The sequence below is a fragment of the Martes martes genome, assembly GCF_963455335.1.
Source record: "Martes martes genome assembly, chromosome: 7".
NCBI classification, from domain to species: domain Eukaryota; kingdom Metazoa; phylum Chordata; class Mammalia; order Carnivora; family Mustelidae; genus Martes; species Martes martes.
In genome coordinates, this window is record NC_137894.1 from 99,475,879 (window position 1) to 99,620,057 (window position 144,179).

At 37.8% G+C, this 144,179-nt stretch overlaps 1 protein-coding gene across 3 annotated transcripts; it reads right to left on the minus strand.

Moving 5' to 3' along the window:
• Positions 1 to 691: 691 nt before the first annotated feature.
• Positions 692 to 96,322, minus strand: DDHD1 (DDHD domain containing 1). Of its 3 annotated transcripts, XM_080807331.1 has the most exons (14): positions 95,270 to 96,322; positions 54,771 to 54,944; positions 47,716 to 47,817; positions 45,661 to 45,789; positions 44,432 to 44,579; positions 35,519 to 35,625; positions 30,207 to 30,313; positions 21,659 to 21,921; positions 19,978 to 20,053; positions 15,397 to 15,546; positions 13,170 to 13,422; positions 11,582 to 11,773; positions 9,043 to 9,126; positions 2,452 to 3,392 (listed from the first exon to the last, which is right to left on the minus strand). In XM_080807331.1, the coding sequence occupies exons 1-14, from the start codon at positions 96,102 to 96,104 to the stop codon at positions 3,211 to 3,213; spliced, it is 2,802 nt and encodes a 933-aa protein (XP_080663457.1). In that variant the 5' UTR covers positions 96,105 to 96,322; the 3' UTR covers positions 2,452 to 3,210. The 3 variants fall into 3 exon arrangements, with proteins under 3 accessions (XP_080663459.1, XP_080663457.1, XP_080663458.1); XM_080807332.1 differs by lacking the exon at positions 47,716 to 47,817; XM_080807333.1 differs by lacking the exons at positions 9,043 to 9,126; positions 47,716 to 47,817 and having other exon boundaries at positions 692 to 3,392.
• Positions 96,323 to 144,179: the final 47,857 nt, after the last annotated feature.

Genomic DNA, 144,179 nt, shown 5'->3' on the forward strand with positions numbered 1-144,179 from the left:
ACTCAAGTTAACTTTCTCAATTACCCAAATGTAGTAGCTGAGAAGACAGAAATATTAACCAACCTAATTAACAAGAGAGCCATTCGACTGCTTTTCCTCCACTGCAGGCCTTACAGTGAAATCTCTAGGTCTGGTCTACTCTACTTTAAGGGGCTCAGGTGCCATTACTGCAACCTGCGCGGGACACCACCGCTTTTCCCAGTGTACTCTTCAGGGCACTGCAAAGTGGGGGTATGGTGTGCGAAATGCCTGTAGACTTGGATACTTCAGCCCCCAATGAGGAAGCAACAGAGAGAAGAAGAGAATGATGACGAATGCTCACACGTCACTGTCTGAAGGCTTTGACAGAACATGTGTAGTGTGAGAATTTCCAAAGGCTGAGGATGTTATTCAATAGAAAGAAGTAAAAGATTCTTACCGTTTGCTTCACATATAAAGGGATAGTTCCAGTACATTCTGTTCTATAATACAGTAATGATGGATTGGAACACAAGCATAATTACTCCTGAAAATAAAGTTATGAACCAATAAAAGGCTTTAGCAAAAGCTCGTTTCAAAGTAAAAATAAGGTAAGTTTTAATCCAAAACATTCTGCTTATTCTAAGTTTTGATAATTCCTGGGACCCTAACTGGGTTAAAACTGAGTGATCTAACCAGTACTCAGAAGAATCATCATAGCATGTACACAAAATAGAGAATAAAATTTTAATGGTATCAAAAACAGAACTTTTTGGCCAATTTAGTACTTGCTGGAATAAAGTGGCAAAATGTTACTCAGTAACGGACTTAGCTTCTAAATCAAGCTGGAATTACACATACTCTGTATATTACTTGAGTATATACAAGTACATTCCATGATAACATGCAGAGACATGGAAACAAGAAGAGTACTATCAAATCAAGATCACCATCTCTATTGATGAAATAATGAATTGAAATCAAAACACCTGTTGAGTAATCCAGAATACCTCACTTTGCCAAGGGGGTTTTAAATGTTGCTCTTTTCAAGAATTCAAATAAACTCCATATGGTTAAATTTGATTTTGTTTTCTCAACATGAAAAATGAGAAGCAGATAATATGCTATAGCTATGGGTATATCTTTTTTTTTTTTTTCTTTTTTCACTCAGTAGCAAATTAAAGGGTTTGATAGACTTTACTCTTCTCAGGTAAAAAGGGCTCTTCACATTCTGGTGGTTAAGAATGAATCCCTTAAAGCTCCTAGACATTTGAGTGTCACACCACCTACAGCAACACATGCTCAAGTACCTTTAAGATACAGTCATATGAGACAGGAGTTTAATTTTCCTGAGAACTAAATTAGACTTATGAAATAAAACAGGGTATGAAAATGACCTGAGTTCACAGGAATCTCTCAATTCAAAAGAGATTGCTTCAGCTTTGCTAAGATTTCATCAAAAGCCTTCTATAGCAAGCACTTCTGGGGGAGTCACATATTTGGTCATGGAGCCTTGGGATCTTTTTAAGCACTAAGAAGTGGTGCTTTCTGTTGTGCAAATTCAGTGAAGGGCCAGAACAGACGAGAGGACTGATGGTGCTGCAGGAAAACCTACAGGTGAGCCTATGGATTCCACTAGTTTGTAAAGAAAGGAGTAGGTGAGATATGCAACTGACAACCATTACTGGGCCGCTAAGAAAATCCTTGTAAGATAAGCGAAGACAGCACCTTAAGTGGAACCTAGCAGAAGCCACTCAGAAGTGAGGGTTGGTTGGGGTAGAGATGGTCCCCTCTGAGTAACTTTCCTCTGCATGTGAGAACCTCAGAACATATTTGAAAAGTAGGGTAAAATACTGGCTTCACAGTCTCTTCTCCAAATTATGCATTGTAACTTCTGTGATTATTATTGTTTGCATACTACTAAGAAGTCACATGTGAATTACTAGTCACTGAACAGCATATAAAAGAATATAGTCTAGCCTCAATCTGAGCTCTTCTGCTTGCTCTGTAATCTAATTCAAGGCACTTTAAAATGTTTTGGTGCCTTAGTGTATTAACATGTAACATGAGAAAAACACTCATTTACTTACCTCAAGGAGCTACCACACAGATGACTGAACCTTAAAGCACTTTGAGCTCCTCAGATGAAAAGCACTGTGGAGGCAATCACAGCAGAGGAAAACTCTCCCAGTGCCTTGGAATCCTGATCTATGTGCCTTGTGTCTCAATAGGGTTTTCTTAAAACACTTCACATGTAAAATGTGTTAGTGGCACTCCATCCCTTTTATCTGTTAATTGTTTGGCACACAGATGTTTATATATTTAAAATAGTTGTAGTACTCACTACTCCAAAGTTGTTTACTAATTGTCCAATAAAGTTAATGAAATGTAGCCACGATGGGAGTACTCCGTGTCAAATTTAGAAAACTTTAGCTTTCACTGAGGTACATGTGACATAATAGAAAGTTCATTTCTTTCAAAATAACTAGTGTTAATTATGTGAAACCACAAGTTTTTAATGAAAAAAATACTGAAAGTATGCCACAGTGTCTATATATTCATCTGAAGAGTACAAAGATGGAGTTTTGAGGAAAAAAGGGACTTAATGCTATAGAAAACAAAGGTGGTTCTTAAATTGCTCAAAGGAAACATTTTAAAAATGTCATGTTTCATGTACTGAAATAAAGCCGTTAGAGGTAATAAATTATAAATACAGTAGTTCAAACATTGTTTCTTTCTTAGCATTAATTTTTCTAAGCAAGTTAAAGTCAAAACACTTGACATCTGTTATCCTCTTGTTTCAAAGGAACTGTGGAAATAGAAGCTTTCATGGAAATCTACAACAGTGATAACACCTGTGATCTTTACATAGACTACACTGGACGTTGGCCATTTCAGATTTACAACATATTTTGGTTAATACATTAGATTCAACTCATTAATATGCCTTTATACTTGGGAGAAATTAGATTGTGATTTATAACCTTACAGTTTACCTAAAATCAATTCCAGGTCGTGCTTGATTTTTCGGCAGGGGGTTCTGTCAGACTCATAATTAAAATGATGAAAACTGTAAATAATTTCTTTCAGACTGAAAAAATATTTTTGTTTTTTAAATAAAGTGCTTTTAAATTCAAATGTTACTTGCCCTAAACAAAACTGAAACACACTTTAACCTGAAATCTTCATATCTTGACACACATATTTTAACAGAAAGAAATCAGTTTTGGGCCATTAATGTCCTTCAAGAGTTCAGATTGGATCTAAATTGGGTTTTGCATTATTGTCGTGCTCATGTTTGTACATGAAGGTTAAAAGAAAGAGGGCAACATCCAAGGACGACCAATAGGCAGTATGTGATGTAACAGCTGACCAGTAGCGGCTTTCCACAAGTCCCTCTCTGAGTTCAAAATCAATTCTGTGATCCAGTTCCACTAAAAAGAAAAGAAAATCAAACAAAGGAAGAAGTATTATAATATGTTCTATATAGACTTCACCTAGAGTAGAGAATAAAAATTTAGCTAACAGAAGTGATTATCTTAATAATTATCTTTTTTTTTCCCTTCAGTGACTTTCCACTCCAAGCTTATGGAGGGAAAAAACCCCCCAAAACACAACACCCAAAACAGCCTCAATAGCTCAGGATTCTATTTGGTGGAGTCCTTTCTTCTGTATACTCAGGTCAGTATGGGATAATAAAAGAATACAACAAAAAGATTTCCTTGGTATCACAGAGTATATTTGGAGTAAAGAAACTGGGCTCAAATCTTAGACTTCTCATTTACTTTTTGTTCCTAATTTGTAAAACAAGGAAAACAGCCCTCCTGCAAAACTGGGGGCCAGGCTTATGTGCCATAATGTCTGTGGGGGTGCACAGGTCACTCAAAGGCTTCTTGCCTGGGGAGGCCTGGTCCATCACCTCGCTCAGTGGTGACTTTTTGCAGTCCCAGACTCCCCACTTGGCTGCCATCACACTGCCTGGTCTCCATGCAGTCAGCAGGGCCTCACGTGCACCAGGGACATACAAGTGCTCACTAAATGTATGATTGATAAAGAATGCACTGGGTAGCTGGGACAGTTAGATCGGGAGGAACAGTGGTGATCCTTGGGAGGAAGGACTTCATTTTTAACAGGGCTGTCCTCAAACAAATCAGTGAATTCAATTAAGTCTTTTTCTAAAACCCACAGAAAGTTCTTGCAATACTTGTTAGAGAAAAATCAAGGCCATAAGAGAATTACAAAGGATTCATTTAATACGTCCTTAGAGGTTAAAAAAAAAAAACCACTTAGAAAAACAGTACTTCAATTTAGGAACTCCTTTAAAACTGTCATTGAGCTATACAATATTTTGAAGGAATGCTCTTAGAAACCAAAAACACTCAAATTGTTGTTCACAGTGCCAGAAGATGTGGAAAGTAAAAGGTGGCAAAAATAAAGGAGGCTGGAACAAAAGTTGGGTTTTGCTTTCCACTGAATTTGATAATTGCACATAGAAAATCCTATCACTCAAGAGAATGCTTTGATATAAATGTTTAGCTAATGCTTATTTTAAAATAGGTATTTAAAAATGCATATAGTTGTTACTTTTCTATTCAACTATGCTTTTCTGATAAGGAAAATCCATGGATCTATCTATACATTTTCAGGTAAGATTACCCTTAAGCAGCATAAATACCAATTAGGTTAGAAAACACTTGTAAAATATATTGACACATGGGGTGCCTGGGTGGCCCAGTGGGTTAAAGCCTCTGCCTTCTACTCAGGTCATGATCCCACGGTCCAGGGATTGAGCCCCACGTCAGGCTCTCTGCTCAGCAGGGAGCCTGTTTCCTCCTCTCTCTGCCTACCTCTCTGCCTACTTGTGATCTGTCTGTCCAATAAGTAAATAAAATCTTAAAAAAAAAATATATATATATATATATATATAGACACAGGCCTTTTACAATTTTTTTAAACTGCCATTTTTCTCATTTAAATTACAATAAGCTAATCCACAATACATCAGAAATAGCTGAAATCTATATGTGGAACTGTGGGGTAGTAATGTCTGAATCTTTTGTATTCCATGGGACATTTGAGCTTGATTTGTAGGCACATTCTGGCACAACAGACAGGAAGATGAAAAAAGAGGGAAACTGGAATTCTCAAGCATGATGAAGAGAAGTCATACTGGAATTAGTTATAAAGAAAAGAAGAGCAATAAGAGGAAAAACAGAAGAGATGAGAAAAATACACATTAATATCGGCGAGGACCACCAAGTTATAATTTCTACTTTAAAATGCCACTGTTGAATGTCTTCCTAGTCTAAGAGTCTTAAGTAGAATTGTTATTTTAGAATCAAAGAAAGGAAAATTTTTTCTGTTATAGCAAGTATTATTTGGCTTTGATTTCGTGTCCCTGACATTTACTCTTAAATGCTTTACATTCGTGAAACACTGCCTTTCATTTCACTTAAATGCTGTATTTAATTATCACATGTTATAGCCCTTGCCATTCTTATCACCTACAGGGACTCTGTCTCCCTTGCTATTTATCTGTAGGCTGTCTTCATCAAAATGGGAGTAAGGTAGCCGGCCTCTACCTGATGAATTGGTTTTAGTCTCTCATTTTCCTTAAAAGGTTTACAACAGGCAGTCTGGCTGCTAGTGCAGCTGACTTCACATATGTTGGTTCTGCAGGTGGAGAGATGGGAGTTAGGTGGGCCCAGGTCTCATCTTCTCTCTCCCTTTTACGCAGATCTCAGAATTTCCAAGGGAGCAAGGGTCTAGATGGCAGTACCATTCTTCATGTGCTGTGAGATGCCGTCTTGGCCAAAGCAGGCCCAAATCTATATGGGACTGGCTTGGATGTACTTTCTCATGATTAGCATATCAAAAATGGGTGGCACAACACAGCTCATAGTTTTTTCCTAGTTTCTCTCACTGAATTAGGTCAAAGAGAAAGGAAAACATAAAATCATTACTTTGTCCTTTCTTCTCTCTTTTGAGTGCTTAAGAACTAGAATACCTCGATCCACAAAGAAAGGACAGAGATCCTGAAAAACTGAAGAGAAGTAAAACTGAGAAAAAGACTGTTAGATTTTAACAATCCTTAGCAGTTTGCTCCTACTGCTTGAAAATGTGGATTCTTTTCTTTTCTGGGGAGTCTTGCATACAGCCCTGTTTCTCTTCCTTTCCCCCAAAGTGAATGTCTGTAGTTCATGAAGTATGGAAGTAAAGTGTCATCAGTACTGTGCATCAGAGAACTCTCCACACAAGGCTTGTCCACATGGATGTAGCATTAAAAAAAAAATATGTGTGAACAGAAAGAGAGCATCTTAGTATTAAAATGTGTACTAATTGGATAGGTTTCTACTGTTTTAATGGAAACATCTTAACTTCCCTGGAGAGAATTTTTCAAAAACTTAACAGTTACCTTGGGGCACCTGGGTGACTTAGTTAAGTGTCCGACTCTTGGTTTCAGCTCAGGTCATCATTTCAGGGTCATGAGATTGAGCCCTAAATCGGCCCCTGCGCTCAGTAGGGAGTTGGCTTGGGATCTCCCTCTTCCTCTCCCCTCCCCCTCACTCTGTCTCTCGCAAATAAATAAATCTTAAAAAAAGTTACCTTATTTGTAAGTAGTAATTATGGTCATAACTGCATGATTTTTGGTTACAGGCAGACACCAAGAAAAATACTAGTAAAGGAAACTGTGTTTTCAAATGACTGGCAAAAGATTCTTTCATAAAAAGATTATGCTGAGTTCTTGTTGGTAATTATGCCTTCTTATTTTTGTGCTGCTTCAGCGCAGCTGTACATTTCATGTGGTTAGGTGTTTGACATTCAAGGAATATTTACATTTTGAGAACTGTTATAATTTCAAATATACTTAAGAATATTCTCCAACTATCCTTCATTTGAAAAAAAAAAAAAAAACTCTAAAATGAGCTTTATAGGGGTGCCTGGGTGGCTCAGTGGGTTAAGCCTCTGCCTTCGGCTCAGGTCTTGATCTCAGGGTCCTGGAATCGAGCCCCGCATCGGGCTCTCTGCTCAGCAGGGAGCCTGCTTCCCCCGCTCTCTGTGCCTCTCAGCCTGCCTCTCTGCCTACCTGTGATCTCTGTCAAATAAGTAAATAAAATCTTTTAAAAAATGAGCTTTATAATTAGTTTTCATATCTGCCAAAATAATTTCCCAACACTAATCTATCCTGAAAAATACTCCAAATACCTCATGTTTGATAACAGATGGACTTTACTGGTAAATATAGGCTCTATGGGTAAATTTTGAATACAAAAAACTCCAGGAGATGGCCAGATTTGTTGGACCCTTTACAATCTGTTTTTTTTTTTTTTTAAAGATTTTATTTATTTGACAGAGATATCACAAGCAAGGAGAGAGGGGGAAGCAGGATCCCTGCCAAGCAGAGAGCCCGATGTAGGGCTTGATCCAGGACCCTGAGATCATGACCTGAGCTGAAGGCAGAGCCTTTAACCCACTGAGCCACCCAGGCACCCCTACAATCTGGTTAAAGACACTTTTCCAATAGTATTTAGAACCCTTTCCTTCCCTTCAACTCTCTTCTGGTTCTCGCTATACCCTGTGCTTTTTGCTTATGTGGTTTCTTCTCCCAAAACATCTTTTCACCTCTGCATGTCCAAATCCTACTTCCACAAAACCTTTTATGATTTTCCTAGGTGAAGGCATTTTCTCCTTCCCTAGAACTGATAGAGTCTTTTACCTCTATCTTTGTTATGTGGCTCACCATAGTCTACCATATACTGTAATTTTTCATGTAGTTATCTACCTCCGTATTAGAATAAATATTCTCTAGAAAATATTTAATTTCCAGCATTTAACATCTTTGTGGGCAGTATTGAAGTCTGTTTCATTTTGGTATCTTTTCTAGTGATGAGCTTGGTGCCTTGGCTCATGGCAAACCTTTAACGAGCAATTGTTAAACGAAAAAAAGGAGAGGAAGAGAAATAGAAGCCATACACATATTACCATTTGAATCAGTTTGGTGTAGTTATGATTAGTGGTCTAGTTGCCTAAGATAGCAGGGATGGCTTTAAGATTGTAGATATAAGGGTTACTTGAATGCAGGATAAATGAATGGATTAATATTCCTTCATCTAATTAAATATGCAAAAAACACAAGTCAAATAATTTCTTCATGGATTTGACTATTTACATGAGCAGGGGCAAGAGAGAGCACTTAATATAAGATCATTCCTTGAGGGAAATTCATGAAATTACATCAACACAAACTGTTGCTAGGGAGCAAAAAAACCCCAAATCAGTCTGTTATATTAAAATACTGTTTTGGAATTTTTATCAAGAAAGAGGTTTTTTTTTTTCCTTTGAAAATAGAAAAAAAAAAAAGGATGGGATATTAGCAATTAAATAGAGAAGTTGTAAAATTAGATGCGGTAAAAAATCAAAGGAAAAACCTCCAACATATTTTCTGTTAAAGTCAAATCCAATATTAAAAAAAGAAGAAGACGAAAAAGATAAAGGAAAGAGAGAAGAGCTGTGGAAAAAGGAATGAAAGTTAATGATAAAAGTGATTTTAAACTAAGATTAATCCTTAGTGATACATTTAGAATCGGCTGTAAATTAAGAGACTGAAAATATCTCCTACATTATAAAATATTAATTTTTAAAAGCAACCTGACCCCTCTTAAATAAGATTAAGTATTTGTGTTGAAACCAAATACCAGCAGCTATGGCACACCTCCAGCCTAAGGAGTGATGTTACTGACACCTGAAATAACTGGGAATGATTAAATTTCTTATACTATGAAACCTTTTTATATCTAAATGTCTTACATGAAAAGAACAGTGAACCTCTTTGAAGCCTTTAGGACAATAAAGAAGGAAAATGGCCTAATGCGTTTCTTCCCTCTCTATAAGTTTCCTTCTTTGTAGAAACATACAGAGTATCATTTTAGCACATTAAGTGGCTAATCAACACTTTGGTTTCAGGACCTGCTACTTAAGAATAGAAAGTACATATAAAATAGTCTTCAATGGTGACATTCAAGCTGATCTCATAGAAGAACTGATGCATAGTATTCTGAATGCTATTCCTGACATATACCATACCGAGGGTATTATCTTTATTCTGCATTACATTTTCCGGAAAAAGAAGTTGTGGGAGATTAAAGAACGATTCCTGAAGTCTGAAATCTGTGAAAAAAAAAACACAAGATGCTGTAAAGTGTTGGCTGACGGTTACAAAGGGCCTTCAGTGATGTAGTGGCCAAAAGTTAGAATACTATTCCCAAATATGCTGATTAAAGCTAGCATACATAAAGAAGTACACACTTTGGTTTTTATGAAGAGCTCTTTCATGGAAAATGTAAGTGTAATTAACTTTGAAATACAATGTCATAATCTGTTAACACCCAGATATCCCCCAAATTTGTAGTTCATATAAGTTCTAATGTAGAGGCAAAACGTGCTAAAAGAAACTTTTTTTTTCATAATATGTTAAAAACACAGGGGAGTACAAGAAATGGAATCATAAAACCACTGTATATAAACCTGGAATTTTCAAAAGAAATGAAGAATAACTATCTTAGATGCTTCAACTTGATGACAATAAAGTGGTTTCAACAGACAACAACACATAATCTTCAAAGACAGAAACCCTGATTGATTCATGAATTCAGTCTGTGTCCATCTTACCCTCAAAAAGCAAGAGAATCAAAGAGTCCATAGCTTCAGAATAAAGGTTATCAAGAACTGAGGCAATCAATGTAAGCAGAAAGAAGGAAGCCAGAATCACCTAATCACAATGACCAAATTCCAGAAAGAAGATTTAAGGAAGAAAGGCTTTATGATTTGCAAGATAGAGCAAGTATGACATAAGGAATGTCGAAATTAGGATTATATAGAAAAGTGCATTTTTGAAGCGAGTCTAAGAATTAGTAAGGCAAATCTAGGGAATTTGGTTTAAAAGGTGGAATTCCATAATAGTTTAATTACATAGATGTCTAGAGATAAATATATGTTAACTAAGAGTCATGATTAGCTCAAATTTGGTGGAGTCTACAGTTCACAAGGAATTTACCATTAGGACCAACGAAGAATTTATATGCAAGAATAACAGAAAGTGTATTGTTATCAAAATATAATGATGCAATATAGCTAAGCATCTCTCTAACTGTTGTCCTGAAAGAAGAAACAGGTTTCTCTATCATTAATTTTGAAATTACTATGTTAAATAGTAAAAAGACCTAAAAAACAGCTTTCTTCCCTCAGATCCTATAGATTCTCTCTTTATGTCTTCATTACCCTTTCTCGGGGCATTAACATTACAAGGAATTGTGACTTTATACCTGCCATCTTACACAATTCTTTGAAAGTATTTTTCCTCAGAAGTTTAGAGTTTTGACCTCTGCATGTTACAATAGAACTGTTTTTTTATAGTCACATTCCTGATATTAAGTAGAAATGAAATCTTAAATCACCAACAGTATAGGAACTTATGTAAGAAACTAAAAAAATGAAGTCTGTACAAATATCAAAGTCTAAAAGGAATTCTCTACGCACTGTTCAAAAGGCTTACAATTATAAAATTTTCAGTACGCAAGCATATGACATAAATAGGATTAAGGTTAAAAAAAATGCTACTGGTCCAAATTGGAATGTCCAACTTGGGAACGCCCAGGGTAATTCCTTTTGTAGTGGGGTTGACTGTGGAGAAAGATCCAGCCTCTAGGACTGCCACGCCTGAGCTTCCTTTTTAAGCACATTTTATGGATGACAATGGATGCTGGTCATCCATTGAAAATTTAGAGAGCAGACACAGCAAGAAAATAAGGTTACAAGTATCTGAAATAAAATCTGCTTAAACATTTATTGAGAAAGGAAGCAAAGTTTTCTGCTTGCTATATAGTCACAAAAAGCAACTAGCTTGAGAATCCACATTTCCTTATGTGAATCAATAGAAAAATAGGACTCATTAGTCTTATTTTAATGGACACTTAAAAATAAGGTTCAAATTTAGATGTTTGGAATTAAATATATACTAAATGTATAAGAGTTTCACAACTATTCAAGATTTTAAACCTTAGAAATCTACTGGAAAAAATTAAATAAGTCCAGCTTAACTATCCATTCATTCCCTCACTTCTTGAATATCTACTTTTGTTAGGTAGCTGAAATAGGACTGAAAGCCATACAGTGGGTCCAATATAATAATATAAGCTTGAAAGTCTTATAATTTGGTTGGATGAAGGGGACTGTGGAATTAGCAGCAGGATGGCTTTAGCATAGTAGCTTTTAAAAAGTATTAAGAATATACACAGCATAGGTCTGAAGCACTTACATGAATTTTTAAGGTCATATTTAAAAAAATCTACTTTATAAAAATCAGGGGGTGCTCATTCCAAAGAAATCTGTTATACACCAGGCCCTGATTATTACTATTCTTAACTATTAATTCACCAATGCAGAGAGTAAAACTGCATTTACCTGGGAATTATACTTAAAAATATAATCAAAGTATTTTTTCTTTAAAAGCAAACTTATGCTTTAGATTTCAGAGTTGACTGTTCCTGTCAGTATCTTAATCCTCTCTGCCCTCAAGTTGTAAGAGATATGGTATAAACATAAGGAAAAAAGAGTATGAACTAACATGCAGAATCCAGAAAGCCAGAACTGCTGTGTGGAAGGGTCTGCGTTGCTACAGTGGTTGTGGGGAGCGAGGCAACTGGCTTCTTCTCATCTTCTATTGAGTCTTTCGATGCCTCAGATGCCTGTGATGTAGATGAACGTCCAAATCTTGAAAACAACATTCCTCCAAGGCCCTTTCCAATGCTAGCGGCCCCTGCATTTCACAAAACAGGGCAGTCAGTCTGCTGAATTACGCCACATACCAAGCTAAAGAACACCAGCCACAGTTACAGCCAACTGGCAGAGGAACCAAGCCCTAGTCATATTTTTCCAGGGTGGGAACATAGGAAAACTGCAATTTATATTGTTGGTTTCTAAGTAAAAATGGTGTTGAATAGAATGAGAGTTGTACAAACGGTAGGAATAGAGCTTACCAAAAAAGGAATAAAGATTCTATTTTATTCAAGTGTTCATTGTTTATTAAAGTATTTGGTAAGATTAAAAACTTTAATAACAGAACCAGGCCATCAACATGGGTCTATATTTACTACTGATATACTTTACTACTGAAATTAAGTGAATGTTTTACAAAAAGCTATCATAAATAATCTGTATGACAAAGTGAAATGTCAATGAAAAGCCTATTTATAGTGCCATCTTGTGGCATTTTATATTAAGAAAACCCAGAACCAATGGACTAATTCAAGTGGCACATAATTGAGCTCCAGCTCTACAACAACAAACACTGTGGCTGGTGATTGTTTAAAGAGAAATTAAATAACCTGTTGCCCCCAGGATGGACACGGTTTGAGAGACATGAATCAGAGAATGGGTTGGCAGGGGCACCCTTAGAACTCACGTATTCCCTCATTTTACAGATGAAGCAGACCATTAAAAATGATGTGACTTGGGGAGCCTGGGTGGCTCAGTGGGTTAAAGCCTCTGACTTTGGCTCAGGTCATGATCTCAGGGTCCTGGGATCGACCCCCACATCGGGCTCTCTGCTCCACGGGGAGCCTGCTTCCTCCTCTCTCTCTCTGCCTGCCTCTCTGTCTACTTGTGAACTCTGTCAAATAAATTAAAATATTAAAAAAAAAAATGATGTGACTTGGGTGCCTGGGTGGCTCAGTTGGTTAAGCAATTGTCTTTGGCTCAGGTTGTGATCCTGGAGGATCGGGATTCAGTCCCGCATTGGGCTTCCAGCTCTGCGGGGAGTCTGCTTCTCCCTCTGACCCTCTCCTCTCTCATGCTCTCTCTGTCACTGTCTCTCTCTCAAATAAATAAATAAAATCTCTAAAAAAAATGATGTGACTTACCCAAGATCTCACAGTAGGTGGCAGGGCCAAGATTAAAATGAGGGCCTTGATTCCCAGACCTTTTCTTAACTCTCCAACTACCTCATAGTCTAAAACTACAAGATTTGATTTAATTAGAGAGCCTTTAGGGCTTTTGGCTCGCAATATGAACAGTGAGAGGATAGTTAATGCTAAACACAGGGATTAAATGTTGGATATCTTATAATACATAGAATATCTTCAAGAACTCCAAATTTAATGTCTATCTAAGAAAGCGCTTATATTTACTAATAAGAAATACTTATGAGAAATTACCTAATATACTTGCTTTGCCTATATTTGTTATAGATTCCCCATAGTGCCGGCGGGACAAGACTGGTGAGGTCACAGGGCTTGGTACTGTTGAAATGCCTTCATTCTCTGAAATTGAGGTAGGTTCTTTTGCTGGGTGGAGAAAGCTTGGCTTCATATACTCATAAGGTAGAGGATTGGAAGTATTATACCAGTGGATCTGGACAGGTGAAATGTTGCTGTAGTGTTTCAGTATTAACGGTTCTAATCTATAAGCCTTGAATTTAAAAAAATTCAAAGAAACACAACATTAAGGCACAATGTTTGGATTTTACTAAACTGTTTATTCTTATTCTATTGCATGCTCAGCAGACCTTAGGGAATTAAAAAAAAAACCCTGTTATTTCTAACATGCATTCCTATTTGTTTACTGTTAATAATATGTAATTGGTCTAATTATATATCTTTAATGATGAGATTATTAAAAAAAACCAATTAGCACTGGTCTAAGCTAACAGTGCCCATTAATTTGTTTTTTAGAGAAACATTCATTTTATGATGTTCTGATATCATCTAACAATTAGATTTATGTTAGTCTCACCAACAAAGCTGAAGCAGTAAACAGTAAACTAGAACACAATAAATAGGGTCAATCGATAATATAATCTTATAATCTATATATAAATATAGATTTATATTTATCTATAAATCTATAAATATAATCTATAATATAATCTTAGGAGCTCTTAGTAAGCTCTAAATTTTCAAACAGATTAACATAATAACACAAATTAGACGCTGATACAAGACCATTTGTCTAATGTGAAGAAGGGAAGATAGAGCAGAAAAGGCAATGAATGGATTTGGCCAATTAGAATTAGAATTCTCCAAGTTCACATTCTGGCCTCTGTTGTTTATTAACTGTGTAACACCTGCCAAGTTGTAAGGTCTCAGAGATACCATTTCCTGAGCTATAGGAAGGAGATTAACTTTTCCTACCTCACAAGGATGTTGGGAAGAACAGATAATGTTTGTAAACACTGCCTAGCACAGTTCTAACATAAACTTTGTTAAGAAAACTTTACTTAAAAAAATCACAGGAAAACCGTAAAATGAATAATAAAAATAACTTAAAATAATACAATGACTTTGGAGCGCCCCTTTATAATATAACAAAGATTATATCCAGAACAGAATATACAATGAAAACTCAGAGTTCCCCTATGAACTCAAGTTCACGTTCAAGTTATAAGGCAATGAGTAAAATGAATGTATATTAATGAAATACTTAATGTCTAGCTGGGGGTTTTCACATATGTTTTACTTAATACTAACAACCTTATAGGTAAAATATTATCATCTGCATCCTACAGATAACGAAGAGTCTCAGGAGAGACTTGGGCAAGATTGTGCAGTCTGTATTTTAATGTAATACTAGTTTCCAACTCAAGTGAAATTTATTTCATAAATATAGTGTTTTTGATTCTTTAACATATAGGACATTTTCTAAAACTCTTGTATTTAATCAATGCTATATTTAATTGGTACTAGCTAAAGATCTTTTAGAAGACAAAGCTATTTTTCTGAGAATGAATGCTATTTAAAATGGTTTGTTTTACATTTAGTTATACCTAGCCCTGTCCCCAAAAGGATTTAAGGAAGCATTTTTCTCATCTAAAAATCTTACTTGGTATTAAATGGTCTAGCTGGATGCAAGATCACTGGAGTGTTTACATTAAAAAATTATTAACAGTACAAATATAAGAGAAAAACCTCAAATTTTATAATCCCATCAGGCTAAAATAACTTCATTCCTTTATTCATGCTTAACATAATATTCAAATATTTTCATTTCTCAGGTGACCTACTAGACACATTTCAATATTGAAGCATGCTTTAGAGAAAGAAGACCTTAGAGTGGGGTTTTAAAATTTATGCTTGTTGGGTTACTGGTATCACAACTGATAATGGCTTGACAGTCGAGAAGACTCCTGGTTCCAGGAATTAATTGTCCAGAGATAATATTTTTCATTATGCTCTTACACTATAACATAAATACATCATCTCTAAGGTATCTTCTGAGCCCTAAATTAACCAAAACACAAAAGTCTTAAAAATATGAATCTATGAAAATATAATCAGATAAATGAATTCATTTCTCCTTAGTTCAGTTGTACCTTGCAATATTTCTTAGAGGGTCTTTAAGAATGATTTAATATTGAGAGGAAAAACATCTACAACTGCAACTCACCACTGGATCTGTTGGATGAAAAATATTTAGTAACCGGTTACAAATTTCTCTGGGCAAAATATGGTCTTGACTTCCAGTGTTTCCTGGGCGGATGCCACGCAATGCCAAGAAAACTGCTAGTGGGGATCCCATGCAGAAGAAATTCTCAACCTAAAATGATAGTTACCTTAAATTTTAAAACCGGTGAAGGGTTTTTCAGCAGAATTTGGGCACAACATAATACATGGTAAAAATGTGAATAATAAAATTATCTTCAAATATAAGTCTTCTTTTCGTAAGCTCAGATGGTATCCGCAATTATTTGTTAATTATATGCCAACCATTAGTTATTCTAAAAATCTATTTTCTGAAGCAACCTTCATTTTCCTTAACTCAAATAGAAAACAATGAATGAGAAGGAGGAGGAAGACCTTCACCCTCTTAGCTTCACTGAGCTACTGTTTTGTGGTAATATTCTAGGTTCCTGTGAAGTCTATGGAGACCACTGTGTAGAGCTTCTGCGCTCAGAGTTTACAACCCTGTGTGGGAGGCAGAAAAAATAAATGAAGAGGGGGAAAGATTGTTATAAGAGAGTAAAGAAAGGAATAATTCCAACTCTGAGGGTGTTTATACAGGAAGAAGCATTCCCCCCACATAGTTTTTTTTTTTTAATTGCAGTGTAATTAACAGTGTTTATTAGTTTCAGGTTTATAGTATAGGGTTTCAACAACTCTAAACATTACTCAGAGCTCGTTACAGTAAGTGTCCTGTTAATCCCCTTCACCTAGTTCACCCATCGCCCCTGACCCCATCTCTCCTCTGGCAACTACCAATTAGTTCTCTGTATTTAAGAGTCTATTTGTCTTTTTGTCAATTTGTTTTGTTGAATTCCACAAATGAGTGAAATCATAATGGTATTTGTCTTTCTCTGACTGACTTATTTCACATAGCATTATACCCACTAGATCCATTCATGTTGCTGTAAAAGGCAAGATTTCATTCTTTTTTATGGCTAATATTCCATGGTGTGTGTGTGTATATCTATCTAAATATCTGTATATATATCTACATACATATAGATATATATGTCACATCTTCATCCATTCATCTATTGATGGACATTCACGTTTCTTCCATTATTTGGTTATTGTAAATAATGCTGCAGTAAACATAGCGTGCATACCTTTTCAAATTAGTGTTTCTGTATTCTTTGGGTTTGCACCCAGTAGTGGAATTACTGGATTGTACGGTAATTTCTATATTTTTAATGTTTTGAGGAACCTCCATACTGTCTTCCATAGTGGCTGCACCAGTTTGCATTCCTACCGACAGTTGAAAAATTGTGTGTCAGGAAAATGTAACTTGGAATGAGAATATATGGAACCTTGACTATTTGACTAAAAAAAGTAGGACTTAATTGATTTTGTAGGTAGTAAAGAAGAACAGGATTTGACCTATGTTTTAGGAGGTTAGTAAACCTGGTAGTAGTGTGTGGATGAACTGGAAAACAGAGTCTGATGACTCAGAGACGAGTTAGGAAACTACTCAAAGTGCTTAGGCAAAAGATAATTTGAACTGGGCCGGGACAAGATGTTCATTCAGAAATGGAAATGGGAGGGGAGAGGGTGCAATCGACATGACTGAATGGAGATGGGGATGAGGAATGAGTCAGAGGCAAGTTACAAGCTTTGGGTCTGGCTGACTGGGAAGACAGTGGTTCCATTTACTATAACAGGAAACTCTAGGTAGTCCTGCTTTTGCTCATATTAAGTCTGAAGTATCTGTAACATATCTAATGGGCCGAAATTTTAGGGTAAGAGATGTAGAGTTGGATATGTCCTCTCCCAAGTCTATGTGTCACCATTACAGAAGTGACATGTAAAGCCAGAGAAGGGGTAAGATGGCTTAGGAACTGCACAGAGTAAGAGAGGGCTTTAACTGGAAATAGGAGCAATGTCTACATTTGATTAGCAGGGGAAGGAGACTACAAAAGGGAGAGTGAAAGGAAAAGGAGAACCAGGATAATGCAGTACACATGGAAGCCATGGGAGAAGGCTTCTAGAAAACTAGTGTGGTCAGCAGCACTGGATTGTATACAGAATGTGACACCTCTTCCTCCTAAAGTCACCCTACACCTCTCATATGTCCCATTACCCTGATGCATGACACTCCCAATTCTCTCCTTCCCAACATCAAAGAAGTTATTCTAACAGACTCTAACACTTCTCCTCATGGCCTCCAATCTGGACTGCACTGTAACTATACTGTAACTAACTTGTCCCTGGCACCAATTTTATGTACCTTTAATCTGCCTCCTCACCATATCTGAAGTGATTCTTCTTTTTTCCCAAATGAATCAATATTTATTTTGAAAATGGTACCTTTATGTTAAAGAATGTCTGAGAAGTTTTTGTTTTTATAGGACTGGGTAACATCAACATGTCTGAGGGCTGAAGAAAATTAACTTGTTAATTAAAATGATAGGAAAAAGCATTTGAAATAGTGACACAGATGAAAACATCAATTTTGAAAGGGTTAAGATAATTAAGAAAGGATAAAGATAAGAAAATAGTTGAGATAGAAGCTATGTAAATCCTTTCTTTTTTCTCTTATTCTTTCTCTCTCTTTGTAAATCCTTCTGCTATTTGATAGACACATGTACATACATACACAGCCTAGCAAAATGCTTTATCCTTTGGTCAGGCATTTCATAAATGTTTGTTAAATTGCTAAATCCCTGGAATTAATAACTTTTCTTTATGATTGGTACGCAGGTCACAGACAAACACACCAAGTAATTATTCTAGGGGTAATGATTACCTTAGTGAGATCTACATCCATCAAAGAACTTCAAACATGAAAAAGAGCTTCAGACATCTAGTCTAACCTCCGTGTCCATAGAGGAGCAAACAGATGAATTTGAGATTTTAAATGATTTGGCTGACATTACATAACCAGTTAGCAGCAAAGCTTCATGATCAGAAACAAAGTTTCCCACTCTCCAGACGAGTATTTTTCAGGTTTGTTTGTCTTTAAGTTCAGTGGTCACCTACAACAATTTTAACACCTGTATTCTGAAAGTAAATCCATCTATTCTGTTCCTCTTAGATCTCTGGAGTCCTAAATATTTGCCAGTTCATCAGATATTCCTTTTTAAATTTCAGATTTCTGTATTTTTTCTCTATGAGTAATCAAATAACAATTAAAAATCCATATTATTAGATGACATGACTATGTTTTAGAAGAATACACAGTGTATAAGTTCTAATAATATGGTATTAAATTTTGAGAACCATGATATACTTGGTGGATCATACTCAACTCTCCAGTAAAAAACCCAGGACTTGAAATATGAGAGTTAACTTTTTCTATTAGATCAATTCTACATACTTAACACATTGATCATATATAATAATGGTGGTAGAGATGGAACTCAAATTCCAGGTGATGAGTCCAAAGACCATGCTCATCCGGTTTTTAAATATAATTTTACCATGTGGCTTTTAAATGTGTTAAGTGTAAAAAGAAAACATTGTAAATCATAGAGACATGCTCAGTAAGAAAACTCTTACTGCTTTAAAAAAAATGTCTACATCATTTCACTTAACCTGGATACTAAGTTCCTGTAATAAAGAGATTTCAATATAATACACTATCCCTGGGTAAATATTCAAAAGCAAATGAATATTAGGGAAGTTATGCCATGCTCCATTTAACATTGCAAACAAGTTCTCTGTCATTCAGTTATAGACTGTGTCCTTTCCAACAGTCAGGTCAATGTCCACATCTCTGTCATTCTTTATTCTTCTAAACCACTGCTTTCAACAGCTCCATTCTGAAGCTCAAGAACCCTGAAAAGTTTCCTATTGTTCAATGAAATATAAGTTCTTCATTTCTAGCTTTTCCTGTATCCCACAGCCCACTGCCCGATCCTATGCATTCTAGCTAAACTGTTTTGCCTGCCCCAAACTAACCACATACACCCCCATCTTGTGTTTTTGTCATACACTGCTCATCGAATGAAATGCCAGTTCTCCAGCCCTAAAATCACCACTGATTATACTTCTGCTTATTTTTCTTATCAGTCACAACTAGCTGGTTACTAAGGCTTATTAATTCTAAATACTAAATATTTCCCAAATCTCTTTCTCTTTTCACTATTTGAGATTATCTCATGTTTCATGAGGTACTATGAAGTCAGACTCCGCCACACCTTTGTTATGCCGTTTCTTTTACACAGAATAGCAATTCTCCTTTCCTCCACTCAGCAAGATCCAATTTACTGAGATCAAGTACAAATGTCATTCCTCTGCAAACCTTTCCAGGCAAAATTAAAACCCCTCTCTCGTGTATGTATCGTTCTACACATTGCTAATAGTACCAATAACACTGTGTTACAGATCCTGAGGGCTGGGAACCATCTTGTCCATTCTTTTTCTTGTAGAACCTCCAAATTAGCAATGTCCAACACACAGTATGTGCTCAATATACACTCATTTGAAAGAAAAATTCAGATCTCACTTGAATGCTAATATCATGCTTCAAACGATGTTTGAAAAGAAACTGAGACAAATAATGAAAATCTCATCTCTCTTTCCTCACCTTAAATTTTAAGGCAGGTGTTTGTGTCATGGATGACGCCTTCAATCCATGTAGCCGTTCTTCTATTTCTCTCAGCCTAGAAAGCAGTATGAGATTATGAATGCATATTTATACTTATCATTTCATAAACATTAGATGCTCACTAGTTCACTCAAGAAAATGATGGCCCATTATCCAGTTCCTCAAATTAATCCCTACTGACAATATTTAATAAATGCACTTGCTGTAGTCTATAAATGGTTATAAAATGATTAGTAAAAGTAGCCCTACTCTTCATAATAGCTGCTGTTGGTAACTTTTTGGGAAGATCCTTCAGAAAAACGTGAGGCAAATACAAGCATATATACATCTTTAAAAAAAACCCACACTGAATGCTCATATCATATACACTGTTCTATGTCTTTTTTTCTACATTTAATAATGAATCTTGGCGGTCTTTTCATGTCATTGCCTCCTGATCTACTTCAATCTTTGTAAAAGCTGTGTAATTGTCCTTCATACAAATCAACCACAGTTTATTAATCCTCTGCTGATGAACATTTGGGTTATTTTAATTTTTCCTATAACATTCTATATCTACTTACATTTAATAAAGAACAGAACTAAATTTTTTAAAAAATATTTTATTTATTTATTTATTTGACAGACAGAGAGAGATCACAAGTAGGCAGAGAGGCAGGCAGAGAGAGAGAGGAGGAAGCAGGCTCCCTGCAGAGCAGAGAGCCGGATTGGGGGGGCGGGGTGGGGTTGGTTCCCAGGACTCTGAGATCATGACCTGAGCCAAAGGCAGAGGCTTTAACCCGCTGAGCCACCCAGGCGCCCCCTAAATATTTTTTTTAAAGGTGCAGTTCACTTTTTTTTTTTTAACGAATTTTTTTTTTTTTTTAAAATCTCAAATGCTGCTCTGGGCTTGCTTATATTTTCTTTCAAAACTATCAATTATTTTGACACTACAAAATTTATGTATCTAGCCTATGGTATTTAATAATATTCTAAATGAAATCCTTAGACAACTTCTATAAGACTAAAACAAATCCAAGGCCTCTGGAATAAAAGTTTTAGTCAACTAAATTGTTTGTTTTTATATGATGCTAATTATCAAAATCAGTGGCTTTTCACTGTTCCACTAGAATTGATGAGATGCATTAAGAGGACAAAGAAGAACAGAGCATGTAACTATAGAGGAAGATAGGAATGTGTTAAAGAATTATTAGTATCAGGAAGGCCACAAGTGATCAAATAACTGTAAATCTGTGAAAAAAGTTATTTGTCAAGGAAAAAAAAGGTTTTAAAATTATTTTCAGAATCATAAGACAAAGGTCCATCTCTAAGATCTGTAAGAACTATAAAGGATTATAAACTGGTAAACACTTTCGATAAGGATTCTGTGTGGTGACTCAGCTTGGAATAAGTTTTAGATTTCACTCCTAATAAACTGTGAAGAAGAGATGGAAGGAAAAAGTAGATGGTGACCAAACAACTTATTTCGTGCTACTGGAACACACATGAATTAACATGAAAATTAACGAAACAGTCTCTAGCTGGTCAGGCGTGTTCTCTAATAATCTTCGCACTCCGAATAATACATTTTTCTTTATCATGAAAATCTTACAGTGCTCTCATAAGATGTTCAGTAATTTCCCAAAGACTTAAAATGCTTTGCAGAGACTAGGTATTTTACCGTCGTTTTGTTATATAGAGTTCATCCAGCAGATGTCGCTCTTCGTAGCTCATCCACCGTTCATCTGGCAACTCTTCTTCCTTCTGCAGCAACTGTTCATAGAGCCGAACCGGATTCCAGCCAGTCATTATGTCATAAGTGATTACACATCCCAAAGAATGTGACACTATCGAGACTTTACCCCCTTTTTCTTCAAAGTCTGGATTCCGAGAACAGAAAAGGGAATATAATCGATTCAGCTCTTGCTGAAGGCCTTTAACTAGCTGTTTGAAATAAGAAAACATTATCATATTAGAGTAGTCACTGACTTTGCTGTAGACTTTATCTCTAAACTCAAATATATTACGAAAGAAAAACAGACATTACTAGCCAAATATGTCTAGGTCATTAAAATTAATTCAGGTGCTTCAAAACCTTGCAGAAAATGAAGAAAAGTATGCATAATGCGTAATCCATCTCATCACTAAAGAATAAAGACAGATATACCCACCTGGAACTTTTCACAGTCCTTATACCAACTATATGAACCAGCAGTTTCACAGATTAAAAACAAAAAGTTCCACGCAGATTCCCGTATGTTTTCCAAAGAGACCCTTCAAATATTTTCTTCATTGCAACCTATTCATATGCTACTCTAAATTTTTATACTTTGTAGTTTTAAGCTATAGTGAATTTTAGATAAAGAATTTTTCTGAGTTTATGCCAATAGATGTGCCAACATACATACTATTTCATTATGCATTTAGATAAGAGTAATGTAAAGGCCACTGTATGATTGAAAAAAAGCTAATGTTGATCTACTTGATATTCCAACATTCCTATTAAGTTGGCAGTATGGATATGAGTAAAAAGTTATTTTTTGTGGCTGCTAAGCAGGGCTTTTTGAGGCGTAAGGTGGGAAGTATCTTAGTCATTTTTCTTTGTAAAATTGCTTCCTTTGAAATTTAGCTTTAACAAATATTAACTGAAATATTCCATAAAGTCAGAAAAATGTTTGTTACCCAACCCATACCGGGCCCTGACCTGAGTTTTAAGGCAGTCCTTGCCTCCTCTTATCATTGCTTACTACTATTTCAGTATAAATTTCCTGCTTGATATTAACTGAATTCCTCATTTCAATACTTCTTAATATGCCTACATACAAAAATATAACTTATGTGTTACTTCTATTTTTGGTCTTGTTATTCTATCTCAAGAGTTAACTAGGCTCCACTAGATTTTACTGAACATTTTCTACCTCTGACATTAGCTGAAAATCATTTGAGCATCCATGCTTGGCAGGATTAGCAGTGACATGAATGAAGGCAAGGTGCTCTCTTGTGATTGCTGGCATCACTGACTCTACAATGCAATACGGAGGTCTCCTTAAAGCTACTGAAGGGGCGCCTGGGTGGCTCAGTGGGTTAAGCCTCTGCCTTCAGCTCAGGTCATGATCTCAGGGTCCTGGGATCGAGTCCCGCATCAGGCTCTCTGCTCTGCAGGGAGCCTGCTTCCTCCTCTCTCTCTCTCTCTGCCTGCCTCTCTGCCTACTTGTGATCTCTATCAAATAAATAAAATCTTTAAAAAAAAAAAAAAGCTACTGAAAGCACGTGTTGGGTCTGATGACATATATTCATCCAATGAAGGAAGAGGAGGATAGGAAGAGCTGCTAGCATGTGGAAGGGTGATAAGCAGCCTTTTTTCTAGGGAGAAGTGGAAATGTTTTACTTTAATTGGACATGTCAATTTTTTTCTTGGGAAAAGCCAACTCCAACTTTCAAAGTGCATCAGAATCACATGGAGGGCTTATGAAGGACAGATTGCTAGGCTCCAATCCAGACTGACTGATTCAGCAGTTCTGTGTACCACATTTTAGGAACTACTATACTGCCTTAGTGGCAAATGCATATAAAAACCTTCTAGGACATGGGTTGTAGATAATTCCGGCCAATATAGTTTAAAGAGTATGCACCGTCATATGAATATTATAGGGCTCCGTTCAAAGGGAGCTATAGTGTAGTGCTTTGGACTTAGCTTTGAGAAGATATCAGGAAACTCTTAAAATTTGTAATTTTCTTGATTTATAATCTACATGAAACGAAGTCCAGAAAAAGCTAACATATAGTCAAGATAAATTCCTTCAAAGCAACATTTGTTAACAGCTTTACTTTTGAAGTCCTTGATTTTAAGACACACCATGTAAATCTAGACACACTAAGAGATAAGTACTTAAGTACTCTGGCAAAAGGTATCCAATCTTTTGTTTTAAAATATCACCCTCCCCATCAAAATTTAAAAATTAAAAAAAGGGGAAAGATCTACCAGCATCTCTACCAGTAATTAATCTATATCATATAAAAAATTTTTAAAGCATTTCTCACTACACCCAATACTTCAGTAATCATATATGGATAACAAAACAAGGATAAATAACAAAACAAGGATAAATAGAAAGTCTATTTGATGTTAAAATATTTCACCATGGAATGAATACACAGAATGCAGAGTTTCCGAAGAGCTGATGCTTTCATTTATTTTAATAATTGTATACTTGAATAGAAGTGGTCTTCATGTTTCCTTATTAGAACATATCTAGATATGGTAGCATTTTTAATCTTTGCCTATAGCTTACATATACAGGAATGTTTGTGTTCCAAAACATTATGATTTTGAAAGCCAAGTTTAAACAGTTGTATACAACCTTAGGATGGATAAACCATCCAGTCAGCAGCAAAAGGAGAACTCTACCCCTATTTTGTGTCCATAAAGTCAACACTATTTAGGGTTTTCTCTCCTCTTCATTGATCCAATTATATACATATATACATATTCCCATTATATTCTTCCAGCTATGATCCCTTTGTGACCAAGTATATTCATTTGAGATATATGAACCAAGATTAATGATATACCCTGTGATATTAATTTATTAATTCTACAATATTATCTAATCAACCTCTTACATGGTAGGTAACTGATGGGTTTTCAAAAGCTTAAGAGTTTTTAATTTTCATAGCTGCTTAAAAGTTAAAATTTATGAAGAAAATCAACTGAAAAGGAAAAAGTCAGCAGTTTCAAGAGAGAATCCAAACTGACTAAGTATGGCTAAAGAATATAATTAGTCCTTTGTCCTTCTCTCTGCTTTAGAAAATTTTAATGAGAAAAAGTAATTTACACAGTTTTAGTCATATGCAGCAGTTGAATGATTTTCAAATAAAAATAACAAGAGATGGCCATGACCATTCTCTTTAAAATTCTTTATTTTTAAAAGTCATTGAAAAGAGAGTTCAGATGTATAAGATATATAGCTTTCTCTGGATTTTTCATGTTACTTTATTTAGGGTTAAAGTCAGGGCGAAGACTCTCTGATGAGGTCTCTGTAGTCTGGATTAGTTTCCTTTTTTTAAATTGGTCTTTGGAAAGTATGACCCGAGAAACACTAAAAGTTTTCCCTTAACTATGGCTTTTTAATGATTATTGGCACAATCACTAATTAGGGTCCTCCCATGAGCATTTCAATCTCCAGTGAAAGGGGAACTAAGAGATGATCTAATTAAACTGCTGTGAAAGCAGGAGTCTCTTCAGTGGCATCCTGGTAAGTTGCTCAGCATCCACTCCAGTGAGTATCTCCACTCTAAGGTGGACACTTCCAGTTTTTGCAAATTTTTTCCAGTTTATTATGATATAATTGGCACATAACATTGTATAAGTTTAAGGTGCACAACATAATGATTTGATATATGTATAAATTGTGAAATGATCACTACAAATAAGTTTAGTTAAAACACATTTACAATTTTTTTCCCTTGAGACATTTCTATTTTTTTTTTTTAAGGCTGCTTTAGTTACTTACAAAGTTCTTCATTAGTAAACAAACATGTTCCTTTCCATATTTTCTATCACTGATCCTTATTCACTTTCTAGAGTTAACAGATTAAGTCTATTCCTTTTTTTTCTTAAATGGGAGCCCTTGAAATACATAAAGACAGATAATTAATCACAACCGGAGAATCTAAGGATGAGGAATTGTACTGGGAACTTTATATACATTACATCTTTAATCCTCATGACAACTTTATCAGTAGGTATGTTGTGTTCATTTTATAAGCAAGGAAGCTGAGAAAGTGAGAAATTTGGTCTAAGGTCACACAGCTAGTTAAGTGGCAGGTTTTGAACGGCATCTATTTTAACTGAGAGGACGGAAAAAAAGACTCTTTCATATGCCTATTGAGTAAACTAAATACGGTCCATTCACCCGGCATGATATAATTCTCTAAAGAACTCCTGATTCCTGTTATTTATCACTACTTCCTTAAGGAAACATATACAGTTTAAAAATAATTTAATCTAGGGGCGCCTTGGTGGCTCAGATGGTTGGGCATCTGCCTTTGGCTCAGGTCATGATCTCAGGGTCCTGGGATCCAGCCCCAGATCAGGCTCTCTGCTCAGTGGAGAGCCTACTTCTCCCTCTCCCTTTGCTTGTGCTCTCTGTCGAATAAATAAAGTCTTTAAAAAGAAAAAAAAAATAGTAGGGGCGCCTGGGTGGCTCAGTGGGTTAAAGCCTCTGCCTTCGGCTCAGGTCATGATCCCAGGGTCCTGGGATCGAGCCCCGCATCGCGCTCTCTGCTCAGCGGGGAGCCTGCTTCCCTTCCTCTCTCTCTCTGCCTGCCTCTCTGCCTACTTGTGATCTCTGTCAAATAAATAAAATCTTTAAAAAAAAAAGAAAAAAAGAAAAAAAATAGTAATTTAATCTAGAATACTAGCTAACATCAACCCTGTGCTAAATGGGCTTGATTTGAAGAATCAGTTTCCTTTCTTAACATTAAGAACAATTTGTGCTTGCTTCTCACTAAGTTTTCTTTTGTTCTTCACAATACTTTAAGCAATGTTTCCCAAATTTCCCTGAGGGTATCACCTGAGGAACTGTTAAAAAAACACAAATTCACAGGTTCTACCTCAGACCCACTAAATCAGAATCTCCAGGGAGGAGACCTTGGAAACCATTTTTTCCATTCCTTTTCTTAACCTTTTACCTGGAAATAATTTCTAATTAATAAAATGTTGCAAAAAAAAAATCCCAAAACCGAAAACCAAACAAAAAAACACAACTCCTCAAAGATCATCCACATATCCTTTATCAAAGGTTTATCCATTGTTAGCATTTTATCCTGTTTATCATTCCTTCTGTTTCTGTAGCACACACACCACCCATGAACATTTTTTTGTGAACCATTTGAGGATATATTACATACATCATCGAACTTTATCCCCTAAATACTCCAGTATATACTTCCTAAGACTAGGAATATTCTCTTTCATACTAATAGTGTAGTAATCAACTTCATAAATTTACTTTGACATAACATTTCATTTAATCTGATCTACCATGCACATTTTGTCAGATGATTTAATATCCTTGGTAGCACTTCCCCCCATGCAGGACAAGTTATGGTCTAGGATGAGCTGTATGGAGCTATTGTATCTCTTTAGCCTTTAATCAGGCACATTCTCCACAGCCATTCTTCATCTTTCACAACATTTACATTTTAAAAGAACACAGTCCCATTCTTACTTTATTTGAACTTCCTCATTCTATGTTTGCTTGATGTTTCCTAATGACTGGAGTACTGCATAAATGATGTTGTGTCCTCTGAGTGTCCCTCTTAACACCCAGTAAAGGTGTTGCCTAATTTCTCCACTCTATGCCTGTTCTTTAAATAATATGCAGTGAGGATATACTTTAAGACTATGCAAATATCTTGTTCCTCATCAAAATAAGGCCCTAAATGAAGCATCTATTGACGAATCTTGCCCAAGCCTCTTTACCTTATCTTACCACGACAGATGCAAAATGAGGATTTTCCTCTAGCATTCCTCCCACATTTTTCAGAAACCCCATTGCATTTATGGTGGGCACAGTAGCTTTCTCCCCCATTTGTTTATCTATTTGTAATTGATTCAAATTAGAGTTTTTCAGTGATTTTATAACTCCTTATTATATTATCCTTTTAATAATTCTATATTAAAACAACTACTACTAATTCCTTATAAGTAATAATAATTACTTGATTATTTTGGTGCTCAAATTGTTCCAGATTTGGCCAGTGGGATCTGCTTCTTTAATTTGACTCCTATGTCCTTGTGACCCGCCCCATCATTCTTCCAAGCATGTTCCTACTTTCTGTCATGACAAGATGGTTCCAGCTTCGATCTGTATCTATCCTACTCCAGGCCTGGAATCAGCCATTTTCCCAAGGAAACCTAGTTCTTCTTAGAAGGTAATAGTAGTACAGGAGACAAAGATCCGGGTGCTAGGTGTGCTCATTAGATTGGGGTATCCTCGCTTCTTGGCCCTTTTAATGCACACGGGTGGGAAATATATGCATGCATATATACACATATACATTTAATATATAGCTATCTATACACACATATTTTCAAAATCATGAATTCATATTTATGAGACCTTTAATTCCAATAACCCCCTTGAGACTGTTTTTTTTGGCCTGTATTTTTAATGAGTACTCCAAGTAATTGTTCTAGTTAAGGATGTCCGGGAAATGTTGCTCAAGACTGATGACAGATCTCAGCCACAAGTTCTCTGGTGCTTTTCCACAAAGCTCAACTGGATTAAAAGACAAACTAATTTAAAACACTTGGTGTTCTTGGGGCACCTGGGTGGTTTAGTCGGTTAAGTGTCTGACTTCAGCCCAGGTCATGATCTCAGGGTCCTGGGATGGCTGCATTAGGCTCCCTGCTCAGTGGGGAGCTGGGGAGCCTGCTCCTCCCTCTCCCTTTGTGTCCTAACCACTGTACATGTGGGCTTGCTCTCTCATATAAATGAATAAAATCTTAAAACAAACAAACAAACAAATCACCCTGGGTGTTCTCTGTTTCATTTATCTTAGCTATCAGTTTCTTTTTTCTACTGAATATCTGTTTTATTCAATTCCATTTGGAAGATAATTATTTTTGGAGATAAAAGAGTAAAATAGAAAGTGACTATTTCTCAGTCATCACTAGCCAATGGTCAGAGCTTTGAGTCTGATACTCTTCTCTTTCTAGTTTTTCCTGTTATTAATGTCAACTTAAAACTTTTTTTAAAAAGCTCTTAATATTAGTTTTGGGGGACAGGTCTCAGAACATTTTACCCTTAAACATTCAGGATACCTTCTTAGGAAACCTACCAACCATATACCTGTGTGTGTGTATAAGGTATACTTATGCTTTATGAGTGTGTGTGTGTATATGTTATATGCTCTCAGCCATTCTCTTTTTTTTTCCCCTTACTGGTTTCACCTGAAATACTATAGTTCAATTTGCTAACCCTAAGGGCCAACAATGGGTATGAACATATCCAACAATGGATACGAACATGTAAATTATCAGTATTTTACTTCATGAACCAGGCTTTCCTTGTTGGGTTAGAATGAGGTCCAGTATAGTTTCTTTTTACTGTTTATTATACTTTCTTTTACTGTTATCAAGCAGATCAAGGCAGACTTTGCCCCAAAATGGGACATAACAATGAGGAGATATAGAAAGAGGAATGGTGAAAAATCCTGAGGGGATGGCAGCCCAAAGAGAAGGCAGTTCTGTGGCACTTAACCTAACATATTTTTGTAGATATACAAGGGATATCGTGAGTGAAGTCAGGGATGACTCTGAATGAACAAAATCAGAAATGAAATGGCATGGAGAAGCGCAGAGCAGCTCTACTGATAACTACTCCCTCACCAGTTTCTTCATCTTTTGAATGAGAATACTAATTATACCTACTTCATAGGGTTTTTATGAGCATTAGGCAAGCTAACACATGCTAGGTAATTAACAAGGTTATTCCTATGAAACAGAATTCTTTTTCTCTTACCAATAAAGTGACAATATGTATTCAGTGGAGAGTCCCTTATCCCTCTGAATAAATTTTTACCCTTACCCCAGGGTTATTTTTGTGATGCATCAGCAACATTACTATTTAAGAACAAATTTACTACAGAAATGACACAATAAAAGCAAGTCTATTACAAACAAAAAACTTGAAGGAAATTTCTTAAGTGTCTAAAACTTTTTCATGAGGACAATAATTACAGTCATAATAAGATTTACGAAAGCTGGTATTTTTCAAAGAGCTGTTTTCTTTTCCTTTTTTAAAAGATTTTATTTATTTATTTGACAGAAAGAGAAAGCACAAGCAGGGGGAGCAGCAGAGGGAGAGGGAGAAGCAGGCTCCCCGTGGAGCAGGGAGCCCAATGTGGGGTTCGATCCCAGCATGCTGGGATCATGATCTGAGCCGAAGGCAGACGCTTCAACTACTGAGCCACCCAGACACCCCCAAAGAGCTGTTTTCTAACTAATCTCCGACTTCCAAGATTATCCATTTTATTAAGGGTTTACCAATGTGTAGTTTGGAGATAATCAAATTTACAATTACATACACGCTATTTAAAAGTTAACGGATTCCTGTAAATTCTCATTTGCTTATATAAAAAAAGTGCATAAAAATTTAAAATTCAGGACACATATCACTCTAAAAAATACCCAATAGCAACAAGATAATCATGATACTTACTTCATCTCTATAAAGTGGGCTAGTATAATACATTATGTCCATTGCACTACTGTTCAGCATATCCCTTAAACCTCGTACTTTGTCAGGAGTAATGGAATCGACAGTGTCTACAAATTTAAAAAAAGAAAATTAAACTTACAGAAGATCTTTGTTTAAGCTCATGTTTAAAAATTCAAGAGTGGCTTTGGCTCTAGTGAACCTTCCCTTCTTGCAAAATGCTGAAAAAAACAAAAACAAAAACAAAAACAAAAACAGCAGAAGACTAAAGGGGACACAGGAAGAAAAGGAACATTAAGGATGAAAGCCATTATCAAATCTATAAAGATTTACTAATTTTTCTTATGTACTGGCTTTTGCATGACATTTAGGGGTAGCCAGAGCAAAAGCAGGCCATCTCTGTTCTTGGAATAAGTGTTAAGGGACACAACCTCACTCCCCCTGTACCTCTTTTTCTGTTTCCTTTCTCTTCTTTGGACTCTGTACCTTAAGCCTGGCAATACCCATGTGGAATGCCCACCGCCACTGGTAGCAAACCAGCAACAAATTAAAAAGCTTCCCTATGCTTTACATACACCTCTCTTTAGTGAACACAAGATCCTACGGGCAAAAGCTGCAAAATTATAAATACACACAAAGGCAAATCAGCAAAGGTCCTCTTCAGTAAACAAGGTCAAGTTGGTATAATTTGCTTTTGAAAAAAGAAAGTCACGTACACTGCACTGCAAACAACTTAGTATTCATGAATTAGAGCTAACCCGTTGAAATTCTATCTTGGGAAGCTTGTTCTCCAAAATGCCTAATGAAATGATCTGAGATAGAGGAAACTTTGCATTTCCCACAGAAATACAAAGAAGCCCTATACTTGGATGAACATCATAAAATGAAAGCACAATTTAGGCAGGAGGAAGGATTGTATTTTTAGTCTAGTGCAGCTTCTTTTATCTTCCAGTTTTTCACTGTATTGGTTTGTTTTTTTTTATTCCCTACTTTAATACAATCTAATAATGACTGGAATAATGACAATCTAATAATGACAATGATTCAAGCAAAAGCTAGAAGTCCTCTCAAAGATGGAAAGGATATGGGTAGCACAACCCATTTTTAAATTGTAAAAGTGAAAGACGTGAATACCATACTGATATGAAGAGTTTCAATGCATTTTAATGCATTTTCAAAAAAAAGTTTTTACTGTGAAATACACATACATATAAATAAATTTAATATATACGTGCATCTGAAAGAATAATTTATTATGGGAAAACATGTTTCTGCCACCTAGCGTAAGAATATTGCCAGTATCTCTGAAACTCACAGTATATTCCCCTAAACGATCACACGCCTCTCCCTAAGTAACCACCAATAAGAAGCTGGAGCTACACTCTTGCTTTACAGGTTTATAAATCTATTACAGGTTCATTAATATTAATAACTTTAGCCAATTCTATAGCATTTTCTATGTGACAGAGCCTAAATATTTTATTTCATTTTGTCTGTTTCTGAACACTATGTAAATTGAACTATTTCACCCCAGACAGTGTGCCTCTGAGATTCATTGATGTTAACCCATATAGTTGTAATCCACTAATTTTCACAGCTGTATAGTATTTCACACATGTCTAACAATGTACCCATTTCCTTTGAAAAAAAGTTGGGTTGTTTTTAGTTTTTTGCTAATATAAACTATGCTAATAACTATTGCACATGTCTCCTGGTACACATGTATAGGAGTTTCTCTAGGGTATATACATCTAGGAATGAAACTGCTGTGTCATAGGGCACGTGCACACTCAACTTTGTAAAAATATAACAAACCATCTTCCAAAGCGATTGTACCAATTCACACTCCCACCAGTAGTCAATAAGAACTGTCAATGCTATACATCCTCACCAATATTTGGTATTGTCACTTTCTTAAATTTTTGCCTGAAGGCTGAAAGATATTTCATTGTGTTTTTAACTCGCATCTCCTTGATTACTAGGAGAGATGTACATTTTATATGAGAATATATAATTAAAAATGTATATTACAAAACACACACACATATATTGGGGTGCCTGGGTGGCTCAGTGGGTTGAGCCTCTGCCTTCAGCTCGGGCTATGATCCCAGGGTCCTGGGATCAAGCCCCACATGGGGCTCTTTGCTCGGCGGGGAGCCTGCTTCCCTTCCTCTCTTTCTGCCTGCCTCTCTGTCTACTTGTGATCTCTGTCTGTCAAATAAATAAATAAAATCTTAAAACACACACACACACACACACACACACACACACGTATACATTTATGTGTATGTACGTGTCTGCCTATCTATCTCTAAGTTTCTCATTCTTTATTCTGGATATTAAAGCTTTGGTGGTTATATCTGTTGTTCTGTTGCAACATCTTCTCTGTTTGTGGCTTGTCTTTCACTTTTTATGTTGTTTACTGAGTAAAAGAAGTTCTTAATTTGAATCTCATTAGATTTACCAATGTTACTTTATAGTTGTGTTTTTGTGCCATATTTTTTTTTCCAATATGTTTTAAAGTTCTGGCTTATAACATTTGATCTTCTGGAATGTGATGTATGAATCATTTTCACTCCCTTCCCCCTATAATAAGTGGTTATCAAGCACCATTTACGGGACAGGCCATCCTTTCACCTCAGACTGTAATGTCAGCTCTGTCATACATCAGGTTTCCAAACTAAGCACAGATCTGTTTGAGGGGTCTCTACCCTGGTGCACAGCTCTGTTTGCCTATCCTCATGCCAATCTAAATTGTCTTAAATATAAAAACTAAAAAATAGTCCAGTTATCTACAAGGATGTGACACCCTCTCCACCCTCTTGTTCTGTATCTTGGCTATTTTTGGGCCTCTGATCTTTCTATAATAATTCTGGGATCAGCTTGTTAAGTTTTATGAAACTCTACTGGGATTTTGATTGGAATTGCATGGAATCTACAGATCAGTTTGGGAGAATTAATATCTCTAGATATTGAACCATCCAATTTACAAAAATGATCTTTCTATGTATTTAGAAGTTGTATTGAATATCTTTTTTAAAAATTTTAATATAAATACACATACTTTATTAGATTTCTAGGAACCTTGTATTTTTATGCTATTCCGAGTAGTTTGTGCTGGCATACAGAAATGTAGTTATTTTTGCATATAGATATTTTATTTCACAATGTTGTAAACTATCTTATCATTTCTATTAATTTTTCCTTAGATTTTTTTCTTGTATATACTGCATAGATAACCATAGGACCTGCAAATGAAAACATATCTTTCCCATCCCTTAAAACTATTTCTTTTCCTTATCTCACTATAGTGGTTAAGATTTCAAACTGTGTATATGTTTTAAGAGTAGACATCCTTAGTTTGTTCCTAATTTAAAGGAAATGAATTTATCCCTTGAATACTAATGAGGACAATGATGGGTAAATACCCTTTATCAATATTTCTGAATTTACAAACAGTAAAATTCACTCGAGTTTTAAAGCATATATGCTTTTGCATAACTGCCAGGATAATCAGGAGACAGAACTGTTCCATCACCCCAAAAAATGTCTTTTAAATTTAAACACTCCCTTAAACCCCTTCCCCATACCTTGCCCTACTTAGCTCTTTATCTGGCTTTTCATTGTATCCTTTGTAACACCCTTTTAAATCAGTAAATGTGTTTTAAACTAGTGAACTTTAAACTAGTAAATGCTTCCCTGAGTTTTGTGGGTTACTTTGTTAATCTGGTCAATTACTGAACCTTAGGATGAACGGGATCTCCCTCCCCCAACTTATAGCCAGTCAGTCAGAAGTACAAGTGACAATCTGGAATGTGTGAAGGCATCTGAAGCAGGGGGCAGTCTTGTGGGTCTGAGTCCTGAATCTGACTGCACTCTCTCTCTGTGGAGTTTGTGGCAGAACTGAGTTAAATTGCAGGACACCCAGAACTGGAGAAATGGTTGGTATGGGAAAAAACTTCCAAAACCTTTGTTATCAGAAGTGTTGAGAAGAGAAACAGTGGTATTTTTCCTTTAGTTTCTTTCACTTAACATAATGCCTTGAGAGTCTATCACAGTAGTTTAAACCCGACGGAAAATTACAGGTTCCATTTTACTAAACGTTAGTTCATTCATATTGCCTACATTCTTGAGCAGCCTCAGAAATTTATCTGGGTAAACGGGAAAAGCCCGAAAGATAGTGTTAATTACACTAGAACCTTATATCTGAGCTCCTGCTGCTAAGAAGTCTTCTTCGATCACCAGCAATTTTTTTTTTTTTTTGGAATTCATTACAACTTCGGATACCATTTAGGTTCATAAGCTAAAACTGACATTCCTAAACTGACTATGAGATAGAACCACAGACTTGGAATAGTCCTTGGAAATCATCCAGGGAGGCAGGTTAGTGCTGTGATGAACAAGGGCTCTGGTGTCATACAGATCTAGATTTTGTCTGCCATTCTTAGTTAAATTCATTTACCTTTCACTGAGTTTCAGTTTCCTTATCAGTAAAATAGAGAAAACAATTTAGGTATATTTCAAAGACATATGAGAAAATTAAATGAGAAACTCCATGCAGAATGAACTATGGAGTGCCAGGCACACAGGAAAAGCCCACAAACAGCAGCTGATGTCAAGTTTACAGCAACACTTTCATTTTCCAGATTATGCAAATCATCACTGAAACGTGCCATCCTAATGGTTTAAAGATTAAAAAGTAACAACTTTGTGCATATTTTAGCTTATAACTCTTTAAAGAAGCAAACAAATATGATTTTATTTAAACAAATATATTGTATAATTTCTCTATGTTAGATTATAATTCACCAGCCCAGGGAATGCAGGAACAAAAGAAAACAAAAAACCTGAGATTTTTATCTTCCAAATATAGGAAAAGAAAATTATTAGAAAGAAAATGTAAGCTCATATGGAACTGTGGACAACAAATATTTTTAAAGTTGTCAATAAATCACTTTCTGTCAAAAACTTGAGACAATATTTTGTTCCCTCCACATGCTCCCCATCCCCCTGCCCTGTCCCCTAATCCACAGAAGGCATGCATGAAAACTGGGCTATCTTTAAAATCTACATGGTGATCTAAATCAACATATGTCAATATAATTATTTTAAAAATCAATCACAGACTTGTACTCCTGAAACAAATATTACATTATATGTTAATAAAAAAGATAAAAAAATAAAAATCAATGGATTTCCTTAATCTATAACAAAGAGTGACTATACCTCAAGACAACTAAATGAGACACTTTGCTCCCAATGAGCAACACTTTGTTGTCACTGATTAAATCACTTAATTTTTAAACAAACTGTACCTCCATCAAGAGTAAGTTTTGACCGCCACTCAACGGGCAGAAATTCAACATGTGTTGCGTGGTTGGAAAAATGCCTTTCTTCTATTTTTCTTGCAGCTTCTCTCATCCTAAAGAAAACAAAATAAAAACAAAAGAAAACATTATCAAAGTAACTTCTCATATGTACTTATATGGTATAAAATGTCTTTAATCATATCACTTTCACTGCTAACTTCATCCTATAATGTTTCAATCATTGTTACACTATGCAGTAATTTACAATACTAGGAAACCTGAATATTTCCCTAAATTTGTCACCTGTGATTTCAAGTATTACAAGCTTCCACCTTTTATTCTAATTATATATATAAATCTTTAGTAGAGTGAGAGGACAATGAATTTCCCCCCTTCTGACATCACTCTGCTCCAAATATTAGCAAGTCATGGCCTGTCTTTTTTTTTTTTTAAACCCAACAATGGGCGCTTTTTTTAAAAAAATATTTTATTTATTTTATCTGGCAGAGAGAGGTCACAAGTAGGCAGATAGGTAGGCAGAGAGAGAGAAGGAGGAAGCAGGCTCCCCGCGGAGCGGAGAACCCAATGCGGGACTCGATCCCAGGACCCCGGGATCATGACCTGAGCCGAAGGCAGCGGCTTAACCCACTGAGCCACCCAGGCGTCCCAAGTCATGGCCTGTCTTATTTCATCTATTCCTCCACTCACTCTGTCCATAATATGAATTTTTAAATTTTATTTTTAAAAATTAAGATACAGCAGAATTGGCTTCTTTTCCCTTTTGGTGTCAGTTGTATAGATTTGTGGTTAGCACCACAATTAAGATACAGACTAGTTTTTTTTTTTTTTTTTAAGATTTTATTTATTTATTTGACAGAGAGAGATCACAAGTAGGCAGAGAGGCCACAAATAGGCAGAGAGAGAGGGGGAAGCAGGCTCCCCGCCGAGCAGAAAGCCCGATGTGGGGCTCGATCCCAGGACCCTGAGATCATGACCTGAGCCGAAGGCAGAGGCTTTAACCCACTGTGCCACGTAGGCGCCCCATAATACAGACTAGTTCTATCATCCCCCCAAATTCTCTCACACTCAGCCTTTATAGTAGCACCCTTCCCCCATAATATTTTAAAAGCAAATCCCAGACATCACATCATTTCACCTGTAAATTGTTTAGTAGCTATTTCTAAAACATAAGGAAAACATAACCTATTCAGTACTATTATCACACCAAAACTTTTAACAATTTCTGCAAATATGTAGTTCATTGGTCCCATTTTCCCAGTTGACTAGAAATATTATTTTATAACACAAAATATATTTTTACACTTGTTCGAATTGAGGTCCAAAGAGTCCCCCCCCGCCTTTATATGTAGGGATACATTCGAAGACCCTTAGTGGATACCTGAAACTGCAGATAGTACTGAACCCTATCTATATGGTTTTTTCCTACCCATACACACCAATGATAGAGATTATAAATTAGGCACAGTGAGAGCTTAATAACAATAACTAATAATAGAACACTTATAATTTAATTAAAGTTATATGAATGTGGTCTCTCTCTCAAAATTTTATTGCATTGTACTCATCCTTCTTGTGATGATATGAGATGATAAAATGCCTTTACGGAGCGATCAAGTGAGGGGAATGATGTAGGCATTGTGACGCAGTGTTAGGCTACTATCACTGCTTCCAGATGCAGATGACACCGGATAACAGACATCACAGAGAGTGAAACTGCAGATAAGGTGGGGGACTACCGTATGTTTGTGCACTGTAGTTGGTGGATATGTCTCTTATTCATCTCTTAATCTATAGGTTCCCCTCTCTCCTCTTTTGGGGGGGGGTTGTTTTGTAATTTATTTTTGTCTTGTAGAGTTCATCAGGGTCTGATTTTTTTTTTTTTAAAGATTCTATTTATTCATCTGACAGAGATCACACGTAGGCAGAGAGGGGGAAGCAGGCTCCCCGCTGAGTAGAGAGCCCGATGTGGGGCTCAATCCTAGGACCCTGAGATCAAGACCAGGCTTTAACCCACTGAGCCACCCAGGCGCCCCATCAGGGTCTGATTTTTAATGACTGCAACCTCATGGTGTTGTTTAACATGTTCTTTGTCCTTTATTTCCTGTAATTTGTTAGTGAGATATAGGGGCTTGATCACATTCAAGTTCTACTGTTTGACAAGACTACTACTCCATAGGTGCATATGATGTGGTCGTCTCTTTTTGGTGACACTAGCAGTTATGATGATCATTATTTACAATAATTTATTAAAATTCCATCACTCCTTATTTGTTTATAAAGCTTATACTTCTAGAAAGAGAAACTTCCTCACCTCAAATATTTGGCTGCTTTGTAGTACAACCAAATAGTTTATGAACTGAGAAAAGGAGGATGAGTGGTTAATTCTTCCCTTTTATTAACAATTTTTTAAAAAGATTTTATTTATGGGCGCCTGGGTGGCTCAGTGGGTTAAAGCCTTTGCCTTTGGCTCAGGTCATGATCCCAGGGTCCTGGGATCGAGGCCCGCATCGGGCTCTCTTCTCGGTGGAGAGCCTGCTTTCTCCTCTCTCTCTGCCTACTTGCAATCTTTGTCTGTCAAATAAATAAAATCTTTAAAAAAAAATAAAAATAAAAAGATTTTATTTATTTATTTGACAGACAGATCACAAGTAGGCAGAGGCAGGCGGGGTGGGGGAGAGTGGTGGGGAGGGGGGAAGCAAGCTCCCTGCTCAGCAGAGAGCCTGATGCAGGGCTCAATCCCAGGACTCTGAGATCATGACCTGAGCTGAATGAAGGCAAAGGCTTAACCCACTGAGCCACCCAGGTGTCCCTGTTCTGTTACTCTTGACAGATTTTTAAAAAAACTATGTCAGACCAAACTTGCATTCCTGGGATAAATTCCACCTGGTCATAGTGTATAATCTTTACGTGCTGCTGGATTCAGTGCATTGAGGATTTTTGTGTCCATAAGGAATATTGATTTGTATTCATAAGAGATACTGGTCTATAGGTTTTTGTTTGTTTGTTTCTCCTTATGGTATCTTTGTCTGGTTTTGGCATCAGGGCATTACTGGCCTTAAAGGATGAGTTGCTAAGTTTTCTTTCCTCTTCCATTTTTCGGAGAGTTTATGAAGAATTGGTGCTCTTTTTTTGTGCAGAATTTGCAAGAATTTGAATTTGAAGAATTAGAAGAATTTGAAGCCATCTGTTCCTGAGCCTTTTTTTGGGGGGTGGGGGGGGGGAAGGAAGATTTTTTTATTACTAATTCAAATGCTTTACTTTTTAAATGGTCAATGTAGATTGTCTATATCTTCTTACTGATCATCAAATCAGTTTATTTTTATTTTTTTTTATTTTTTATTTTTTTTAAGATTTTTTTTTTTTTTTTTAATTTGACAGAGAAAGATCACAAGTAGCAGAGAGGCAGGCAGAGAGAGAGAGGAGGAAGCAGGCTCCCCACTGAGCAGAGAGCCCGATGTGGGGCTCGATCCCAGGACCCTGAGATCAAGACCTGAGCCGAAGGTAGAGGCTTTAACCCACTGAGCCACCCAGGCGCCCCATCAAATCAGTTTGATAGCAGGTATCTTTCTTGGAATTTGGCCATTTCATCTAGGGTATCTAATTTGTTTGCACAGAATTATACATAGTAATCCCTTATAATCCTTTTGATTTCTGTAAGGTCAGTAATTATGTCCCCTCTTTCATTTCTGATTTTAATAAACTGAATTCTCTTTTTTTGGTCAGTCTAGCTGCAGGTTTCTCAGCTTTCACGATCTTTTCAAAGAGTCACCTCATTGCTTTACAACTGTATAGTTTCCATCATATAAACAGCCATAGTTTATCAACCAGTCTCTTACTGATGCACATTTGGGTAATTTCCCATTACACATAATGCTGCAAAGATTAGCTTTGGGCATAAATCTCTTAAAAAATATTTTTGCTGATATTATTCTTGATCCAGAAGTTAAGTTTGCTGGATCAAAAAATAAATGCATATATAATTTTGACAGACATTCCCATATTCTCCCTTCTTCATTGCCGTTTACCAGCAGTTTGAGAATGCCTATCACCTACAGTCTGGCTAAAGGAGAATACTGTCAAATTTTGATTTTTGCTCATCTCATGTCAATAAATGGCATCTTAGTGCAATTTTAATTTACATTTGATGAGCAAGGTTAGCATTTCCTTTTTTGGGAATTAGCTGTTCACCTCTTTAGGCCATTTTCCTAAAAGGTAGCCAGATATTTTTTATTTTTCGAAGTTCCCTATATACTAAGGATTTTAATTGTTTATCTGTGATAGAAGCTGCACTTAGTTTCTCTTATTTTATGTTTTTGTCAACATAGCTTTTTTTGGGAAAATATTTATCAATATTTTTCCTTATTGTTTCTGGATCAAGTCATAGTTAGGATCGTTTTCTAATATTCCTAAAGTATAGAAGAATTCAAACTCCCCTCAATTCCACCTTTTAAATGCATAGTATTTGTATGGCTTCGTTTCTTACGTTTAAATGTGATCAAATAAAAATTTATCTGAGTGTGAGAAATGGACCCAATTTTATTTTTTTTTCCTATGGTTATCTAGCTATCCTACTACTATTTGTTAAAAAAGTCTATCTCCATTTCTAATATATTTTAAAAGGCATTATTGACAATATGATTACATTTTATTGATTATATAGCCCCGAAGTTGCCTTTAAAAATGTCTAAATATATTGTAGGTTGCCAAAAGGAAAATCTGCTTCCTTTAATAGTACTGAAAATAAATGATAGCCAAAACTACAGACTTGAAGGCATGACCTTTTTCATTACCCACAGAGTCTAAAAGTTCCTTTTTTGTTTTCGTTTTATTTTTTTACAGCAGATAGTCCAATAAGGGTTATAAATGCATTTTTAAGTTTCTTTGCCATCTTTTCAAATGTTTAGTTTTAACAAGTATGAGAATGTATAAGAAAGACCATATTTTAAGATTTTTAATATTATTCTACCCACATATTTATGTTTGATGACTGTATAGTTCTTATGTATTTCATTATGACACAATAATTAGAATTGTCTGATCAAATATGTCAAAACTGATGGAGTTGAGGAACCCTGACTGAGCTACAAACTCAGGAAAACACTTCATTTTCATAAAATACTGTCCTTTTCCCTAGTAAACTTCCACAGTCCTCCACTCCACAGGATCACTATCACTCATGTAGATAATGATTAGGCAAGCAGGTATATCTCTTAATCACTTGGTTATAATTAATTGGAATGACTCAAAAAAAAGGAAAGAAAAAAAGATGAAAAGATTAGTAGGGAATGGAGGGAGGAAGGGGAAAGGAGAAGGTAAGAAGAGGAAGAAGAGAGCTGGGTAGGAGGGAGGAATGGTAGAACATTTCCAAAATGTATAGGTCTTGACTACATGAGAAACACTGAGACCAATGGAGGGTGGAGGAAACAACAAAACAGGAATGCTTGAAAACTATTATGCTACAGCTCAGGCTACAACCCATGACTGTGAAGCTGTAAGGCCATGCACAAAGCTCTGTCCTTTTGTAAGCTTGTTAAACTTCAATGTTCCCCTACACAAATGCTTACTTAGTTGGTATTTTTGAGAAAGGAAGGAAGAGACTAATAGTGCCTGAGAATTACTGTCCAATTAAGTATCATTAAATTGCTCTAAAAAAGTAAGTCTTTCTAATTCTCCTTAATTAAAAAAAATCAATTGACAAAACAAGTTGGTTTTAAGACATATATAGGAAAGGAGAAAAATAGAAAATCATGAAAGCAATCAACAGGTACACTCTTTACACAAGAAAGCAAGGTCCAGAACTATATATGCCACCTTTGAATGCAAAAAATCTGGATTTGCCTAAAGAAACTTTAGAAGAATATAAAATAAATGAATAACATTGCTTTGAGACACAAGGACAGGGACAATGGGGGATGATGGAGATAAGAACAGGGGTCAGAGTTCTCACTCTGCACACTTTTATACTTTGATTCGTTAACCATGTGAATGAACTTTACTAAAAAGTAAATTTACTTTTTTAAAATTTACTAAAAAGTAAATTTACTTTAGTAAAAAGTAAATTTTGTTGATAATCTTGTTTGCTGTTGTCCTTCCATTTTTTTCTGTGTTTATGCCTTTTTTCTTTTAAAAATTCCTTTGCTATCATTTCCAGTGAGGTTTCAGGAGGGAATAAGATAAGCTTAAGTGTTAAATCTACCATGTTTAATGGAATGGAAAGTTTCTTTATACTCTTCTAAAATTATAGCTTTAACATTACTTATTTATGGTATTGGTATATAAGTTCAGCAAAGATTTTCCTTGTTATAAATCACCACAAAAAGTAAATCCAATCCAACTCAAATACATTCATCCTTTTTAGTAAACCAGTTCTGATATTCCTAGAAGTTGTCTATAAACTTTCTTCTTAATACACATCAATCACTAAAATAAGGTGAGGGATAAACTTCTAATTCAAGGCTTTTGGAACATGATTTCAAGAGGTCCTCAGAGAACAAAAGGTTGCCAGTTGGGTGGAGTCTGGTAATCCTTTACACTTCTTTGTTCATTTCAACTGTAGTCTCACAAATACAAATAAGAGTCACAATGGCAGTGACAAAGATGAAGTTAATTTTACTCTTTTTACAGTTTTGGACAACTAACTTAGGAATGGTAGAAAGAAGGGAAAGGATTAAGAAGTCCTCTGGGGTTTCCCAGTTATTATTAAGGAGAATTGCTTTGTTTACTTTTTATCATTTATTAATTTTTGTGGGGAGTTTTCCATTAAATTAACCTGTCTCTGAAGGAATGATGACAATCTTCTCTGTAACTGGTACTCTTTTTTAAAGATTTTTTTTTTTATTTGAGAGAGAGAGATCACGAGCAGGAGGGGCAGAGGGACAGGGAGAGAGAGTCCAAGCAGACTCAGTGCTGACTGTAGAGCCCAACATGGGGCTCGATTCCATGACCCTAAGATTACCACCGGAGTAGAACCAAGAGTTAGACACTCAACCACCTGTACCACTCTGTTGCCCCAGGAGATTCTTGTCTTTTCTGAGCCACTTTGGATTCATTCGTTTTGCTTCCAATACTAGCTTTTGATTTTTATCTGTGGCTCTGTCTCTCTCTATGATTTTGATGAAGACAACTTCCATCTGACTGTGGATGACAAGTTCAGCAGATCAGACCCTGCATGGCTGCATGTGTAGTAGATTCAGGCATTTGGATGCAACGCCATTGGTCACTGAAATGTCTAGACTAGCTGGGACTTCTGGAAAAAAGGGCTTATTTTTTTTTTCTTAAAGTTGAACACAGTATAATATAAATCATATCTGGAACCAAATGTCCAAGAACAGCTAAAAAATGAAGGAAAGCAGAGTAGATAGAAACTGAATTCTGGATTCTCAACCTGGCAAATCTTAGATTTAGACTTCTCAGTTTTATGAATTACTAATTCCTCCTCTGGCTTAAGCCTTTTTGGGTTAGGTTTTTCCCTCACCTACACCCAAAATAAGCAAGGTGATACCTTCCCATTTACCAATAGATCCACAAAGAACATGTCATTAAACCTACGTCTCAGGTTCCTAGGTATCCAAGCAAGAGATCAGCATTTTAACAATAAACCATAAATATTCAAGAAGTCTTGCACAACTCATCAGAAAATAAAGTCAGAATCAGAGGGAAGAGATTTTTGTAATATAAGCTATGAAGACTGACAGAAGTTAGGGTGGCTTGGCAGTATCTGACAAAGTTTTTAAAAGCTGAACTGTATTTTTACTTTAATCAACATCAGTTGACATTAAGAGGTGTTACAATAAAAGGTGAAACAAAACTCAACATTGCACTATTATAGAGATGTTGATGAGGACAAAGCTCCTGGTATCCCACAGTATTTGCTCTAAAGGACTTAAGAAACACATTTATTTGAAGCCTCAGAACCAGATCAAGTGTGCTCCGAACCAACAATTGTTAGTTTTAATCACATAAATGTGATTAGTTTTTTTTTTTTTTTTAATTTCAAGTAGGCTCCATGCACAACATGAGGCTTGAACTCGTAACCCTGAGATCAAGAGATGCATGCTCTACAGACTGAGCCAGGCAGAAAGCCCTGATTAGATTTTTCTTCATACTGGCTGCTAGGTTAGAGCCAAATTTGTGGTGGAAACTTTTTTTTTAAAAGATTTTATTTATTTATTTGACAGAGAGATCACAAGTAGGCAGAGCAGCAGGTGGGAGATCATGACCTGAGCTGAAGGCAGAGGCTTAACCCACTGAGCCACCCAGGCGCTCCTGTGGCGGAATCTTTAACCCTAACATTTCTCTTCAACACAGTCCTTAACATTTTTCATCACACACAAACATCCTCCACTCCCATAACATGATGGACTTTTTAGCATAAAGATGAATATAAATAAATTAATGGGGTAAATAATGTACCTGGTGTGTTGGTAAAGTGCCCACTGTTCTTTGTGTAAAATTTAGAGTTTGGTTTCCCCTGGTAGTAATTAAATGGCCACGTTCAACTGCTGATGGGCAATTTAAATGATTCTTAGGCTTTTTCATAATTATGCAACTTTGCAATTATTCTCAGTTTCTGCAGTTCAAACAGTAAGATAAAAATGAAAACAGCCTTCTTCTTTGCTTTCAACCTTAGTTTAATGTAAATTAGTAAGCTAAAAACACTTTCTCGTCCTTCATCTTCTCCACGCTGTGGGAGAAAAAGAATTCAAATATCATTGTCATCACCATCATCTGGACATAATCACTCTCAAAATTTGGTCCAGAAATTCCATCCATAAAGTAAAAGATACTAGAGTAGCTGGCATTGAAGAAACAGGTGGTGGAATGATTACACTCTGTTATACCCCAGACAAAAGTTTGGATTCTAGACTAGAGGGAGAATGTATTCATCAAAGAACTCACATGGCTGTATTTTTGATAATTCTTCCTTGGTCCATTTTCTGCCCAATGCCATGCACGACAAATACAATATGGGTTGTCTGTGATGGCTTGTCTTCTAATGTGGCTTCTTCTACATAACCTCTATGAAGTCTGGTCCCACTACTTGATGCTGTAGAAAAATTGTGATTCTAAGTTTACTATTTATTCCAAATATAGCATTTTGACAATATACTGAAAGAAATAATAAAGTAAAAGGAATATTAAGAAAAAATTTCACTGGATTGGGTGGGGATGAAATTTATAAGAAGATGTATCTTGACTGGCTCAGATATAAAGTGCTTAAATGGACACGACACCAAAGCCAGAAACAACAGGAAAAAAGAAAAGGAAGGAGGGAACGATGGACAGAACACACAAAAATTTTTTAAAAGTTCTCTATCAAAAAAATACCATGAAGCAAAGATAAAAGGTGAATGACAAATTGGGAAAAATTTTGCAAAATATGTGCAAAATTAGTTAATTACTAAGGTACAAAAGAGAGCTTACTAACCAAAAAGTGAAAAGACAACCATTCAAATAGCAAAATGGGCGAAAGGTACAAGGTAATTCACAAAACAAATACAAATGACTAGTAAACATAAAGAAGATATTCAAGCACATCTGTTACCAAAGAAGCCACAACAAAAGATGGAATAGCAAAAAAGATTATTATCAGACTTAACAAAAATTTCTGAAAAATGTATTAGTAATGTTCTCACATCTTTCTCAGGTACCATTTCCTCTTTTCTTCCCTTTAGTCACACTTTTTGAAAAAGTTGTCTCATCTCACTGCCTCCATTTCTTTACCTACCTAGACTTCAACCCATACCAATCTGGCTTCTGCCCCCTCAATCTATCCAAATCACCAATGACTTCCATTTCACTAAATCCAACACAAAATTTTAGTTTTCACCTTCAATTGCCATGTTTTATTTTCACATCACTGCCTGAGGTTTGATTGCTGTTGTGTTTCTATAAGTATAAAATATATTTATTAATCTTGTCAGATCATTCTAAATCTATTACCACTGATGAATACATGTGAACTCAATCGCCTTAATGAAAGTTTCATTTAACGGGGCAGTAACTGTCACTAAATTTAAGGCATATTTAAAATATACTAAAAATAGAATATGAATAGTCTATTTTGAATGTAAGAGAAAAAGATTCTTTCAAAATTTTGACAAACTATAGTAATATTTAACAATTACCTTTAGAAAATCCCAGTTTTTGGGTTACCGTCCTTGCAATTTTAGATGTTGTTGCATCACTATAAAGATACACTTCATCCATACTGTGCCAGTCCACATGATTTCGACTCAACTTGAAACTATGAATAGCTGTTGCAAAAAGGAAAAATTAATGTTAAGGTTGCTCATTTGTGTGAAGAGTTATAATACACAGATTTTTGAATCAGTATTTTAACTGTTCAATAAGAAACTGTTTTGCTGAAACACATATCGATGTGAAGCAAATAACGGATAGGGACTTTATTTTATAAATGATAAACCATGCTACAGGGAATATCAACTTGTTTCAACGACACGGACTAACTGGCTTAACCACCGTAATTTTAATGTATAACACATAGTCAATATGTTGTGATTATTAGAGAACTGCTTTCCCACATGATATGCCCATTTCTTAGGTCTAAGGGGTAATATACACCTTCATGAAAGTCCTCAATATCTTTGACATAAAAACTTAAATCTCCTTTCTTCTACGGATTTTATTTTTGGATCTGTGAAAATTTCACTCAGTGCAAGACAAAACAAGACTAGAGGAAAACAATTATCTTTAACTGGGATGAGAACAACCTAATTTATTAGAATATATGATAGTTTTGAAATGGATATAAAAACCAATTATCACTGGATATTGCTTACCATAACAGAAATCCAAAGTTGAAAGATGTTTTAATAAGATATCAAAAAAATATTGAAGAAATATTTTCTACTATGATGTTCAAATCAGTATGGCTATTGCATTTCTATAACTAAGGTATACCTTAGTTATAAATAAGCTCTAAGGAAAAATAATAACCAAACCTATGTGCTCAAGGAATACATAAGCTCTCTGTGGCAGCCACAATGTCTTATACCACATTTTGTACCACTGGCACCAGCGTCCTAGCACAGTGCCTGACATGTGTCACAAATTCAGTAATGTTTGTGGAAGCAGTGGATTAAGAACTGTCATAACATATTCATCCATTCATAACTTGATAATTACATTCAGAAGGCCTTAAACGTTCCTCTCTATATCTCTGGTATAAAGGTGAGAAAATCCACATACCCATCTTCAGAAAACCAAGTACCTTAAAATTGCTATCCCTGATTTATTTAAAAAAAAAAAACAAAAACTTTTTAAGCAAAATATCATCTCCCAATATATATAAAGACCCAGAGGTACAAAGAGATTAAGTGACTTCCCCCAAAGCTGATTACCAGCAGAGTCTAACTATTCTGACTTGAAAATGAGTTGAAAATAACCTGAAGTTTAAATATGAAAGGTTATATAGCCGTGGTCAAGATATAAGATCGTAAGTCATTTTTATGAAAACCTATTCCCTACTAAAAACACATAGAAAAGTAAATCATTTCAGGGAAATTATTCTTAGTTATGTGATAAATATAATTTCAAAAATTTATGAGAAACCAATTTATATTTCACTTATCTGTCAGGATGCATTTTACTAACATTGAACACAGACCTAGATGCGATTAATGTAACAAACATTAATAATGTTCAATCCAAAAAAAAACAAAACAAAAACCAGTAACAATGTACAAACTCAGCTTTTCTTATAAAAGAGTTTTTTGTAAATTAGGAAAATCTTTTGCAAGAGTTTAATAATTATTTACTTTTCTATGTCTGATCCAAACCACTATTTTATTAAAGCATTTTTATCTAGTTTCTAAACTACATCTTTGTTAAAATAGTTTTGAATCACATATGCTTAAAACATTAAAACTATAGGACCAAGATATTAAGAGAACAGTGTTAAAGCCAACACAATTTTGTTCCTCCTCAAATCATCCACAAACCGCCTTAAAGTAAAACCTCTTAGTATTGGGTGAACATACCTTTACTGGACTACACACATTATTTACAAATGTTTATGTTGCTTATAATTAGGTAACTCTAAGCAAAATAGCACAATGGGCACATTTCTAAAAAACTAAAAACTTCTATGCTTTAAATGCCGAATACTATAAGCCAGGGAGAAATAACTACATGGAGAAATAAAACTACAATTACTGTACCTTGAGAACGCTTTCGTTTAAGACCTGCCGCATCTGTACTCTCCTTATATCCTCTCCATTTGAACAGAGAAGGGAGGGAGAAGGGAGGGAGGTGGTAGACAACTAAGAAAGCAAAAACACTGAGCTTCAAAGTAAATTTTAAATGAGGTTTGCCATTTTGCCTTTTTGTTGTATTAACTTTAAAAGGTGAGTTGTATTTGACAAACATTATTCTAAATGCTTTATTCATGTAACTTCTAATTAAAAACCAGTAAAGCAAAACATTAGTTTAATAATGTTTATCAAATAGATACTCTACTTTTATTGAAAAAAAAAAAGGCAAATCATACCTAAAATTTATCCGTTAAAGACAACTATGTGATCATCATATTTAATGCCTTTTCACAGATAGAATAAAAAATAGGTTTGGTATTTTTGTATGCATAAGGGATATATAAACCCATCTTCACAATACTAAGGTTATTTACTTTCACCAAATTAGCTGACAGCTGGTGTCCAAATTAAGAAGGCAATAAATAACATTTTAGACATTTAATGCAGTTTTCCTGAGAAAATATCACAATATACATTCCACTAGATGCCTTCTATTACTGAAGTATATAATGGAAGCTTCCCACAGAAAATATTCTTTTCACAACTCTGTTCAAGCTGTGAAAAGAATTTTAAAAATGAAACTTTTGCCAAAATAAATAAAATTGGAAGCTCTTTAACTGGTTAGTGATAAAATAATGAAAGTTAGTAATAAATGATGAAAAAAGTCACTAGTAAAAATGCATGCTGTGACATCTTTAAACATGAAACAGACAACATAAAGCCAGACACAGACTTGATTTTTGGCAAATCAGTAGATAACCTTGAAGTCAACACTTTCCCTGTTGAACATTGCTAGTTACGTATCGGTAAATTTCTTTACATTTTAAATAAGCATTTTTTTTTAAAAATCCACTTGAAATTGAACCTATTTATAAGAAGTTTTTTTTCTTTTCTTCTTCTTTTTCTTCTTTTTTTTGGTTTTTAAATAAAGCAGTTTCTTAACAGTTCAGGAAATGAACCACAGAACCTTTATGACTTAGTTCATATTTATGTTCTAAAACATTTGCTTTTTCATCCTCACTCCCTTCTACAATAATGTGATATTCAAAGGTTAAATACTGCTCAAATATGGATATATTTAATTCCTGTTGATCAGTATTAGATACATTTAAAAAATCTGTTGTATGTATAAGTGAAGCATATTCAAAGATTTGTACAATAAAGGTAACTGAGAAATGTTTACAAGGCACTTAATAATTACAACTATCTGTAATTAGATAGCTACAAACTAGAATTTAAAAGCTGGGTGGTAAATTAAGATTATAAAAACATTTCATTGTTACACAGAGGTAGAAAATGACAACTGAAGCAATTTTCTTCACTGAAAAAGTTTCTTCTCAAAGGTGCCTTCTGGTTAGTTATTGAGGAGTAGATGTACCACTTGCAGGAAACATTTTTAAACAAAAAAATCATTAGGAAAATCTAAATATCAAAGTAGATCAAATTGGCATAAATTTGAGACTTTACTATTCAAAGAAACAAAACCTAGGTTTTATATATCCACTAGTAAAACTAACATGAACCAAATCTATATTTACCAAAACTAAAATAATAAAAAAGAGACATTAGTAAAAATGTATGCTGTGACATTTGGTAAGCATGGAACAGCCAACATAAAGCCAGACATAGACTTGATATTTGGCAAATCAGCAGATAACCCTGAAATCAACATTTTCCCTATTAAATATTACTGGTTATAAACCAATATAAAATGTCTTTACATTTTAAATAAGCAATTATTTATAAATCCACTTGAAATACATATGGACCTTTGACTATACTTCAAAATTATACAAACACTTTCAGAATGCTACTCAAGATATAAAAAATAAAGGCCTTTCTTTCTAAAGGAACTGTATGATTTAGGGATTAAAAAAGACAAATACCCCAATTTACTAAAAATAGAAAAGCATATTTGTTTAAAACATTTTCTTTTTTAAAAAGATTTTATTTATTTATTTATTTATTTATTTATTTATTTATTTATTTATTTGACAGAGAGATGGAGAGAGAGCACAAATAGGCAGAGTAGCAGGCAGAGAGAGGGAGGGAGAAGCAGGCTCCCCACTGAGCAGGGAGCATGATGTGGGACTTGATTCCAGGACCCTGGGATCATGACCTGAGCTGAAGGCAGGTGCTTAACTGACTGAGCCACCCAGGCGCCCCTATTTAAAATATTTTCACAAAATTAAATAGGCAAGGTTCTTTATACCTTCCTCTCAAATCAAATTCTTATTTTCACTTGAAAGTCACTTGCTCTATTTGTCACAATATCTCACAGCGTAGTTAGAAAGCTTAATTTTTTCAACCCAAAGGACAGAATTAGTGGTACTACCATGAGCACAAGAGAGACAAAAAGTATCTACTATCAATCCAACAGGGATCCCCATTAAACGAAACTCACGTGCTAAAAAGCATTAATGAATTTTCCCCCTAAAATGTGAAGTTTTAGTTAGGAATTTTTATGTTAGCAAACATACGCATAAACTCAAAATGTTAACTTATTAAATGCTAACATTTAATTAAAATGTTATTTTATATACCAAAGCCTTACATAGCAATGAAGAAGATTTAAAGCACTAAAGCATTTCTAATAAATTTCCATAATAATCCTTTTCCTCTTCAAGGGATTTTCTTCATTATATAATTCTAAAAGCAACAGAGTATCAAAAAAGGGGGTTGCTGATGACATGCTAATTCCCAGAATAGAAAAACTCAGTGAGTTTTCCCTTTCTAAAAGCTGGTAACCTCGATGATCTCGACTTTAGGGAAAGCAGTTTTGACATCTCAAACATGCCAACTGTAATGAGAAAACCCCCAGCAACCTTCTTGGATCTCAGAGAAATTAAGTTAGGTAAATTTATAAAAAGTAGTAACTAAAAAGCTAGAAGAGGAGAATCCTCTTAGTCACCAAAAAGGGAGGAAAAGAAAAGCTGGTTAGAAAGGATTAGCTCCCCTACTCCTCTTGCCTTTTTGACTTTTGCAGTTCTGTATTCAGAATTTGGGATATTCTTATCCAGCAAAAGTGATAGGAATACACACTTTACATGACAAATTGTTAAAGGTTTTAAGTCCTTCAAGATACACCAACACCTGTGATGTCACAGTATCCCAAAATAGCTTGAACAGTAACCTATGACTTTATATTGATAGTGTGACTCTTAGATAGCATATAGTTAGATTTCACATTCTTAATCTGTTAATCTCTGCCTTTTAATTGGAGCATTAGTACTTACATTTACTGTAATTATTAATATGGGTGAATTTAGGCCAACCATTTCACATATATTTTCTCGTTGTTCCATTTGTATTTTGTTTCTTGTTTCTCCTTCTTGATTTCTTTTGGGTTAATTAAATATTTTTTACTATTTTATTTTAATGCCCCAACTGGACCTTTTTTTTTTTCATAACGTCGACATTTTAAAAAAAATCATCTTTATTGAGGTACAATTGACAATAGTGTAAGATATTTAATGTGTACATCATAGTAAATTGATATACATTGTGAAAATGTTCCCCTTATCTAGTTAATTAGACCCCTTAACAATTTGAAGAGCTCTGATCAGTTATTTTGTAGAATGTCCCTTAATTTGAGTTTATCTGATGTTTTCTCATGATTGGATTGATGTTACACATTTTTTGGGCCCGGTGAAGTACAGGACTAACCCATTTAAAAACTTTAATCTTTTTAAAACTGATTATTGCTTGGGCCAATAAAGTGAGTCAAACACTACTCTGGTACTATATTCAGGTATTTTCAAAATTACTTATTTGAAGTGCTGATTTTATTTGTAGAATTCATCCCCAGTGAAACTCTAGATTTCCATTTGTCAGGCTGCTAAGATGGGGAGGGAAGATAATCAATTTTTATTCTAACTCTATGAGAAAACAAAATTTAGATTACAGTATCTAAATCACAAAAAGTCATGACATTTTTATGGGTTATCTTTATGTATGCTAAAAAAGTTATGCTAAACTTTCAATCTATTTTACTGCTCACTTTGAGATTAGTAGGAAAATTAACAAGGAGAAAATATTTTAAAAGCCAATTTATTTGTGGCATCAGCTATCCTAACCAAAACACAGATAAGGTCAGAAAGAAAAGGAATTATTTTAATGTCCTTCAAGGCAAGAATTCTGTTTAGTTTCTTAGAAATTCCAGAGGGAAAATAATTCCACAGAGCACTTAAGAGTTCCTCAATAAAGTATTTTAAAATGTTTTTAATTATTAAGTGGGATTTTTCCAGAAAGTCTTACTTGAAAAACTCCACGGCACTGTGATCTCCAACTCTCTGTATTCCAACTCTGTTTGCAGAATATCTAATTCTGTATTCACTGTTTACTGTGTTATATTATATGTAACTCTTTGTAACTACTCTCATCTTTGGGTTTGTCTTTCCCAAAACTTCATGAGGTTCAAAACCCTGTATCTTTCACAAAAGTGACTAGTACAGTACTATCTGCACATGGAAACATTGAAAACCTCCTAAAAATATGAAGAGTCAAGGCTTTCTCACATGTGCATGAGAAAATTTAGGTGGAAAAGATATTTTTACCCTAATTAATGAGATATGAAATTTTAGAAGCTTGGAGGTAAGAAGCAAAATAAAAGATTATGTTTTTATCTTTGTAGATATGTTAAATTTGATTTTTCTAACAATGGTGGCTTTTTAGACAGCAAATATTCTTAAGACTAGTGATAATTTTCAAGCACACTACAAAATTTCCCATAATCTTCAAAGTCAAATATCACATCTCAACACAGAAATGTATGTTTTACATAAAGCTGAATAAAAACTAAAATGGCTGTGAATTTATGACAACAGTATATATACCACATTGAACTTAAAATCTTTGTTAATAACAAAATATGCTGAAGCTTTACTTATATGCCACAGTGTATTTTAAAAAACCAATTTTTCTTCTAATGAACCTTAAAGAATCATCATTTTGAAAGATGACAAGGCAAAAATGTTCTAACAGTTTAAAAATTTTCTGTTGCTACTAATGAGAACTTTACCAAAGTATATCCTTAAAGCTAGCAAAAAATATTACTATAATATCCTAAATTGATACTCTAGAATCAACACAGACACTCTAGGCATACTAAAAGTCTACTCACACAAATATACCATGTTCTTTATCAGACTTCTTTAAATGACTGGTACATTAAAATTAGGGTACTGTGAAGAAAATGGAAGTATTCTGCTATCCTTAACATTTTGGCAGGCAGTAGAAGTAAAAGAGACACACAAGATTCTAATTTTCATTGAAATAAAAACAAGATTCCAAATAGATGGATCTAGAGATGAAACAGAGCTGGTGACTAACTTCTATTGGATAAATTAGTAAGAGGAAAAAGAATGTTTTGAATACAGTACAAGAAAGGGAAATAATCTACTTAGATTTTTATTTTTTATACTCATCCTTTTTCTCCTCCAAGCTCTTGGGATTTTTTTCCCTACACTAATAGTAATGAATTCAGGTGGCTAAACTGCCATTTCTGAGGGAGGACTGAAGGAGAATTAATAGAAAGAAATCTAGAATTCAGCCTTCTCCAGTAGCAATCTTATTTTGGTAGTGATCATGAGCCACAACTTTCCTCAGTTATGTAGACTTTTAATCAACTAGACACAAAAGATATGTTAATTTGGTGTGAACTAAGCTATATAGTTTCCTTGCTTGTGATGTGTGTGTATGTGTGTGTGTGTTCAGAGAGAAAAAATAGGAGAAAGACGACTTAGGATGTTTGATACTAACAATAAGAAAAAAATTAGCCAATTTAAAGCTTATTGTTTTGCCATTATGTCATGTGAACAATTACTTTTTTAAAAAATTAATATATAATGTATTATTTGCCCCAGGGGTACAGGTCTGTGAATCATCAGGCTTACACATTTCACAGCACTAACCATAGCACATACTCTCCCCAGCCAACTATCCTTCCCCTGCTCCACCTGCCAGCAACCCTCAGTCTATTTAGTGAGATTAAGAGTCTCTGATGGTTTGTCTCCCTCCGGATCCCATCTTTCTTTCTTTCTTTCTTTTTTTTTTTTTTACTTTTAACCACATAATTTTTTTCCAAGCTGCATTCTGTGAATTACTTGATCAACACTGAGTTTTTCTGTTTTAGAGATGTTTTATGAGAAGGGGAAAAAAACCCACTTAACTCATATTTTAATTCGCTAGTTTCAATAGGGCTTGCCAAGAAACCTCCCAAATAAAGGCAAGTATAGATGAAGAAATACTTTTTAGAAAAAAAAATTTAGAGAAATCTACAAATTCTAATCTACCTATATTATACTCACCAGAATAGCTGATCCCACTGCCTGCAGTAAATGGAACAATAGAAGTATTTTTAACTTTACCACACATATTGAATTTTACTCAAGATCAGACACATAATGAAACATGGCCATCTTGGCTATGATATAAATATTTTAAGGTATTGCAAACAAATCCAAATGCTGAGTAAGGGAATATAAAGAGTAGACTGTTTCAAAGTAAAAGTTGATGTGGTTATCAATATGGAAACAACCTAAAGGTACTCATACAAAGGAAATTAAAGTTTTTGGTTTTTTTTTTTTAAACTTCAGGAAAAGAACTGACATTAAAATATTAATAAAACTGCCCTTTTGATATAATGACAGATTTTTTTGTAGATTCAATTTTCATTGGTAATTACAAACTACTGAAAAGGACTAATTCACAGAACATTGAACAATTTGTACAATAGTAAGTCATGTTAGTGTCATGCCAATGAAAACATACATTAAGTAAAATAAAAACTGAGACAGTTTGAAATTCATAGCAGTATTAAATTCTAAAATAATCAAATGTTTAAATCTGGAGTTTTACAAATTCTAACACTCATGAATTACTATGCAAAATTAAGAACTACTCTAAACTTCATCAAGAACTTACTTGATTTACAACATATTAATTATATTAATTGGTCTTACCATCTTTTCCATCTATGGATTTTGACACTTCAATATCAAAATTTTCCTGCATCTGCTGACCTCTAAAACAGCTGAGATGTTCTTGCTCAATTAAATTACTTTCTTTTTCTTCTAGAGGCTGCCAAGTACCATCAATAAACCACTGTCCACGCATTACTGGTATTTTATCTGCCTCTGAAAAGAGAAAACACAGAATTATACATTTTAGGATCCAAGGGTCCCAGAGAGAGACATAGTAACTATAATTTTTATATTTTGTTACTACTGTGGCAAAAACTTCCATGGCTTAGCAGAATCATTTAGTTTTAAATTTTAGATTTTAAGGCACAGTACATATTTTTCACAGTATATCATTTTATTTATATTGGATATTATGCAAAAATTATTTTGGCATTAGAAAGGTAGATGAGCTGTTATCTTTATAACTGAGGCCCCGAGTAACCCAAATTAGTAGGTGATGGGGTTAAGACAAGTTCATGCAAGATGCTGGTAATAGTTCCAATGTTTTAGAAAATACTGATATACGTTCCCAGAAGTATTTCAGAACTAGAGTGTGTGGTGGTAGTGTGTTGTACTTTTTAGTACAACAATCTATAACCTTGAAGGTTATAGATTCCCAGTTAGAATATAGGAATAGCTGATATATTTAATTATAGTAAATTCCTTACCCATTTTAGAAAAAAATTGAGTAGAAAGTTTTCTTGAATAACTGTAAACATTCCTTTGATTAAATACTGTTCCTAGGAGCACCTGGGTGGCTCAGCCCTTAAGTGTCTGCCTTCAGCTCAGGTTGTGATCCCAGAGTCCTGGGATCAAGCCCCGCATCAGGCTCTCTGCTCCGCAGGAAGCCTGCTTCTCCCTCTCCCACTCCCCCTGCTTATGTTCCCTCTCTTGCTATGTCTCTGTCAAATAAATAAATAAAATCTTTAAAATAATAAATTAATTAAAAAAAAAGATTTAAATGCTGTTTCTATAAGCCTAATACTTTCCTTCCTTCCAAACCTCCCTGCCTTCCCTTTCTTCCTTTCCTTCCATGCCCAGTGTGGAGGCCAATGCAGGGCTTGAACTCAGGACCCCAACTTCAAGACCTGAGCTGAGATCAAGAGTTGGACACTTAACCGACTAAGCCACCAAGGCACCCCTATTTTTTTTTTTAAATAAACCACAACTGTTAGTTATGTTATTTTGAATCCTTTAAGACTTGTAAAAAATAAAGCAAAAATAAAATGGAAATAACAAGCCTAAAAATAAAAAGCAAAATAAAACAAATGAACTTAATTATGTAAAGATTTGGTGGTTTAATCATATACAGAAAAATTATTTCAACTGGGTTTAAAACACAGTAATTTTTACATATATGTATTAGGATATAACCTGCGAACAAAAAGAACTATAGATACATCTTAAGCCTGAATTTTGTCTCCTTAGGTTTTTCAAAATGTTATTCTAGCTTTCCTTGCTATATTATTCTTGAGAAGTCTGATGTAAGTCTAATTTTTTTTTTTTTAAGTAAAGTGATCCCCTGCTCACTCTACCCCAGATAATAGAAAAAAAATTGCCTTTAAAATCTAATAGTTTTTGACTCAGAGTTCATAGTTCTAGATCAATCAGTCTTGGTGGGCCCTTTTAATACATAGATTTCAATTTTTCTCTTGTTTCTGAAAAGTTCCCTTGGATTATGGTTTAGTCATTAGTTCTGTTCCAGTGATTTCTCCCCTTCAGGGACTCTACTTGTAGATATGCTGGGTCTTCCTTTTTCTATATGGAATTTCACACAGTTTCTCAAGCTTTTTATTTCTTTTGGCATTTTTTCCATTATTTTGTTTTCCTTCCTTTTTTTTTTTTTAATTTACTTATTTGACAGAGAGAGATCACAGGTAGTCAGAGAGGCAGGCAGAGAGAGAGGAGGAAGCAGGCTCCCCGCTGAGCAGAGAGCCTGATGCGGGGCTCGATCCCAGGCCCCTGGGATCATGACCTGAGCTGAAGGCAGAGGCTCAACCCACTGAGCCACCCAGGTGCCCCTGTTTTCCTTCCTTTTATCAATCCCTCTTATGTCAATGCCCCACTAGTATGTCCACAAGTTTGAGAAATTTTATATTTGGCTGGAGTATTTAATAGTTTCCTGAAACTTCTGGGGATGATGGTGGAGTAGGAGGATCCTAAGCTCGCCTCATCCCAAGGATACAACTAGGTAACAACCACATCAGTGTAAATAACCCAGAAAACAATCCGGAGACTCTCCACAGGTAAATGTAGACATGAGGGCACATTGAAGAGGGTAGGAAGGGTGGAGACTTGGTTGGGAACCAAACTGACTGGGAGACTGTCCACAGGAGGAAGCGATGCTGTAGGCACAGAAAGACAGAGGAGCAGACACCTCACCAGGCATGGGGAACCTGCACTGGGAAGAGGAATCGTCATAACGTGCAGCTTTGAAAACCAGAGGGTCCTAACATCTCAAGTTCTTACAATCAGTGGGGATTAAAAACTGGAACTTTAAAAAATTAGTGGGCCTGGCTCTGGAAGAGCCAGAGAGGGAGAGAATGTGAGTCCCTGGCTGAAAAGAGACAGTATTAGAAAAAGCCCCACTGAGATACAGATTAGAAACAGCAGTTTGAAAAACACCTGGGGAAGATTTATTATGAATCTCAGAACGTATGCTGGAGAGACAGGGATTTTTAGGAGTCTTCTCCAAGAACAAAGGAGTTGGAGGGTGCCATTTGCCTCCCCATCGCCCCAGCCTAGATACAAAGACACCTGGGAAAACCACTGGGAACTCTCCCCACCTACCTTGTTAACAGAGCTCTTTCCTGTCCATCCAAAGCAGTGCAACAAGTGTGGCAGTATGCAAGTAGCCCCAACAGAGGCCAGAACTGCTCCAAAGTAACCCCTGCCCCGGGGAGAGGGAAAGACAACCACACACACACCAGTTGCACTGTAGCACCAGCAGTAGACAGAGGCCAGATGTGTAGTCTGACTGCAGGTCCCACCTACTAACAAAAGCTTCTCAGGGGACAACAAAGAGAAAATACCCAGCAGTTGAGTGATACTGCATCTCTCACAAAATCCTGGTCTGACTCCACTCAAGGTCAAGGCAGCCCCAGATTGGCCCATTAACAACACAAGGGCCAAACCTTGCCTGCAACAGGCAAACGGAGTCACTGCAGATGACTGTGGACTAAATGCAATGTGGCTCACCACAATAGTAGGGTACACAAAACACACATAGGAGACACCTGAAGTGCTAGGTTCTGGTGAACAGGGGACTCTGCACTGCAGGACACTATAGGAATCTTCATCTTAAGGCTACTACTGTCAGGAGCAGGAGATGTAGTTGATTTATCTAACACATAGAAACAGAGAGACAAAATGAGGAGACAGGAATATGTCCCAAATAAAGAATAGGACAAAACACAACAAGAGACTAAATGAAATGGAGATAAGTAATATGCCTGCTAGAGAATTTAAAGTAATGGTCATAAAGCTATTCAATGGACTTCAAAAAAGAGTCGAGAACCTCAGTGAGAACAACAGCAAAGAGAAAACATAAAAAGAGTCAGAGAGGAACTCAATAATTGAAATAAAAAATACACTAGAGGGAATAAACAGTACATTAAAGGGAAGAAAAATGGATTGGCAATCTGGAGGACAGCGTAATGAAAAACAACCAAGCTAAACAGGAGAAAGAAAAAGAAAAAATAAAAATAGATTAAGGATCCTCAATAATACCATTAAGTGTAATAATTTTCAAATATAGGGATCCCAGAAGGATAAGATAGAGAAAAGGGGACAGAGAATGTATTTGAAGAAATAATAGTGGAAAACTTCTTGAATCTGGGGAAGGAAACAGAAACTCAGATGTAGGAAGTACAGAGGTTCCCCCAACAAAATCAACCCAAGGAGGTCCACACCAAGACACATAGTAATTAAAATGGCAAAGTAGAGTGATAAAGAGAGAATCTTAAAAGCAGTAAGAGAAAAGAAAACACTCAAATACAAGGGAAACTCCATAAGGCTATTAGCTAACTTTTTTTAGCAAAAAAGTTACAGGCAAGAAGGGAGGAGCATGATATATTCAGAGTGCTAAAAGAAAAAACCCTGCAACCACACATACTCTAACCAGCAAAGCTATCATTCAGAAGAGGAGGAGAGAGTGCTCCAGACAAACAAGAGTTAAAGGAATTCATCACCACTACATCAGCCTTACAAGTAATGTTAAAGGGAACTCTTTGGAAAGGAAAGACCATGAGCAGGGTAAGAACAGTAGGAAGCATAAAAACAGTAAAATTAAGTATATCTATAAAAATCAGTCAAGGGATTCACAAAATAAAAGGATGTAAAGTATGACATCATATATCTAAAATGTGGGGGGGTGGGGGATGGGCTCAAATTTAAGTGACAAAGCTCCAATAAAGACACAGAGTGATGGAATGGATAAAAAAGCAGGACCTGTCTATATGCTGCCTAAAAGATACTCATTTCAGACATACAAACACAGGCAGATTGAAATTGACCTGACGGAAAAGCATTTATCACGCAAATAGAAGTGAAAGAAAAGCTGGGTAGCAATACTTATAATCACACAAAAGAGACTTTATTTTTATTTTATTATTATTTTCTTTTTAAAGGGAAAATTTTGCTAAGCAACTCTTCAGGTTGCTATTCAAGTGTGTGTGTGCTGAACTGCAGTTCTTTGATCCCAAATAAACAGTCTTGCTTAATTATTGCCTCCTGACAATTTTACTTTATTTTTTAAAATTTTATTTACTTATTTGACATAGATACACAGTGAGAGAGGGAACACAAGCAGGGGGAGTGAGAGAGGGAGTAGTAGGCTTCCTGCTGAGCAGGGAGCCTGATGCAGGGCCTGATCCCAGGACCCTGGGATCATAACCTGAGCTGAAGGCAGACGCTTAACAACTAAGCTACCCAGGCGCCCCACAAAACAGACTTTAAAGCAAAGACTATAACAGGAGTCTATGAAGGACATCACATAATTATAAAAGGAATAATCCAAAAAGAAGATGTAATAATTATAAATATTTATGTGCCTGGCATGGGAGCATCCAAGTAGATAAAGTAGCTAATAACAAATATAATGAAAGTAATTGATAGTAATACAATAATAGTAGGAGACTTTAACATCCCACTTACATCAGTGAATAAAACATCCAAACAGAAGCAACAAGGAAACAGTGGCTTTGGATGATACATTGGACCAGATGGACCTAACAAGATACATTCAGAACATTCCATTAAAAAACAACAGAATACATTCTTTTCCAGTGCACATGGAACATTCTCCAGAAGAGATCACATGTTACAACACAAAACAAGTCTCAACAAATTAAAAAATAATGAAGTCATACCACATATCTTTTTTTTTTTTTTTTTTTTTTTTAACTACAATGACTTGAAACTAGAAATAAATGACAAGAAAGGATCTGGAAAGAACACAAATATATGGAGGATAAATAACATGCTACTACAACAATGAACATGTCAACCAACAAACCGAAGAGAAAATAAAAAAAATACGTGGAGACAAATGAAAATGAAAACACAATAGTCCAAAACCTATGAGATGTAGCAAAAGCTGTTCTAAGAGGGCAGTTTAATAGCAAGATAGACCTACCTCAAAGAAGGAAGAAAATTTTCAAATAAACAACCCAAGCTTTCATCTAACGGAGCTAGAAAAGGGAAAACAAAACCCAAAAACAGTAGAAGGAAGCAAATAAAAGGATTAAGCAGAAATAAACAAAATAGAAATTAAAAACAACAACAACATTAGAACAGATCAATGAAACCAGAAGTTGTTCTTTGAAAAGAGGGGGGAAAAAAGGATGTTTTTAGCCAGACTCATCATAAAAAGAGACTGAAACAAAATCTGAAATGAAAGAGAAATAGCAACACCACAGAAATACAAAAGATTGTGCCAGGCATTGCTGCTGCGAAACAGAAATGCCTCCGTCTAGAAGATAAAAAAAAGAGGGGGGGGCACCTGGGTGGCTCAGTTGTTAAGCATCTGCCTTCGGCTCAGGTCATGATCCCAGGGTCCTGGGAGTGGGCCCCACATCAGGCTCCCTGCTCAGTGGGAAGCCTGCTTTTCCCTGTGTCTCTCCCTCTGCTTGTGTTCCTTCTCTCGCTGTGTCTCTCTCTGTCAAATGAATAGGCAAAATCTTTTTTTTTAAGATTTTATTTATTTATTTGACAGAGATCACTAGGCAGAGAGGCAGGCAGAGGCAGAGAGGGGGAAGCAGGCTCCCTGAGCTGAGAGCCACTGAGCCACCCAGGCACCCCTGAATAGACAAAATCTTAAAAAAGAAACACAAAAGATTATAGGAGAATGTTATAAAAAATTATATGCCAGCAAATTTGTCAATGTAGAAAACATGTCTTAATTTCTAGAAGCATATAACCTCCCAAAACAGAATCAGCAAGAAATAGAAAATTTGAACAGACTGATTACCAGCAATAAAATTGAATCACTAATAAAAAAAACTCCCAACAAACAAAAGTCCAGGACCAGATGGTTTAACTGGTGAATTTTACCAAACATTTAAAGAAGAGCTAATATATATTTCTCTCAAACTATTCCAAAAAACAGAAGAGGAAGGAAAGTTCATCCTTCCAAATTTATCCAAATTCCAAATTCATCCTATGAGGCCAGCATTGTCCTGATACCAAAAACAATAAAGACATTACAAAAAAGAGAACTATAGGTCCATATCTCTGATGAACACAGATGCAAATATCCTCAACAAAATATTAGTAAGTTGAATCCAAAAATATATTAAAAAAAAAACCATTCACTATGAGCAAGTGGGATTTACTTGAGATAATGAGATTTACCTGAGATGCAAGGGTGGTTCAATTATTCACAAATCAGTCAACATGATACATTACATCAGTAAGAGAAAATATAAAAACCATATGATCATTTCAATAGATTCAGAAAAATCATTTGACAGAGGGCAACGCCCATTCATGACAAAATAATATCAATATTATATTGATATTATTATTATATTATTATTACCTCAATAACGTAGTTTTAGAGGGAACATAACTCAACATAACAAAGACCATAATGAAAAACCAAGAGCTAACATCATACCTGATAGTGAAAACTGAGAGTTTTCCCCTAAGATTAGGAATAAGACAAGAATGTCCACTTCCCCCACTTTTATTAAACATAGTATTAGAAGGCCTAGCCATAGGCATCAGGCAAGAAAAAGAAGTAAAACATTCACTGTTGGCAGATGACATACTATATATAGAAAACCCTAAAGACGCCACCAAAAAAACTATTAGAACTGATAAATGAATTAGGTAAGGTTGCATGATACAAAATCCATATATAGAACTCCACTGCATTTCTACACACTAATAATGTAGAATAATGAAGACAAATTCATAAAATAATCTCATTTACAATTGCTCCAAAAATAATAAAAACCTAGGAATAAACTTAACCAATGAGGTGAAAGACCTGTACTCTGAAAACTATAAAAGAACACCGATGAAAGAAATTAAATATGACACAAAGAAACAGAAAGAGATTCCATGGTTATGGAATGGGAGAACAAATACTGTTAAAATATCCAGACTACCTAAAGATATCTATGATTTAATGACATCCCTATCAAAATACCAACAGCATATTTCACAGAGCTAGAACAAATAATTCTCAAATTTGCATGGAAACACAAAAGACCCTGAATAGTCAAAGCAATCTTGATAAAGAACAACAAAACTGGTGTTATCACATCTCAGTTTTCAAGATATTCTACAAAGCTGTAGTAATCAAAACAGTATGATACTCGCACAAAAACTGACACATACACAGATCAATGGAACAGAACAGGAAGTCCAAAAATAAAACCATGATTATACTGTGAATTAATTTACAACAAAAGAGGTGAGAATATGCAACAGGAAAAAGACAGTCTTTTCAACAAATGGTGTTGGGAAAACTGGACCACTTTCTTAAACCATACACAAAAACTCAGAATGGACTAAAGACCTAAATGTGAGACCTGAATCCATAGAAATCCCAGCAGAGAGCAAAGGCAGTAAATTCTCTGACATGGGTGGTAGCTACATTTTTCTATGTATGTCTCCTTAGACAAGGGAAGCAAAAGCAAAAATAAACTATTGGGACTACATAAAAATAAAAAGCTTCTGCACAGCAAAGGAAACAAAAAGGCAAAAAGACAACCTACTGAATGGGGAATATATTTGTAAATGATTTATCCAATAAGGGGTTAGTATCCAAAATATATAAAGAACTTACACAACTCAACACCAAAAAACCAAATAATCCAATTAAAAAATGAGCAGAAGACATGAACAGATATTTCTCCAAAGAAGACATACAGATGAGATGGTCAACAGACACATGAAAAAATGCATCAGGGAAATGCAATTGAAACCACAATAAAATATCACCTCATACCTGTCAGAATGGCTAAAAAACAGAAGAAAGAAGTGTTGAAGAGGATGCAGAGGAAAGTCGAACCCTTGTACACTATTGGTGGGAAGGCAAACTGGTGCAGCCACTGTGGAAAACAGTATGGAGGTTCCTCAAAAAATTAAAAATGCAATTACCACAGGATCCATTAATTCCACTACTGGATATTTACCCAAAAAACAGGAAAACACTATCTTGAAAAGACAGATGTACATCTGTATTTACTCCAGCATTTTTACATTTTTATAGCATATTACAATAGTCAAGTTATAGAAGCAACCCAAGTGTCCACTGATAGAGGAATGGATAAAGATGTCTCTTTCTCTCTCTCTCTCTCTCTCACACACACACACAGAGGAATACTATTACTCAGCCATAAAAAAAGAATGAAATCTTGTTATTTGCCAACAACATGGATGGATCTAGTGGGTATAACATTAGTGAAATACAGCAGAGAAAAACAAGTATCATATGATTTCACTCATATGTGGAATGTAAAAAACAAAACAAAGAAGTAAATAAAGAGAAAAACCAAAAAATACTCTTAAATACAGAGAACAAAATGATAGTTATCTATGCCGTGGTCAGCCACTAACATTCTATTTTCTGATAATTATGTGATTCAGAGGAAAGAGTCTGACCATCTTCCCAGAGTAAAAGAACAGGTTATTTTTGGGGGGGGGGGGGTGGACATTCTGTTGAAGAATGACATACATATAGAAAGGTATAAAAAGAAAGGTGTGCTAATCTTATACATACAGCTCAATGGCTTTTTACAAGTTAGTGACACCCAGATCAAGAAAGAAAACATTATTAACATTTCAGAAGCCCTCATGCATCTCCTTCCGGGTGCTACCCCTTACCAACGGTAAACATAACTTTTACCTCTAGCACCACAGATTATTTTTGCTTTTTAGTTGTTTATATAGTAGAATCATGTAGTATGTATTCTTCTATGACTTTCTTTGGCTCAGCATTATGTTACTGAGAGTCAGCCACAAAGATGGCATTATTTGCATGGTTCAAGTACTCGCCAGGTGATAGCAAGAGGGCATTACATAGCTGTGACCTATGTTCCGAGGCTATCATCTTCTACTATTAAAATAATTCCAAATAGCATAGAGACATCTGCCAAAAAATCCCTAATTATATGCTTTAAAAGATATTAAATTATCAATTCATTAATGGATCTCCATAGGGAGCAAGCTCTAATGTAAGGAAACCCCCCTAAATGGGCCTTTAGCCATATAAATGAAGCACTCTCAGTTTTGAACTAGAGAGGACTATTCCTGCCTCTCTAGTATGGACATACTTTCACTCTGCCTGAGGCTCAGAATACCCCATGCCAGGCTGCCCTCATGGCTGGAAGCCTTCTTAATCTGGCTTATGCTCTGATATCCCACAATAAGCCATGATCCCTTGTGGCTACCCTCCTCACCCCACCCAGTTGGTCTCCAATATCCAATGCTGGGCTGCCTCTCAAGTGGACATCTCTTCATTCAGCTGGGCTCTGACATCCTAAGCCCAGCTGTCAGTATTGCTCAGGAGCAGGAAAAGAGAGAAGGGCTAGTGTACTAGTTTTCAACCTGGGACAATCTCCCCACCAGGACACATTTGGCAATGTTTTGTTTCATTGTTGTTTTTTAAAGATTTTATTTATTTGTCAGAGAAAGAGAGAGAGCACAAGCAGAGGAAGTAACAGGCACAGGGAGAAGCAGGCTAGGGAGAAGCAGGCTCCCTGCTGAGCAAGGAGCCTGATGCGGGACTTGATCCCAGGACCCTGGGATCATGACCTAAGATGAAGGCAGATGCTTAACTGACTGAGCCACCCAGGCATACTCACATTTGGCAATGTTTGAAGACATTTTTGATTGTCACAGCTTGGGGGTGGGACAGTGTTGCTGGTATCAAGGCCAAAGATGTTGCTAAACATCTTGCACAGAACAGTTCACCTGACCTCACACCACCATGCCCAGAAATAATAAATCATCTGCCCAAAATGTCAACAAGTGCTGAGACAAACTCTGGGCTAGCAGCATCTTTTAAAACGTAAAACATGGGTATCTTCTTACACAGCAATTCTAGAAATATGCTTTATAGAATAAACTCTTGCAAAAATGCCTGAAGATAAAGATGTTTACCTCAATATTGTTATAAATGAAAACAAAAGAATAAAAACAAACAAAATGACCCAAATTTCTACCAACAGAGGACCAGACATACAAATGTTGCTTGGCACATAGTAGGTATGAAAAATATTCATTAAGTAAATTAAAATATGAATGAATGGATAATATAGCCATAGTGAAATAATGTTCAGAAAAAGTAGGTCTACATTTAATGACATGGAATAAGGTCTACAATAAAAATTTAAAAATTAAATCATAGATATATATAAGTAATGTAATCCTGTTTCTGTAAGATATATACATTAGTATCTATACTACAAATAAGTGGAGAAAAATACACTAAGCTGTTATTAACATATCTCTGGGAGATAGGACTATAAGGAAATTTTTATTTCTACATAATAAATGTCAAATTGTTTGGTGTTTTTATAATATAAATGTTTTAGTTTTATATTCAGTTAATGATGAATATAATGATAGTTAATCTTACATGTATCGAGTTAAATGGGCCACAGGGTACCCAGATATTTGGTCAAACATTCCGGGTGTTTGTGTGTTTTTGGATGAGATTAACATGTATATTAATAGACTGAGTAAAGCAGATTGCTCTCCATAATGTGGGTGGACCTCATCCAATTAGTTGAAGGTCTGAATAAACAAAAGGCTGACCCTCCCTCATATGAGGGAATTCTGTCTGTTGGCCTTTAAACTGGAACATTAAGCTTTTCCCTCTTGACGGCCTTTGAACAGAGACACTGGCTCTGCCAACTTGCCAGCCTCCCTCCCTAATTATGTGAGCCAAATCCTTATCATCTCTTCATCTCTGCAGAACCCTAATACATTCAGGAAAAGTAAAGATCACATATTTTGGAAGAAACTCCAAGATGCCCACACTATATCTACTCTCTCCCTATTCCTTATAACAGAATACTAATTTATTCAGGGCAGCAATATGCAGTTAAAAGATTTTCTAGTCTTCTTGTGCAGCTAGGTTCCATCATGTGGCTGAATTTTAGTAAAAATTTTAGTAAAAGGATACTGCAAATCACTGGTAATAGAGTTCTTTTATTTTTACCTCTTTCTTTACTGCCACCTATATGTCCTGAGCTCCTGAAGATCTCAAGTCACCTACTATAAAATTGTGATTTGTAATGTTAAAAAAAAACCCCACAAGCCAAAAACAGAGTCACTTACAGACCAAGTGACCAAACTGGGGCTTAATACCTAACTAAATTGAAGTTCTAATCTTTCCCCTAGAAACAGAGTCTTAACTTGTCAGAAATTTCCTCATCAGAGAACGAATATAATCTATCACTTGGGTCCATTCCATCCCCCAAAGGAAGAAGAAGTAATAATCCACCTACTTAGTAAGACCCTCTGACCTTTCCCCTAAGGGAAGATGCCTATGCCTGAAACAATTCTTTGCTTAATAACTTCTTGACCCGGGTGCCTCGGTGGCTCAGTGGGTTAAGCCTCTGCCTTCAGCTCAGGTCATGATCTCAGGGTCCTGGGATCGAGTCCCACATCGGGCTCTCTGCTTGGCAGGGAGCCTGCTTCCTCCTCTCTCTCTCTGCCTACTTGTGATCTCGCTCTGTCAAATAAATAAATAAATAAAATCTTAAAAAAAAAAAATAACTTCTTGACCCACTCTCCTTCCTATAAAACCTTCCATTCAGCACAACTCCTGGGATGCTGCCTGATTCATGAACTGCTTAATAAAACCAGTTATATCTTCAAATTTACTCTGCTGAATTTTGTTTTTTTAACAATTAATAAAAACATATTTGGTCTCTGTCCTTGTTTCTGGCACAGAACTCCTAAAACCCTTGGAATTTCTTAAGAGATGAGAAAGATAAAGCTATCTTTTATTATGATAACAAGGTGAATTCTGGACCACCTCTAGCTCATCTAAGGATAGGGGCTGGTCACCAGGGGAACCAACCATGTAATCAGAGGGTTGGAATGTTCAGTCTCACTCCCTCACCTCCTTTGAGAGGAGAGGGGCTGAAGGTTGAATCGATCACCAATGATTTAATCAGCCATACCCATGTAAAAAAGTAAACCTTTTTACTTTTTGGAGTACTGAGAGAGAGCATAGAAACTCTGTACCCCTTTTCCCACATGACTTGTCCTAAGAATCTTTTCATTAGGTTGTTCCTAAATTATGTAGTTTGTAATAAACCAGTAATCCAGGAAGTGGAATGTTTCTCTCAGTTCTGTGAGCTGCTCTAGCAAATTAATCAAACCCAAGCAGGGGGTTGTGGAAACCTCTGATTAACAATAGCTGGTCAGTAAGAAGTAAAAGTAACAGTAAAAGTAAACAGTAAAACAGTAAAAGTAAAAGCTTGTGACTGGCTTCTGAGGGTAGGGGGTGAGGGAGCCAGTCTTGGAGGACTTGGCCCTTAACCTGTAGGATCTGATGCTATCTCTGGGGAGACAGTGTCAGAACTGTTTAACTGTAGAACAACTATAGCTGGTATCCCTAGAGAACTGCTTGGTCACCACAGTCCCACACAGTACCACACTCACATACATGGAATTGGCTACAAGAACCTAAAGACTTACATAAGACAGAACGCTGAATAACAGAAGAACCTCTGTCCCTTGTTACAGGGCCACACAGCCCTGAACGCTAGACATCCACACTTCTTTTAAGTGGAAAGAAATACACCTTTTTGTGTTTAAGTCACCGGTATTTTAGCTTTTTAAGATCACACACGGTACAATCTCATGGTTATATGGCCTTGCACAGTTATATATGTTTAAAACATCATCTTACTTTGTAGTTATAGCATGGTGAGATCTGGATACATCTGTTAAACAGCAGATTATGTAGCTAGGCACCAGAGAAAAACTTTTCACAGGGATAACACATGTAAAGAATATGTTGGAACTAGATAAACAAAGTATTACTTTTCTCATTTATGACAACACTCATTGAAAGTCATTGTAAACTTAATATAATTAAGACTAATACTTACAATTACTACCTGCCTATCAGAAAATAAGTAAGTCATTATCCTAATTATAACCCTCAGGCAAAAAAGAAAGGCCTTTACTGGAATCATATTCATTGCAGCATTATTTATAATAGCCAAGATATGGAAGATGTGGAAACAACCTAAGTGACCACTGATGGATAAACGGGTATAGAAGATGTGGTATGCACACACACACACAAAATGGAGTATTATTCAATAAAAAAGAATGAAATTTTGCCATTTGGGTCAACATGGGTGTAGCTTGAAAGCATTATGCTAAGTGAAATAAGTCAGACAGAGAAAGAAATACTATATGATCTCACTTATATGTGGAATTAAAGCAAAAACAAAAGAAGCTCACATACAGAGAACAGATTGGTGGTTGCCAGGGGTGAGGAGTGGGTGAAACGGATGAAGGCAGATCTAAAGGTATGAACTTCTAGTTATAAAATAAATCATGAGGATGTAATGTACAGTACGGTGACTGTAGTTAATAATATTGTGTTCATACCTTGTTTTATTGTGCTTCATAGATACTACATTTTTTTTTACAAATTGCAGATCTGTGGCAACCCTACATCGAGCAAGTCTTTTGGTGCTATCTTTCCAACTGCATTTGTTCACTTTGTGTCTCTGTGTTACACTTTGGTAATTCTGGCATTATTTCAAACTTTCTCATTATTATTATATTTGTTATGGTGATCTGTGAACAGTGATCTTTCTTATTACTGTTGTAATTGTTTTTGGACACCATGAACTACACCCACACAAGATGGCAAACTTAATTTATAAGTATGTGTTCTGACTGCTCCACAGACTGCCTCTTTCCCTCTCCTCAGGTCTCTCTATTCCCTGAGATACAATAATATTGAAATCAGGGAAATTAAGAGCCCTACAATGGCTTCTAAGAGCTCAAGTGAAAGGAAGAGTCACATGTCTCTCACTCTAAATCAAAAGCTAGAAATGATTAAGCCTAGTGAGGAAGGCATGTTGAAAGCTGAGACAGGCCAAAAGCTAAGCCTCCTGTGCCGTAGTTAACCAACTTGTGAATGCAAAGAAAAGTTCCTGAAGGAAATTAAAAGTGCTAGTCCAGTGAACATATGAATAATGAGAAAGCAAAACAGCCTCATTGGTGATATGAACAAAATCTTAGTGTTTTAGATAAAAGATCAAACCAGCTGCAACATTCCCTTAAGCCAAAGCCTAATCCCAAGGAAGACCCTAACTCTTCTATTCTAAGAGGGCTGAGAAAGGTGAGGAAGCTGCAGAAAAGTGTGAAGCCAGCAGAGGTTGGTTCATGAGGTTTAGGGAAAGAAGCCATCTCCTTAACATGAAAGTACAAAGTGAAGTAGCAAGTGCTGATGTAGAAGCTATAGAAAGTTATCCAGAAGATGTAGCTCGGATATAAATGAAGGTGGCTACACTAAACAACAGATTTGCAATGTAAGTGAAACAGTCTTCTATTGGAAGAAGGTGCCACCTAGGACTTTCATAGTAGAGAGGAGGCAATGCCTGGCTTCAAAGCTTCAAAGGATAGGCTGACTCTCTCGCTAGGGGCTAATGCAGCTAGTGACTTGAAGTTGAAACTAACACTCATTTACCAATCTGAGAATCCCAGGGCCCTTAAGAATAATGTTAGCTCTACTCTGCCTGTGCTCTGTAAATGGAACAAAAAAGCCTGGATGACAGCTCATCTGTTTACAACATGGTTTACTGGATATTTTAAGGCCACTGTCGAGACCTACTGCTCAGGGGGAAAAAAAAAAAAGATTCCTCAGGAAAAAAAAAAAGAAGAAAGAAAAAAAGATTCCTTTTAAAATATTACTGCTCACTGAAAAGGCACCTGGTCACCTAAGAGTTCTGATGGAGATGTACACTGAGATTAATGAATGTTGTTTTCATGACTGCTAAAACAACATTTATTCTGCAGTCTATAGATCAAAGAATAATTTCAATTCTCAAATTTTAAAAAAAAATATTTTATTTATTTAATTGACAGAGAGAGAGCACAACAGCGAGTGCACAAGCACAAGCAGGGGGAGAGGCAGGCGGAGAATGAAGAAGCAGGCTCCCACTGATCAAGGAGCCTGATGCGGAACTCAATCCTAGGACCCCGGGATCATGACCTGAGCTGAAGGCAGATGTTTAACCCACTGAGCCACCCAGGCACCCCCAATTTTCAAATCTTATTATTTAAGAAATTCATTTTATAGGGCTACTGCTGCCATGGTTAGTGATTCTTCTGATGGATCCAGGCAAAGTTAATGGAAATCTTCTGGAAAGAAGTCACCATTCTAGGTGCCTTTAAAAACATCATGATTCACAGGAAAAAGGTCAAAATATCAACATGAACAGGAATTTTTTTTTTTTTTTAAAGATTTTATTTATTTATTTGACAGACAGAGATCGCAAGTAGGCAGAGAGGCAGGCAGAGAGAGAGAGAGAGAGGAGGAAGCAGGCTCTCTGCTGAGCAGAGAGCCCGATGCGGGGCTCGATCCCAGGACCCTGGGATCATGACCTGAGCCTAAGGCAGAGGCTTTAACCCACTGAGCCACCCAGGCGCCCCATGAACAGGAATTTGGAAGTCATGGATTCCAACCCTTATGGATGATGACTTTGAGGGATTCAAGACTTCAGTGGAGGAAGTAACTGCAAAAGTGGTGGAAACAGTGGGAGAACTAGAATCAGAAGTGGAGCCTGAAGATGGAATTGAATTACTGCAATCTCAGGATAAAACTTGAACAATGAGGAGCAAAGAAAGTGGTTTCTTGAGACAGAATCTACTGGTGAAGAAGTTGTGAAGATTGTGGAAATGACAACAGAGGATTTAGAGTATGACATAAGCTTACTTACTAAAGCCAGTAACAGGATTTGAGTGGATGGACTCCAATTTTGCAAGAGGCTCTACTATGGTTAAAATGCTATCAGCTACCACTGCATGCTGCAGACAAATTGTTTGTGAAAGGAAAAGTAAAATAGACACAGCAGACTTCATTGTTGTTTAAGAAACTGCCACAGACAGCCCAACCTTGAGCAACAACCACCCTGATGAGTCAGCAGCCATCAGTACTCAGGCAAGTCTGCCAACCCCACTAACAAAAAGATGAGGAGTCACTAAAGCTCAGGTGATGGTCAGCATTTCAGCAATAAAGTGTTTTAAAATTAAGGTTTGTATCTATATCTGTACCTTTAGACAGAATGCTATTGTATACTTGATAGATGACAGTATAGTGTAAAGAAGACTTTTATATGCAGTAGGAAACCAAAAAATTCATTTCACTTTCTTAATTGTGGTATTTGCTTTATTGTGGTGATCTGGAACTAGCCCACCTATATTTGAAAGTTATTAAGAGAGTAGATCTTAAAAATCCTCATCACAAGAAAAAATAATTTTTTATAACTATGTATGGTAATGGATATTAATTAGACTTAGTGTGATCATTTATTTTATAATATATACAAATATTAAATCACGCTGCTATACACCTGAAAGTAATATAGTGTCATATGTCAATTACACCTTAATAAATATTTTTTTTAAAAGATTTTATTTATCTATTTGACAGACAGAGATCACAAGTAGGCAGAGAGGCAGGCAGAGAGAGAGGAGAAAGCAGGCTCTCCACGGAGCAGAGAGCCCGATGCGGGGCTCGATTCCAGGACCCTGGGATCATGACCCAAGCCGAAGGCAGAGGCTTTAACCCACTGAGCCACCCAGGCGCCCCCTTAATAAGCATTTTTAAAAAAGAAAAATATAGCTTCTTGTTGACTAGAAAGCAATTGCAAGGTCCATTTCCCACTATGAACACTTTCTTCATTTAAGCAAAAGCCTAAATGGATCTCTTACACATGGATGGAGGAAACTTGGCAGTAATAACATTTATATATAAAAAAGCCATACTTACATCAGGAGGCAAAGGGAACTACTATAAGATTTCTAAAGGACTCTTTTTAAGAACTGTTTCAACCCATCTTAGACTCTGCAATACAGGATACGTAGAGAGGAAGTCTTGACCCTTTTCCTCCAGCTTAGCTATGCTCCTGTAGCTTTATGGACTTAGGGTTCAAGGCATGCGTATCATTCACTGCTCTAAAAACTTACACAGCCAATCTGACCACACAGGGCTTAACGAGGAAGAAAGTCACAGAATAAGGGAAAATAAGAATAGTGTAGTATTGGTATATAGGGGAAGAAGAAATCAGCAAGGATCAGATGTAAGAAAAGTAAGACACAAGGAAAGGAGGAGAGAGAGACAAGGAAAATGGAAAAGAAATAGGAGATTAAGAAAAATATTTTGTCATCCATTCTTAAGGTTTATTGTAAACTTACTATTTGAGGACTCTGAATATACTTCTCACAGAATTAATGCTGTAAATGGTAGATGAGGTTCAGGGATCAGTCCCATAAAGGCCTATGTAAACCATTATGTGCCTAACATATTGATGAACTATTTCTTCCAGATCATCCTTTATGATGGAAAAGGAAGGTGTGTCTCTCCCTAGTTTCAGTGGGCTCATTTTATCAGGTTCTTTCAGAGTGTGCACTTTGCTTTTCAGCAGCACCCGTGTGCTAACAGCAGGAGCACCTTCCTGTGGGCTGGACCTTTACCCCCAGGCAGCTTCAGACTAGAATGCCACCTGCTACACGCCCCAAACCCCCAAAAGGAGCTTGCAGTGAGTTCTGAGGCTAGGCACCTCCCTGCGGAAGGCCTCACGCAGCTGTCTAGAGGGCAGATTTCCAGCAGTCCCACTGGGGTAGCACCTCAGTGACTACTGCCACTCTCCAATAAGCTCAGAATCTCAGGCCCGAGAGGACATGGCCTCTTTCTTGATGCCCTATCTTAGTCACAGGGTGGGGGCTGCTCCGTGTATCTGCTGCTTCTGTATTCTTCATAGAGCTCTCTTTACCCTCTTCGTTCCTCTAATAATTCTTTATGTTACACTTTCTCTGGGGAAATTACTGTGTGGTTTCTGTCTCCTGATTGGACTCTGATATAACAAGATTTTACCAGGAAGACAACAACAACAACAACAAAAAAAACCAGAAAAAAAAGTCAATAAATATACAGCGTGAAATATACTCAGATTCACTAGTCAACAAAGAAGAGATTGAATCTGAAACAGTGCCATTCCTAGGTATATACTCTATAGAAATTCTGGCACATCTCTATAGACCATGCTATTACCGCAATGTTTTAATAACAAAAAATTGGAAACAACTTAAGTGTCCAAAGAGGAAAACAAACTGTGGTATATTCATTCATACAATGTACTACTGCTACTACATAAGGTAAAAACAAATGGCTGGAGTTATATGTATCAGCACAGATAAATCTCAAAATCCTAACATGAACCAGAAGGCAAACTGCAGAAAGAAACACACAGAAATGGCATTTCTATGACGTTGAAACAAGCCAAAAAAAAAAAAAAAAAAGCCTATGGAAATAACAATCTAAAAAAATGTATGCGAATGAGTAACAAATTAAGGAGGACGGTTACTTCCGGATTGAAGAAAGGGGCCCGGGAGGGGTCATGTTTAACTTGTCAAGCTAAGTGATAGGGAGTACTCATTCTCGGTTATGTTACCTAGCTTTTTGTATATAATTGAGCCATTTCATAATAAAATCAATAGTTACTGATAAAACTGAGAGTTCTCAGAAGGTGGGTGATAAAAACATTAGTTATGAAAAGAAAGTTTTTAAAAAAGATTTATCTATTTATTTTATTTATTCGATAAAGATTTATCTATTTATCACCATTTATCTATTTATTTTAAAGAATATCTATTTACAGATTTATCTATTTATTTATATAACATATAAATATATATTTATATATATAAATATATCTATTTATATATATAAATATATAGGTATATTCATATATTTTATATATTTATATATTTTATATTTTTATATCTATTTATATATCTATTTATATATATAAATATAAAGATTATCTGTCTATATGTGAGAGAGCAAGCGAGCACAAACAGGGGAGCAGCATGCAAAGGGAAGAGCAGGCTCCCCTGTTTAGCAGAGAGCCCTAGGTGGGGCTTGATCTGGGACCCTGGAATCATGACCGGAGCAGAAAGTAGATGCTTAACCGATTGAGCCACCCAGGCACCCCTGAAAAGAAAGTTTCATTGGTAAACGAAATGAAAGGTAGTAAATTAGGATCTAGATATCAAAATATTACCTTCCACTTGAATACCTGAAGACTTTTTTATTCACTGCACAAGAAGCTATAATCTGGAGGAATAATGTAGGACAAAAATAATTACACAGTCATTAACCTAATCCTCATTTAGCTTGGTTACAATGTTATAATTGCAGAACTGGGTTCATACTCAGCAATCACACAAAATTCTATCTTAGGAAAGAAATACCTATACCTCAAAATATACCTGGGCTCACATCTGAAGTAACAATTACACTAGGAATACTAAATTATGTTTAGGCAAGAGCTTCTGTGGATAATATGTACCACTCACCAAAATTTACACCTATTTCTTAGAAGTGAGAAGCTCTGGACAATATAATTATACCCTAAATACTGTTTGCTTCTTTTGATTCAGGGAACAAGGGCATATGGGTTTTAGAACCTGTGTTATTTCTTAGTTCTACATTAGTGTAAGTGTAAAGTTTGATAAGCAATTTACAGTCCTTGTAGTAGTTTGCTAGGGCTGTCATAACAGAAGACCACATTCTGGATGGTTCAAACAAGAGAAATTTATTTTTCTCACAGCTCTGGAGGCTAGAAGTTCAAGATTATAGGGCTGGCAGATTTGGCCTCTCTCCTTGGCTTGTAAATGGCCACCTTCTCAACAACCTCATAGTCTTTTCTTTGTATACATGCATCCCTCATGTCCACATTTCCTCTTCTTATGACACCAGTCAAAGTGGATTAGTGCCTTCTCTAATGGCCTCATTTTAACTTAATCATCACTTTAAAGGCCCTATCTCCACACACAGTCACATTCTGAGGTAGTGGTGACAAAGGCTTTACCCTATGAGTCCATGGGAAGGACAAAATTCAGCCTCTAAAAGTCCTCAAACATTTTTTTAAATTTATTTATTTTAATAAACATATAATGTATTTTTATCCCCAGGGGTACAGGTCTGTGAATCGCCAGGTTTACACATTTCACAGCACTCATCATAGCACATACCCTCCCCAATGTCCATATCCCCACCACTCTCTCCTGTCCCCCCTCCCCCCAGAACCCTCAGTCTGTTTTTTGAGATTGAGCCTTTTATGGATTGTCTCCCTCCCAATCCCATCTTCTTTCATTTTTTTCTTTTCCTACCTCCCCCCAAACCCCCCATTGCATCTTCACTTCCTCATATCAAAGAGATCATATGATAGTTGTCTTTCTCCGATTGACTTATTTCGCTAAGCATAATACCCTCTAGTTCCATCCACGTTGTCGCAAATGGCAAGATTTCATTTCTTTTGATGGCTGCATAGTATTCCATTGTGTATATATACCACCTCTTCTTTATCCATTCATCTGTTGATGTACTTCTAGGTTCTTTCCATAGTTTGGGTATTGTGGACATTGCTGCTATAAACATTCGGGTGCACGTGCCCCTTCGGAGCACCACGTTTGTATCTTTAGGATATATACCCAGTAGTGCAATTGCTGGATCATAGGGTAGCTCTATTTTCAGCTTTTTGAGGAACCTCCACACTGTTTTCCAGAGTGGTTGCACCAGCTTGCATTCCCACCAACAGTGTAGGAGGGTTCCCCTCTCTCCGCATCCTCGCCAGCATCTGTCATTTCTTGACTTGTTAATTTTAGCCATTCTGACTGGTGTGAGGTGATATCTCATTGTGGTTTTGATTTGTATTTCCCTGATGCTGAGTGATGTGGAGCATTTTTTCATGTGTCTGTTGGCCATCTGGATGTCTTCTTTGCAGAAATGTCTGTTCATGTCCTCTGCCCATTTCTTGATTGGATTGTTCTTTGGGTGTTGAGTTTGATAAGTTCTTTATAGATTTTGGATACTAGCCTTTTATCTGATAGGTCGTTTGCAAATAGCTTCTCCCATTCTGTCAGTTGTCTTTTGGTTTTGTTAACTGTTTCCTTTGCTGTGCAAAAGCTTTTGATCTTGATGAAATCCCAATAGTTCATTTTTGCTCTTGCTTCTGTTGCCTTTGGCAATGTTCCTAGGAAGAAGTTGCTGCGGTTGAGGTCAAAGAGGTTGCTGCCTGCGTTCTCCCCAAGGATTTTGATGGATTCCTTTCTCACATTGAGGTCCTTCATCCATTTTGAGTCTATTTTCGTGTGTGGTGTAAGGAAATAGTCCAATTTCATTTTCTGCATGTGGCTGTCCAATTTTCCCAACACCATTTGTTGAAGAGGCTGTCTTTTTTCTATTGGACATTCCTTCCTGCTTTGTCGAAGATTAGTTGACCATAGAGTTGAGGGTCCATTTCTGGGCTCTCTATTCTGTTCCGTTGATCTATATGTCTGTTTTTGTGCGAGTACCATACTGTCTTGATGATGACAGCTTTGTAATAGAGCTTGAAGTCTGGAATTATGATGCCACCGACTTTGGCTTTCTTTTTCAATATTCCTTTCACTATTCGAGGTCTTCTCTGGTTCCATACAAATTTTAGGATTATTTGTTCTATTTCTTTGAAAAAAATGGATGGGATTTTGATAGGGATTGCATTAAATGCGTAGATTGCTTTAGGTAGAATAGACATTTTCACAAAATTTGTTCTTCCAATCCATGAGCATGGGACATTTTCCCATTTCTTTGTGTCTTCCTCAATTTCCTTCATGAGTACTTTATAGTTTTCTGAGTATAGATTCTTTGCCTCTTCGGTTAGATTTATTCCTAGGTATCTTACGGTTTTGGGTGCAATTGTAAATGGGACTGACTCCTCAATTTCTCTTTCTTCTGTCTTGTTGTTAGTGTAAAGAAATGCTACTGATTTCTGTGCATTGACTTTATATCCCGACACTTTACTGAATTCCTGTACGAGTTCTAGCAGTTTTGGAGTGGAGTCTTTTGGGTTTTCCACGTATAGTATCATATCATCTGCAAAGAGTGATAGTTTGACTTCTTCTTTGCCAATTTGGATGCCTTTAATTTCTTTTTGTTGTCTGATTGCTGAGGCTAAGACTTCTAGTACTATGTTGAACAGCAATGGTGATAACGGACATCCTTGCCGTGTTCCTGACCTTAGCGGAGAAACTTTCAGTTTTTCTCCATTGATAATGATATTTGCAGTGGGTTTTTCATAGATGGCTTTGATAATATTGAGGTACGTGCCCTCTATCCCTACACTTTGAAGTTTTAATCAGGAAGGGATGCTGCACTTTGTCAAATGCTTTTTCAGCATCTATTGAGAGTATCATATGGTTCTTATTCTTTCTTTTATTAATGTATTGTATCACATTGACGGATTTGCGGATGTTGAACCAACCTTGCAGCCCTGGAATAAATCCCACTTGGTCGTGGTGAATAATCCTTTTAATGTACTGTTGGATCCTATTGGCCAGTATTTTGGTGAGAATTTTTGCATCTGTGTTCATCAAGGATATTGGTCTGTAATTCTCTTTTTTGATGGGATCCTTCTCTGGTTTAGGGATCAAGGTGATGCTGACCTCATAAAATGAGTTTGGAAGTTTTCCTTCCATTTCTATTTTTTGGAACAGTTTCAGGAGAATAGGAATTAATCCGTCTTTAAATATTTGGTAGAATTCCCCTGGGAAGCCATCTGGTCCTGGACTTTTGTTTGTTTGGAGATTTTTGATGACTGTTTCAATCTCCTTACTGGTTATGAGTCTGTTCAGGTTTTCTATTTCTTCCTGGTTCGGTTGTGGTAGTTTATATGTCTCTAGAAATGTATCCATTTCTTCCAGGTTGTCAAATTTGTTGGTGTAGAGGTGCTCATAGTATGTTCTTATAATTGTTTGTATTTCTTTGGTATTGGTTGTGATCTCTCCTCTTTCATTCATGATTTTATTTATTTGCGTCCTTTCTCTTTTCTTTTTGATAAGCCTGGCCAGGGGTTTGTCAATCTTATTAATTCTTTCAAAGAACAAGCTCCTAGTTTCGTTGATTTGTTCTACTGGTTTTTTAGTTTCTATTTCATTGATTTCTGCTCTGATCTTTATGATTTCTCTTCTCCTGCTGGGTTTAGGCTTTCTTTGTCGTTCTCTCTCCAGCTCCTTTAGGTGTAGGGTTAGGTTGTGTATTTGAGACCTTTCTTGTTTCTTGAGAAAGGCTTGTACTGCTATGTATTTTCCTGTCAGGACTGCCTTTGTTGTGTCCCACAGATTTTGAACCGTTGTGTTTTCATTATCATTTGTTTCCATGAATTTTTTCAATTCTTCTTTAATTTCCTGGTTGACCCATTCATTTTTTAGAAGGATGCTGTTTAGTCTCCATGTATTTGCGTTCTTTCCAAATTTCCTCTTGTGATTGAGTTCTAGCTTCAGAGCATTGTGGTCTGTAAATATGCAGGGAATGATCCCAATCTTTTGATACCGGATGAGACCTGATTTATGACCCAGGATGTGGTCTATTCTGGAGAATGTTCCATGTGCACTAGAGAAGAATGTATATTCTGTTGCTTTGGGATGGAATGTTCTGAATATATCTGTGATGTCCATCTGGTCCAGTGTGTCATTTAAGGCCTTTATTTCCTTGCTGATCTTTTGCTTAGATGATCTGTCCATTTCAGTGAGGGGAGTGTTAAAGTCCCCTGCTATTATTGTATTACTGTCGATGTATTTCTTTGATTTTGTTATTAATTGGTTTATATAGTTGGCTGCTCCCATGTTAGGGGCATAGATATTTAAGATTGTTAGGTTTTCTTGTTGGATAGACCCTTTGAGTAGGATATAGTGTCCTTCCTCATCTCTTATTATAGTCTTTGGCTTAAAATCTAATTGATCTAAGGATTGCCACCTCAGCTTTCTTCTGATGTCCATTAGCATTGTTTTCCATCCCCTCACTTTAAATCTGGAGGTGTCTTCGGGTCTAAAATGAGTTTCTTGTAGGCAGCATATTGATGGGTTTTGTTTTTTTATCCATTCTGATACCCTGTGTCTTTTGATTGGGGCATTGAGCCCATTAACATTCAGGGTAACTATTGAGAGATATGAATTTAGTGCCATTGTATTGCCTGTAAGGTGACTGTTACTGTATGTTGTCTCTGTTTCTTTCTGATCTACTACTTTTAGGGTCTCTCTTTGCTTAGAGGACCCCTTTCAATATTTCCTGTAGAGCTGGTTTGGTGTTTGCAAATTCTTTCAGCTTTTGTTTGTCCTGGAAGCTCTTTATCTCTCCTTCTATTTTCAATGATAGCCTAGCCGGATATAGTATTCTTGGCTGCATGTTTTTCTCGTTTAGTGCTCTGAATATATCATGCCAGTTCTTTCTGGCCTGCCAGGTCTCTGTGGATAGGTCCGCTGCCAATCTAATGTTTTTACCCTTGTATGTTACAGACTTCTTCTCCCGGGCTGCTTTCAGGATTTTCTCTTTGTCGCTAAGACGTAAATTTTACTATTAGGTGACGAGGTGTGGACCTATTTTTATTGATTCTGAGGGGCGTTCTTAGCATCTCCTGGATTTTGATGTTTGTTCCCTTTGCCATATTAGGGAAATCCTCTCCAATAATTGTGTCCAATATACCTTCTGCTCCCCTCTTTCTTCTTCTGGAATCCCAATTATTCTAACATTGTGTCGTCTTATGGTGTCGCTTATCTCTCAAATTCTCTCCTCGTGGTCCAGTATTTATTTGTCTCTCTTTTGCTCAGCTTCTTTATTCTCTGTCATTTGGTCTTCTATGTCACTAATTCTTTCTTCTGCCTCATTTATCTTAGCAGTAAGAGCTTCCATTTTTGATTGCACTTCATTAATAGCTTTCTTAATTTCAACTTGGTTAGATTTTAGTTCTTTTATTTCTCCAGAAAGGGCTTTTATCTCTCTGGAGAGGGTTTCTCTAATATTAATCTTCTATGCCTTTTTCGAGCCCGGCTAGAAACTTGAGCATCATCATTCTGAACTCTAGACCTGTCATATTACCAATGTCCGTAATGATTAGGTCCCCAGCCTTCGGTACTGCCTCTTGTTCTTTTTTTTTTGTGGTGAGTTTTTCCGCCTTGTCATTTTGTCCAGATAAGATTTGCTTTCTCCTCCTCTGGAATTCCGCTGTTCTTGGTGAATGAAGTTGGTCTTGGCTGGGTTTCTTGTTGATCTTCTGGGGGAGGGGCCTGTTGTAGTGATTCTCAAGTGTCTTTGCCGCAGGCGGAATTGCACCACCCTTGCCAGGGGCGGGGCTAAGTAATCCGCTCAGGTTTGCTTTTGGGAGCTTTTGTTCCCTGAGCACTTTCCATAGAATTCCGGAGGACGGCAATGAAGATGGCGGCCTCCCAATCTCCGGCCGGAGGAGCTGAGAGCTTGGGGTCCCGCTCCTCAGTGCACCCTCAGAGAAAAGCGCCCAACCGCCACTGCTTCCCTGGCCTCCGGTCGCACCTGGAGGAAAGCAGTCAATTGCTGGCACTTGGAGAAAAGCACCCGGTCGCTTCCTTCTCCGTGGCCTCCGGCCGTGCTCCGAGCCCACCCAGCCTGCGACGGCTCAAGGTAACCCCAGGCTGAGAGCTCACTCCTCGGCTTTGTCGCTGTAGCCGGCTTCCCCACTCTAATACCTGCGAGCTCTGCGGCACTCAGACACCCCCGGTCCTTCTGTGACCCCGTGGGACCTGGGTTTACGCTGACCCCGCCTGGGCTTCCCCCCGGTTTAGCCTCTGGAGCGATGTCCCTCCATGGAGTAGACTTTTAAAAGTCCCGAATTTGTGCTCCGTTGCTCCGCCGCTTGCCGGGAGCCGGCCCCTCTCCCCGCGGTCTGTCTTCCCGTCACTTTGGATTCACTACTCCGCAGGTCCTAACTTTCAGAAAGTGATTGATTTTCTGTTTCTAGAATTGTTGCTCTTCTTCTCTTCGATTTCCTATTGGATTTGTAGGTGTTCACAATGGTTTGATAAGCTATCTAGCTGATCTCCTGCTACTGGATGTCGTCTCAGCCTGCTACTTCTCCGCCATCTTGACTCCTCCCTCAAACATTTTTATTACATGATCCTTTCAGGCTTTCTCATTACATTTTCATCCTTTTCACACATTTTAATTCACAGAAGGCATATTTTAGATGGTGTTAGCAAAAACTTTAAATCACTGGCCCTCTTGTTCTTAACTCTCCAAGTTTAATATTCGAGTGGTTCCAGGCAATGCAGAATTTTACATGCTTAGGGAAAAGTTCTCTAGTTCTCTGGCTAGTTAAAAAATGTTTGATATAATCTGCCTGGATATGGGAGGAACACCTACACCAAAAATGAAGCCTACAACACAAAAACAGGCTTTTGAATGTTTAATGTTCATTTTAGCTTAATGGAGATAATTAATTCAATACTGACTATAGCCACTCCATCAGAGTATTAAAATCGAAAGAATAGAAATTAACATAGTTGGAACTTTTAGAATCAGCAAAGTGGCATTCAAACTTATTTTCTCATCTCTTTCTATATTATACATGTTTCCACAGTTTTATCCTTGGTTCTCTTAAACTTGGCCGATTATCGGAATCCCTTGAGGAATTAAATTAAAAAATGGATTTTTCAGATTTCTTGCCGCACACTTAGAATCACAGTCTTCTAGAGATAGGGTCCAGAAATATGTATTTTCTAAAAGTTCTCCAGGTTATTATTGTAAAGCAAAATGCTCAGAAGTGACCATCAGTTTACAATCAACTTAGATTAGGGGTGCCTGGGTGGTTCAGTGGGTTAAGCCTCTGCCTTCGGCTCAGGTCATGATCTCAGGGTCCTGGGATCGAGCCCCGCATCAGGCTCTCTGTTCAGCAGGGAGCCTGCTTCCCCGTCTCTCTCTGCCTGCCTCTCTGCCTACTTGTGATCTGTCAAATAAAATCTTTAAAATAAATTAAAAAAAAAACAAAACAAAAAAAAACAATCAACTTAGATTAGTAATTACCAGAAATATTTTGAGCATATTTTCATACATACTTATATCTAAATTATGCATATGTATTACTATTCTACATACATTAGAAAACATTCAAAAATAGAAAATTTGAAGGGATCAAACAGAAAGGAAATATAAATTCAAACATATTCATTATAATATTTCCAATAGAGTGTTTGCAGACCCATTTTTAGAGACCTTGGCTTACGTTATGAGGATCTTTTCATCTTTAATTGCAACACTATTTTCTTCTGAGCTCTAGACCTATATATCCAATTGCCCAGGGATTATTCCATCTGGGTGTGCAATAGGCACCTTAAATGCAATCAAAATACACAGTATTTAGCTTCCTTCTGCCACCCCAAGGTGAACATGGCAGAGAAACCTGTTCTTCCTCCATAATCCACCCAAGTTTTTAACCCAAGTTAAAAAACATTATGGATAAGCTGTACTACCCTCCCCTTTACTCATATTGCATTGATAGTGTCCCTTCTACTTCCTTAACATCTTCTTCCAACCCTCCAATATCCATTCAAAGAGTGTTGCCCTAGACTCTGTTTTTCCTTTGTAACACAGCAGTAATTCCTTTACTAGTCTCCCTGAGTATGATATCACATTTCCAGATTTTCATTTATCTTCCACACTGCTGCCAAACTCATAATTTAAAATGCAAATCTGGTCAAGCATTTTCCTCATTTTATACCTTCCAGTGTTTCATTCTCACAGCACAATTTAAAATTTCCAGTATGAAAAGGCCTGATCTAGTCCTTGCCTATCTATACCCAGTTTTCTTCTTCTACCCTTTTCTACCTTATTTCCAGTGCTCCTACCAAAGAGAAACTTTTGATTCCTCTGAATACAAGAGTCCTCCTTCAAGACTCTAGGCTTCAAAATGCCTGGGTGACTTAGTCAGCTCTTGATTTCAGCTCAGGTCATGATCTCAGGGTCCTGGGTTGGATCCTCACCTGAGCCCCCATCCCTACTCAGTAGGGACTCTGCTTGAGGATTCTTTCTCTCCCTCGCCCACCCTCTGCCCTACCCTCAGCTCTTCAGTACACACACACACACACACACACAAACACACGTATCTCTCTAAAATAAACTAAAAAAAATGTTAGAAAAAAAAAGACCCCAGGCCTCTAGCCATGCCATTCCCTCTGCCAATAACACCCTTAAAGATCCTAGTCAAGTATTTCTTTGGAAAATTTTTGTAAACTTGAGGTAGAGATGATCCCTCTCTTCTGTAACCTAACAGACACTAGATGAATATTTATAGAATTAAAGTAATAAAATGTGACCTAAGTTAAAAAGTATTGAAAGAAAAAAATTCACATTACAAAAAAAAAATTTCATATCACAAAAGAGAAGCAGAGAGTTTAGGAAGATGGCAAATAAATGTTAATCTGTCAAAGCAGTTTCTCTTCAGGTGGGCTAACGAGCTTCAGGTGAGTTAACTAGCTACAAATAAAATATGATCATTTCAGAATGTAAGCTCTAAACTGGGTCAAAATCAAACAAAAGCTAAAATCTTTTGTAAAAAAGGAACGGGAGAAAAGGGAGAAAAAGAAAGATTTGTATAGTCAAAATTCAGAATGTTAACAAGTATAAAAGCAAAAACTTGAAAATATGCAAAACAAAGTTGAGGAAAACACTTAAATTCCTAAGACTAAAGTCACAAGAAACGTATTTGAGGAATATATTTAAAAATCATCAAATAGAGGGGCGCCTGGGTGGCTTGGTCTATTGAGTGTATGACTCTTGGTTTCAGCTCAGGTCATGACCTCAGGGTTGTGGGACTGAGCCCTCCATGGGCTCCATGCTGGGCGTTTAGCCTGTTTGGGATTATCTCTCCCCTACTCCCTCTGCCCCTGTCTCTTCCTCTCTAAAAGAAATAAAAAGAAAGGGAAAAAAAGAAAGGAAGGAAGAAAGGAAAGAATTGTCAAATAGAGGGAATGTAGCAATAAAAGTGGGCAAGTAATTCTTACATAGGTTACAAAATAATCCAGTACTGTTAGCATATAATCTTCACACCTGCTCAGATGGTACAAAGGGTCATAGATGGTATACGGGAGAAAGGGAACTAGATAAGGACTCAGAAGGCTGGGCCTAATTCCAGTTTGATCTTGAACTTCTCTCTGCAACCATCTTGTAACATGAGGATATTCTAGCTCATTGCAGGATGAATAGGGATTAATAAAATTATGTATGTGAAAGTACTCTGTAAACTATAAAATCCCATTCCTAATTTTGGTGTTAGTCTGATTTGCATAGTATCTTTTTCTTTTTTAAAAAAGACTTTATTTATTTATTTGAGAGAGAAAGAGTGAGCAAGCAGGGTGAGTGACAGAGGGAAAAGCAGGCTCCCCGCTGAGCCTGATGTGGGGCTCTATCCTGGGACTCGGGGATCATGACCTGAGCTGATTGAGGCACCCAGGCCCCTGATTCATATATTATCTTTTTTTAAGTTTCTAAAACCATGTGCAGTGGTTAAATCTGGCTTTATCAAGACTAGCTTTCTAGAATCCTCAGCTATTTGAATCAACTAAATTCCCTTTTCCCCTACCATCTCTTCCAAAATGAAAACCTCACACTATGACAATTGGAGAAGCAGGCTCAGAAATCCAGAAACTAAATATAAGCTTAAAACCTAGAGATGAGATCACTGCAGACATATTGTGACTGGCATGTTAATCCAGTTACCTTGATTTACTTCATGTTGATATCTGTAAAGGTGGGGGAAAGGGGAATCCTTCGATATGGAAACAGAGATCCTCAAAAGTCTTCTATATGGAGGTGTAAGAAATAAGATAGAAAAAGAAAGGTGGAGACTAGGAAACATGAGAAATTAAATGCAGCAGTTGGTTTGGTAGACTGCATGTACTGTAATATTCAGCAAAAAGAGGCAGCAGCAAATAGTTTTGATGTATAAGCCTAAAAATCACTTCTACCCTACAGCCCATAAAAACAGCTACAGAAAACACCTTGATTCCACTCTGTGTGGCATATAGCCACTTACTTGATCCATGTTAGCTCAATAGATAATTATTGTTGTCCATTTCAACATTCCTGGACAGAAAGATATATAGGATATGAACGTAATAGGTTGTGCCTAACAAAAAGAGACATAAAAAAGGCCACCAAGAATGGAAAGGGTAAATCAGTTTGCTGAATCGGAAGGACAGACTTCTACTTCTAGTCATAATGGAGTAATGCATATTAGATTTACTGCCCCACCTTTAACAACCAGGAAAATCAAATAAAATATATGGAAGGATGATTTTCAGATATTGCACAACAGGCAGAAGAGGACAGTGATCACTGGGAGAACTCCAGCAACTGCCCAAGCTTAGTGCCTAGAGCTTCCATACCACAGCACAGGAAGAGGAAACAGAGTCCACTAGTCTTGCTCAGATGCCAAATGGCTCAGAGTTCAGGGAGGCTAAGGTAGCTAGAATCTGTGGGGCAAAATATCAGGAAACAGAGGGCTATAAAGAAAGACACTGCTGGAGATCTCTAGAGGAGATCTTGAGTCTTTGGTCAATTATTTATCTATGCACACATGGTATTTCATCCTCCTCAATAACTGACAGAATGAGTTTATTGAAAATTAATATAAATACAGAAATTTTAAATTGGAAGGTCAGAGCAGAAACAGGTAAAGAAAAACAAAGATGAAATAAAGATAAACCAATTCGTGGGTGAAAGGCTGGTTCCTCTCAAGCTGCATGAAATACAACCTTGGACTGGCCAAATTGGTAATCCTCTGATTGAAAATGAAGACAAACTAGGATGAGGCATTTGTGAGCCATTTAGACTGCAGGAGATAATTAATAGAGTTATCAATGTTGAGGTCTATAATGCCCCCTGGCCCAGATCTGTTCCATCGAATCTTCAGGGATGATCTAAAAATCTACAGTTTTAACAATCTTCCCAGCTGAATGAAATCTGCAAACTATTGGTCTAAGATAGGATGCCATTCCATAGGCAACAAAACCCAACAGAGGCAATTCAAAGGCTGAAATGTATTTCACTGTCCTCACCATAATTTTGTTCAGTGTCAGAGTCGACAAGAGCAATTAAGGTGCCTGCAATGTGATACTTCATTGTGATTACCAGAACACTTGAGGGGGCGATGGCGGGGGTAAGATTAAGCAGCTTTACAATAAACACATAGCTATACATATAGAAAAAGGTAAGAGAGAAGGGGAAAGTTAGAATGAGGGACTATGCGTGTATGTATGTGTTATATATGTATACGGTCATCAAATACAGGGTGAAGTAATTTTGGTTGAGCCACAGATTCACATTCTTCTTTTTCACAAATAAAACGGGCCAACCACACACTTTTTAATTTCCAGAAGCTAGGCTTCTATTTGAAGAGCCAATATATCAGCCTGGCTTAAATAGAATGGCTAACACTTAATGAACCAGGTACTATGCTAAGTACTCTATGTGTATTTTAACAGAATCTTTAAAATAACTTTGTGAAGCAGGAATTATTATCCCTACTTACAAAGCTGAAACTGGACAATCAAGAGATTATAACTTGCCTAAAATCCTATAGCTATGATAAATCAAACTAAGGGAATTTGGCAACAAAGATCTGTTTTTGGAGCCCACTCAGCTTTTATTGCCAATGCTGGTAAGGGATGGCTGCTTCGAATCCCTGGTCTAAAAGGTAACTTCAGATTCGAAGCTAGATTTTGCCCTAGGTGCAGAACCTAGCTGCCATTCCTACCACTCTTGGTTCAACTGCAGGTCAATTAAAAGGAACTGATTCCTTCAAAGTTTTCATGTTGAGGTCTCCACTGTAAAAGGAATTATGGACCATTTCTTTCTTGCCAACGTGGCTAAAGACCAAAAACACTACTGGCTCTGCCTCAACTGAAAACTGAGCAGCCTTTCGAAAGCTGTAAAATTCTCTATTGTAGCAAAAATCCTGGTAGCTGGTAGAGATGTTCTAAATGAGCTCTGCGGATGAAGTCAGTACCTCCCACAGCTGGTGACAGGATCTGCATACCAAGAGTAGATGCTCGAGAACTTGGAATGCTTTCATGAGAAAGAATTCCTCTCTTCCCACAGGCAGTAGATATATAAGAAAATGGTGCACACCTCTGGTGCATAAACTAGGAAAACTCAAGACAGGACAGCTCTTTCTGGGGCAAAACCCAGTGAGCTTCTCACAGCGGCAGGCAACAGTTCACAGGGGGTTCTTAGGCCTATCCCTAATCAAGAGCCGATTACCAGGAGTTAAGGCAAAAGAAAATGCTGTGTCAGGAATGGAACTGCAAATTGAAATAGGAGAGTTGAAAGCCAAGAATGTCAAGTAGGTTGTAAATTTGAAAGGACAGAAGAGTCAGGAAAATGGAGAATAACAGCTGTTATTTAGAACTTATATTTAGAACATCATGGGAAGTTTCAAGATCTCTGATTATTATAACACATTTATGTCAACAATCCTAAGAGGTAGGTACTATTAACCACATTTTATAGAAGAAAGTGAGGCACAGAGAATTTAAGTTACCCAAAGTCACACAGTCAAAGAAAGAGCTGGGATTCTGACCCAGACAGTTGCTATCAGCGATCATTTACATTCATAAACACAACACAGGGCTGCCTGTCTAGAAAAGCCAGTAAGAACTGAACTGGAAGGGGAAGAGATAAAACGGATGACCTGAGGTGGGAGAAGAGCTGATCTGAAAACACATGAAGTAAACCAGGTCTACCCCTTATGTGTGACCTACCATATACTTTGATGGGTTCTAGATCTGCCCATGAAAGACAGAATCCTGTCAGGCAATCAAAATTCCAAACAATTCAGTCCAGTATTCCAGGATTAGGAGCATTTGTTATATGTGACGTACAGTAATGCCCTTCTTTGCCCACCAAAAAAGTGTAATATATAATGTAGTTTATACAAAATAATAGGCTAAATAGTAAACAGGTTAAAAATAAAAATAAATTATATCCAAAAAGATACTCTGAAATACAAGGTCCCAATTTTTTTCTAGTGAAAGACAAAGAGCAGAACCATGGTTAGTGGTGCTAATCTCATATAAGAGTAAGAGTGGTTTGCTATACAATGCAAATTTCAAACAAAGGCAAACATTTGTTCATAAACCTCATAGACATGTATACCAGCCTTATAATTTACTGCTAACCATATAGTAAGGGTTCATTTTGGCAGTGGACAGCTAAAAGTGCTTAAACAGCCATAATGCGTTCCTCAGTTTGAGTGGTCCTCAACAATTTCTTTCAAGTAGACCCTTTCTCTCTCCAATAACTGCCTTTTGATTCACAGCAAAGATTTTGTTTTCTAAAGCATAAACAAACTTGGGAGTCCTTAATGTTAAAATATATCAGATGTTACAATGCAAGCATTACTAAAGGTTTAGGTGGGTGAATCAGGTGGACAAGGGATATCCTAGGCCTATCTAGAAGCAATTCTATAGAATAAGAAGGAAAAAAATGAATTCAGTCAATAAAATACTAACTGAAAGTTGATCATTTTTAATAAATAGTAAAATAAAGGTGGAACTACATTTAACTCTATCTACAGGAAGGCTCAGAAGTAATTCTAACTAGGCTCCCTGTGCATCATCTAAAGTTACTGAGCAGCACATTCTATGGCATATGATCTAGAAGATTTATGTTTTGGCACAGTTAATGCAGCTCTCTGTCCCACATCATGTGTCTCAAGAACTATCCTGTACCAATTTTCACAATGACAGTTCACTGAGAAGTGGCCAAAAGGAGAAATAGTAACATGAGAGAGATTTCCGTTCACATAGTTAAAATTACCCTTTAACAAATAAAAGCTTAACTCTCAACTAATTTGGAAAAGATATCCATTCAGACATAATTCACATTTCTCTAAGATTTCTAGATACCTGAGGTCTTGGGGTATAGCAGTACAAATGACAATGTAATTTCTAAAGGCTGGCCTGGGCCCAAAAGTCATTTGACAGATTTATTTAAACTTATAAGTGCAATGATTATAAAGATTATCTAGATATAGCTTAATGTAATAACACATTAGAATAAATACTAATGAGTATATAACTTATCTTTTATGGCAATCTGGCAAAATTAGAAAGCACTACATAAAACATAACTACTTTTATATGGTCATATCAAAACATCCACCATTTTTCTTTAGTTCTCTGGCACAGGCAATCTTGACAGTAAACATGAGTAGCAGTTTTTACAATCTTGAATGTCACTTGTCCCCTAATCTTTTCACCATCCTAAATTTTACCTGTCCCCTAATCTGGGGGTATCAAAAAGTATCTATATTACGCTTTTCATCCCACTAATCCACTCATTTGTCAGTGATTCAAATATTTCTGTGGGCATAATTTCCCTTTACCAAAGCAGACTCAAAAAAAGTAGAATTGTAAGTTATAACTACTGGCTCTAAAAATGATGTTTTTCCTTGTTCTACTTTTTAACCAAGCTTTTAGGAATGTATTGTGGCAAAAAAGAAGAAACTGGTATCTATACCCTTTATCAGTATTAAAGTTTTTCTTGATAACATGTACATTTTAAATTTTATCACACTCATGACTTAGATTGCCCAACAATCAGGGATTCTAGAACTGTCTACCTCCCCATCTCTCCTGCCAATAATCATCTTAGGTTTCCGTGAGTATATTCCCCATTTCTCTTTCTCCTTTTCATCCCTGTACTGTCCTCACTCAGTGTCCATAATCTCAGAGGATTCCATGACCAGAATATCCAGCTTTTTTTTACACCCCCCCCAACCACCGGATCAGAAAAGGATCACCGCTAGGGTTCTAGACATCAGATCTTAGCAAAGCAGAAACTATAGTGTGTGATGCGGAGATAAAAGACCCAGGAAATAATATTTGGAGGAAGGAACAGTATAAAAGGTCTCTTTTACGAAAAAAATAGTAAAGGAGAGGAGAAAAAGAAGGGGGTGACAGATGGAGTAAAGAAAGACATACCAATTACTCTGAATATTTACATAAAGCACTCATAAAACATGCATTATTACATTTGAGCTATATACAAACAAGGCGGATCAATAACTGATATGAAAGCAGTTTGAAAGTAATGGTCCAATGTAAAGGGGAAGAAAAGTCCTGAATGCCTCAATTAGATTGTGTCAAATCCTGCCCTTCTTACATATCACTCAGTGTCATTCATTTCTTTGTGCTCTTTCAGTAGATTGCTGAAAAATACAGTCTAAAGCAGGCTTGATCTAGAACAGGGTTCTCAGAAGACTTCTGTCAGGATTCTGCAAATGAGCAGCCAGGGTCCCCATGCAGCCCAAGGCTGCTTTCCAGTCCAGGCTTGTGGGAGACAATGCAGCTAAAAAGAGAGAGAAAAGACTCTAACACTTTTTCTGAGTCAGGCATGTCAATCCCTGGTCTCCATTCCCTATAGTTCTGCTTTATCGGAGGAGAAACTGATCAAGAAAGAGTGACTTCTCCCAGGTTGGACTCCATTACTTTCCCATGATGCCCTGTACCTCATAAAGGATTATTAAGGTTATTAATCCTTAAATGAAAAAGACCGAAGAGATGGTTACAGGTATGTCAAGTTAATAAACACCATTTAATTTTGGTACTTGCAGAAAAAGCCCTTATTTTTCTACCTCATTTTGGTGGGAATATTATTCTTTCTTCAATATATCATGGAGACTGGTTAATTTCTAAAATGTTTGAAAATGGTTTAAAATGATAACAATGCAAGTAGACCTCAAGATATATCAGAAAGTGGATTACATTCATATAAATATTTGGTCAAATAACTTTAGTCAATAAATGGAAATTATATACTCCCTAGTGTACAGTGCACACGTAAGAATTGTTATGAGACTATTCATCAAGTATCTCTATAATGCTCCCTATGCCTTTCTACCACTATTTCTAAATAGGGCCACTTTTTTGCTAATATTCTTTGCAAACATTCTTTCACTTACAGTGAGGTATAGGCCAGTAACAAACCCTGTTCTTGACAATTTTGTGCTGGTCATCCTAATGAAATTTCAGGTGAATTTCTACAAATAAGGATTATTGTTTTCTGAGATCCACATAGATAGAGTTAACACCTAGTACTCTGTGCCAAACACCCACTGTTCCAGGCATGTTATATATAACAATTCTCAAAACAAGCCTATTAGAGGGCTACAAGTAGCTTAGAAAGAAGAGGAGCAGCAAGGGAGTTCACTTAGCCATTACTCAGCAATAATCAGTTTTTATCTAAAATGTCTACATGCAGTAAGAAAAATACCTAAACAGACAATAAAATGAAAATAAATTTCCTAAAATTAATATTTTTTTCATATGTAATAATATGGGCTTCCTATCTATAGAAGACAAATTCTATTCCCCTTCTGATTCATATGCCCTAAATTAGTTCAAATTTTGTCTGCTAGTAAGAGTTCAAAAGGAAGAGCAAATATAAACTACACCTTTCTTTTAGACTAGGCATAGCTAATTTATTAGCTTTGACACCCAGGTGCATTGGGCTTAATTAGGTCACAAAATCCTAAACAACCACTGGAATCCTACACCATCCCTCTATAAGAACTTTTTGAAGTTTTTCTGTTTTTGTTTTTTAACTTTCATTTCATTCTTTAGAAAGCTTCCAGATGAACTAAAAAAGAAAAGTAAAATGAGAAGGAAGTCAAAAGCTGCAAAAGCTGACGAGACCATACTGGGATTAACCCTCATGAGAATGTATGGAAACTTATATAATACAGACATACCTGAAGAACCAATTGGAGCAAAGGGACAGGGGATTTTCTGAGAAATGGTCAATTAGGGACAACAAGCACCACTGTGTTTTCACTGTAGTTCATATGAAGGCCTGGGATACCCACAGCATTGTATACTATAGAAAAATAGAAAAGGCTAAAATGGAGTGAAAATAGGTGCTGCTGTTATGCTAGTTCACGAAAACTAACTGATAACTGGTCTATTGGCTATCTGCTTTTGAAAAGAAGATTTGAGAAGACTAAGTCCACATTTCCTTTCAGATTAACTTCTGTAGGCCTTCATGGTTTCTCTCTTGATTCAGGACACTACCATTCTAATGATATACCCCAACTCTCTAATTCCACCTTTGTGCTGTCACTAATCACCTAAGTAACAGAGAACCTTCAATTGTTTGGTTTCCTCTTCTTCTTCTTTTTTTTTTTCAGAGAGAGAGAGAGAGCTCGAGCAATCGCAGGAGAGCACAAGCAGGGAGAGCGGTAGAAGGAGAAGGAGAAACAGATTCCCTGCTGAGCAAGGAGTCCCATGTGGGGCTCCATCCCAGGACTCTGGGATCATGAATTGACCTGGAAGCAGTTGTTTAACCACCTGAGCCACCTAGGCACCCCTGATTGTTTGGTTTCTTAATGCTCACAGGAAATAGTCCAAAGTCCTTAGCACTACATATCTACTCTTGTTCCTTTCCTAGCTACTCTCCAAATGCACCATTCAAAGGCAGGTACCCTTCACAATCTCTTCCCCTCCTGGACCAAACACCTGTCTCTGTGGTGGTCAAGTCCCAAGCCTACCCTATATGTCTTGGTCCCTGCAGGTGCAGCCTTAATTTCCTCAAAATGCCATGCATTTGCATGTTTCTGTGTCTTTGTATGTTACCCCATCTGTCTGAAATGACTTTCCCTGCATCTCACCCTCCCCTTTTATTCCCTTGATTAAATTCATCCTTTAGGATTCAGTCCTACATTATCTGGAAAGCTTTCCTGATACCCTCACCCTTGGGTGGTGTGTCAGATGCTCTTTGGACGTCACACCTATTCCCCCAGTAGACTCTAAAATGCTTCACCACTTTCTAGCTGAGTAACCTTGGACACGTTCATTAATTTTATTGAGTCTATTTCTTCATGAACAGAAAGGTAGCATTAATTTTATATCACTATGAAATAATGTGAAAAATCACTTAATAAATAGTAAAGCACTTTGGAAGCATTAACAATTTTATCAGAGGGAATATGGGTGGCTCAGTCAGTTAAGCATCTACCTTTGGCTTAGGTCATGATCCCAGGGTACTGGGATCCTTTTATAGGGCCCTCTGCTCAGCGGGGAGTCTGCTTCTCCTTCTACCCTTCCCCCAGCTCATGATCTATCTCTCGGTCATGCTCTCTCTCTCAAACAAATAAAATTTAAAAAAAAAAACACAAAAAACAAAAAAACAAACCCACAATTTTACCATAAACCAAAAGAGCACACAATATTCTAGGTGAATATACTTTAGCCGATTTAAGGGTAGGATTCATCCTTTGGTCTCCAGACCCCTCTCCAAGGATGCCCCTGCATTTTATCCAACTTTACTTCTCCACTAAGTCCTTGTTTTTCTACATTCAAAGGAAAAAAGCCCATAGTGATGTCTAGGACATTTGAAGAAAAGACTAAATGGGAGACTCCTGAAGGGTAAGAGTTGTTTCTTCCACCTTTCCTAAAACCTTCGTGAGACTACTATATCGTGGACATACAAATACTTGGCAAAAATGAAAAAGGTGAATGAATGAATAAATGAGTGAATACAGGCATACCCTATCCTTAGTGAGCTTGTAATCAAAAGGAGAGATGTGACAAATCCCATACGAATCTGGTCTTGTGAAAATGTTAACGAATGCCTTCAATGTCATCCTTAAGTGTAGTAAGAAATTAAATTTTCTGCTGTGCTTATTTTATTTGATTTGACACACACTATAATTGTTATCTTAGTGACTCATGCTTCTCATATGTTTTAACATTATCAGAATCACTCATGCAGTTCAATACCTATTATATATCTACTGCACTAGGCCCAATGAGCGTATGAAGATAAAGGTGGACTCTGCCCATAGATTGCTAAACATATAGAAAGGAAGGTAAGTCATGAATATATGTTAATATAAGGCAGAATACTGTAAAATGTAGATAAGACCTAAGGCTAGTGACAACCAACGAAGACAGATATCTGAGTTAGGGCACTAGGTTCATAAAAACGAAAACTATATATTACAAATTACTGGTGGTCAATAGTTTGTGTCACAGTAGAATATCTACTGTATATTATTACATATGCAACACTTGCTTTTAACCTAATTACAAACTTAATTGTGTTGCTGTCTAATTGAATAAGACCTGCTGTTAACACTTATAAATCACACGTGTGCCAAGCACAGTTTCAAGCCGGTTAGGTACATTATTTCATTATTTCATTTAATTCCTCCAACAACTCTACAAGGTAGATACAATTATCTCTATTTTATAGATGAGGAAACCCAAGGCACAGGCCTTAGTAATTTTTCAAGATTAAGAAGCAAACTGAGAATAAGTAAACAAGAACGTAAGAGACAAAAACGAGTATTCCACAGAGAGTGAGAGGACCAATTTGCCAGCAATGCCTCATGCAGTGCTTTCCACTTCTCCTGAACGCCCCGGGTGGAAACAACCTATCTCCTTTCCTTTCCCGCCTGGGATTAATGTTCTTTCCCTGAGTCCATAACTGAACTGTTGATTCTCGTGCAGATCATCTCTAACATTCCCACTTCAGAGGACAGGCTGCTCTTTAAATCAGAGGCAGTTCTGGGTAAATGAGACCGAATCAGATCCCCAGGTGGACAAAGCTCAGGTAGGATCGCGAAATTTAACCTTCGGGCTGGGCATCCGTTCCTGGATCACCTCCAGGGGATGGCAGCAGCACTCAGCTCACCCAGGAAGCGCTACCCCGGCAGAATCTTCTGAACTCCAGGCGGCTTGGATTTTGCCATCTGCTCGTTTACCCTTCACCTGCCGGCTCTGCGTGTCTCATCTCCACCCTTCTCCCTACCAAACGCCCAAACGCCAGGCCTCAAGCGCCTCGTTCCCGGCGGCGGTCAAGTCCCAAACCCACCCGGGTGCTCGTCCGCCCCACAAGCAGCCCGTCCCGCTCCCTCCCCCGGCCGGCTACTCACGGTTCCAGTACACCGGGTAGCACTCTCCTTGGGTCACATCCACCTCGTAGAGGCCGCCCCGCACACACACCCGCTCGATGTTCACCAGCTCCTCCATCTCGGGCTCGTGCCCCGCAGCGCGCGGGCAGAAGCCGCAGACGCGGTCCTCGTCCTCGTCCTCCCCCGAGCTGGAGGCCGGGCCGCACACACGGTCGCCGTCCGGGTCCTCGGCCCGGGGCCGGCCACCCGTGGCCTGCAGTAGCGTTCGGAAGGCGAGCTCGATGCGGAGCGAGTCATAGCCGATGAAGGGCTTCCAGGTCTTCTTGTCCTCCTTGTAGAACCAGCGAACCTCCTCGGGGCCCAGCTCCGTCACCACCTCGTAGCGGTGCCTGGCGGCTGTTCCGCCAGACCGGGTGCGCTTCCTTTCCCCGAGCCCCCCTCCCGCTGGCCCGATGCCCCCCGCGCTCGACTGGACCAGCGGCGGCTGCGGCGGCGGGTGCAGCGACGAGGAGCTGCCGCAGCCGACGCTCACGCTCTCGCCCTCGCTGTAGTAGCGCAGCGAGGAGCCCGACTCCGCGGAGCTGAAGTCGTAGTTCTCGTCACTAAGGCAGGAGTCCAGCGCCAGGTGGTGGTTGTGGTCCTCCGCGTCCGGCGCCATGTGCAGCCCGGGTTCCCCGCGCAGCAGGGCCAGGGGCACCTCGTCGTCGCCCGGGTGCCCGCCGGGGAAGTGGTCGAAGCAGCAGACGCCGCCGCCGAACGCCGGCTCCGCATCCGAGTCCAGCTCCCAGGCTGTGCCGCCGCCGCCCCGACCGTTATGTTCAGGGCTCCGCGGGGACCCGCGGCCCGGGTAATTCATGGTGTGGAGACGCCGCCGGCTGCCCGGCCCCGCGCCGAGCCGTGGCCCTCAGCGCTTCCGCCACACATTCAACGCCGTCGCCCTCTCCACCGGTAGTTTTTAATCTTTCAAATCCCAACCGGGGCTGCGGAGGCAGCGGCGGTCGCTCCGCCCCCCCGAGGCCCGCGGCAGCCGCAGCCGCGTTCGACAGCTCGCCCCATTGTCGCGCAGCCCGACGTGGGCGGTGCTTGCCCCGGCCCCGCCCTGCCGGCCGCGCGCGCCGCCCCGGAAGCCCCTTCTGCGCCCGGGCCTCGCGCGAGCGCGTTGGCTTCTCTCTGTGGCCTTCCGCGGTGGGTCAGCTCAGGGCAGCCGCAACTCCTCACATGCCTCAGTTGTCTTCCGCCTCCACGCTTCTTCTCCTCCACGCTCCTGCACACCTGCCTCGGCCCCCGCCTTTCTAGGGGTCAGAGCTCAGGTGAGGAGAGGCTTTATCCCACTCAGCCTTGTATTCTGGGTCATGAGCCGCAGGGCTTAAGCTACAGGAGAGGTCCCCAGGAAGCTGGGTTCTCTTGACACTGCTTTTGTGACCTTAGATCCTCACCTGGAGCTTCTCAGTCACCTGGCTCTGGTCCCTCCTGAACTGTCGGCACACACAAAGGCGTTCCACTCCACACCTGCTATCCCTGATGTTGACATCACCATTCCCTCTCATAAACCTGAGTCTAAACCTTCCCTCTCAGGCCACCTTCTATTATAGTTTATCTTTCAATACTTATTTCCCGTTTTCTCAACCTCGTTGTAAGGCCCTTGATGGAGACCGAGTCCATATGTCTCAACCTCTCCTGCACAGTGGGTGCGCAATGAATGTTGATTATAACTGATGGTAAGTGCAGCCAGTTGTGATAGATTATTATATTGAAAGCCAGAAAACACTAGGTCCTAGACTTAGTTTTACTAACCGCAGGCAAGTCACATCATCTCCTTGATCTCTTTGGTTTCCTCATCTGTAAAATGAGGTGATTATTGGACCAGATGGTCTCTAAAGTGTCTTCCAGCAATGGAATTGTATGATCTTCACGGTCTCTTCCTGTTCTTTATGCCTCTCTGATTCTGTAGCTCACTTTCTGGAATCTGGTTGAATGCTGAGCCTCCACTGTGTAGTTCTTTTATTTTACATACACACACAAAAAGTTTAACTTTATAAGCACAACACCCTATCCAGTGTTGAGAATCTAGAGAAAAACAATCTCCAACCTCATGTTATCAATTCATGATCACACAGTCTACACTGTTTCTTTCACTCCTCTTGTGGAGAATCCGATCAGTGGGGCAGTTTTTCTTGCCCTGTGATCTAACCTGTTAGAGATTAAGTCATAATTCAAAGCATGGCTGTCTCTAGCTTGTGCAGTGCTAAGTGAATTTGAAAGAAAGGACATTGCTTCTTGTGTGCAATACAAGGTATGGGATAGTGCTGAAGTTCACGGCTTAGAAAACAGAGCATGGGCTGGATTTTTGCTCCAATTTGTGCCCTTGCCCAAATGATAATTTTATGTGGCGAACAACATGCCCAGTTGGACACAGCAGCCCTGACCTGACTGAAAGCATCTATGATCAGAGCACTCATCTCCATTCATACTGCTTTCTGAGTACTCGCTTTTCAGTTTCTTCTCCAGTCTTTCTATGACAACATGCAGAATATGAAACTTGGTTATAAGCTTTGCTTTATTTACTACCCAGGAAAGCGTTTATTCTACCGTTCTTTGATATATGTGCCAGGCATCTCTGTTCTGGGTGTCAATACAAAAGCGAATTGGAGACTCGGTTCCTTCTTTAAGGACATTACACTCTAGAAGGGAATACAGACAAGTACACAGATACATCATAGTAGAGTGTGATAAGTACCATAAAGGGAATTCAAAATAAGGGATGTCATAACATTTAAAATATCTCTATTTCTTGATTGAACATATCCTACCTGTATAGCTTCTGATCCGATTATTTTAGCCAAATGTTAACCTGTTAGGACAGTACAATTCCCACTAATGAATATTATCCTCTGTTAAAAAAAAATTATTCTCCACCCTGTATCAAATGAATGTTTCTATTATTTAAATATTGTGCTTATTAGGTTATATATATCCTCTTGTGGTCCGTTGGGTAAGGCCATGCTCTTTTAGGCAGCATGATCTTTCTTGAAGAAACTCTTGATCCCCAAAGATGATGAATAAAAACCCCACAACCCAGTTGAGAATCCAGGAGAAGAGAATCCCACATTCTCTTCTGATTTCACTATCTTGGTGTAGACCTTGGCAAGGGGAGATGTCTTTCAGTATTTCTGGGAGTTGAGATTGCTTCTGCCCCTTCGAAGTGAGTTGCAACTAGTAGAACAGACCCATGTAGCTGGCCCCAGGCTAACAGTGAGTGAAGATACTTGAAAATATAATCTCTAATTTCATGTGACTGTATGTGTTTATTTCCTTGTATTCCTTAGCCATGTCAAGGCAAAGGCCATGAAGTTGCTCTTCTCAACTTTCTTCTCTGCTTTAAAAAAAAAAAAAATCCTTTATCTGATCCTTCCTGCTACTACTCTCCTTTTGCTTTTTATTTTTAAGTTTTTAAATTTTTAAGATTTTATTTATTTATTATATAACAGAGAAAGACACAGAGAGAGAGGGAACATGAGCAGGGGGAGTGGGAGAGGGAGAAGCAGGTTTCCCACTGAGCAGGGAGCTCGATGTGGGGCTCGATGGGGGGGCTCCATCCCAGGACCCCGGGATCATGACCTGAGCCAAAGGCAGACACTTAATAACTGAGTCACCCAGGTGCCCCCTACTTTTGCTTTTTAAAACATCTTTTTAGGTCATAATATCCTGACAAGAGGAGGATGCTTCCGTCTACTACAGTCCCCACTTGTTGGTATAGGTGTCAGGTGGCACTCTACATCATTATTGTATGCAATGGATGGAGCAGTAGCTGAACATTCATGGTTGTATGTTAAGAATGATGTTGTGTTTTCATCATTACGCAAGACCAGGCCTCCTTCCCATAAGCCAAATAAGTATGATTGATTCAGACTTCTGGCATTGTGGATCCAGGCCACTGCAATAACCAGTGGAATGTGGAACCAAACCTGAGGGAGTTCTGGTTGGTATGGGAAAGATAAAGAGGCAAAGCTAGGTGGTTTGTACTATTAAAGACTAAAGCATTTCATCTGCAGGTCCTGCCACCCTCCCTTTCCCATTAGACATGATTGGAGCTATCTAACAACAATGACCACCTCCCCCCCCACCCCCACCATCTCTCAAAAGTTACATGGTGCAATTTTAGGCCACCTCTCCCTTTTCTTCTCTTTTCAAGGTTTCCTTATTGTTCATTTTAATCCATTTTCACCTGTATAAAAATATTAGGTCACTAGGCCTTATGCCATGTAGTTTATTCTAACAAATAGCCCACACCCACACTTTTGAAATAGCTTAATCCATTGTATACGGATGGAAAATTTAGAATGGAGAAAGAGGGTGGTCATATAACCATATCCCTGTTTACTCTATCTCCTGTTTGATAAACCATCCACCACATTTAAATTTTTATTGTAACTTTTATTTTTAGGATCACTACCTAGTTTCTTAAAATTAGAATGTCTTAGTCTGTTCATGCTACTATAAGAAATACCAAAAGCTGGATAATTTATAAACAACAAATATTTCCCACAGTTCTAGAGGCTGGGAAGTTCAAGATCATGATGCTGGCAGATTGGTGGTTGGTGAGATCTTGCTGGCTCATAGGCAGTCATCTTTTCATTGGGTTTTCACATGTCAGAGGGGCTAGGGAGCTCTGTGAGGCCTCTTTTATAAGGGCCCACCTCCTAACCCCATCACCTTGGGGATTTTGACATATGACTTCTGGAGGGTACACAAACATTTGGACCATGGCAGAGAGTGTCTTTTTTTGGGTGAACAGATGAAAAGGAATGACAACCTAGACTAAAGCAGGGAACATTCATTGAACATACATTAGATGTTTGCTAAGTTCCAGGCACTAGCTAGGCCCTACTGTGAAGCATTCACAGTCTAGAGGTATCTTTAAATAAACCCAGAATGCCAACTTTTTAGTTCCTATGAGGAATATAATTGCAATGCTAGAATGACCGCAGGAGTCATTTTTCCCCTAAAGACAGATCAATAAAGGAAGCCAAATTACAATAAAAATGTAGCTACATGAGCAGAAATAACATAGGAATACATAATGAATAAAGTCATTCATTTCTATATATTCATTCAACAAATATTTATTGTCTACTGCTATTTTGCTAATGTTTTTTGTTTTTATGTTACTTCAAATCACACTTAAAATGTAGAATTATCAAATGCATTTACTTAAAGATTTGCAAGAGGTCTGCCCTCAAAGTTGTACCTACAAAAACCCCATACATTTTTTTTTAATATTCTTTTTGGAAATAAAGGTCAATGGCATTGAAGGTATATACTCAAATGCAACAGATTGCAGATCAATAAAATATTGATGCATTCTTTATGGAGGCAGCCCCAAAATCTTCATTAGCTTGTTTATATCTGAAAGAGAAAATTTGGCTATATCCCTGTCTTTTTGTTATAGAAAAGTGAGTTAGAGTATAACCATAGCCTATTGTGAGGTCCACATTATGTATCCACTGTAGATGCATTTGATGACTTTTGTGCTCCAGGATTTTTTCCTTTCTCACACCAGAGGTAAACCAAAAGTACATATTTATTTATTCACAAACTGTATAGTATGTAATTCATACATAGTACATATATAGCATTTAATTCATATCACCTTCAACAATAAATAATTGATCATCACAAGTTTTGCTAAGACTTGGATATAGCATATTGCTTATGTGTAGTTTATTCTGTATAAGAAGTAGAAAGGAAAGAAGAAAGGAGCTATGTTTCAGTGGGGATTTCCTCTAGTGCAACTCTGAGTAACTTACTGAGTTTTTAAAGGACTGAGTGGTAGAATCAATTCATTGTTTTTGCAACTGCTGCTTAAGACAGTGTTTTTATCCCTTACATCATAAATCAACATTTCAAATGTCAGTGATTATAGACTCACAAGCCCACAAACCCCTTTCCCATTGCCTTTGGAACCAAACTAGATAGCCATTAGGGTAATATCATTAAAAAATTAAAATGAGATTGTGGAAAAGCTACGTTCTTCAGAAATTTAATCTTTAAGACTAAATAATCTGTATTTTAAATATAAAAAATGAGTAACAACTGCCTTGCATTTACAACTCATGCTTTCTTTACTTCTTTAGTTTAGGACTTCAAACTATTCTTAATCATCAATGAGAGCTCACAGTCCTTCATCTGATTATTCATATTGTTATACTTCTCAAGTTAGAAATTATAAACCTTGATCACTCATCATACCATACTTTCAGGTTAGAAACCATAAATCTCTTGAAATGCTCTTGAGAGGTGCTTTGGAAATAATTTTAATGAATACAAAGGACAGTGTATTAGTTTCTTAGAGCTGCCATAACTGTGTTTCTACAAACTGTGGCTTCAAATGAGAGAATTTCACTCAGTTTGCAATTTCGAATGCTGGAAGTCCAAAATTAAGGTGTCATTGAACTTGGTTCCTGCTGAAGGCTCTGAGGAAGGAACTGTTCCATGCCTCTTTCCTAGCTTCTGATGCTTGCCGGCAGTCTGCAGTGTTCCCTGGTCTGTAGCTACACTGCGCCAATCTCTACCTCTGTCATCACATGGCATTCTTCCTTGCATGTCTGTATGTCTGACCTCTCCTTTTCTTTCTTTTTTTTTTTTTTTTTAAGATTTTTGTTTATTCATTTGACAGACAGAGATCACAAGTAGGCAGAGAGGCAGGCAGAGAGAGAGGAAGGGAAGCCGGCTCCCTGATGAGCAGAGAGCCCAACACAGGGATCGATCCCAGTACCCTGAGATCATGACCTGAGCAGAAGGCAGAGGCTTTAACCCACTGAGCCACCCAGGCGCCCCTGACCTCTCCTTTTCTTATAAGGATACCAGTCATTGCATTTAGGGCCCACTTTAATCCAGTATGACCTCTTTTTTTTTTTTTTTTTAAATAGTCTCCACACCCCACGTGGAGCCCAATGCAGGGTGTAAATTCACAACTGTGAAATAAGAACCGAGCTGAGATCAAGAGGTGGATGCCTAACTGCCTGAGCCACCCAGGAGCCCCCAGTATGACCTCATCTGAACAAATTATATCTGCAAAGACTGTATTTCCAAGAAAGGCTACATTTTGTGGTTCCATATGAACAAGAATTATGGGGGAACACTATTGAATTTACTATAAATAGTGTGAATAAGCAGGCACGAGTGTTTAAACAACTTTGTCAAACATGTAAATAATGACTAGATTAATCTTTGCTGAGAACTTTGTTTTTAAGATTTTATTTGAGAGAGATAGAGATACAGAGAGGGCACAATTGGAGGGGTGGGGCAGGGAGAGGGAGAAGCAGGGGCCCTGCTAAACAGGGAGCCTGACCAGGGCTCCATCCTAGGATCCTAAGATCATGGTCTGAGCTGAAGGCAGATGCTTAACAAACTGAGCCACCCAGGCACCCTGTGGTTTGATCTTTTTATGTTTTTTTAACATTATTTTACATATTTACTTTTTTACATACTTTACATTAAAAACACAAATCTAGGGGTGCTCAGTTGGTTGAACATCTGTCTGACTCTTAATTTTAGCACAAGCTATGATCTCAGGGGTTGGGGAATTGAGGCCCGCAGGTTTTCTTACTCAGTGGGGAGTCTGCTGGAGATTCTCTCTCTCCCTATCCCTCTGTCTCTCCCCACTATGCTTATTCTCATTCACGCTCTCTCTCTCAATGAAATAAATGTTTTAAAAAACCCTAGAAATCCACACTATGCATATACAATAAAAAAATTGTGTGTACATATACATATATATTCACCTATATATCTGTAAATCACTGGTAAAAATCTGAAAGAATAAGCTACAAATTACCCACATAGTTAGTCCTGGAAGGTGGTAGGGAAATGAAGTTAGACCTTAAGTTCTAAGTTATTTGAACTTTAAGTGATTGAGCATATATTTGTATGTTACTTCTATAATTAAATAACTTTTTTAAATGTGTAAAATCAAATGGAGAATAATAGGATGTCCACCACTCCCACTGTTTTAGAGTTTCCTTTTATTCCAAGTAGCCTTCTCTTTAGATGACCACATCAGTCTTGTTGACTCCCCAATTCGAATAAAATTACTATTTATTGAATAAAATCATAGATACCCCACACAGGTTGCAGACAGAACTAGAATCAGCTCTCAGTCCTGTCAAAGATTAGCTATGTGTGCTTTTAGCTCAAATTCATCATCAGTTACGTGGGAATAATGACAATACTTGCCTCACTTGTTGTGCTGAAGGTTACTTAAGAAAACATAGGATAATGTATATGAAAGTCCTTCTGGAACCTCCCACAGTCGTCACCTGGCACCTCTGGTGGCAAACACATTGTGTAACAGGACACCTTCCAGTATTTCCAAAGGTTTCCTTTTTTTTTCCCCTTCTCCGCCTCCCCCCCCCCCCCGCTTTCTTTTTATCTCTACATTTTATGAACTAGGAGTAGTGGTATTCAGCATCTAAAGCACCTTACTTATTTACATTTCAGTTAACCCTGTGATTCCTCAGTTACTTAAACTTGTTCCTCTCAGAACTCTTGCTCCACACAGAGATCAGGAAAAGGGAACCGGACTTCTCAGTCCTTAGATGGCCTGCGATTACTTATATCCTCTTCCCTGGAGCTGCTCTCAACCCCTTTTTGGCTCCTCTACCTTGGTGCAGCTCCTAGGAGAGAGCATACACCTGAGTTTTAGGTAACACGAAGTCCTCATTGCAGCTCTGTCCCTCTCCCCTTTAACACACTTTTTTTTTTTTTTTAAAGATTTTATTTATTTATTTGACAGACAGAGAACACAAGTAGGCAGAGAGGCAGGCAGAGAGAGAGGAGGAAGCAGGCTCCCTGCTGAGCAGAGAGCCTGATGCGGGCCTCAATACCAGGACGCTGAGATCATGACCTGAGCCGAAGGCAGAGGCCTTAACCCACTGAGCCACCCAGGCGCCCCTCCCCTTTAACACACCTTTAACATTGTTTCTTACTAACAGTGGCACAGGCTACAGGGATAAAAACGAGAATTCAAGTACTCTTCCATGCACTTTGAAATCTTTGAAATCTTTGAAATCTTCTTCTGAGGAGTCCAGGGACCTTGGAAATTCTTTGATATCTATACATTTCTGATCTCCTTCAAAGATTATGAAAACTACGTGAACCCTATTAGTGCTAAATGAATTTTAAGGTAAGTGAAAGTTTCTTGGAGTTGTTTGATTTGGAGACTTAGCAGCTTGAATCAGAGGTGAAACATGGAATTCATTACTTAGGGAAGAAAGGATATAAACGGAATTTTCTTTTCAGTGGCGTCTTCTAGCTCCTATAAATAATGGTCAGGCAATATTTTCCTACTTGTAAGATAAAGGACAATTGATATGACCTCTCTCTCAAGGCATAACAGTTGTTAGGGGTAACTGACAAAAGGTCAACTGAAATGAACACATATGTATCCCGTGCCTATTAAGTATGAGCCAAGCTCAGCATTAGGGAGAGAACTCACAGCCCAGTGGGAAAATGGACAAATAGACAGGTGTAAAGTTGAAAGGAGCCTTGAGAAAGACCTTGAAGGGTGATGATGCAATGCTCAGAGGGTTGCCCAACCCATCTGTGAGGGCAAAGATGGAGACAGTCACAGAAGCCTTCCAGAAAAAGAGATGCCTAAAGTAGGATCTGAAAGGCAAATAAAAGGTAGCTGAAAAGGTGAGTGGAGGTGGGCTACAGAGGAATATTCCAGGCAGAAAGAATCATGTACACACTGACCTAGGATTTGAAGAACTGTGTAGAAGACAGAGAGTGGGGCAGGAGAGATAAGCACATACAGATTATTGGAAAAGCCAAATAATATAAAACCATACTCATGTAGATACTGCAGATGTCTAACTTATTTTGAAAAATAAAAAAATAGAGAAGTTATTTGATGGAAGCTTCTTTGAGAGGAACACAATCCATCATATTTGAAGAGTAGGCTTAAGTTCCTAGAATGATTGGAGAGAAGACCTTCCTTAAATCAACCCAAGTGTAAGCACTTTGATAGCTCCTGCTTCATCTGGCACAGGGCCTTGCACATAACTGCCACTGAGTCTATATTGCTGAAACCAGGTACTTCTAGGCGTTTGTTTCATCCCATGGTCTCTAGTGATATTGTCATCATTCTCACATGGGCCCAACAGGGGCCCATCCTCTGTAAGTCACTGTTCGGATTTTGGTAGAAAAGACATTGCGAAGTTCAACCTACTTTAAAATAGTTCCTCGATAGGCCTGACATGGTGGATCTTTCCTTCCAAATGGGATCTCACGTACACCCATTATTAAAGTTACATAATGAACGTAGAGGCATTATCTTCATACATTTATCCTTAAAATGTGTACAATCAGTATGGCCAGACTTTTCACTAAGTGTAAAATGAGGTCATAAGTTTTTAATGCCCAGATTATCACTTGAGTCCCCACTGACCTGATAGCTAGTCAAATATTTCCAAATATTTCTTGTTGTTCCCCAAAGATGGCTTATATAAACTTATGGTCTCTTCTGTGTACTACAATAATCATCCTATCCACCATAACCCTTTTCTCTTGCTCTGACAACACTGTGTCCACCCATACACCCTTCCTGGCCTCCAAATAGCTTGAAAGAACCTTGCTGTTGTCTTGCTAATGGTGCTGTCTCCTAATATTGGTGTCAGCCTTGCCAAGGTGCTGTGTTCTGGCTCTCCCTAAGCCTCCACCATCTGGGTGCCTGCCAGAGCAGTGCCAGGCTGAGTTGGGAGGAGAAGGGATCAGCCCTCTTTCCAGCTCTGGGCCATACTTTGCACCTGGAACCCAAAGTACTACTGCTCTGCCCGGAATCATAAAGCTTCCCCCTTCAAACTTTCCCTTCAATTTCAGAATAATATGTGATCATCTATCATCTGTGGTCAAGTTAACATATTAACAAGGTCAAGCACCTTATAGATTTTCCCAAGAACAATTACTGTCTCTTCCAAAGGTGAAGAAAGTAGTCTCCACTCCTGGGTGCAAAAGAACCTGCAACTTTTTTTTTTTTTTTAAAGATTTTATTTATTTATTTGACAGAGAGAGATAGAGAGATCACAAATAGAGAGGCAGTCAGAGAGGGGGGGTGGGGAGCAGGCTCCCTGCTGAGCAGAGAGCCCGATGTGGGGCTCGATCCCAGAACCCTGAGATCATGACCTGAGCCGAAGGCAGAGGCTTAACCCACTGACCCACCCATGCGCCCCAAACTAGCAACACTTAAATGACAACTTCCTCACTTAGGTTTCAAAAGTCTTAAGTCCTGGGTCCAGCGAGGGCACCCTGGGCACAAAGGAAGTTCTGCCACCCAGAAGGAAAAAGCTTTTTTTTTTTTTTTTAATTAACCCAATAATTCTCAATAGTTTATCAGATTGGTAAAGGCACAAAGGGTCAGAACCCTTAAGACTGGCCAATGTCAATGTATGAAATATCTGGAGCCAGAAAACTCTGAGTAGTTCTATATGAATCTAGTAGAAAACAGCAAGGGCAGAGGGTGAGAAGGAAAGTATCCAGAAATAAATTGTAGACATGAATTGCCAGGAAGACAAACTCTGGCCCTACCAGTTAAGCTGTTTTGTGTTTTGACTTTCTAAATTCACCCGTAAGTTCATATCAACTACCCTGAAAAAGATGTCATAAAACATTCCTGATATAAGATAACAAACCTTAATTGGTAGAGAGTTCCTAGGTATGTATTGGAAAAACTAATAAACCGCCATCAAAAGTTATAAATAGAAAATTGCCAAATGAGGAAATGAAAACTTAAAAAATAGCTAAAAGAATAGGATTAAAGGTCCATCTGGCATATTAACAATAACAACAAATATAGAAAGTAAAGCTATAATCGCATGCCACTTTGTGCCAAGCAAAATTTGTGCCAGATCACAGAGGACCCTGAATGCCATGTTCACGAGTCTAGAATCTATTCTGTATATGATAGGAAGCCATGGATAGATTTCTAGCAGGAGAATAACATCCTCTCAGCTCCCTCTCTTTTTAAAAGGGAAGATTAGTGGGGCGCCTGGGTGGCTCAGTGGGTTAAAGCCTCTGCTTTCAGCTCGGGTCATGATCTCAGGGTCCTGGGATCGAGCCCCGCGTCGGGCTCTCTGCTCGGCGGGGTGCCTGCTTCCTCCTCTCTCTCTGCCTGCCTCTCTGCCTGCTTGTGGTCTCTGTCTGTCAAATAAATAAATAAAATATTTAAAAAAAAAAAAAAAAGGGAAGATTAGTTAATCAATTGGGTATGGATGGATTAAAGAAGATCATGGTGCCTTCCATTATTGTAAAGACGAGGCAACAGTTCCAGAAATGGTCTATACAGGCATGTTGTTAGATATCTAGCTTTGGAAAAACCCACAAGAAAGGATTGAATAATGCACTGACTTCCTCCATCCATTATACTGTCTCTCAGTCGACCTAGCAGCCTGATAAGTGATGCTAATGTACCGTGAGACTCTGTATAAATTGATAACACATAAGAACAGCCCAGAACTCATTTTTCAAATTGAACAGAAGTGTCCTTATAAAGAAATTTTGTCTTTCCACAAAAATCAGGAAGCATCAGTATCAAGAATTGGGGGATTTCCATGTTCAGAAAGTGTTGTTGGTTTTTTTTTTTTTTCTTCTCAATGTCCATGACACATGAACGATTTCTCAGCTTCCTTAAAATGGCTATGCCATTCATTTTTATGGTCCTCCTTAATTGCAAAGATATCCTGTGGTAATGAGGCTTCCTTAAGTTTGGCTTTACCCCAAGGACAAAGAGTTTTCTGATACATATTGAAAAAAAATATTGCAACCTTCTTAGAAGATGCCCTATGTGAACATAAACATTGTTTTCTTCTTTCAAAGAAGTAACAGTTCTGTTTAATTGGCAATAACATCCAGCATAAAACATATTTTTCCTGCCCAGATTTCTTTGTTTATTTCCTGTGTGTTAAGCCTGTCCCTTAGAGCTCACCAAAACCATGGTGATACAATGATGGTTTACCCTTTCCCCAAATGAGGTCTACTATCATCTAACCATCAGCTGACTGTAGTCTAATATAGTGACTATAGAACTAATGAATTGTTTTTTAAATTATTATTATTATTTATTACTATTATAAGCATTCTCCAGAACTTTCCCAGGTAGCGCTCTATGGGTGGAAAAATAGAATCTCTGGGTATCATTACGTTCTCTCCCTCTCTTTTTTAAAGATTTATTTATTTATTTGAGACAGAGAGAAAGAGAACATGAGTGGGAGAGACAGAGGGAGAGTGAGAGAAAGAATCCTAAGCAGACTTCCTGCTGAGTGCGAGCCTGATACAGGGGTCAATCCCACAACCCTGACCTTATGACCTGAGTTGAAATCAAGAGTCAGATGATTAACCAGCTGAAACACCAGGCACCTCTTTTTTCTTTTTGTAGGTGGGTACAGTAGGTCCTGTAGATCTCAGCTGTCCTTAACTGCATCCTTCATAGTAACGGAAGGGAAAAAAGTTGGTGTTATTGACAGAAATCAGGGAGAGCAGGTGTGTTTCAAGATATGTAGTGAATAGCCGCATATGGGGAAGAAGGAGCAGAGTAAGTATGGTCTAGGAAATTAGGACACCTGGATTCTAGACTCAGGCTTGTCATCAACTAGACATTTGACCTCTGGCAACAATTCATCTGCAGAGGGTCTGGCTTTTTTTCATTTGTAATATGAGGAAATTGAGCTACAGTCATTTCTCGTTATGGCTTCTTATGATTATTTTTCCTACTCCTAAATTCAGCATCAGTGACTATATACGTAAGACTTTTGGTCTTTTTGCCAAATGCGGGCACCTGGCATGCCATTATTAGCACCAGCAAAATGTGAGCAATGGAATTGATATGTCATGTGAACCTAGAGCAAAGTAAAGCCATTGAGTTAGTGGGGGTGTTCTAGGAGTAGGGGTTGTATTGGACATGGCTTAGAGACCACTTACATGATCTTATGCATTATCTCTCTATACTTCTCTCATTTTTTCATTCCTGTCCTCTCTTATTTTTGTGTTTTATCTTGTTTTATATTGTTCTCCCAACCATGACCCTTTCTTTCCTTTACAGTGTTCAGGTTTCAGTGTTCTTGGAAAGGAATTTTCAGAATTCTGGGTCTGAAAGAAATGTCTTATTGCAACTCCTGCTAACTGAAATGTAATCCTAACCAACCTCATGTGCCAGATCACACTGTGAGAAGCCTCTGGAGTAGGATTGTGGGTGGCGCTGTCCTCGCAAGAATTCCTGGCACTGGAGTTCCAGGGAGAGGACCCTTATGCAAGTAATTCAAGTACAGGTGCCACGTGACTACATGCCTTGAGGCAGAGGCTCTCCATTTGCTTCTGTCCCTGTCCACCTTGTGCCCTATTTTCCTGTTTCTTAAAACTGTTTTTCTCTCAGTACACTGATCATGGTGAGCACTGAGTAATATGTGGAAGTGCTGAATCACTTGCTTCCACACCTGAAACTAATATCACACCATGTTTAACTATACTGGAATTAAAAGTAAAAATTTAAAAAAAAATGTTTTTATCTCTATTTGGTTAAATTGCAACTTATTTTATTAACTGATGTGGAGGGTCCACAGTCCAGGCTACATAGGCAGTTATGTAAGAAATGTGCTGTCTTTATCTCTATTCTGTCAGGTGGTCGAAAATTAATGTCAGGGTCTGAGTTCTGGGGTTCTCACCTGTGCCATTGAGTCATCCTGGAGCTGGGAGTCAGGAGCATCTCTTCTATGTTGTCATCATTTATCCATCCTGGCACCTGCCAAGATTGGCAGCATTCCTGTCTGATCTTGGATGATTGATCGGTGGGTCACTGTGGTATCTTTCTGGTCCCAACCTCAAGTTGTCTTCAGGCTTGCTAGCTTTCTCTCAGCTGTATGTTGACCATCATTCAGCTGGAGCTGAATTCAGCTGGAGCTGAATGATGGTCAACAGTGGCCCATGGAAACCTCTGTGAAGCTGTCTCAGGTACTCTGAGCAAGAAGAGACACAGTTAATTTTAGCCATTCTGACTGGTGTGAGGTGGTATCTCATTGTGGTTTTGGTTTGTATTTTCCTGATGCTGAGTGATCTTGAGCATTTTTTCATGTGTCTGTTGGCCATCTGGATGTCTTCTTTGCAGAAATGTCTGTTCATGTCTTCTTCCCATTTCTTGATTGGATTCTTTGTTCTTTGGGTGTTGAGTTTGCTAAGCTCTTTATAGATTTTGGGTACTGGCCCTTTATCTGATATGTCATTTGCAAATATCTTCTCCCATTCTGTCAGTTGTCTTTTTTTTTTTTTAAGATTTTATTTATTTATTTGACATAGAGAGATCACAAGTAGGCAGAGAGGCAGGTAGAGAGAGATGGGGAAGCAGGCTCCCAGTTGAGCAGAGAGCCTGATGCGGGGCTTGATCCCAGGACCCCGAGATCATGACCTGAACGGAAGGCAGAGGCTTAACCCACTGAGCCACCCAGGCGCCCCTGTCTTTTGGTTTTGTTGACTGTTTCCTTTGCTGTGCAAAAGCTTTTGATCTTGATGAAGTCCCAATAGTTCATTTTTGCCCTTGCTTCCCTTGCCTTTGCCGATGTTTCTAGGAAGAAGTTGCTGTGGCTGAGGCCAAAGAGGTTGCTGCCTGTGTTCTTCTCAAGGATTTTGATGGATTCCTGTTTCACATTGAGGTCTTTCATCCATTTTGAGTCTATTTTTGTGTGTGGTGTAAGAAATGGCCCAGTTTCATCCTCTTGCATGTGGCTGTCCAGTTTTCCCAGCACCATTTGTTGAAGAGGCTGTCTTTTTTCCACTGGACATTCTTTCCTGCTTTGTCGAAGATTAGTTGACCATAGAGTTGAGGGTCTCTTTCTGGGCTTTCTATTCTGTTCCATTGATTTATGTGTCTGTTTTTGTGCCAGTACCATATTGTCTTGATGATCACAGCTTTGTAATGGAGCTTGAAGTCTGAAATGGTGATGCCACCAACTTTGGCTTTCTTTTTCAACATTCCTCTGGCTATTCGGGGTCTTTTTTGGTTCCGCGACAGATGTTGGAGAGGATGCAGATGAAGGGGAACCCTCATACACTGTTGGTGGGAATGCAAGCTGGTGCAGCCACTCTGGAAAGCAGCATGGAGTTTCCTCAAAAAGTTGAAAATAGAGCTACCTACGACCCAGCAATTGCACTACTAGGTATTTACCCTAAAGATACAAATGTAGTGGTCCAAAGGGGCATGTGCACCCGAACGTTTATAGCAGCAATGTCCACAATAGCCAAACTATGGAAAGAACCTAGATGTCCATCAACAGATGAATGGATAAAGAAGATATGGTATGTATGTGTGTGTATATGTATATATATGTATATATGTATATGTGTATGTATATGTATGTATGTATACATATATGTGTATATATACATATACACACACACCATATCATATTCATATATATATATATATATATATATATATATATATATAGTGGAATACTACACAGCCATCAAAAGAAACGAAATCTTGCCATTTGCAATGATGTGGATGGAACTAGAGGGTATTATGCTTAGTGAAATAAGTCAATCAGAGAAAGACAACTATATATGATCTCCCTGATATGAGGAATTTGAGAGGCAGAGTGGTGGGGGTTTGGGGGGTAAGGAAGGAAAAAATGAAACAAGATGGGATCGGGAGGGAGACAAACCATAAGAGACTCTTAATGTCACAAAACAGACTGATGGTTGCTGGGGGGGAGGGGGGAAGGGAGAGGGTGGTTGCGTTATGGATACTGGGGAGGGTATGTGCTATGGTGAGTGCTGTGAAGTGTGTAAGCCTGATGATTCACAGACCTGTACCCCTGGGGCAAATTATACATTATATGTTAATAAAAATAATTAGTTAAGAAAAAAGAAGAGACACAGTGAAGGTGTCTATCACGCTAGGCCGAATGGGCAGAGATCAAGGGCTTAGAAGGCTTCTGAGGCTCTTGACTGAGGCAATGAATAAAGAAGGTCTAGCTGTAGGGGCCTAGGAAAGGCCTAAGAGTACTGGGTGGGGGTAGGGAGACAGGGTAGAGAGGTGTGGGTATCAGGGGGGAAACTCTAGGTTAATATCTCAAAATATTATACCACTGCATGAATATTAATGAGTCTGCATTTAATCCTTGATTTTTGGCACAAGGCAGCAGTAATAAACCTGTAAACTATTTTGACTTTTTCATTCTGAAGATGGAGCTCAGGTAGGATACTGTTTTCAAAAGTCCAGTGCTGTCCATATTAATGGTTAAAACGCAAAGGGGTGATATTGCCTGGTGCTTCTAACTTCCCTTTCTTCTTTTTCTGTATTTCAGTGCTTTCTCTACTCTGAGTTGTTTCTGTTATCTTGATTTCTTCTGTCCTGGGGAAAAAATGAGATTAAATTAATTCATGCTGAAAGTCTCTGTCTTCTGAAAGTATTTACATTTTAAAAGAGGGTGGTAGGGATAGATCCATGTTTTACACAAAGGAATGGATCACTATAGGTGGAATTTAAGATAGTAGTAGGGGAGAGATTTTTATCTTCTCATTACAATGGTTCAAGGTAAAGGAATGGCATTCTCTCTCCCTTTCCTGAAAGGCTGGAACAAACCAGGTAAGCAAGGAATGACTCAGACAAAGAAGAGGACCCCTGAGGCAGAGAGAAGGGCGGAATTACAGAGCTGTGGTCCTAGGAGCCAGTTGGAGATAGGCCTGGAACCTGGCAGGTGCACTGGAACATTAGGACAGGCTGAGAAGTGTGGAAGAGGCTGAAGGCTTCCCGGGTGAGGTTGGTAATAGGGAATGGGACAGGCGATTTGCTTTATTTATGTGGTGTGTGCTTGTTGTGTGCTTAAAGATACTGAACCAGACTGGTTAAAGGTCATGACGATATGATGAGGAAAATAGAGTCCCTAAAGTTCCTACCATGCAAATATGCTGTTTCTTGCTTTTGAAATTTGGTCAGAATTCATTTTCAAGAGTTGATATTTGGTATATTCCTTAAGTATCAAGCTAAGTTCATTTTAATACATGGTTTTCAGATGTATATTATTAGTGCCAAACTTGTAAAAATTCTGTCTTACTCCATTTGGGCTGCTATCACAAAAATACCATAGACTGGGTGGTTTATAAATGACAAATTTCTTTCTTTCTTTCTTAAGTTTTTTATTTATTTATTTGAGAGAGAGAATGAGAGAGAGAGAGAGCATGAGTGGGGGAGGGTCAGAGGGAGAAGCAGGCTCCCCAGGACTCCAGGATTCTGACCTGAGCCCAAGGCAGTCGCCCAACCAACTGAGCCACCCAGGCACCCCATGACAAATTTATTTCTTACAGTTCTGGAATCTGGGAAGTCCAAGATCAAGGTGTTGGCAGATTCTGGCGAGATCCACTTTCTGGTTCACAGACAGCCATCTTCTTGCTGTGTCCTCACATGGTGGAGGGGGTGAGAGAGCTCTCTGGGGTCCCTTTTATAAGGCACTAGACCCTTTATGAGGGCTCCACCTTCATGACCTAATCGTCTATCAAATGCCTACCTCCTAATACTATCATGTTGGGAGTTAGGATCTCAACATATTAATTAACATAGTGTTATTTCATCTTCCAACATAGTTTCATTCCATTTTTGCCCCAGCAAAGTGGACCAAGGTCAGTATAAAAGGAATCGCCTAGAATGTTCTCGTGCTCCCACTATCCAGCCTGACCTGCCCACACGTGGCTCAATATCGCCTTACTAGATTTAGCTTATCTCATTGCATCTGTAGCTTCTTAGTCAACCCTTCAGCTGATTGGCTGGTTGTGATTCTGGATTTTGGCACCATTTTCTTGCCTTCCTGATCACGGGTCTTTGCTTTTGGCCAGATTCTAGATGAATGTGCCAGGCCCTAAGACTTTCCTTTGGCACATTATTGTCCAGACATAAGGGCATCAGTTAGGGTTATTAGGGTGGGGAGGGTCAAGATCGGGAGCAGAACCCAAATAAAAACATATAAGCTATACTCTAATTTCTTCTACTTGTCTTCATTTATTTAAAAAGATACTATATTTTGGATACTCAATGTAACTCCATCAAAAGTTCTTTTCAATAGCTTGGTTGTCGATTTACTCTCACAGATGGCTAATTAATTAAAATAAAACAAACAATTTTCTACGCTTCCATCTTTCTAGGTGACAAGCCATCAGAGCATACCTTTAGAGTCAGATACTTCTGAAGAATTATTAGCAGAAGGGATTATTGGTTGCGGTTTCACAAAGCTTCCTTGGGAGACTCTCCTGAGGTGAAGGAAAAGTTAAGACAACGGGGGAAATGGATGCACTTAAATAAATATATACAATATTTCTAGCTTTGGATTTTAAAATGACAGGAACAGGTAAGCCAGCCAGACCCTGAAGAATCTCAGATGGGGTGGTCCTTTCTGAGGAACATTTCAGGACAGAAGTTAATTAGAAAGTTTCACAAACATGGTGCAGTCTTACAGGGAGCAGGCTTACCTTACCCAGCCTTCCTCAGGGAGCAAGAGGTCCATGAGCACAGTGGCCAGAACCTGAACTTTGGAGCCAGGCAGGCAATTTGGAATCCTGGTTCGCCCTCTCCTCCACCCCCCCCCCCCATTGTGGGCTCTTGTATATGAGATGACCAAATCTTTCTCAGCTTTGTTCCCCTCTACCCACCCCCAACCATTAAACAGGGATAGGAATACACATCTGAGAGTTCATATAAATCTCTTGGTCATTAGATGATTGCCCTCGTTTCAGTGAAGGAAGGTCAAATTCTAGTCACTCTCATAGTTGGCAGCCTCGTTATCTGGTTATGATGGATAATATGTATGTATTCCTGGACAGGAGGGCCCAGCTCGGGATGGCCCATGACTGCCAACAATTTCCACAGAGGCCTGTATCCAGACCTGCCTTATTTTTGCCAAGTAGAGATAAATGCTGATGGAAACTGTCACTTGTCACATTCCCAGGAGACAAGCATCTCTCTAATCTCAGTTTCTCTCTGAGCAGGGCTGTCAGGGAAGGCAAATCAAGAGTTCAGATGAGGAACTGCTCCTTTGGTATCCCTCCTCTGCCCACTCACAGAAACGTGCCAGACGCCCAGAGCCAGCTTGGAGAAACAGACACATCTCCTTCAGAAATATCCAGAGGAGCCTGGATATTTTCATCATAAAAGATGCCTTCACATGTTAGTTTGAGGCAAAGGCTTCTGTTTTTATGACAAATATTATCCCTTACCTGTGGTTATTGTCAGAATTAATCACAGCTTTAGTCAACAGTGCTGCAGTGTGAGCAAGTAGGAGGTCCTGGGAAAATGTTTTGGGCTTTTAAAGTTCATCCCAATAAAATTCGTAGAACTTCTGGGTGCTGACGTGGATTCTCACTTCCTAACTACACAGGTTCTCATTTCCTTATTTCATTACCAACTTATTTCAAAATATGAATTTATGTCCCAGTAGTGACAATCGGAGTGCCAGCGATTTCATAAGATCAGGGCTAGAGTTGGAAATGAGTTTTGTTTTTAAAAAGGGGGGGAAGGGTGAACAAAAATCCAGACTCTTAAATATGTAGAACAAATTGATGGTTCCCAGAGGGGTGGTGGGTGGGGGGATGGGTGAAATAGGTGATGGGGATTCAGGAGTGCAATTATTGTAACGAGCACTGAGTGGTGTATGGAATGGCTGAATTGCCATATTGCACACCTGAAACTAATATAACACTGTATTTCAAAAAAAGGTAAATTTTAGAAATACCACTGGAGAGCGGTCAATAAAGTTGGGAAATAGAAAAAAAAAAGAAATGTGGTTTGGTTTTAATTGGTGTCTTCTGCTGTCTTTCAGTCAATCATGTATGAATTGTTTGTTCATTCAGTGCCTCTACTGCCTCAAGTCGAGTGACAAAGGATATTAGAATCACTGTCACAGGGGACATTATCATTCAGCAGTATTTATCATAAATTCACTGATGCACAGTGCCAAGGCAATGTAAATAGGCAGATTAATTGCCCACTAGTAAAGACTGTTTAAACATAGGTCATTTCACAGAGCCCTTCACACCCTGTGCAAATATACTAATGGGACCTTGGATGTTAATTTGCAACAAAGACAACTTGTTGTTGCAATAAACACATTTGTTTGTTGCAACAAAGACAAAGGGGCAGGAGAGTTGGTAATATTCTAAAAGTTATTTGATAACAAAATATATACCTTATTTTCTTACTTACAAGGTCTTCAAAAAATGGAAATGGGAGGCAGTGTACAATAGTTCAGTGGTTTCCAGATACTTGATTTTAATAAATCAGTTAAATTTTAAAACAAAAAATATGGGAGAGACTAATCAATACAAGGTTGTCAACTCTTTTTGCAAATTTTGTGGAGGAAATTAAAAAAGAGATTTCCTATAAACTATTGTTATGATTTCATGAAGGAAGACATTCAAATATCAAAATGAAAGGGTGGGTATTATTTCAGGATAAAGAATGGTTTTTCAAAGTAGATAATAGTGTCTAACACTTATTGAACACTTACACGCAAGGTACTGAGACATTTGAATATATTGTATTACTCATACAACCTTGTGAGATGGATACTGTTATTACTCTCATTCTACAGATGAAGACAATGGGGTACAAAGAGGTAATGTGTCTAAAGAAACACAGTAATGGCAGAGTGTGGATTCATTTCTGCAGAGTCCATGGTTTTCGATACTATGTGATAAGCATTAATCACACCTTACAGTTAGTATCACTAAAAAATTGGTTACATAACTTGCTTTTTTAATTTGGACATCAACAGGTGGAAACATGGTCACAGACCTGCACCAGTCGGAAAGCCAGGGTGTCTCTCTCTCGAAGGGGCCAGAGTAGGAGGCTGGAGTGGCTGGGGTGTCAGCTTCATGCAGAGCCTCAAAGTTAGACTTTGATGTTATCTTCAAATACTGTTATACATATATACACAAAGAGACACCAACTGGTTTAGAAGAAAAACAAAAGAAGTCAATCACCAAACTTGTTTTTACTTGCCTACTGCATCAGATGTACCACCTGCAGTGCACTATGGGTTGATTTTTTTCAAAATGCACTTTGCAATTATCTTTTTTTTTTTTTTTAAGATTTTATTTATTTATCTGACAGAGAGAGAGACAGCGAGAGAGGGAACACAAGCAGTGGGAGTATGAGAGGGAGAAGTAAACTTCCCACTGAGCAGGGAGCCCGGTGTGGGGCTCTATCCCAGGACCCTGGGATCATGACCTGAGCCAAAGGCAGATTCTTAACTGACTGAGCCACCCAGGTGCCCTGTAATTATCTTTTGAAAGACACCATTCTACTCGTATTGAAACTACATTGTGAATGAGATAGTGCTTAATTTCCTTCTCCTCATGAGATAGACCATCCATTTCTTTCCCAGAAGGAACAGGCAAGGCAAGACCCCTTGCAGATTCTGTCCCCTCACTCCTCCTCCAGGGAGATGGAATAGACCTTATTGGTGAATTGGCTTGGCTCTGTATCTTTTGGGCTCATCTTTCAGAGTCAGTCTGTCTTCCGGATGCCTGAGTCCTCTGCTCTTCCCTGTGGTTCACACTGAAGCAGCGCTGCCTCCAGGAAGAGGCCTGCTAGCTCAGATTTGAGGGGAATTCCATTTGGGAAGCATGTTATAAACCCCTTTGGCTTCATATCTAAAGTCACATTATCTAATCAGCTTTATCTGCTGTAAAGGCAACAGATATTTATTTTTCTATCTCCTGCATTTTATTTCTTATTGGTTACAGGTTTTTTTTTTTTTTTTTTTTTTTTTAAGATTTTATTTGTTTGTCAGAGAGACAGCACAAGCAGGGGGAGCAGCAGGCAGAGGGAGAGAGAGAAGCAGGCTCATGTGGGACTCGATTCCAGGACCCTGAGATCATGACCTGAGCTGAAGGCAGGTGCTTAACCCACTGAGCCACCCAGACATCCCTAGTTACAGACTTTAGAGAGGAAAAAAAGAACTGTTATTTATTTAGTCCTTAATTCTCTGTAAGCCATCATATGATTGTTAAGATGAAGTTTAGAAGGGACCTGAAGAGGTCATCCTGAACCACATCTAAGCTAAAGATTTCAATGCAGTAATCATCCTTTTTATTTTTCTTAGCACTTACTATGTGATAGGCACTGGACCACAAGCCTTCTGCATGAATGATCTCACTGAATTCTTATAGCAATCCTATGAATGGGTACTAGCGACAACACCATTTTACTAATTAGAAACTTGAAGCTTAGAGAGGTGAAATAATATGCTCAAACTTACAGAATGTTTTAGTAGCAGGGCCCCAGTTGTGGTGGGGGCGGAGGGGGGTGTAGAGATTCCATCCCAGCCCTGCATGGAGAAAACAGATGTCGAACAATGAACAAAGGATGGATGACAGCTGTGAGTCATCATGCCAGGTGCTTAGCACACATAACCTCTAGCCTGAAGGGTCAAGGAAGACATTCCTCCCTGACTAAGTGACATTCAATCCTACACAGTGTGTAGGAGTTAGGAAGGCAAAGTGCTGGGTGAATGGGTGGGATGGGATTAAGGATGAGGAATGGGTAGGATTCCAGGAGGGAAGAGGGTCTGAAGTGAGAAGAGGAGCCCATGGCCACGGCTCAGGAGATGAGGGAGGAGGTAACCCCAGATGAGGCTGGAAAACCCGACTGGGGTTATGGAAGAGGCTTTGCAGACCTTGCTAAGGATATTGGATCTTGTCTCAGATCTGTAATGTCTCTGAAGGTGTAAAGAAAGGGCATGGCAATCATGCCCACTTTTCTCTGTAGCATTCCCTATTTCTAAGCTTTTAATTCTGACTACATCAGAGAGAAAATCCCTATTAGGTGCTAATCTCTCTTTAACACCTGGTGGCTTTTGATGAACTACTCATTTCCCTCTTAATAATAAGGGACAGCGTTCTCAGACATGGCTGTGTCTAAACAACTTTTAAATATTCTGATGCAAGGCCACGCTCAAGACCAATTAAATCAGAATCTCCAAGCATGGGAGCCAAGCATCTGTATTTTTTCAGACACAGCAGCCTCTGCAATTCAATTTACCGAACACTTATTGAGCCCCTACTGATCCTCAATCCAAGCACTGTATTAGATGCTGTGCATACAAAGATGAGTAAGTGTGAACAGCTGTTTTCAGCTGTGAACTATTCCGAAGTCCTAGCATCTGCAGCTGCTACTAAAGCATACGAGGTTGAGGCAGCCCCAGGCGTCAGGAGGCAATTAAAAGAATCCTTGAAGTCAAAGTCAATGAAAATAATAAATCATGTGGCTGCATATCTATAGTGTCTCACCTGTTTTTTTTCACCAGAAATCCCAGAAATCAGGAACCCAGAGCCAGGAGATTCAGAGAGCAGTCAAGACACCCTGCTAATGCTCTGATTTCTTTCCTTGCGTTGGAAAACTGGCCCGAGGAGGGAGGCAACACTCCTATTTATTCATTCATTAAAACATGTGCTGAACACCTACTTTGTGTCAGGCTATGTGCTAGGCATTGGGGCTACGAAAGAACATCCACATTTCCTGAACTCAAGATGCTCACAGAAGACAAGGGATCTATTCTGGTTTTTAGTTTATTTGTCAGAATAAATCAGAATGAAAACACCTTCTGAATGTATTTCAAAAGGCCGAGCTGAGGATAAAAATAGATTATAAATATTCAAATGCTTTGGAAAATAAGGGGTCCATGATGAGTCAACAGAAAATCCTATACCTTGAATTGTGAAACCATAAAACTTCAGGTTTTGTCATTTATGCTACTGATCTTAAAAATATTTTCAGAGAGCAGTAATGATTTCTTTTTTACTTGTTTTATAGATCTTCTAGCATTGTATCAGGTACAAATGTTTTTTTTAAATCAACACTGAGTAACTCTATCCAAATTAGAAAGGATAATTTTCTTTTTTTTCCTGAACAAAGTTCAAAAAGAAAAGCATTCCAAATATGAAAACAAGCCAAATGTTGAGGCCAATAAAATTTTGAAAGTTTTTTTCTTTTTTTCTTTTTTTTTGAAAGAGTGAGAATGAGAGAGATCTCAAAGGGAGGGAGAAGCAGACCTGCTGCTGAGCAGGGAGCCTGATGTGGGGCTTGATCCCAGGGCCCTGAGATCATGATCTGAGCCCAAGGCAGATGTTTTACCAACTGAGCCACCCGCCCCCAAAGTTTGAAGGTTTTAAAAGAATATAGAATCATGTCTTTATTTTTAAAGCTCTGGAGATAACCTATGCTTGTGAAGGTCTCTGGGGAGCTTGAAATTCTATTATTTCAACTAGAATAAGACAGGGAGGCATCTTCTGAAAATAAATGTCCAAGTTTTCATTGAAGTGCTTTAATTTCTTCTCTTACTTGGCTCTACTTTGAGATAAACAGAAAAAAATAAAGATATATTTCATAGTCTTAAGGAATCCTAGAATTGAAGGGTAGAGGGCAGGGTTGGAAAGACCGAGGAGACGATCCAGAATGGCCTAGAGAGCTTTTTCAGAGACATACTTGCTAGGTTTCTGATGGGATGATCTGGAGGATAGGAGCCATGTATGGGGGACTTGGCACGAATGCTTTTAAGAAGCTCTCCAGGGGGGCCTGGGTGGCTCAGTCAGTTAAGCATCTGATTCTTGATTTCAGCTCAAGTCACGATCTCAGGATCCTGAGACTGAGACCCGCCTTGGGCTCCACACTGAGTGGGGAGTCGACTTGGGGATTCCCTTTCCCTCTCCCTCTGTCCCCGCTCCCTGCGTGTGGTCCCTCTCTATTTCCCTCTCTCCCTAAAAATCAATAAATACATCTTAAAAAAAAAAAAAGGGGGGGAAGCTCTCCAGATGATCCTGCTTCCTATTCTGGTTTGGAACAATGCATCAAATCCAATTATTCTATTTTACAGATGAAGAAAATAAGACCCAGAGATTTGAAGTGAGCTATTCGAGGTTTCACAGCTAGGTAGTGATGGAACCCAATATTGTTTTCTATTATGTCACATAGATTTCCATATTTTTGCTAACATGACCATAACCTCAGTTCCACTGACACAGCCTTTGCTCTGTAAATAATTAAAACATTTTTTCCCCCTGGGTGTTGTATAAGAAGGAAGCTTAGCTCTGGATGGATCAGTATGCTTAACCACCAGCAGCAGTTAGGACATCTGATTATAAATGCCTCAAACAATCATTTAAATAAAAGATAGGGATAACTTGGTATGGTCTCCCAGCATATGGAATTAAAAGGAATCTGAAAAATCATTCATTTTCTTTAAAAACCAGAATATTTGTCATGATACAATCTCTTCTGTTCTACTCTGACTTTTGAAATGAAAAATACTCAGAGTTATTTAAATATAATAAAAAAACATACTATTGACAACATATTTAAAGTCTTCTTTATAATATAATAATTTGGGTTAGGTATCTTTTCTCCCCACCCCCACCACTAAATATTTAAGATACTTTTCCCCCATTTCAATTTCAAGTATGATCAGAGACTTGTATCTAGCCAAACATAATATATGGAGTGGAAAGTTGTGTCACAATTTGGGTTTCACACACGTTCTCACTTCTATTTGTTTTGAAATACTCAAGAGATTAGTATGCATGGCGCTATTTATTCTAATGCTAAATGGGAATGCAAGTCCCAGTGCAGCTCCAAGTATGCTTCTTCCAACAGCTCCAAATTACAAGGTTAACAACCTGTTTTGGTGCTCTTCTCTTTTGCTCTTTCTAAAATTGCAAATTGCCCAGCTAGCTTAGCCCACGAATAAGCTGAAAAGGGGCAGTGTGGGTGGAGGTGTGTGTGCATGAATGTGTGTGTGTGTGTGTGTGTGTGTGTGTGTGATGGAAGGTTACAGAAGGGAGTTCCACTGAACTACTGTGGGTAACTAGTCAGCTTACTATCACTTCCAGATTGCCACCTGGTAAAGAGCCCTTTAATTTTTCTGTCCCATGCAGCGATCTTTCTTTTTCTTTCCCAGAGAGACAATGTTATACCTCTAAATATTAGATAATCATTCCTAGTACCATAAAAAGCACTAAACACGAAGTGACAAAGGGTCAAATTTCCAGAAACTCAAAACCTGAAGAAAAAAAATCCATACTATGAAGCTATCCATGATTTCCTTCTTAAAAGATAGTCCTTGTAGACTCCGATAGAATTTTGCTTGTGCCCTCCCAATGCTGCATGCCATCTTCTACCCTGTACTCTTAAATCTGCTATGCAGCGTAAATGCACCGTGGCCAGTCTATTTAGGTATCTGTATCTCTCACAGCCCTTGGGCATAATAGGCATTCATAAAGAATATCAGAACACTGCATCTCTGACCTAAAGGGAGAGGAGTCACTACTTGAAAAACAATATGGCATAAAACATTCATGGAAGGTTTGAACGTACCTATTCCATGAAAGAACTGTTCTCACATTACGTAGCCATCAGATGCTTCAAGAGGGAACAGGTTTCTTTCAGTGGACGTGTCATGTGATGGGACTTTGAAAGGAGATATACCTAATGTTTTAGAAAGCTCATAGGAGGAGCTCCTGACCTCTCCAGAAAAGCTAAAAGTAGGAGAGGGGAAGAGAATGAGGAAAACCTTTATGGAGGCTCTCTTTACCTGCAAGCTCTGATACAAGAGCTTCCCCACTGGACAACCTCTCAGGGGCAAATATAACCTGGCTGTAAGGATTGACTCTCTGAGATTTTCTATGGTTCCCAAGCTTTGGTTCTGAACCCAAGCCTAACTTGCTTGGGAACTGGCTAGAAATGTAAAATTTCTGACCCTTCTGGGATCTACTAAACCAGGAACTCTGGGGTGGATCCCAGCACTCTGCTCTTTAACAAGCCCTCCAGGTGATTGTGTAGCAGAGTAAAGTTTGGGAACACTGCTCCTCACAGACCCTCCCCAGCTGCTCTGCCCCGGGGGTTCAGATCACCTGGGGAGAGCTCCCTTGGGCCTCAGGCTCCTGGACAGTGGAGAAAATGAGTGTTTGTGGGGAGAAGGGGAATGAAGCTTACTTTCTTTTTTTATCCTACTGAAAATACTTCAAAGGTCTCTCTACCATCGTAACACTTTAATTATCCATTGTAATCTTAATAGGGATTTGCTTGAATTCAGCTGAGAGGGAATAGTGCTTAGTCGAACACTGTAACTTGATCTGGATGCCCTGGGCTGAGTCAGGCTGAGTTGTCATTTATCTTCTGTAACGGCCATGAAGGAGGGGGTTAGCAAGATAAGCGATAGTGTATGAACTATTTTAAGCAGTATGTTTCATTTACGTAACCAAAAAATATCAGAGCAGCAAGAGACTTTAGGAAATGATTGTTTTTCTGATCTTGTGTTTCAGAGGTCTCACAACTAGAGAGTGACAGTCAGGACCACAAAGGATTTCTTGTTCTAGGAATTCTAGTGCACGGTCTACAGTACCAGAAATACGTCACACCACCCAGCACTTATGCGTCAGCATTTTCCTTGCATGGGTTGGATGGCAAGCCTAAATTCTGGGTAGAGCAAAGACCAAGATCATAACTTGCACTCAAGAGATTCAGTCGGATGTTTTCAAGGCATCTGTTCAAGTTCTAGTTTGAAGACCTAGGTATACTCCTTCATTGCTTCATCAAAAGGTTCAAGAAAATTCTCTAAAAGTCTCTTGTATTAATTAGAATTGTTTTGGTTGTCAGAACAGAAGCCTACTTGAGCCAGTTTCAGCAAAAAGGGGGCATTAATTACAGTGGTATTTAAGAAAGTGTGGACAAGCAGGCCTCAGAGGATGGGAACAGGGGTTGGGAGCATTGTAAGGAGCCCACCTCTTTTTGGATGTCCTCCTCATCTGCTTTTTCCTGCTAGTCAGTCTCATTAATCTCTCATACAACAGAATGGTATTTTTCTATTTCACAGGATACGTGGGAGAAAAAAAAAGGCACACATAGCAATATATAAAACATAAGTTTTATATGTTACATGTAGGATACTTGACATTTTTCTTTTTAAAGTTTTTTAAAAAGATTTTATTTATTTATTTGACAGAGAGACAGAGAGATCACAAGTAGGCAGAGAGGCAGGCAGAGAGAGAGGCGGAAGCAGGCTCCGCACTGAGCAGAGAGCTGGATGTGGGACTTGATCCCAAGACCCTGAGATCATGACCTGGGCTAAAGGCAGAGGCTTATCCCACTGAGTGACCCAGGCTACCCTAAAGTTTTTTTTTTTTTTTTTTAATAACAGGCTTATTGGGATATAATTCAAAAACTCACATACCATAAAGTTCACTTTTAAAGTTGTACAACTCAGTAGTGGTTTTTTGTTGGTTATTCATGGAAACGTGCACAATGGTGAAAAATTTGAATTACTGGACATGCATGTTTCCAGCTGAGGTTAGACAACACTCATACTAAAGACAGGTGCCCTTTTTGTGGTCTATTTAGTGTTGTGTTTTTTGCATTTTTTGTGCTTTTGTTGGTGAGGTTGCTGGTTAGAATGGTTCCCACGTGTAGTGTTTAAGTGTTGTCTACTGTTTCCAAGCATTGGAAGATTGTGATGTACCTTACAAAGAAAATACATATGTTTGATAAGCTTTTTTTTTTTTTCCCCCATGCATGACTTATAGTGCTGTTCACTACGAGTTCAATGTTAGTGAATCAACAATGCAGGACATCTAGGAAAAAAGAGGAGGAAATTTGCCAATCTATTCATGAGGCTGCTTTGGAAAATGCTAAAGTAACATCTCTAGTGTATGAAGAAGCCATGGAAAAGATGGAAAAGTGCATAAAGCATAGTGGATGGCATCGTTGTGAGACCGAAAGCCAGAAAAATTGGCTGTTGCATTACCCAAGGGGAGGAAAATGTTAAACTCTTCTTGGTTAGTGGTTTAGTGTAAAGAAACGCTGCCTATAATTAATTATAAGAAATATCTATTGAATAAGGTAACTTTAGACAGAAATACACATAAAACAAGGTTGTGTACTGATTGGTTGACTAAAATGTTATGAACAGAAGTTAGTGGGAGCCTACTCCTCTATTTCCCTGAGGAGCAATGGCTTAGTGTTCACTTCTTGAGTGTTTATAGCTACTTTATAGAATATAATTACATTGAAAAACGAGAATCAGTTGTATACATTTATAAAATTATGCTTTTTTTTTTAAAAGATTTTATTTATTTATTCGACAGAGATCACAAGTAGGCAGAGAGGCAGAGAGAGAGGGGAAAGCAGGCTCCCTGCTGAGCAGAGAGCCTGATGCGGGACTCTGATCCCAGGACCTCAGGACCATGACCCAAGCCGAAGGCAGAGGCCCAACCCTCTGAGCCACCCAGGCACCCCATAAAATTATGCTTTAACGGCTGCCTTCGGCTCAGGTCATGATCCCAGCATCCTGGGAGCGAGTCCCACATCAGGCTCCTTGCTCGGCGGGGAGCCTGCTTCTCCCTCTGCCTCTGCCTGCCACTCTGTCTGCCTGTGCTCGCTCTCTCTCTCTCTAACAAATAAATAAATTAAAAAAAATTATGCTTTAATCACCACTATCTAATTCCAGATCATTTTCATCATCCCCATAAGAAACCCCATACCCATTAGCAGTCATTCCCCAATTCTCCTCTACCCCTGGCTCCTGGCAACCACTAATCTATTTTCTGTCTCCATGGTTTTGCCTATTTTGGACATTTCATGTACATAGAATCATATGATGTGTGACCTTTCCTGTCTTGGTTCTTTTGCTTAACATAATGTTTTCAAGGTTCATTGATGTTTTCCAAAGTGGCTGCACCATTTTTCAATCCCAGCAGGAGTGTATGAGGATTCCAATTTCTCCACATCCTCACCAACACTTGTTATTGCTGTCTTTTTGATTGGCCATTCCAGTGGGTATAAAATGATATTTCTTTGTGGTTTTGACTTATATTTCCCTGATGACTAATAATGTTTAATGTTTAATTAATCTTTCCATGTGCTTATTGACCATTTGTATATCTTCTCTGGAGACATTTCTATTCAAATCCTTTCCCTATTTAAAAAATTAGAATATTTGTTGACTGTAAGAGTTCTTTATATATTTTGGATATAAGTCCCTTGTAAGATATGTGATTTGCAAGTATTTTCTTCCATTCTGGGGGCTGTCTTTGACAGCTGAGTGGACTTTTGATCTGGATGTCGGAGTCTCACTTGTTCAGTTTGCAGGGGTGCGTACTTTTCAGATTATGGGACAACACCGGCAATGGCTTTTTGTGTAACCATGTGAAAACACAGGGAGAAGACTGCCGCCTTCAAACGAAAAAGAGAGGCCTTCAGTGGAACTAATCCTGATGATACTTTGATCTCAGACTTTTAGTTTCCAGAAATGTGAGAAAATAAATTTCTGTTGTTTAAGCCACCCAGTCTGTGGTACTTGGTATGGCAGCCCCAGCAAACTGATAAAACTACTGTTGCGATAGAGATGATGTTTTTAGGTATCAGCATTTCCCCTGTATCTGAGAAGTGCTATTATTAAGGGCTTTGATTGTGTTCTTCGTTATTTACCAATATCTACTAATTATAATATGTCATTAAGACAGATCCAGGGGTGCCTGGGTGTCTTGGTCGTTAAGCTTCTGCCTTTGGCTTAGGTCATGATCCCAGATCCTGGGATCGAGCCCCACATCAGGCTCCTTGCTCAGTGGAAAGCCTACTTCTCCCTCTCCCACTCCCCCTGCTTGTGTTCCCTCTCTTGCTGTGTTTCTCTCGTCAAATAAATAAATGAAACTAAAAAAAAAAAAAAAAAAAAAAAAGACAGCTCCAGAGGGGGACACCTAGGTGGTTCAGTTGGTTAGTCTGCCTTTGGCTCAGGTCATGATCCTGGGGTCTTGGGATTGAGTCCCGCATCAGGCTCCTTGCTCAGTGGGGAGTCAGCTTCTCCTTCTGCCTGCTTCTTCCCCTGCTTGTGTGCTCTCTCTCTCTCTGATAAATAAGTACCTAAGAACTTTTTTAAAAATCTTAAAAAAAAACCCTTAAAAAAAAAAGGATCCAGAGGAATTGCTGCTTGGACATTCTGCTAAAAGAATTGCTATATATGATTATAAATAACAAACTCTTTTAAATTATCATGCAAATATAACTTTTTACCAACTGTCTTCTCCTAAATTAAAGTTAAGAAGGTTTTGTTTTGCTAATTTAACAACTCTGGGATTTTTATTTTTATGTTCAAACATTCTTTTTTTTCCTTTAGAGAGTACACTGTATCCTTGAGACTACACTTATGTAGCACTGACTACGAGCCATGCTGTAGTCTGAATATTTGTGTCCCTGCCCCCCTCCCAAATGCATATGTCGAAATCCTAACCCCTTCTCAATCAGTGCATTTTTCTTTGCAAGGAAGGCTCCAGAGGTGATTCTAAAGATCATTACTGTCCTTCCTCCTCCATCTCTTTGGAAGCTGAGGCCGTCTCTCCTAAGGGCCGAGGTTTTATCCTCCACCCCCCTGCAACCACAAAATCAATATGAACCATTCCAGTAGCTATAACCTCACGGTCCACCTCCCTCAGTCATCCCCTACTGCATCTGGATTTTGTCTGTAAGGGTGAGTTAAAAGTTGGATAATGGATTTTTATAAAAATCACAGATGTCTGTATATCCCCTATGCTGGCCCATGTGGGTCACTGTACAAGGACTTAGTGAACAGTGTATTTAATAAAGTGGTTATTATCCTTATGACACAGGACTATGTTGATCCAATGACAGAATCCAGGTGGCTGAACTAGAATAAGACTGAGTGCCCTAGGCTGTCTTGGGGCCGCTGCCTCCTGGGAGATGTACAGATCAGGCTAGCCTGGGGTTGTCATTAGGGAAAGAAAGAAGTATGTCCAAAGATCAGGGTTGAATCCTAGATTTTCAAAATGGGCTCATGTACCCCTTTCATCCCACCCAAGGAGGACCCGAGAGATTATCTTTTCTGGAGACAGCCAAATTCACTGTAGGAGGTGGTGGAGGAGGAGATGAGGGAGGTCATCAGAATCTATCTGGGTTGATTTTTATGGTGGCTGTTCTAGGCTCAACAAATCCAGATTTGTGTGCAGGGGAAGAAGTATGGAAAGGCCATCAAACAACTGTGCTGTGTGGCTTTGGTGAAAAAGGTGGTCCAAAAGCTAAACACATTACACAGATTAGTTTCAAGGCTCAGAGTGGTATGGCCAGAGTCAGTAATCTAATTGGGACAACAGCTGATCGTTTGTAGACTCTCATAGGTTTGTGTCAGTTTAAATTGAGGCCCTACTAATTTTTTCTCTAAAAGGGCAGGTAGTAAATGTTACAGACTTGTGAGTTATACAGTCTCTGTTGTAGCTACTCAACTCTGCTACTATACTGCTAAAACAGCCTTAGACAATATGTAAATAAGTAGATAAGGCTGTGTTCTAATAAAACTTTATTTATATAAATAGCTAGTGAGTTGGATATGGCCCAGGGACTATGGTTTGCCCACTCTGGTCTAAGCTTAAGTAAGTTCATACCTTCTTTGAGCCAGAGTCCTGCTTCTTACATATATTTATGCTACAACACAACCTTGTGTACTTATCTCTCTAAGGGCATAATTTCACCAATAATAATTTAAAATTACAGTGGCTACTTTGGGGACCTTTTGATATAGACAAAGTTGTTCATTTGAGAGATCCTTTAGAATAAAAGGAGGACAAAATAGAAAATGTCCAATGTTCTACATTTTTTTTTGGTTGGTATGAAGAAGCACTGTAAGAAATTCAGATTCCAAAATTGCTTCCTGAGAGGATGCTTGGCCAAAAAATAAAACAAAACTGTGAAAAACATAAAGTAATTTCCCTAAATCACAACATTACTTAATGGCCTTTATACTATTCTTCCTGTTCCTCCATCTCCCTCTGCCCCCATATCTCCTGACAGGCTGCCCTTCCTTCTTTTTGGCCAGCCAAAAATCCCCAAATTTTGGTTAATTCTTAACTTATAAGGAAAAATCACTTGTGGCTGATTTTATTCTCATTCTAAGCTGAGAGCCATTTTGAAGACTTTGAAAAGCTTAGGTAAGATAGAAATTTGCAAAGAAATTTAGATTACTGTTGGAATGTAAAATAGATCATATGTTAGAGGAAATCTCAGATGCAAAATAACTGGATGGAAAATGTGGGAGAGGAAGACACTGGAGTAACTTAAAAGATGGTGACTGCACAGGAAACAAGAGGGATTTATAAGAGCTATAGATGTTGTACAACTTATTTCGGAGACTATCTTAAAATGTTCCCTGTGAAAATAGAATAGGCTCTGTTTGGTCCCATAAAGAAAGGATGAGTCTAATTGGAGATGTCAGGGATCAGCTCTTTAATTCTTTAGACAGCATTCAGGAGTAGAGCTGAAAGCAGGTGTGACCCCAGTTCTCTCCTGACTTTTTACAGATGACCTTAACCCAGAAATAGGAGATTTAATATTCAACAAGAACCAGAATGGGAAATAGATCTATTGTCAGATCTCTAACACCTTGCTGAATATTGAAAGGAGTCTTAAAAACATTAAGACTCAGAGTAACTTGATAGCCTTACAGATAAAACAACTAGAAGCTCATACATGATCCTTAACCACTGGCACAGAGAGTCTTTTTATAAAGACACTTGCGGTTTCTGTAAACAGAAAAGACAATGGAAAAACAATGGTTTGTGTTAACTAAGAAACTAAGGGGAAAACAATGAAGTGAGTGATCAAAGAAGGTGCTCAAAGGAAGACTCAAAATACCCCCATTTATTAAAATCCTTGAACCCACAAGGAAAAATTCCTCTAAGTAAAAATGCTGCAATCTTAACTATAAACCCTACCATTATTATACAATTGCTTCCCCTGGGTCAACAAACAGCTCAGTTTGTGGGTATCTCTAATAATTCTCAGACAATCTCCATGGCCCAGACCTTATCTGTCACCCAGACACATTCTTTCCTTCCTTGTGACATTATACTTACTTACTTACTTAATAGAAAGTGATTTGTTATGCAAATGTAATAGCCAGTTTAAATGCTCTCTCAATGGTCTCTTCCTTGAAATCCCTAGAGATCTCTATTCATAATGAAGTCATAACTAACTTAGACATTGGTGTTCAGGTATGTCTGAGCCTAAATCAAGCTATAATTGAAAGTATCAGAGTGCCAGCAAAAAAATTATATTGATGTAGGCAAGATTACTGGGGTTGAAACCATCAAAGTTCTAAACCTTTACCCAAACTGGTACAATACCCTCTAAAATCAGAAGTTAAAAAAAGACTAAAACCCAAAGTTGAGAGTTTAATGGAGAAAGGACTCATTATCCTTTGTTACCATCCTTGTAATATTCCTATCTTCTCAGTAAGAAAACCCAATGGATAGCAATATAAACTCATTCAGGATCTCAGAGGCATAAATGAGAGTCATTTCCTATTTCCTTGTTACTGTGATACCAACTGGTCTGCTCTAATACAATTCAGTTCTGTTACTAACCACTCAGAATTAACATCAGACTCCACAGGCTTAAAGGCACAGGTTACAACTATCCCATTTCAGAAACCAGGCTATATGCACTTCTGACCAACTGGCTACAAATCCAGGGGGTTCTCATGATCTCTCCCCCTTGGGTTTGAAATTCACCAGGATGACTCATAGAACTCAGGAAACTATTATACTTACAATTACAGTTTTATTATAAAAGGCATACATCTTTTATTATAAAAGATATAAAAAGATATAAAAATGAAGAGATATAGGGTGAGGTGTGGGAGGATCCTGAATGCAGAGTTTCCATGACCTTTCTCTCTGGAATCAGGGTACCTTACCTTCCCAGTACACTGATGGGTTCACCAACCAGGAACCTAGAGTTTTTATTGGGAGTTTCATTACAGAGGCACATTTGATTGAATCATTGGCCATGTGATTGAACTCTGTCTCCATCCATTCCTCCTCCCCTCCCCTGAGGTCAGACTAGCTCAAATCACCAAGCATCTAATCACAAGGCTGTCCTTTTTGGTGATCACGTGCAATCTTGAGTCATTTTACCTTTTAACATAAACTCAGGTGTTATCCAAGGGGCTCATAAATAACAAAGAAACGCCTACACTCAGAAAATTCCAAGGGTTTAGAGTCTCTTTCCCAGGAATTAGGGATAAAGGCCAGTAAAATTCTTTATTATAAAATTGACCACCCTGTGGACTTTGGCTATCATTCTTTTTACTTGCCTAACATTTGGAGTAGCCGGTGTGGGGTAGGGATAGAAGGATGTTAATTTCATCTCCCAATACATTTGGCTATCAATATCAGTATTATAATCAGTATCATAATCTTACAACAATGCCAATGTACAGTATGGTAGATGTAACCTGAAAAATAAGTTAAAAGAGACTGGTACATTCTCAGCGTCCCATTTAGTCATTAATAGTTCAGTCCATCATCATATCCTATAACCAAAATGTCTCCCAAGGTGAGGTCACTCAGGTTTGCAGGTTTTCATTTGATCTCCTCAGGTTCCCAAAGCAACAGTGGTCTCAATTGTACACACACACACACACACACACGAATATTATTTATCCATTAAAAGAATGAAATCTTGTCATTTGCAATGACATGGACCTAGAGAGTATAATTCTAAGTGAGATAAGTCAGAGAAAGACAAATATAATATGATTTCACTTACATGTGTAATTTAAGAAACAAATGAACAGAGGGGGAAAAAGAGGAAGGCAAATCAAGAAACAGACAATTAACTAGAGAACAAACTGGTGGTTACCAGAGGGGAAGTGGGTGAGGGGGTTGGGTGAAACAGGTGATGGGGATTAAGGAGTACCTTTGTCATGATAAGCACAGGGTGATGCATGGAAGTGTTGAATCACTATATTGTACACCTGAAACTAACATAACACCATACGTTAACTGGAATTAAAATAAAAAATTTAAAAGAAGTGATCTCAACAATATATGGTTTCATCTTTTCAGGCATCTAGTATGATTGAAAGACAACTTTATCTCTTGCTCTGTACTAATGTGCAGAGCTAATGTACTAAGTGCTAATGACTATTTTATTTCCCTCATTGCCTTACCCATTTACTCATTTCTTTACTCTCAGTTATGATTCCTCCTTCTCTCTGTTTATGTCCAAACTTTTCCACCTGTGGAAGGGATGTTAGGTTAGACCACTGTGCTGGTCCAGGTTATCAGCAGCGGTATTAGTCTGTCAAGTGCCTCCCTCTCAGTCCACACCCACTCATGTAGGGTATGGTTACATAAGTACAGAATTAGTGCGTTATTTCTTTTTCTTTACCTTTTTTTTTTTTTAAAAGACTTTATTTATTTATTTGACAAAGAGAGACACAGTGAGAGAGGGAACACAAGCAGGGGTAGTGGGAGAGGGAGAAGCAGGTTTCCTGCTGAGTGGGGAGCCTGATGCGGGGCTCGATCCCAGGACCCTGGGATCATGACTTGAGCCAAAGGCGGATGCTTAAAGACTGAGCCACCCAGGCATCAAGTGGGTTACTTCTAACACTGGGCAATATAGCTGCTTTCAAAGGCCAGCCAAATATTTTATTATATACTACCTGTAATAGCAAATCCAAATACGATTTCATCCTTACTGCCTCTGTGACTGTATATTTTGTAGTTCTAGATTTGTGTTCTTCTTCCCTTAGTGTCCCTTTGGATCAAAATAGGCAGTACTTGTTTGCCTTCTCCTGGGAAAATCAATAAGATGTCTGACCTATTTAGGCCACAAAGGTTTTTGAGGCGCCCTCTTACCTTTCACAAGTCGTCAACCAGGGCTTGTGATTCTATTCTCATGAAGTATGCGAATGACCTTTTTATTGTGTTCCAAAGAAGAGGTAAACTTCACAACTATTTCACAACTAATTCACAACTAATTCTATCAACTTACTGTTGTAACTTTGAAAGAGGTAAGATTTCCAAAGAGATGTTACAATTTCATTATTAGCTAGGACATGGTTTATCCAGAGGTAAATCCCCTACTCTTGATAGAGTACAAACTATTAAAAAATTCCCCCAGACTAGTAATATGAGACAATTAAGATGATTCCTGGATTTCTCTGGCTACTGAAATTGCCATGCTTATCATATGACTTAACTCAATCATGGGTAACCAAACCACTTCCCTATGAAGTGCATGATTAATAGTCCTGGGTTTGTCTAATTATAAATCTTTCTACCTTTTTTACTTGAGGGATCCAAACAAGCCCTAGGTATTCTGATTCACCTAGGAATTCAGCAAACACCAATAGTTTACTACAGTGTCTTGACTCAGTGATGAAACCTATTGGATTTGCCTAAGACCACTATTTGCAGCTGCTATACTAGTGGAAATTCTTACTGACTTGATTTTAGGATCTCCTTAAATCTAGTGATCCCTCATGTTGTATAATCTTTTTTTTTCCACACTGAAAACATGCAACATTTTCAACCAGTAGGGTTACCTCTTAAGAAACCCTGTTATATTCTCCCATTCATCATTGTGGTCCTTTCAATTCTGCTCTTCTCCCATTATCTGAAGAAGGAGAACTTCACAACCGTTGCACCTCAGTTTGTGAACTATCTGTGCCCCAAACTGATCTACTAAAATTCCTCTAGAAAATTCAGACTTAGTCTAGTTTGTTGACAGTCATATCTAAAAACTGAAAGAGGAAAATATCAGATGGCATGCACTAGACCAGATCTCATTTCACCTCCAAAATGGAGGTGCTTCTTTGTCAGAGGCAAAAATCTGTTCACGTGGGAGAACTCACTGCACTCATCAGAGCTTGTCAATTAGTAATGGATAAAAAGAGTTAACATATACATTGGTAGTAGATTTGATTTTGGGTAAGTCCACGGATTGGAAGCTTTGGATACAACAAAGGTTTTTAACTTCAGTAGGAAACACTATCAAGAATGGCCGGCAGCGGGACGCCTGGGTGGCTCAGTTGGTTAAGCCGCTGCCTTCGGCTCAGGTCATGATCCCAGGGTCCTGGGATAGAGTCCAGCGTCGGGCTCCTTGCTCAGCAGGGAGCCTGCTTCTCTCGCTGCCTCTGCCTGCCTCTCTGCCTGCTTGTGTGTACTCTCTCTCTGACAAATAAATAAATAAAATCTTTAAAAAGAAAGAAAGAAAGAAAGAAACATTAAAAAAAAAAAAAAAAGAATGTCCAGCAGCTTAAAGACTTCCACGTGTTCCAATGCTTCCTAAGGAGGTAGCTATTGCAAAGATAAGAGCACATGTAAAAGGGGATAACATGGAAGCTAAAAGAAATGCTTAGGCTGATCACTATGCCTGAAAGGCAGTGCTTGCTAAGATCCTAGCACCCATGAAACCCTGATCTTTTTCTGGGTCTTTTTCTGACACGGGATCAAATCTTTTCAAGCATTCAAAAAGGCTATTTTGAATGGCAGTAGTTGGCTTCAGAGTCAGAAAAAGATCCTGGGAGAAATCTGAATGCAATCACATGAGAAAATTCTCTGGCACTCTGGCTTCTTCATAGCACAAGAAGTTCTCCAATGGGAAATTGCAAAATATTTACATGAAATTATCCCCCCTCTCCTCAGAGTCAGAACACATTGAGCACTGTGCTTAATGAACAATTGCATGGAAATACCTGGGGATGTTTCTGATTTATGTTGCATTTGTCACCAGCATAGTCCTGGTAAAATTGTGAAGATAGGATACGACAAGAGCCCAAACCTGTCTCCTTTGAATACCTCCAAACAGATTTCTTGTATAGACTCCCTACAAAAGATATTTTTAAAAGTCAGATTTATCGAGCTATAATGTATATTTGAAAAATTTGCCTTTTTAGCATACAGTTCTGTGAGTTTTGAGAAACATGTAATTACTACCACGATGAAGATTAGAACATTTCCGGGGTGCCTCAGTGGCTCAGTCGTTAAGCAGCTGCCTTTGGCTCAGATCACAATCCTGGGGGCCTGGAATCAAGCCCCATATTGGGCTCCTTGCTCAGTGGGAAGCCTGTTTCTCCCTCTGCTTACACCTCCTACTTGTGCTCTCTCTCTGTTAAATAAATAAATAAAATCTTAAAAAAAATTTAGAACATTTTAATCACCTGAATTGGTTCCCATATTACATTTTGTCCTCAATCCTCTGTCTAGCCTCTGCTCCTAGAAACTACTGACTAAAACTAAAACTAAAATTAAAACTAAAAGGTTTTCTCTCCCTATAACTGTCCATTTTCCAGAATATCATATGAACTGAATCATATAGTACGCACCCTCTCAAGTCTGGCTTCTTTCATTCAACATAATTATTTTGAGGTTCATGTATGTCATCATGTACATCAGTAGTTCCTTTTTGTTGCATGCTTGGACAACGATTTGCTTATTCATTCATGGGTTGAAGATTTATTTACAGTTCTTTTATGGTTATAAATAATGCTGTTATAAACATTTACATACTTGCCTTTATGTGAACATGTATTTTTATTTCTCTTAGATAAATACCCAGAAGTGGTATTGCTGGGTCACATGGTAAATGTATGTTTAACTTTATAAGAAACTGTCAAACTTCTTCCTAAAGTGGCTTTACCATTCTCGCACAGCAACGTATCAGAGTTCCAGTTGCTCTACATTCCTCATCAATACTTGGCTGTTGTCATTACAAAAAAATTCTAGCATAATAGGTTAAAACTTCATTGTGCGTGTGTTGTTCTTTTTTAAGATTTTATTTATTTATTTGAGAGACAGAGAGTGAGAGAGAGCACGAGAGGGGAGAAGGTCAGAGGGAGAAGCAGACTCCCCGCGGAGCTGGGAGCCCAGTGAAGGACTCGAACCCAGGACTCTGGGATCACAACCTGAGCTGAAGGCAGTGGCTTAACCAACTGAGCCACCCAGGTGCCCCTTAATTGTGTTTTAATTTTCTTGATGACAAAATGGTGTTGAGCATCTTTTTATGTTCTTCTTTGACCTTTATGTGTCTTATTTGATGAAGTATCTATACAAATCTTTTGCTCATTTAAAGATCGTTTTGTTTTATTATTAAACATTGAGACTTGGGGACGCCTGGGTGTCTCAGTTGGTTAAGTGGCTGCCTTCGGCTCAGGTCATGATCCCAGGGTCTTGGGATCGAGTCCCACATCGGGCTCCTTGCTCAGCGGGGAGCCTGCTTCTCCCTCTGCCTCTGCCTGCCTCTCTGTCTACCTGTGCTCACTCTCTCTGACAAATGAATAAATAAAAAAAAAATCTTTAAAAAAAAAAACAAAAACAACATTGAGACTTGTTAATATATTCTAGAAATAAGTCCTTTATCAGATATTCCTTTCACAAACACTTTCTCCCAGCTTGTGGCTTGTGTCATATTTAAGAATCCAAAGTAACAAGTCTTAGGTTTTCCATTAGACATTTCATTGTTTCAGGTTTTGCATTTAGGTTTATGAGCTATTTGGAGTTAATTTCTATAAATGGTGTGAAGTATGGATTCGGTTTTTTATATATATATTTACTTGTTCCAGAATCATTTGTTGAAAAGACTCTTTTTCCTTTTCTCTAACGAAAGTCTCTGAGGCAAGGCTTTCTTAGTGACTTTGTCTTTCTTTCCTTGGCGTCAAACTTTGCCTTGGCAGGTCTTACTCAGGAGAGAGTTTCCTTCTCTCATCTTCTGTGCTATTGCCAAACTTTGTACTTGTGTTATAAACCACATTACATTTCTATATTTTTACTTTAGACAGTCTTATAAATGAAATAACACAAAATTTTTTATTCACCTTCATTTTAGTGTTTCTGGGATTCTCCATTTCTTTTTATAGATCCAAATTTCTGATATGTTCCTTCTGTGTGAAGAAATTCCTTTAGTATTTCTTGTGGCACAGGTCAGCTGGTAATGAATTTGACCTGCTATTATTTAACTGAAAGGTCTTTATTTCAGCTTCATTTTTGAAAAAATACTTTTTGTTGAGTATGGAATTCTGGTTGACAGTTTTTTTCTGTAAAAATGTGCCTTTACTGTCTTATGGCTTGCACAGTTTCTGACTAGAACTATACTAATATTTGTCTTTATGTCTTTGGATACAATAGGTTTTTTATTCTGGTTACCTTTAAGATTGCTTTTCGCTTTTTCTTTTTGCTTTTCAGAAGTTTTCTTTTCCCTTAGTATTTGTTCTACTTGGGGTTCTCTGATCATCTTTATCTATAGTGTGATTTTTTTTTTTTTTTTTTTAGTTTTAGAAATTTCTCATCCATTATTTCTTCCAGGATTTCTTCTGTCGTATTCTCTCCCTCTTCACCTTCTAAGATTCCACTATTTGTAGTTAAAATGTTCATTATTGTCTCACATATCTTGACTGCTCCATTATTGTATTTTTTAATCCATTTTTACAATGTTTTAGTTTAGCTAATTTCTACTGATCTTTTTTCAAGTTCACTGATTCTTTCCTCAACTACTTTGAGTCTATTTATGAATCCATTGAACTCATTCTTCACCTGTGTTTCTGTGGCTCTTAGAATTAGTTCTAATAGTTTTTATTTGTTATAGTTTCTTTCTGCTGAAACCCCCAAATGTTACACTAGAGCCTCTAAGATATTAAGCATAGTTATTTTATTTTATTTTTTAAAAAGATTTTATTTATTTATTTGACAGAGAGACAGAGATCGAGATCACAAGTAGCAGGTAGAGAGAGAGAGGGGGAAGCAGGCTCCCTGCTAAGCAGAGAGCCTGATGTGGGGCTCAATGCCAGGATCCTGAGATCACGACCTGAGCCCAAGGCAGAGGCTTAACCCACTGAGCCACCCAGGCAGCCCAAGCATTTAAACACCCTGTCTGGTTGTTTCAACATCTATATCATCTCTGTCTGATTCTGTTGATTATAGTGGGTTTCTTTTATTTGTTTTTTTTTTTGTGTGTTTTATAACTTCTTGTTGAAAGATTTACTTCTTGTTCAAAATAGTAAAGATTAGGGTAAATAGTATTTAGGCTAGGAAATAAGCACTCTTTTTCTAGGCTGTTTGTATGTGGGATTAAGTCAATATTATCAGGATTTGAGTTGGGTTTGGGTTCTGTTGCTTTGTGATTACCTTTAATGCACCCCAAACTTCAACTTCTTTCAGCATTACCTTGTGCTCAGGGGGAGGGCTTGGTATTGATGGATTTCTCTTAGTATTTCAGTTATCCTTAGCTTTTAGCCTTCTTTGTGTGCCTGTGCCAACAACATGATCTCCAGGCTCTTGCCTTGCTCTCAGGATTAGACTTCTTTGCTTATTACTTGCTGCATAATACCCTAGCAGGAATTTTCTGTTTTCTGGTCCACTTTCAGTCTTAGATTGGTCTTGTGTACCTAGGTCTTTGGGGGTGAGATTTCTCAATGATCTTGTCTATCCTCCTTTGGCAGTCAAATTCTGCCTTTTATCTTGGTGGATTTTGTGTAAAAGAAAATTTCTTGCCCTTCCCTCAATGTTAGGAGATCTTTAATGGTCTGGGCCCAGGACTGCTTGCTGCTCTACTCTCAAAAGTTGATGGTTTCTTCTTTTACTTTTACCTCAACTGTAATGGGTCTTCACCAGTGTCCTGTATATGACAAGATTTTCCACCACTCTCTCAGTATCTTAAATATGGGAATAGGGACTGGATAGGGTTTTGTACCTTTTCAACAAAAAGTGGTGTCCTCTTCATGTATGCATTGCTGAAGGAGGTTTTTTAATCAGTCTTCTGACTTGTCCCCAATCTTTCTTGTCAGTAGCTAGTGGAAGTCCTTGGAGAAGACCCTGTGAGTAGGTATAAACTCCATCTGTATCTGCTGCTTCTAGGTTTTATCCTCTCACAGGAGTGCAGTAAGGGGTTAATTTTCAATATCTATAAAGAACTTATACAACTCAGTACCAAAAAACCCCCAAACAATCTGATTAAAAAATGGGCAAAGGGCCCTTTTTTTTTCCCCAAAAAAAGACATACAATTGGCCAGCAGACACATGAAAAGGTGTTGAACATCGCTAATCATCAGGGAAATGCAACTCTTACACCTGCTGTAATGGCTAAAATAAAAGACCAGAAATAACAAGTGTTGGCAAGGGTGTGGAGAAAAAGGAGCCTTCATACACTGTTGCTGGTAATGAAGGTTGGCACAGCCACTGTAGAAAACAGTATGGAGGTTCCTCAAAAAATTAAAAGTAGAAATACCAGAGGCTCCTGGGTGGGTCAGTTGGTTAAATGTCTGCCTTCAGCTCAGATCATGATCTCAGGGTCTTGGGATGGGGTCCTACATTGGACTCCCTGCTCAACAGGGAGTCTGCTTCTCCTTCTGCCCCTCCTCCCACTTGTGCACACATTCTCTCTCTCTCTATTTCTGTCTCTCTCAAATAAATAAAATCTTAAAAAAAATAGAAATACCATATGATCCAATGATCCCACTATTGGACATTTACCCAAAGAAAACAAAAACACCAATTTGTCAAGATATTTTCACCCCTATGTTTATTGAAGCATTATTTACAGTAGGCTAGATATGGAAGCAAACTAAGTGTCCATCAATAGACAAATGGATAAAAAGATGCGGTATATATACACTATTGAGTATTATACAGCCATAGAGAGGATGATTTGTGGCATTTGAGACAACATGGATGGACCTAGATGGTATTATGCTAAATGAAATAAGTCAGACTGAGAAAGACCATATAATTCACTCATAAGTGGAATCTAGAAAAATGGGGTAGAAAGAAAAAACAGAATCATACCTGTAAATATAGAGAACAAATTGATCGTTGCTAGAGGTTCTTTTTATATTTTGGATATTAATCTCTTATTGGATATATTTGCAAATATCTTCTCCCTTTTACTAGGTTGTCTTTTCGTCTTATGGATGACTTCCTTTGTTGTGCAAAAGCTTTTCATTTTGGCGTAGTGGCAATAGTTTACTTTTGCTTTTGTTTCCCTCGCATTAGGAGACATACCAGAAAAATGTTTCTATGGTGATGTCAAAGAAATTACTGCCTGTGTTTTCGTCTAGGATTTTTATAGTTTCAGGTCTTAGATTAGGTCTTTAATCCATTTTGAGTTTATTCTTGTGTATGGTGTCACAATGTAGTCCAGTTTCATATTTTGCATATAGCTGTCCAGTTTCCCTAAAGAGACTGTATTTTCCCATATTATATGCTTGTCTTTTTGTCATAGATTAAGTGACATTGATTAATCTTGGGTTTATTTCTGGGTTCTCTATTCTGTTCTGTTAGTCCATGTGTCTGTTTTTGTACCAACACCATACCATTTTGATTACTACAGCTTTGTAATATACCTTGAAATCTGGAATTGTGATACCTCCAGCTTTGTTTATCTTTCTCAAGATTATTCTGGCTATTCAGGGTCTTTTGTGGTTCCATGCAGTTTTAGTATCATACGTTCTAATTTTGTGAAAAATACTATTGGTATTTTGATAGGAATTGCATTGAATCTATAGATTTCTTTGTGTAATATGAACATTTTAACTATAAATTTTTCCAACCTGTGAACATGGTATCTCTTTCTATTTGTTTGTGTCATCTTCAGTTTCTTTCATTAGAGTTTTATGGTTTTCAATGCATATCTTTTCCCTCATTGGTTAAGTTTATTTCTCGGTATTTTTATTCTTTTTAGTAAAATTGTAAGTGGTGTTCTTTTCTTAATTTCTCTTTTTGCTATTTCATTATTAGTGGATAGAAATGCTATCAATTTCTGGATATTAATTTTGAATCCTGAAACTTTATTGGATTTGTTATCAGTTCTAATAGTTTTCTGGTGGAGTCTCTAGGATCTTCATGTCATCTGCAAATAGTGACAGATTAACTTCTTCTTTACCAATATGGATGTCTCTTATTTCTTTTTTCTTGTCTAATTGCCATGTCTAGGACTTCCAGTATTATGTTGAATAAAAGTGGCAAGAATGGACATACTTGTCTTATTCCTTATCTAGAAGAAAGACTTTTTGGTTTTTCACTATTGAGTATGAGGTTAGCTGTAAGTCTTCCTATAAGCCTTTAGTATATTGAAGTATGTTCCATCTAAATCCACTTTATTGAGAGTTTTTCTCATGAATAGATGTTGAATTTTGTCAAATGATTTTCTGCCTCTGAGATAATCATATGATTTTTATCCTTTGTTTTGTTAATAGGGTGTGTTACATTGACTGATTTTCAAATATTGAACCATACTTGCATCCCTGGAATAAATCTCATTTAATCATGGTGAATGATCTTTTTAATGTACTGTTTTATATGGTTTGCTAATATTTTGTTGAGGATTTTTACATCTACGTTCATTAAGGATAGTGGCTTGCAGTTTCCTTTTTTATAGTGTCTTTGTCTAGTTTTGGTGTCAGGATAATGCTGACCTGTCCTTCCTCTTCTATTTTTTGAAATAGTTTAAAAAGAATAGTTATGAACTCTTCTTTAAATGTTCAGTAGAATTTACTTGTGAAGCCATCTGGTCCTGGACTTTTATTTTTTGGTAATTGATTAGTGATTCTATTTCATTCCTTGTAATCAGTATTTTCAGATTTTTTTTATTTCTTCTGGCTCAGTCTTGGAATTCCTGTATGTTTCTAGGAATTTATTCATTTCTTTTATGTTGTCCAATTTGTTGGCATATCATTTTTCCTAGTATTTTCTTATAATCCTTATAATCCTTCTGTGGTCAGTTACTTCACCTCTCACTTCTTATTTATTTGTCCTTTCTCTCTTGTCCTTCATGAGTCTGGCTAAGGATTGATTAGTTTTGGTTATCTTTTCAAGGAACCACCTTTTGGTTTTACTGATTTTTTTTCTTACTTTTCCCCTCTCTAGTCTCTGTATCATTTATTTCTGCTCTGATCTGTATTATTTCCTTCCTTTTACTTACCTTGGGCTCTGTTTGTTTGTTCTTTTTCTAGTTCCTGTAGGTGTGAGGTTAGATTGCTTATTTGAGGTTTTTGTTTTTTTTTTGAGATAGGCCTGTATCACTATATATTTCCCTCTTAGACCTACTTTTGCTGCATCCTAAAGATTTTGGAGCTTTGTGTTTTCATTTGCATTTGTCTCCGGTATTTTTTGATTTCTTCTTTGATTGCTTCATTGACCCATTGATTGTTTAGCACATTGTTTAATCTCCACATGTTTGTGTTTTTTTTTCTTGTGATTGATTTGTAGTTTTATACTATTATGACTGGAAAGATGTGTGGTATGATTTCAGTCTTCTTAAATTGATTAAGTCTTGTTTTGTGGCCTAACATGTGATCTATTCTGGAGAATGTTCCATGTATTCTTTTGGTTTTGGTTTTGCATGGAATGTTCTGTATATATCTGTTATGTCCATCTGGTCCAGTGTGTCATCTAAAGATACTGTTTCCTTATTGATTTTCTGTTTGGATGATCCATCCATTGATGTAAGTGGGGTGTTAAAGTCCCATACTATTATTGTGTTCCCATCAATTTCTTTCTTTATGTCTGTTAATATTTGCTTTATATATTTAGGTGCTACAATGTCGGGTGTATAGATATTTACAATTGTTACATCTTCTTATTGGACTGATTCCTTTATCATTATGTAATGCCCTTTAAAAAAAATATTTGAGAGAGAGAGGCAGAGAGCATGAGCATTACTGGGGGGGCAGAGGGAGAGGGAGAAGCAGGCCCCCCATGGACTGGAGAGCCTGACGTGGGGCTTGATCTCAGGACTCTGGGATCAAGACCTAAGCCAAGCAGGCACTGAGCCTGCTGAGCTACCCAGCAGGCTGAGCCACCCAGACACCTCTGTAATGACCTTTTTTTTGTCTCTTATTATAGTTTTTGTTTTAAAGTCTATTTTGTCTTATATAATTATTGCTACCCTACCCTTTTTTTCCCACTCCATTTGCATGGTAATTTTTTTCATCTTTTCACTTTCAGTCTGTATATGTCTTTAGTTCTGAGATGAATCTTTTGTAGGCAACACATAGATAGGCCTTTTTCTTTTTTTAAATCCATTCTGCCACCCTATGTCTTTTGATTAGAATGCTTAGGCCGTTTACTTTTTTTTTTTTTTTAAGGCTTTATTTATTTATTTATTTGAAAGAGAGAGAGAGAGAGAATGCAGGGGGAGAAGCAGAGAGAGACGAGCAGACTCTGCACTAGGAGCAGAGTCTGATGCTGGGCATGATCATACCACCTTGAGATCATGACCTGAGTTGAAATCAAGAGTCAGATGCTTCACCAGCTGAGCTACCCTCACACCCCAGGCCATTTACATTTAAAATATAGGTATATACTTATTACCATTTTGTTATTTGTTTTCTTGTTGTTCTTCTTTGCTCCTTTCTTCTCCTGCTCTCTCTGTGATTGAGGGGTTACTATGGTGTTAATTTTGGCTTTCTTTGTCTTTATTTTTAGAGTATCTATCATAGGGTTTGTGGTTACCATGAGGTTCATGTATAACACCCCAACATCATGTATAACATGCCAGGTAAATAGTGGTGTATATTAATTTGATGGTCATTGAAGTTCAAACACAGAAAAAAAAAAACCCAAATTTTTTTCTCTTTTCTCCCCCCTTCCCCCTTCCTTCTTCCTTCCTTCCTTCTTCTTTCTTTCTTTCCTCCTCTCTTTCTTTCTTTCTTTCTTTCTTTCTACTCCCTTTTCCATGTTTGGTATATGTTGTCATATTTTACATCTTATTATTTGTGATTTTCTTATGTCTAATTATGGCCATTTTTTCTTCACGGAAAGAAGCTGCTTTAACATTTCTTGTAAGGCTGGTGCAGTGGTGATAAACTTCTTTATATTTCATTTGTTTGGGAAAGTATTTCTCCTTCCAATCTGAATAATAATGTTGCTGTGTTGAAAATCTTGGTTGTAGATTTTTGCTGTCAGTACTTTATATCATGCTACTCCTTTCTGGCCTGCAGTCTCTGCTGAAAAATCAGCTGAGAACTTAAAACATTTTCCCTTGTAGGTAGCTTTTTGCTTCTCTCTTGTTGCTTTTTAAATTTTCTCTTTATCTTTAAGCTTTGACATTTTAATTATTATGTGC

What these genes read in the sequence shown, in the direction of transcription:
- DDHD1 (XM_080807331.1), bottom strand. Translation starts at nt 96,104, where the DNA reads ATGAATTACCCGGGCCGCGGGTCCCCGCGGAGCCCTGAACATAACGGT. An exon ending in TTCATCCAACAGATCCAGTG is followed by an intron (nt 13,423 to 15,396) that starts GTGAGTTGCAGT and finishes TTTAAATTCAAG; the next exon opens with GCTTATAGATTAGAACCGTT. An exon ending in GAATAAAGATAATACCCTCG is followed by an intron (nt 3,393 to 9,042) that starts GTATGGTATATG and finishes TTTTCTTTTTAG; the next exon opens with TGGAACTGGATCACAGAATT.